A 144,179-nucleotide genomic window follows, 5' to 3' on the forward strand; every position below is an offset into this window, starting at 1 on the left:
CTTGTCCCATTAATGTCTGTCACCCCCTGACCCAGAAGAGGCTCCATTGATCCAAGAACCTGAAATCCAGAATCATGCACAGGGCCCTCAGCCACACAGACTATTTTTCCACTTCTCTACTCCTGTCCTGGCTAGAACATGCGCTGGTAGTGATCTAGGGATTACTCCTTTTAAGAACCTGCTTTTCAACCTACATATCTCCTAACTCTCTTCCCCTTTTGACCTACAGTGTATCATTAGTTTCAATCTGCACCAAGGCCTGTGGCTGCACATCCACTCATCCACTCCTTTCCTTTGAGATTGTTCAGTTATATGTCATAGGTCATAAAGACAAGCAGCTCATACTGACTGCATGTTTATTCCAAATTAATGTCATTTTGATTACTAATCTAATATCAGTAATATAAGTGATATAAATAATATAAGTAATATAAATATTATTGAGAAATTATATTTTGTTTATATAAGAAAACTTGATATTTCTGTTCACAGTCTACAAGAATTACATTTTACCTGCTTTAACTCTGTGCAGTTTACAGAGGTTATACAATCAGAGCTGCTGTGCACTACATGAATCACAGTTAGTATTGGACTTCTAATCTATGAACTGCATATATAATTTCTACAGATATTGATCTCAGATTTATAGGTAGCTTTCCAACAATGTGTTGATAGGTCAAGTTCAAATTATTAAATCGATAGGAAGAATATTGAAATAGGTTAATGCTTTACCTTGAGACAATCTGATGCTTATGTGCAGCCATCAAGCAATTAACAGGGAGAGTTTTCATAAGCATGAGGAAAAATATAACACTTTAAGACACAATAAGCTCTGCTGGACGTCAGCAGGTAAAAGTGACAAGAAAAAAAAACATATTCAAAAGAAAACAATAGGCTCTTAGCCATTCAATTTCTCAACTTGTGAAGGCTCCGTTTCTACTGACCTGACTGACCTAAAACACAGACAACAGATCTTTATCTGCTCCTGCTTTAGTACTTTATAATTAAAATATATTGATTTTTCCATAAATATTTGGAAATGTACTGCTGACCAAGCTATCCTGGAATAAGAAGAACCCAATTCAGGCAATGACCTCCCCCTCCCCAGTACTTTTGAAGCTCTTTTTGAAACTATTCCTATTGAATGTGAAAATTAATTTCTGTCAGAAGTCAGTCAAATGAGATATCACCTTGTACAACTCTCCTTAAAATCAAAGTGATTGCTGCCTTTGTTATTCAAGATTCAAGATCTTTTTGTGTACAACTCTTGCAGGATGAGAAATTCAAAGGTAATACTTTTGTTTTTCAGCCAGACAGTAAAAAAGATGTCTATGTAATAAATATCCAGTGTGGGTGATGCAGGCTCATATATTCCACCTGAGGAGATCTGCTTCCCAACGTTTTGGATTGCACTGCTCAGTAGATCCCAGAAGTTTGTTAAGTGATTATTAAAGAGGAGTAAATGTTCAGTTGCATTTGGGCTGCAGTTATGTGTGTGCAGCACCCTTTGAGTCTGAACAATGAAGGGGTTCAGTAAAACTGGCAAGAGAAAGCAAGAGAAGTAAACCAGAAGGTGCTGAAAATGCCCAGCTGTGGAGAGATTTTTGGCATTTCAAAGCAAGGACATTTCTATCATTCCACGGTAGTTTTTAGTTCAGTTTTCTCACATCTGTGGGCTGGAAAGAAAATGAAGGAGTGGAGGAAAACCATGTGGAAGCCACGACTCCATGATGTCAGCAGGGTACAACATTTTTCTTTTCATTATTGAACAGCAAAATCCATGCTGCCTTGGTTCAGAAGGAAGACCGTATGTGGATAAGACAGAGGAGCAGAGTTAGACCATGACACCCATCAGGTCAGCTCTGCTATTCCATCATAGATGATTTATTATCCCTCTCAACCCTGTTCTTCTGCCTTCTCCCTGTAACTTTTGACACCCTGACTAACAAAGAATCTATCAACCCCTGTTTCAAATACTGCATTTTCAATGACTTGGTTGCCACAGCCATCTGTGGCAGTGATTTCCACAGATTCACTACCTTCTGGCTAAAGAAATTCCTTCTCATCTCTGTTCTAAGTGGACGTCCCTCTATTCTGAGGCTATGTCCTCTATTCCTAGACTCAGCCACTAAAGGATACATCCTCTCCATATCCACTCGGTCTAGGCTTTTCAATATTTGATAGGTTTCAGTGAGATCCCCTTCACTCTTCTAAATTTCAGCAAGTACAGGCTCAGAGCCATCAAACACTTCTCATACATTAACCCTTTCATTCCCAGACTAATTTTTGTGAACTTCCTCTGGATCCTCTCCAATGCCAGTAAAAGGACTAGATGGGATACAGTTTGTCAAATGTGTTCAGGAAAGTGTCCTTAGTCAGCACATAGAAGTCCAAATGACAGAATGTGAAATACTTGATCTCCTCTTATCTGAGAATATATACAGTGTACAACCTGAAATACTTACTCTTCACAGAAGAACCCTAAAAGAATGAATGAGAGAAATACATTAGAACCCCAAAGCCCCCTCTCCTTCCTTCCCTGCACAAGCAACAGCAAAGCATCAATGTCTTGTCTTGTCCTGTCCATACTACAACAACCACCACCACTGTGCTATAAACGTGCAGGAGCAGTGTGTGGTTAAGTGCCTTGCTCAAGGACACACATGCTGAGGCTTGAACTAACAACCTTCAGATCACTAGTCAAAAGCCTTAACCACTAGGCCACGCGCCAATGCATCAACCTCCTCCCCTTCCCTTTTCATCCGATTTAGCAAAAAAGTGTCAATGCCCACTACCCACTAGGCAATAGCAAAGCAGCCATAGAGAGACCATGATCTGCAGCAAGCTAAAAAAAATTGTTTATCCAATTGATCGACTTGTCACAGGCTCTCCCTTTCTCACTAATAATAGAGTGATATCATCCATTTCACAGTGAAAGGAGAGAGTAAAAGTTGCTGTTATAGCTACACGGTCTACTGCATTGCTTTTTATTCCGAGGTTTTCTGACCTGAGAGTCGGCAGCAAACTCTCCCACCCTCAAGAGAAAGAGAGAGAGAAAAGTCCTGATGTTCCTACTCCCGTGATGCCTCAGTCAGCAACACCGGCTTGGAATTGGTTGTCCACATGGCCGCACCACAGAGGTGCCATCTTCCCAGTTGTGCCTGGGCAATGTCAGAATAATGGTCGCTGGCAAACTTCAGGAGCATGAACTCATCTGCCATAGAAAAAATGCAGTCTGAATGCTGTCAGGACCTTCATATATGCCTTTTCCATAGATAAGCTCAAAGAGGCAGCCACTTGGTGCCAACTTAACTCCAACATCTTCTCAACCACTGAAGTCAGCCTAATTGGCCTATAATTTCCTTTGTTCCATATCTGTCACTTCTTAAAGAGTGCATTGACATTTTCAATTTTCCACTCCTCCGGAAACATTACAGAATGTAGTGATTCTTAAAAGATCATTACTATGCAATCTCTTCAGCTACTTCTTTCAGAACCCTAGGATGTAATTAATCTGATCCAGCTGACTTACCTACCTTTAAATCTTTCAGCTTCCCAAATACCTTCTCCTTCTTATTGCAACTTCAGTCGCCCCTGGCCCTCTCACTTTTCTGGCATACTACAATGTACTTCCACAGTGAAGAATGACACAAGGAAATTTTCTATCATTTCTTTGTACCCAATTAATACCACTCTAGTGTAATTTTCCAGTGGTCCAATGTCCACCATCATCTATCTTTTACTCTTCATATATCAGAAAAAGCTTCTGGTATTTTGTTTTTTTTTCAATTATTGACCAGCTTATCTTGACATTTCATCTGTTCTCTCCTGCCATCTGTAGGTTTCTGAAAGCTTCCAAATCTTCTGACTTCCAAATACTTTACTATATAATATGCTCTCTTTTGCTTTTATGCTGCTTTGACTTCCCTTGGCAGCTATGGTTGCCTCATCCTCCCTTTGGAATACTTCTTTATTTTTGGAATGTATCTATTCTGCACCTTCGGAATAACCTACAGAAATTCCAGCCATTGCTGCTCTGCCATCATCAATCAACTTTGGCCAGCTCTTCTTATGCCTCTGTAATTCCCTGTACTCCACTGTAATACTGATACATCAGACTTTATCTTCTCCCTTTCAAATGGCATGGCAATTCTATCATATCATGAACACTGGCTCCCAAGGGTTCCTTTACCTTCTGCTCCCTAATCAAATTTAATTCATTATGCAACACCTAATCTAGAATTGCCCTTTCCTTAGTGGGTTCAACCAAAGATGCTCTAAAAAGCCATTTTGTAAGCATTCTATAAACTGTCTCGGGATTCAGCACCAGCCTAATTTTCCCAATCTACCCGCATTATTGAAATGCCCCCATGACATTTTCCTTATTACATGCCTTTACTATGTCCTGTTGAAATGTATATTCCATATCCTGGCTAGAGTTAAGTGACCTGTATAGATATCTTATTAGGGTCTTTTTACCCTTGGAGTTTCTAAATTCTACCCACAAGGATTCCACAACTTCTGATCCAATGTCATCTCTTTCTGATGACTTGAGTTCATTTTTTTTTTAATGAACAGAGCCACCCCACCACTCTACCTACCTGCATGTCCTTTTGTTACCATGTATATCCTTGGATGTTAAGCTTCTAACTATAAACTTTTTTCAGACATGGTTCAGTGATGCCCACAACGTCATACCTGACAATCTCTAACTGCGCCACAACATCATCTACCTTATTCCGTCTACTCCATGCATTCAAATATAATACTTTCAGTCCACTCTTCATCATCCTTTTCAATTTTGACCCGGCATCATACTTCACTTCATCCTACTGACTACAATTTTGCCCCATCATCTGCCTGTCTTTCCTCGCAGTCTCACTACACACTACATCTACTTGTATGTCAACTGCCCCATCCTCAGCTCTATCACTCTGGTTTCCATCCTCCTGCCAACTTAGTTTAAAACCTCCTTAACAGCTCTTGCAAAACTGCCTGCAATTGTATTGGTTCCCCTCAGATTCAGGTGTAACCTGTCCTTTTTGTACGGGTTATACCTTCTAGAACTATCGGATGTGTGGGGCAAAAGGCACAAAATCAGGCAACACCCTCCTTTGTTGAGGACAGTACTTTTGGACATCCCAAGAAGACAATTCTTGATGAATCAAGAAACTGGATGTCACTGAGCCAAGTCACTTGCTTGTGACTTGAACAAGTGCACCATCAGCACCACAGGGAATTGCTAAGCTCATTAGTTTTAAGATTATACTTCTAGGGCAAGGCAGGTTTTATCCAAAGTTTCAGCAATCAGTATACTGTTGAGTATAGCATGAGTGAGATCACTAGGCAAGGAGGATTAGCTACTGCCCTCTTTCTATAAGTAGAGATAGACAGAATAATACAACACTAAGGTTGGCCTGTGATCGTGGCAACATTACAACACATGATAGCATTCAGATTGCCCCAAATCCATATTTATGACTCTATATCCATCATCACAAGCCAGACAGTTTCCTGATGGAAAATGTATTTCCTCACAAGCAGATTATTTGTGACCAGCTGACAGTGCATCATACTGATTTTTGCCAACTTTTTTAGCAGCAAGAATGATGCTCTTGTTCCATTTCTGTATGCTATCCTTATTTCTATCAAGTCAAGGAATTTGTGTCTGGCTAGTGGTTAACAAGATAGATTTTATCCTTGATTCATTTTCTGTATCAGGAAAGTTGAACACTGCCATCCTTCCACTAGAAATGTTGGTCCCTTGTGATTAACGTTGTTCCAGTTGGTTTGAATAAGCAGACAGAGTGTTGTTGCGAAAACATACACCATGCCAAGAGTGATGTGCAGCCAATTTTCACCTCCAGGGTATCATGCTATAATTGTTAGTGTGCAAAGATACAGACAGTTTCTCAATCTATCAAGAATTGTCTCCTTGGGATGTCCAACGTTACTGTACTCAATAAAAGAGTAGTGCGTTGCCTGAAGATTTGTGTTTATTCTTGCTTGCCCCACATATCCCATAGTCGTGAGGGAGCATTTCTAGTATGGGTCACAAATAGGTCAACCTTTGCTATGAGGTATTGGTATCTTAGGTATGTACGGGTGTTAGGCAAGGCTGGTGGGTCACAAATTTTTTTCACCTGAACTTGAACCCAACTATTTAGTAAGAGTGTACACTTCCTATATACATTCACTTTTCAAGATCTTTGCATTGCTTTCAAGGTCAGTATTTTTTGCCCGTCCATAATAGCCATTGAAAAGACGATGGTGAGCCACCCTATTGAATTGGTGCAGTCCTTCTGGAATACTGTTTAGGAGAGAAGCCTGGGATTTAGTTCTAGTGACAATGAAGCATCAGTGATATTGTTCTATCTAAGGATGGTGCATGATTCAGAAAGAAACCCTATAGGTCATAGTGCATCCGTGTGCTTGCTGCCATTGTCCTCCTCAGTCTTCCAACCCTTGTGTTTGGGGAGAACCCCAGCTGAGCAACTATAGTGCATTTTATGGATGGTGTTCATTACAGCCATTGTGCTCCAATGGAGGAGGGACTAGATGTTCAGAAACATAAAAAGACAGAAACATAGAAAATCTATAGCACCATACAGGTCCTTCAGCCCACAATGTTGTGGCGAACATGTACTTACTTTAGAAATTACCTTGGGTGACCCATAGCCCTCTATTTTTCTAAGCTCCAAGCACCTATCCAGTAGACTCTTAAAAAACCCTGTTGTATCCAACTCCACCATCATCACCGGCAGCCCATTCCATGCACTCACCACTCTTTGCGTAAAAAACTTACTCCTGACATCTCCTCTATACCTGCTTCCAAGCACCTTAGACTGTACCCTTTTGTGTTAGCCATCTCAGCCCTGGGAAAAAGTCTCTGACTATCCACATGACCAATGCCTCTCATCATCTTATACGCCTCCATCAGGTCACCTCTCATCCTCCGTTGCTCCAAGGAGAAAATACCAAGTTCACTCAACCTATTCTCATAAGGCATGCTTCCTAATCCAGGCAACATCCTTGTAAATCTACTCTGCGCCTTTTCTATAGTTTCCACATCCTTCCTTTAGTGAGGTGACTAGAACAAGCACCGTACTCCAAGCGGAGTCTGACCAGGGTCTGATATAGCTGTAACATTACCTCTTGGCTCTTGAACTCAATCCCACAGTTGATAAAGGCCAATGCACCGTACGCCTTCTTAACCACAGAGTCAACCTGCGCAGCAGCTTTGAGTATCCTATGGACCCCAAGATCCTTCTGATCCTCCACACTGCCAAGAGTCTTACTGCCAATACTATATTCTGCCATCATATTTGACCTACCAAAATGAACCACCTCATACTTATCTGGGTTGAACTCGGCCTGCCACTTCTCAGCCTAGTTTTACATCCTTTCGATGTCCCGCTGTAACCTCTGACAGCCCTCCACACTATCCACAACACCCCCAACATTTGTTTCATCAGATGATCTGTTTAGTGTAAATGATTGGAAGGCATTTAAGAGGGGTGCTTTATCATGGATGGCATCAAGCTGCTTGGTGCTGTATTCAGTTTGAAAGTTGACAATACTCTGCTATGCCTTGTACACTTTGGAAAGGCCTTGGTAGATCAGGAGAATAATCATTTACCGAGAAGTGCTCTGCCTTCGTATTCACAAACATTCAAAATCATTCAGGAATCATTAATAAATAAAATTCATATTAAGAATAATTAAGATAATAAAAACACAGACATTAACAACAATTAAATATATTTAAATAGACTGAAGATACAGAAGATCAAGTTATCATTTCAGAAAACAAAACCTGCAGATACTGAAAATCTGAAACAAGAACAGGATGTGCCTGAACCACTCAACAGGTCAGGCAGCATCAGTAGACAGAGAAACAGAGATAAACTTTCACATTGTCAATGACCATTCATAAGATGCCACCTGATTTCCTGAGTATTGTTTTTTTTTTCACTTACTTACTATTTTCCCAGCAGCAGTCTCTGGCTGTGCTTATCAAAGGGGCAGCTTTGATCACTGGCAAGTTTTCCGGCCCAGGAGCTGGAAATACCACGCAAACCCTATTGGACCCATGTGGACATTTAAGCAGAGGATCTGCCGCTGTCTTATTAACTTCTTTCAGTCCAGAGTTATGTTTTTCACTATATGCATACACAGACACCAAATGCAGAACAGCCAGAAAGTTATCCAATATCTGTGACCAACAATTGACAAAAAATAATTCCCTCTTAGTTCTGTGTGCCTTGTATGCATTTTTTAACCTGGCTGAGCAAGAGGACTGTGTGTGTTACTTAAGCCAAGAACATTGGTGTGTACGCAATGGAGGCAAGCCCACTCTTCTAGGGATCCTTGCTTTTGTTTCTTGTGGCTATTACTGGCTGGAATAAATATTTGCATTTACTTCCTCAGCATGGAAAATAACATTTCACAGCAATATATAAGACCTTGGCTGAAAGTCACATCTAACCTTTGAAGCTGAAGTGATCTCAGGCTGCCTCATTGAAAATGATACCTATTCCAAAGTGCTGAGCATGTTGTGCTGACTATATAAAGTCAATTTGTACAGAACAAGACCAGCACATGTAATTTAGATAATTACCAGACAATCTGTTAGATGATGCTGCTTGAAAAGTGGATACTGGAGAGTACATTCCTGCTCTTCAAAAAGTGAGAGGGGATTATTTACAGCCCTGGTTGTAAATGTAAATGACCACAATGTAGGGCTTTTCTGATATTACAGCATGGCAATGAAGCAAAGACTTTAACACTGTGCTCCAGTCCTTGGAGAGGGACTTCAACCTACAACCGGACTGGTAGCTGACATTGCTTCCACTGAAGCACAGTTGATACTTTTGAAAGCTCATTACTTACTACCTTTTTAAAAGAAACCTGCAGAATCCAAAGAACTGCTGAGAGTATATTGCCCAATATAATAATTGTATTTCTAGTGAAGCCAAAGAATTATAAATCTAACATATGAGTACACTCCAGAGCAATAGTTTAGTTTTTCACAAGCTAAAGAAAGCAAGATGGCCTGGAAATTAAAATGTGCTTTAAAAGTAAATTTAAGCAGGAAGTAAGGATCTTGTCAATTTTGTGCATTCCTCTTGGCCAGAAAATCTATTTTGAGGTATGAGCCATTATCTAGGATTGAAACTCACACAGTGGTCTTTCATTTGTCAGCTTCTGTATTTGTGCACAAGGGAGACTGTAAAGCAGATGGTGTTTCAGTGGGAGGCAAAAGAGGTGGGGGCGTGGCACTGTTGATCAGTGATAGTGTCACGGTTACAAAAAAGGTGGACATCATAGAGGGATTGTCTACAGAGTCTCTGTGGGTGGAGGTTAGGAACAGGAAGGGGTCAATAACTTTATGGGGTGTTTTTTATAGGCCACCCAATAGTAACAGGGATATCAAGGAGCAGATAGGGAAACAGATCCTGGAAAAGTGTAACAATAGTAGAGTTGTTGTGATGGGAGATTTTAATTTCATAAATATCGATTGGCATCTCCCTAAAGCAAAGGGTTTGGATTGGGTGGAGTTTGTTGGATGTGTGCAGGAAGTTTTCTTGACACAATATGTAAGATAAGCCTACAAGAGGAGAGGCTGTACTTGATTTGGTTTTGGGAAATGAACCTGGTCAGGTGTCAGATCTCTCAGTGGGAGAGCATTTTGGAGATCGTGTTCATAATTCTATCTCCTTTACAATAGCATTGGTGAGAGATAGGAACAGACAAGTTAGATAAGCTTTTAATTGGAGTAAGGGATATCAGGCAGGAAATTGGAAACAGATGTTCTCAGGGAAAAGTACGGAAGAAATGTGGCAAAAGTTCAGGGGATATTTGTGTGGAGTGCGGCATAGGTATGTTCCAATACCACAGAAGGTTATGGTAGGGTACAGGAACTGTGATGTACAAAGGCTGTAATAAATCTAGTCAAGAAGAAAAGAAAAGCTTATAAAATGTTCAAACAGCTAGGTAATGTTAAAGATCTAGAAGATTATAAGGCTAATAGGAAGGAGCATAAGAAGGAAATTAGGAGAGTCAGAAGGGGCCATGAGAATGCCTTGGTGGGCAAGATTAAGGAAAACCCCAAGGCATTCTACAAGTATGTGAAGAGCAGGAGGATAAGACGTGAAAGAATAGGACCTATCAAGTGTGACAGTGGGAAAGTGTGTATGGAACTGGAGGAAATAGCAGAGCTACTTAATGAATACTTTACTTCAGTATTCACTATGGAAAAGGATCTTGGTGATTGCAGTGATGACTTGCAGCAGACTGAAAAGCTTGAGCTTGTAGATATTAAGATAGAGGATGTGTTGGAGCTTTTGGAAAGCGTCAAGTTGGAAACATGGCCGGGAATAGATGAGATGTAAGTCAGACTACTGTGGAAGGTGAGGAAGGAGATTGCTGAGCCTCTGGCGATGATCATTGCATCATCAATGGGGATGGGAGAGGTTCTAGAGGATTGGAGGGTTGAGGATGTTGTTCCTTTATTCAAGAAAGGGAGAAGAGATAGCCCAGGAAATTATAGACCAGTGAGTCTTACCTCAATGATTGGTAAGTTGATGGAGAAAATCCTGAGAGGTATAATATGATTAGGAATAATCAGCATGGCTTTGTCAAGGGCAGGTCGTGCCTTACGAACCTGATTGAATTTTTTGAGGATGTGACTAAACACATTGATGAAGGAAGAGTAGTAGATGTATGTATATGGATTTTAGCAAGGCATTTGATAAGGTACCCTATGCAAGGCTTATTGAGAATGTAAGGAGGCATGGAATCCAAGGGGACATTGCTTTCTGGATCCAGAACTGGCTTGCCCACAGAAGGCAAAGAGTGGCTGTAGACAGGTCATATTCTGCATGGAGGTTGGTCACCAGTGGAATGCCTCAAGGATCTGATCTGGAGCCCTTACTCTTTGTGATTTTTATAAATGACCTGAATGAGGAAGTGGAGGGATGGGTTAGTAAATTTGCTGATGACACAAAAGTTGCAGGTGTTGTGGATAGTGTGGAGGGCTGTCAGAGGTTACAATGGGACATTGATAGGATGCAAAACTGGTCTGAGAAGTGGCAGATGGAGTTCAACCCAGATAAGTGTGAAGTGGTTCATTTTGGTAGGTCAAATATGATGGCAGAATATAGTATTAATGGTAAGACTCTTGGCAGTGTGGAGGATCAGAGGGATCTTGAGGTCTAAGTCCATAGGACACTCAAAGCAGCGGCGCAGGTTGACTCTGTGGTTAAGAAGACATACGGTGTATTGGCCTTCATCAATCGTGGAATTGAATTTAGGAGTCAAGACGTAATGTTGCGGCTATATAGGACCCGAGTCAGACCCCACTTGGAGTACTGTGCACAGTTCTGGTCGCCTCACTACAGGAAGGGCGTGCAAGCCATAGAAAGGGTGCAGAGGAGATTTACAAGGATGTTGCCTGGATTGGGGAGCACTCCTTATGAGAATAGGTTGAGTGAACTCGGCCTTCTCTCCTTGGAGCGATGGAGGCTGAGGTGACCTGATAGAGGTGTACAAGATGATGAAAGGCATTGATCATGTGGATAGTCAGAGGCTTTTTCCCAGGGCTGAAATGGTTGCCACAAGAGGACACAGGTTTAAGGTGCTGGGGAGTAGGTACAGTGGAGATGTCAGGGATAAGATTTTTACTCAAAGGGTGGTGAGTGCATGGAATGGGCTGCTGGCAATGGTGGTGGAGGCGGATATGATAGGGTCTTTTAAGAGACTTCTGAATAGGTACATGGAGCTTAGAAAAATATAGGTAAACCTAGAAGTTGCTAAGGTAGGGACTTGTTCAGCACAACTTTTTGGGCCGAAGGGCCTGTATTGTGCTGTAGGTTGTCTATGTTTTCTATGTTTCTATCATAGCATTTTTTAATGTCCTTTGAGCACACAGGCACCTATTGTTAGCTACTGACTGGATCAATTTTGGAAAAAACTAACTTTCCGACTAAACATGCCAAAAAGCCTTGAATATGTGAGACCTGGTAACAACTGGGGGTGGTGGTCACTACATGGGCGGCAACCATTATCAGACTTAGTGACTATATGGAGGGGTGAAGCCCAGGGGCTCTACAACTGGCAAACACAGCCTTCACAGTTGCCAGCTTTTCTGGGTCCAGTCTAGGTGCACGGGCATGGACTGGTGTGCAAGTAGTGGGAACGTAAAGCTCAACCCCATGTAGTGCTTAATGGACTGTAATGGAGAACGAGGGCTTGGTGAGATCTGGGAATTCGGCCAGCAGTCAGATAAACTCACATGCAGTGGTGCATGCACTTGACAGAATCATTGTGGAGAACTCACTGAGGGAGCAGGATAACAACCCAAAGTTCTTGACATCCACAAGCTGGCAGTTCTTAAGATCGACTAACAGTCCTTGGGCACACAGGAAATCTGCATCAAGCAGAGGTCTAGCTACTACTCGTCACCCACTGAAGCAGCATGTCACCCTTCATGTCCCACAGGTTTGGTTCGCTGTTCTGTTGGTGGCCTCCAGAGAGGTTTCATCGATCTTTGCCTTCTGATCAATAGGCACCTGTGTCACACAGGAAGCGTCACACTGAAAGGGTGTCCATAATGAACAGTAGATGACCCTGATGTCCCGATGCACTGGCACTGTCATAAACTCCAAGGTGGTTGGCACTTCCTAGCGTTCCTACCAAAGCGGGCATCGAAAAAGCACAGGCCTGGTGTTGCAGCCATGGGTATCCCTATGTTGGAGTCTTGTTGACTGGGCTTCTTAAGGAATAATGCACTGCTACCCAGCTGAGTGTAGACTATCAACCATATTAGCAAGCTCCCTACAGTCCATCACGGATGCATTAGCATGGGCTACATGAGGCATTTGCTCCATGAAGAGTTCTTTAAAAATAAAACAAGGATGTTGATTTCCCAGGAGAGTCGGCATGTGGCCCATTAGCTTCAAAGACCTCGTATTGCTGAGACCTGGTAAGGTGAGCAACTGTTTGGTGTGTTCAGATTCTGATAGTCCAAAAGTCTGTAAAAGGTGAGCTTTCAGCAATTAGTAGTTATCGCGTTCAGGCTGATCCAATCAGATGGGCCGATAAATATGGAAGATCATCTCTGGTAGCATATTTTGACTTTATGTTTAATGTTAAAGTACAAAGGGGCACAGGCTTTCTGGGATACAGATCAGAATCAGAATCAGGATTATTAACACTGGCCTATATATTGTGAAATTTGTTGTTTTGTACCTGCAGCACAGTGCAAAGGCATAAAAACAGCCCAAAATAAAGAACAAATAAATGATATAAAAAGGAATAATGAGGTATGTAGTATTCTTGGATTGTTCAGAAATGTGATGATAGAATGAAAGAAGCTTTTCCTAAATTGTTGAGTGTACAGCATATTACAGATATAAATTTGTTCAAAGCACTTTTGGATTTCTCTGTACTTTTCATTGGTTTATGCTGAACTTTTAAATAAAATCCTCAGGAGATTCCAAATGTTCCAATGCACAAGCCATTTTTTGCCCCTAAGTGATAGGTTAATCCATCCAGATGCTGTGTATTAGACCTTTACTCCTCTCTGTTTGATCCTTTCCCTTCATATATTGGCTTGGAAATTCTAATACATCCTAATAGGTGCGCTGGATGAGAAAAACAGCAAAGCATTAATTTTTCTTTGGCAAGGGCTCTCCAGCCGGCTCAGATGACCCCTTCTCCCGTCTTGAACCTTTCTCCTCTTCTGGACACCCTGCTCTGGTCTTTTGCCTGTACTGCCTCGTCTTATTACTAATTGTCAATGAGACATGAACTGTCTTGACTTTAACACTCCTCTCTCCAGTTCTAATTTCACTCCCTCTGAATGCACTGCTCTCTACTCTTTCCACACCAATCCCAACCATGCCACTAAACCCACAGAAAATGGGGTACTGCAGTCTGGCAGACTGTACTCTACCTTGCTGAGACCAGGCGACAACTCTCAGAAACTTCCTCTTACTTACTCATTGAACAGGAATCTACTAAGGAACACCAGGCTATCGTCTCCCACTCCATCATCGACCTTATTGACTCTAGAGAACTCCCATCTGCTGCCACCAACCTCATAGTTCCCTTACCCTGCACCTCCCATTTCTGCTTCCTAGCCAAGATCCACAAACTTGCCTGTCTAGTTAGACCCATAGTTTCTGCCTGCCCCATCACCACTAAACTCATGTCTGCATACCTCGACAATTTTTATTCACCCCTCCCCCACCCCCGGTTCAGTCCCTTCTGACCTACATCTGTGACACTTCACACACTCTTGATCTTTTCAATAACTTTAAATTCATTAGCCATTATTATCTCATTTTCACTATGCATGTCTAGCCCCATATACACCTCCATCCCCCATCAGGAGGGCCCTAAAGTTCTTCGCTTTCTGGCGGATAGGCACAACCAGATCTTGTCGACCACCACTCTCCTCCGTCTTGCAGAGCTTGTCATTACTGTCAATAATTTCTCCTTCGGCTCCCCCCTCTTCTTTCAAACAAAAGGTGTAGCCATGGGCACTTGCATGGGTGCCAACTATACTTGCCTTTTTGATACCTATGTGGAACAGTCAGTGTTCCAAGCCTACACTGACATCACTCCCTAACTTTTCCTATGCTACATCGATGACTGCACTGGTGCTGTTTCCTACACCCATGCTGAGCTTGTCGACTTCATTATCTTTGCCTCAGATTTACTTGGTCCATTTCCAACACCTCTTTCTCGATGTCTCTATCTCCATCTCTGGAGACGGTCTATCTAGAAATATCTCTCATAAACCCGCAGAGTCTCATAGCTGTCTGGACAATGTCTCTTCCCACCCTGTCACTTGTAAAAATTCAATCCTCCTCTCTCAGTTCTGACTCCACTGCATCTGCTCTCGGGATGAATCTTTTCATTCCAGAACTAATGAGATGCCGTCCTTCTCCAAAGGAAGAGGATGCCATTCCTCCACCTGCATCTCTTCCATTGCACACATATCTGTCCTCACCTCATCTTCCCACCACCACACTAGGGATAGTATTCCTCATATCCTCACCTACCATCCCACTAGCCTTTGTGAACAACACACAATTCTCTATAACTTCCATCACCTCCAACAGGATCCCAACACCATATACATCTTTCCCTCTCCTCCACTTTCTGCATTCTGCAGGAATCACTCCCTATGTGACTCCCTTCTTCATTCATCCCTCCCCACTGATCACCCTCCTGGCATTTACCCTTGCAAGCAGAACAACTGCCATACCTGCTCCTAAACCTCCCTCCTCACTACCATGCAGGGTCCCAAACAATCCTTCCGGGTGAGACAGCACTTCAATGTGATTCAGTTAGGATTATTTTCTATATTCAGTGCTCCCAGTGCGGACTCCAGTGTATCAATGAGACCCGATGAGAGACTGCTTGGCTAAGCATCTCTGCTCTGTCTGCCAGAAAAAATGGGATCTCCTGGTGGCCACCCATTTCAATTCTACTTCTCATTCCTGTTCCGAAATATCATTCCATGGCCTCCAGTACTGCCACAATGAGACTGCACTCAGGTTGGGTAGCCTTCAATCTGATACCATTAACATCGATTTCACAAACTTTTGTTAATTTCCCCCAATTTCACCACTCCCCATTCCTGTTTCCTTCTCTCACCCTATCTCCTTACCTGCCCATCACTTCCCTCTGGTGCTCCATCCATTCCTTTCTTCCATAGCTTTCTATACTCTCCTATCAGATTCCCCTTTCTCCAATGTTCTATCTCTTTCATTAATCAATCAACTTCCCTGCATTTTACTTCACACCCAACCCCTCTCCTGGTTTCACCTGTCACCTGTCACCTTGTACTTCTTCTTCCCCACCCCACCTTGTTATTCTTACTTCTCCGCTTCCTTTCCAGTCCTGATGAAGGGTCTTGGCTTAAAATGTCAACTGTTTACTCTTTTCCATAGATACTGCCTGTCCTGCTGAGTTCCTGCAGTATTTTGTGTGTGTTCTGATTTAGATTTCCAACATCTGCAGAGTTTCTCATGCTAGAGAAACACTAATGACTGTTTTTAGCTTCAGTCTTCATTGCTAATTTCAGTTACTAATCCAAAATTTGCTACTATTTGGTTCCAAGGCTAATCTTGGGTTGGAAGTGCTGCTGTGATTGGTTGAGTTTTCAGGGCTGAGGTAGCCAATTCAGCTCAGTTGCTTCATTTTTCTGATCAAGGAAGTGAGTGGGGTAGCAGAGAAAGACATCAAGGCATTAGAGTCTTGTCCTACCCTGTGATCTTGAGAATGCGGGTGAGAGACATGCAGTGGGGAATACTGTGGTTGGATTTCAAAGAGAGTGTTAATATTGATGATTAGGCTGAGGGTAAAGCCTTTCATTGCTAACAGGTCTGAGGATTGCATCAGTTCATTTGGAGAGCTGGGATAGGCATAAGCAGGCAGTGGGACAAGTTGATGTCATAGTGAGTAGATGTTCGTGACAGATAATCAAACATAGCTGATATGGCTCCCTGTCTGGTATGGCCATAGGAAAGTGAAAAAGCCCTGGGAGTGCCCTGCAATGATGTGTCACAGAAGCAGTGATCAGATTTCCTTAGTAGTGTCTCCAAGGAAGAGTAATAAATTTATCATCCTGTGTGTCTCTGATGTGGAAATCATAACAGGAGCAGAAGGGTGATTCATGACTTGTACCCAGCTGAGTTTTCAAGTATTGTTAAGCTCTCCAGAAACAGTTATTACCATGTTTCACTCAGAAGTAAAAATGGCTCAATATACTTCGAAAATTTCAGGAAATATCATCTGCATTTTTTTAAACATTGGAGCTGGAGGCATAAAACTCAAAAACCATGCTACCCACTCTTGCCATTCATATAATTATTCTTTGCTGCTGGTTAGCCAAGTTGGAAACCTCTGTTGAATTGCCTTACTCTTTATCAATACAGAGCATCTTGTGACGCTCAAACTGCCACCATATCTATCTTAGCAAACTCAGCAGAGAAAAGGGATTTTACTCAGGATATTTACAACGTAATTTAGTTTCAAACTGGAGCAGCTACCAAATGAGCCATTTCTCCCTCCACAGATATTATACTGTCTTATTTTTTTTCTTTTTCTTTCCTGTGTGCTTGTATTTCTCAGCATGGAAAGGAGCTTGCGAAAATTCTCTGAGGAAACCACTTTGTAAATTTTTTTCCCTGAGAATTATTAACCCCAAAGTTGTCAACAACTTATTTTTGGACAACCACAAGGTATCTTTGCCCTTTTCTGAATCTTGCAAACCACAAAAATCTCTTCAAAAATCTACATGTTAATCAAAATAAGCTGCTAAAAAGTTCAAAGTTCAATGTAAATTTATTATCATAGTACATATATGTCACCATATACAACCCTGAGATTCATTTTCTTGTGGACATACTCAATAAATCCATAATAGAATAATAACCATAAAAGGATCAATGAAAGACCAAATCAACAACCAGTGTGCAATAGACATACACGATGCAAATAAAAACATAAATAATAATAAAAAATGAGTAAGCAAAAAATATCAAGAATGTGAGACAGAGTCCTTGAAAGTGAGTCCAAAGGTTATGGAAATATTTCAATAATGGGGCTAATGAAGTTGAGTAAACTTATCCCAATTGGTTCAAGATCCTGAGATTGAGAGGCAATAATTGTTCCTGAACTTGGTGGTGTAAGTCCTAAGGCCCCTGTTCCTTCTTCCTGATGGCAGCAGCATGTAGATGTGTTCAATAGTAATGACAGCTTTACCTGTCTTGGACTTGGTCATATCGGTTACTTATTGTAGGATTTTCCATTCAAGGGCATTGGTGTTTCCATTCTAGGCTGTGATGCAGCCAGTCAATATACTGTCCACCACAAAACTATAGAAGTTTGTCAATGTTTTAGATGTCATGCCGAATCCTTGCAAACTCCTAAGGAAGTATTTGGTGCTACCATGTTTTCTTATAATTGCACTTACATACCGAGCCCAGGACAGATCCTCCAAAAGTTGTTACCCAATTGATTAAAGTTATTCCAGTGAAGTCATCTGTAGGAGGGATGCTTGAGCTGTCAGCAGAATTCCAAGGTGCCCTGTGATTAGAGATAAAGTGCTATGATTAGCTTTAGAAAATATAGTGAGTTATGATGCGATATGATGTGTTAACAAAGAATATCAGAACCTTGAATCATGCCAAGGTAAAACAAAGAATGAATTTCCGTCAGAAATATGGACTACCCTGTGTGAAGATATTACATTTATGCAAATGATAATATGTTTCTTTCTGGAAATTAATGGATTTCATGCCAGAATTACTGCATTCAAAACAACTTTAGGATAGAGTTGATTAGTTCATCTAAATGAATTAATGCTGGCAAATATCTTATAATGGACAGACGTTGTGTTAATATTCAGCACTGTAGTCCATCATGAGAGAAACGTAAATTGAGCATAGTAAATTTATGCAATTCATTTTTCATAACAAGCTCCAACTGTGTGTCTGCCCTGTGAAAACCCATACCATGTTTTACCTTGTCTTGGCTCAGTTTTCTCATCTGCTGTCTGTTAATAACATATATAATACATTGGTAATTTGTACATTGTATGTGAATCTTTTGGTGTGAAACAGGCCCCTCTGCCAATGGGAACATCATCTTCTGGATATTTCAGAATTTATATTTGGGGTCTGGCCTCAGTAATTGTCAGCCAGAAAGACCCACTGAGAATGCTGCTGTTCCTGAGCTTTCATTAGTAACTGACTAAGTAGAAAGGCTAACTCTAACTTCCACAAGCCATTCTAGTAAGTGTGTATTTTTATTATAATGGGAAAACAGCATTGTATCACATAGATGGTAATGAGTTCACATTAAACTGGCCTGCTGTTCAGACGTGCCTGTAGTATCACCTTGCCTGCTAAATGCAAATGTTGATTGTTATTACTATTCTCAGTATTTGTATTATTGTTATTAATAGGGGGTTTGTGTATCTCTGAAAGTTCATTTCGTTGTCCTGGTTCCACAGAACATCGCAACGTTCATCTGAATGTGGAATCAAACGTGAACCCTCCCATAAGGGGTATGTATGATGTCATTCCTGTGCACGTACTTGTCTTATGATACCATATGCAACAAATTCACATGATAATGGTTGAACCAGGAGGTCAAAACTCCCAGAACTGAATTCCTTTCACACATGTCTTTGGTTTATTTTCTAGATTACTGCTTAATCAGATAAATAAATGGGAAAAGTGAATATTCAAGCATGTATGTACTAACTAAAGTACATCATTTAACATTATGTTAATTTGAAACTGGTTGATAAAATTACATACTCAATGGGAAGTTTTAACACATTTTACTAAACAAGCAGGGGATGTCCAAATGATATTCCATGTATATTTTTAATCATCACCACATTTTGACCCCCTGGTGTGGATCATTGGTTCCAAGGCACACACCACCCCACCCATCCACCAAATGGTTGAGTTGTTGTTCACATAGTCTCACTGAATATAGAGATATAGAACTTGCTAAGGATAATCTTAAGGTGACTTAAAGAGACAGTATCCTTTAGCAGAACAAGGCTGCTGAAAACAGTGTTAAAAAAGATTGAATCTGTTCAACATGCAGTATCTTATTCTAGTGCTTAAGCCCCTGGGCAAACCTTCATCTGCTTTCTGTTAAAAAAAATCTGTTTATGTGTTGCAACATAATTCTTGCCGCCACTCAAATAAGAATAAAATGGTAAGCAATTTCAGCAGCAGGGCTGAGTCCTGGAAAATGCAGAACTATTTTAGTCCAAGATTGAGTACTTGAATCAGATTTGTATTTGGAATGGATCTACCTAAGTGATTGGAATTGTTCACTGATATTCTCTGACTGCACTGTGTTATTTAAAGGAGTGATTTAAAATGTATTGTATGTATGAAACGAGAATAGGTGCTGCATGAAGTACAATTTGAACTTAATTTTATGAACCAAAATATTTCATCTACAAGAAATACTGTCTCTTTATGACAACATGCCAGTATTGTTACTTGGAGCCAGCTTTTTAGATACAACAGATCTTTACAATCAGGTTTGATATTACATCTGTCTTTTAATAATGGAGGCCTTTGCTATTTTACTTGTTGACTGGATTTACTGTTCCATGAGAATCATTTTGCAATCAAGGCAACTGAAGTGGCTCGACTGACAGTGAGGTCCCAAAACAAAAATATACTGAAAATAGGCTGAAGTTGAACAGACTGAGTCATTGTCACATATAATGACTGATGTGCCTTAACGCCTTCTGGTTTGAACCAGAGCAGTGTGTCAGTGAACAGTGTCCCTGCTCTTCTCATTAAATGTCACTGTCAGTTTATCAGAATCATTTGTATGAAAAATAAATTTATTATACTGGAACTGTCATTCTGTATCTCCAAGTGTACCAGCTACATTTGAGAAGAAACTTCCGTGACATTTTGTCTGTAGTTGGACTTGTTTTCTCTCATTTGTTTTAACTTTATAGCAACATGTATTGTGTCCTATCAAGCTGACAGCAGAGAGGCAAATGGCACCTAGTTGCTGTTTCCATATCAACATAACAAAATATGTGTTTGCTATTTTAAAGGACCACTAAGCTCTAAAAGAGCAGGAACTATTTCATTCTATTGGTCCTGACACAATTTTCAGAGATGTTTTAAGAAAAAGATTTCCATGCTTTTGTTTCTGTGATAAATTTAACTAAGCAGCTTGTTGTTGATAATCTTTACTTTCTCTCATAAAGTAGAGAATAATGCTCAGAAAGACCTTTCATCAAACTGAAGACTCTATTGATGTGCTCTTTAGAATGCACACATATAATAGCAGTCAACACCATGAATATGGAACAACAAGGAAATGGCTGTGACTTTCCTTTATATGGCCTTTATGATGTTTTAAACCTCTGTATGGTTATGTAGAGTCTCCTTTACTAAAGTCCCAGTCTTCTTTTTATTCAAGTCTTCAGTCCAGGTAATGCCCTTGCATATCTGTTCTGCATTCTCTAGCCTCTTCTCTCATCTTCTAAATTTGAGAGTATGGAGGCCCTTTCTGCTTAATGTCTCATCAAAGGACAAACTCTTCATCTCAGGAAACAACCTCCACTGCACTCCCCCATCTCTTCCACGTATCATTTCTTAGGGTGAGGACACCAAACTGTACATAATGTTTCAGATCCTCTTGCTAAAGAGATCAGATAACTTTAAGAAAAAATGCATCATTGTTTTCTATTGTATCATTTCACCATTGTGGTAATCAAAAATGAAATTCTTGAAGCAGGAAGATAGTGGTTAATGCTTTAACTTCAGATTTTAAAAGGCTCGTGGATTGGTATGGTTGTAACATTACAGGGAAAGACCTATAGACTAAGGACTTTATTTACCAGATTGGACTGTAAGCAAAGATATGATCACAAAACTAACCAAGCATAAAAGATAAATCAATTAAAAAAAACCCAAAAAATGCAGATTCTGGAAATATGAACTATAAACAGAAGTTGCTGGAGCAAGTTTGGCAATGTCTTGCTGAGACAGAGAAAGAACGGAATTCATGTTTCAAGCTGATGAAGAAAAATATCATCAAAATTAAATGTTAGCTCTGCTCTATCTCTCCACAGTTACTGTCAGACTTTCAACATTCTCAGTTTTCATTTAGCTAACTCCTGTTCTTTGTTCAAACTTCTAGCATTATACAATATCATTTAACGATGATTTTTCGTTTTTTTGCCAGGTAATACTGCAGGAACTATAACTTTTGCTATCATTCTACATCTTTTCATAAAGTAACAGTAACTTGAAAAATGATGCTTTCAAGTCCTTTTTAATTCAACAATATAATACTTTTACTTTTCTGCATTGTGTTAAAACTTCCAGTTCACAATTCAAGCCTAACTAGAACCAATTCTGGAATGTACCTAACCAACATTGTGGAGCAATGCAGCATTAGGCTTAAACTGAAATCCAAATGGTAGACCACAGAGAAGTTCTATTTAGAGCTGATTTGAAATAGCATTGCCTGGGGATTAAATTATTACAAAGAGCGAAGTCTCTTGAGAATTCCATCAACTTGTTAATCTTTAATCAATGTCACCCTTCATTACTTTAAGGAAACTGGAGTCCGTTTTGATTCTAAAATTAAATTACTACTTGCTTTAACTCAGCATAATAGAGGAACTAGAGCTTCTTTTTTTTGGAAAAATGAAACATTGATCTCAGTATTAGAGGAATATATATAATTTTGGAGTCAGAACTACAAAGTGTTCACAATTCTGACATGAATAATTCACATTATTCATAATTTGCATTGTGCAATTTCCCCTGGCACCCAAATTTGGTGTGCTAATGACACTGCTACAAATTGTCAGTATTCTGAGATCTAATAAGATAGGATGTAATGGACTAGGCAAGCTTTTGGGCAGAGGAGTGAGGTGCAAAATTTTCTTGAGGTGTAACCAGTTTGACCATTCATCTCCTGAGTTATTTATGTTGAATTTTACCTTGACCAATCAGATGAGTCCTGAAAAAACAAGCCTCCTCCAAAATTACACATAATTAATTTAATTTGAGAGTTGCCAATGCAGGACAATGTGCAAAGTACATGTAGAGCAAAGTTTTATTTCTGTGGACAGTTTGATTGCAATAATGTGTCCAAATTATGGTTAAAAGCATTTAACAAGCATATACAAGGATTTCTATATTTGATATGAAATTGGTGTTCTTTTTTGTTTCTTAGAGCAGATCAATTTTCCATTTTATTTTATTGTGAATAGTGTAACTTTATACTTAAAGCATTGGATAAATTTATTATTCTTTATTAGATATTGAGAGTTACATATTGTGGTGAGCATTTGGTCTATATTGACAGAGGAGGATGCTTGTTAACTCAACAACCATTTTATTGTGATAAACACAAAGCAGACGGGACACCATAACCCTGAGAGTGAACCCAACCTGTCTCATACAGTTGGGGGAGGTGACCATCACACACCCTGGTTACACTTAGGGTGACCCACAAACACATAAACAAATACTGTATAACCCAAGCTAAAATATATGGATAAATGAACTGGAACTTCCCAGTAGAATCCCACAAAAGCATTTTAACACAAGGACAATAAACAGTGCTGGTCATCAGAAATGCAGGGGTGGGCTGTTGACCACAAACCCCTGGAGCATTGTATATTTTTATCAGCTGTATGTTAGAGAAAAATACAAATCAGAAATACGTAGCTAAAAGTGGTGTAATTTGTGATTGAAGGTGGTTGTGATTTGTAACTAAATTTTACATAATGCACCATAGAAATTAAAATTTGTCAGAAAACACAAAATCTATTTGGTCTTCTGAAGCTCTGTGGAAACTATTTTTAAAAGAGATCTGTTTGCAATAGACAATAGACAGTAGGTGCAGGAGTAGGCCATTTGGCCCATCTAGCCAGCACCGCCATTCACTGTGATCATGGCTGATCATACACAATCAGTACCCCATTCCTGCCCTCTCCCCATATCCCTTGACCCCGCTATCTATAAGAGTTCTATCTAACTCTCTCTTGAATGCATCCAGAGACTTGGCCTCCACTGCCTTCTGGGGCAGAGCATTCCACATTTCTACCCCTCTCTGGGTGAAAAAGTTTTTCCGCATCTCTGTTCTAAATGGCCTACCCCTTATTCTTAAACTGTGGCCTTTAGTTCTGGACTTACCCATCAGCAGGAACATGCTTCCTGCCTCCAGTGTGTCCAATCCCTTAATAATCTTATATGTTTCAATCAGATCCCCTCTCATCCTTCTAAATTCTAGTGTATACAAGCCCAGTCGCTCCAATCTTCCAACATTAACCTTGTGAACCTACGCTGCACTCCGTCAATAGCAAGAATGTCCTTCCTTTGCAACAGGTTGATTCTCTACCTTAGATGCTCTACTGTAAGCTGAAAAGATTTGTGCAGGAGCAAGCATTGCTGGTAGTGAGAACTTATAACCTTCAGCTTGACATCAGTGACATCACCAACTAGAAACCAGGAATTGGAATTTTTCCATGGAAAAAATGGAGAATTGTAGTAGTATCTTGAAGAATCTTTTTGGATGCTTATTAAAAATGGTATTGGCAGCAAGCTAGCTCTTTGAAGTAGCAATGCAAACAGTTCCACCTTGCGTATATTCCTCATAGCTTTCTCATTTTTTTCTTCTTTTTCAAGTGTAAGTCTAATTCTGTTTTGAACATTTTCCATGTTCCATTTGCCTTAATGGAATGAAAGACAATAAAGGGAAAAGATATCCTCTGATGCTGGAAGTACAGCTACTATATGACAGTATTTGTCTTTCCAGCATCAGAGGGTATATGTTCCTGAAATGCCCAGTTAAGGAAATGAAGGATCTCCATTTTGATTTTGCTGTTTTGATCACAACATCTGATAGACACATGATGGACACAATATGCCAGTAGACACTTTTACCCAACTCAATCATTGGGCAACACCTCACCCACAATGCATCATATTATGATCTCTGTCTTAGTAATGAAATATATGATGCTGAGGAAGTGGGGATTGGAAGTGATTGAAAAAAGCAGGAAACACACACAAAATGCTGGAGGCACTCAGCAGGTGAGGCAGCACCTATGGAAAAAAGTACAGTCAATGTTTCAGGTTGAGACTCCTTTAGTAGGACTTCAACCGTTAATGTTATTTATATAGATGCTGCTTGGCCTGCTGAGTTCCTCCAGCATTTTGTGTGTGTTGTTTTGATTTCCAGCATCTGCAGATTTTCTCTTGTTTGAGACCAGCAGGAAATGTGGGACTGAGGATTTGTGACGATGTAAACCAGAGAGTAAGGAGAATTGTCTGGAATTGTGGGGTTATTGTCAATCAGGATGGAGTTACATGGTGGGGCCAGTTAAGTTAGTAAGTAATTTACTTCATAATGTATTTGGTAACAATAAGAGGACTAATAATATAATTCACCAAGATGGGAGGATCTATGTCCCCCAGAATCCTCTAAATCAAAGCTGAATGCAGAAATCACATTGATTTTTCCAAGTTGTCCAACACCCAGTGGTGTCAGCTAAAGATTGCCATTATTAGAATCAGAATCAGGTTTATTACCACTGATATATTTGATGCGAAATTTGATGTTTTGTGCCAGCAGTATAGTAAAAAGTATGACTAAAAATTAAATGTAATAAAATTACTATAATCTACAAAATGAAAAAATAGTGCAAAGGAAGTAATAATAAGGTAGTGCCCACAGGCTCATGCACCATTCAGAAATCTGTCATTGCAGGGGCTGTGGTGGGGAGACGGAATAAGATGCTAAGTCATTGAGGCTCTTGTATTTCCCCTCCGATGGTAATAGTGAGAAGAGAGTATATCCCAGATGGTGAAGGTCTTTGATAATAGATGCCACTCTCTTGTGACAGCACCACTTAAAGACATCCTTAACAGGAGGGTTATATCCATCATGGAGCCATTATGTTATTCTTCCTCAGGGGAAAAGAAAACATTTTCCAACTGCAAGTACTAGAATAAAAGTCTTTTATATTATTGTGTTTACAGGTAGCTATATAAATACAGGTGTGGTTGACAGGGGACATCCCATGTGAGCAGTATTGATCCGAAAGCTGACAGTGCATTGCCCTGATAATTATGTCTAATTGAATTTAATTCTCAGAGATTCAGGTTCCCTGCCATCCACAGCATGTAATTTGTTGACCATTACCAATTTTTCACAGGTTCCTGGCTACATTTACTGAATTAACATCAGAATAAAAGTTAAAAACTACATCTACACAGTACAGCACTTTGGGATAATGTTGGTGTCAGGGAAAGGGTCGATATGGTAATTCAAGGCAGGAATAATTTCATTAGGAAAAAATATGGGTTAATTAATGAGTGCCATTACAGATCTATTAAAAGCATTTTTTCTAATTATGTGATGGGGGTCCTTGATGAAGAAATGATTGGATTGGTGGTTAATGTTTATACGGGTTTTCAAAGCATGACTTTAGCAAAATCAGTACAGGGACAGTGATTGCATTGTTACAGAATAGGCTAAGAGAGACTGGAAAGGTCAAGCAACAGCTTGTGGGAGGAGAAACACAGTTAACTTCTCAAATTGGAGACCCTTCATCACAACTTTCCCCACAAATGCTAACTGACCTGCTGAGTGTTAACAGCATTTGCTGCATTTATTTCTGATGTCCAGCATCTACAGTTTCTTTTTAGCTTCAGTGTAATGGCCAAGTGCCTTTCAAATTGAAGGGAAGTATAAGATAATGAAGACCCACATATCAGTCTAAGGTCTATTCTTTTCTTTATAGCAAGGAGGACAGTTAGTGGCATACTTCAATAGATCCAATTGTGGATTAGGCTAATGCATGTTGAGTATAGTAGAACAAAGAGAACTTACTATCACATTTTAGTCAGGAACCTGTGACAATTTAAACAAGATATTGTAACTTAAAAATGAATAAGATTACAGTTATTCCTGGGAATATCTGTAAATAAATTCCGCAAATTAACCACCCTATAGCTAAAGAAATTTCTCTGTATCTCTGTTTAAAATGGACACCCCTCTATCCTGAAGCAGTGCCCTCTTGTCTTAGACTCCCCCACCATGGGAAATATCCTTTCCACTTCTACTCTGTCTAGGCCTTTCGACATTCAAAAGGTTCCAATGAGATCCTCTTGCATCCTTCTAAGTTTCAGCAAGTACAGACCCAGAGCTATGAAACGTTCCTCGTATGATAACCCTTTCATTCCCAGAATCATCTATGTGAACCTCCTCAGAACCCTCTCCAATGCCAATACATCTTTTCTTAGACGAGAAGCCCAAAACTGTTCACAATACTCAAGGTGAGGCCTTATAAAGCTTCAGCATCACATCCCTGCTCTTGCATTCTAGACCTCTTGAAATGAATGCTAACATTGCATTTACCTTCTTCACCACTGACACTACCTAAAAGTTAACCTTTAGGTTGTTCTGCACAAGGACTCTGAAGTCCTTTTGCATCTCAGATTTTTGGATTTTCTCCCCATTTAGAAAATAGTCTGCACATTTATTTCTACTACCAAAGTGCATGACCATGCACCTTCCAACTTGTATTTCATTTGCCAATCACGTTTCCATTGGGGCAGGGTGCTCATCCTCCCTCTCAGCACCCCCTCCCCCATTTCAGGCTCTTCTAGGGGTATATCTCTGTAAGTCTGTCCCTAGTTTGTAGGGTATCTTCCTCCCATAAGTTGGATTTGTCCATAAGTCAGAAACTGCACAAAAAACACTTGCTATTTTAACCATACTTCAAAAGTATTATAATGAATGCCATCAAAGGAGTAGAAGAATAATAAGAAAGAATGTTTGTTAGAAGTTAGCACGTACAAACAAGCTGGATGAACTCAGCAGGTCGGGCAGCATCCATTGAAACAAATAGTTAATGTTTCGGGCCGAGTCCTGACGAAGGGTCTTGGCCCGAAATATTGACTGCTCATTTCAACGGATGCTGCCCGACCTGCTGAGTTCTTAACTCAGGGATGGCCTGAAACTGGAGGATTCGTTTTAAAAGTAGTTAAAGAATCAGAGGTGACATGGACATTATTTTTAATATTTGTGAACAGAAATAACATCACAAAAAAATGGTGGAAGTACATTTCAAAGAGAAATTGGATAAGTATTTGATGGAGAAATTAATTCTGAGGATTTTAGAGGAAAAAAATAAGATGAATGAGATGACTTGAACAACTCTTTATAAGCTGATGTTGGCACAATGAACTGAAGGCCCTCCCTTGGTGCTGTAGCATTCTGTCTTTTTATAAAGTTGGCTACTATCGCTATATTTGAAACACATGCTGCGTTATTCATATTTACATTATAATGACATTAAAAGTGATATGAGCCTGAAGCATTCAGGAGAAGCACATTAATCGAGTTATATACAATACTGATGTAAGAACCATTCTGATTTGATGTACACCTATGCCCTGAGTGGGAGTTTCAGCTAATCTGCTTAAATTGCAGCTTTTTACATTTATTCTACAACTGGCCCACCAAACAAAATGCTGTGGTTGGAGCTTTTCCACAGCAGGACCATTATTTTTCATTTTGTGAGCAGGAGGATGAAAAAAGTCAATCAGGAATACCAAAATGCAGCAAATATTAGAAATATACATGGGATCAATTATTGTGTTGAACAAATCTGTGGGCTTCTACTGATCCACTGCAAAATTTCCAATACTCCCAGTGTATGCATGTTCAGTTGGAAGACAGTTTTCTATCTCCCCAGCAACACTTGAAGTAGACTCCAGCATATGATCCAAATAAATCTTTCTCTTCCCTTTTAAGAACTTGTTAAAATACAGTCTTGCATCATTTCTCTACATTCACTTGGGAAATCAATATTTGTCTACAGAAGCACAAAGAATAAACAATATAAAAAAATTCTGGAAAGATTTTGTGCATAAAACAAATATTTATCCCCTGGAATAATCTCAAAATTATTAATCTACGCAAGACAATTCTGCAATGTGACAGAAATATAATAAGAACTCACTAACAGTATTAAAGGGTAGAGAAAAATGCGAAACCAAGAACATTTCTCTGATCATATTTGGAATTTGGAATCTGGGAGAAAAACAATAGAAGTCTTGCATTTATGCAGCAGTTTAGACACCTGCAGATATTCCAAAACCAGTCAAAGTTGTTTTTGAAACATAATTAATGGTGTACTTTGATATTTAGTATCAGAGTAATTTGGTCTTCAAATATTCTTCTAGTTTTCTCAGATTTCTGTCTGCCTCCTGTCCTGAAGGAATAAAGACTCCACGGACAGTGAGCATCTCAACCAATCAACAATCCTGTGTGTATGTATGAATCTGGCCAATAAACAGCAACAGTAGCAGTCTGTCCAGTCATTGAAATATTCCTGCTTTTGCCATTGCACATCCACTTCGCAGTTGCTAGTAATGGGACCTTCGGCTGTTTCCCATGTCCTCATTAGGAATGTTGAAGAGTCCTACAAAAATTTCATTTCACGCCCTGCCCCGCCAGACATGGTTTTGCCTCAGTACTGCTTCAAAAAGGAATTTAATGAAACCTTTCTTTCGGTTTAAGGTGTACAAAAACACTCAAGCTTAAAGCAATGATTTTGCAGCAGATTCATTCAAGGCAGTGATTTGTTTAGAAATTTGACTGACATAATGGCACTTTTGGCATGTGCTTGCATTTGTATGAAAAATATAATATTAATTAAAATGGAAATGTACCATGCATGATTAAATCTGTGGCCTTCATTCTTGGCTCCTCTGTGCATGTGATAAGTAACGTGGAATATTCCACATATGTTCAATGGCCCAAATGCTCATCATCCTGTGGCAGATTTTCAGTGAGCTTTCAAGACCAACTCCTGTAAAAATTATGGACAACCTCCCTATAGGGCTCCTAAACCAGAGCTTGGAACACATATCAGAAAAGCCCTCTTTAAGTAACTTACCCTAATGTTTCTCTCCAAGATTCTACCAAATCTCACTATCACCCATGGTAGCAATACTTACCTTGCCAAGCTTGTGACCTTTCCCGCCGCTGACTGTAAGGAATTGGTACATTCTCCCCATGACCATGCGGGTTTCTCCCAGGTGTCTGGTTTCCTCCCACAGTCTAAAGACATACCCGTTGGAAGGTTAATTCATCATTGTAAATTGTCCCATGATTAGATTAGAATTAAATCTGGGGGGGGGGGGCTGGGTGGTCCTTGCTGGGTGGCTTGGCTCAAAGAGCCAGGAGGACCTACTCTGCATTGAATATATATAAAAATGAATAGATAGATAGGTAGATCAATCTAAAGTACCTCATTTCTGACCAGTTGATCTGTTGTTCAAATAACTTACCCCTTCACCCATTTTAAGAATGCAATTTGTAAGATTTCTTTCTCTAGGACTCCCTTGCCAAAGTACACAAAAGCTTAAAATTTCAGTCTATCCTGACAATCTACAGTTATATTACACACAGTACACAGGACACCACTCATTATTTATTTTGATTTATTGAAATACAGAATGAAATAGGTTCTTCCTGATCTTCAAGCCACGCCGCATGAAGATCCCCCAATTTAATCCTCACCTAATCATGGGACAATTTACAGTTAACCAACCAGCCAATAGGTCTTTGGACCGTGAGAGGAGACAGGAGCACCTGGAGAAAGGACTCCTTACAGGGAGCGGCGGGAGTTGAACCTGGGTGGCCTGTACTGTAATGCATTGTGCTAACCACTACACTACCACGCCACTAATTACAAGGCTTGTTTCATCAAGTTCAAGTTCTTCTAGGGTGCATCAAAACCTGGTATGGAAGTTGTCCTGTCCAAGACCGGAAGAAGCTGCAGAAGATCGTGAACATAGCCCAGCACATCACACAAACCAATCTTCCATCCTTGGACTCACTTTACACTGCACGCTATCAGAGCAGTGCTGCCAGGATAATCAAGGACACGACCCACCCAGCCAACAACGTCTTGTCCCTCTTCCCTTCAGGAGAAGGTTCAGGAGCTTGAAGATTCGTACGGCCAGATTTGGGAACAGCTTCTTTCCAACTGTGATAAGACTGCTGAATGGATCCTGACTCAGATCTGGGCCGTACCTTCCAAACATCCAGACCTGACTTGCACTACCTTACTTTCCCTTTTCTATTTTCGAATTATGATTTATATTTTATATTTTTATTATATTTACTTCGATTTGTACTTCAGGGAGCGCGAAGCGCAGAATCAAATATTGCTATGATAATTGTACGCTCTAGTATCAATTGTTTGGTGACAATAAAGTAAACTAAAGGCTTACTTGAAATCCTGATCATATCCTTGTCAATCCAATTCTAATGTTGCTGCAGAGTCGATCAGGTGATCTTTCTCCATCTACTTGTTATTCCCCAAAAGCAAAACTTTGAAAACTGATTGTCTTTCAAGTTGTATGTGAAGTGTGTCAACAATCTTTTACAACAACGCCAGGAAGCATTTCTATTCTTGACCAACAAAGTGGGACGAATGCTATTCATAAGTAACTAGCAAACATAAAAGTCCCCCCTTGTTCTGCATTATCCAAGATGAGGAAATTTGGTGATTCTGAAAAAACTAAGGAAAATTGTAAATAATATTGTAACTCTAGGCAAAATACACGTCAATCCACCACTTCACCAGCTATAATGTGGAGTTCTGATTTTGGTTGTAGAAGGGGTTAAGGCACAGGAAAGAAAGCTGCATTCTGTAGGAGGTGATAGAATGGACCTGACAGCTTTGAGTTTGCAAAACGGAGGAGCAGCTCATGAACTTAAGCTTTATCATCGCTTCCTTGCACTAGGTCATTATCTTGCAGGGGTCTGTAATAAATTGTCGGATTTTCTACTCAGCTGAAATGATAGGATGAAAATTGAACTGCACAGTTTAAGTTAGCCTTCGAGAGACGTAACTGAATTTCCCACACATTGGAGTGTTGTAATGATAGATAATACCTGTACCTAGGTGAAGCAATGGCAGTTACATTTGAGATGAAAACTGTTAGCCCAAGCGTTTATCCGCTGTCTACTACACAATGTTTGGTCACCAAGGTCGAGCCAATGAAGCCTCAATTGCAGAAAACAGTCTACTGCAGAAGTGTTTAAAATGAATGATTTTGCTGAAACCTCTTTCCGGCGTCATTAGGGAGAATGCCCATTAATAAGCATGGGCTGCTGAATGACAACACATTTCTAGCTTCAAATATGTCAAATTCACTAATGCACAGTGGGAATTTTGAGTATGGCATTTATTGATATCGTTCCAAGTATATACATTTATACCTTGCTTACTTCTGCTGCAGAGAGAACCCTAAGGAGAACATAAGAGCTCAGAAATGAAAGTTATGGTCAATAGCACCATCTGGCCCATCAATATCATGATCCATCTGATTCAGTTATGTACTTAACTTTCTTGCAAAGTATTTAAATAACTACAATCATGCACTATGTATACTAGCTGGATATATGAAGTTTATTCATTTAAAAATGCAGAAAACACTAGTCTACCTTTAAACCCAATTGCCGTAATATGAAAGTACCAATGAATCTTATTTTAATCAGCTTAAAAAGTAGATTTTTACCTATCTGTATCAGCTTATTGCAAGTGAACAGTTTGAAAACAAGCCCTAACTTTCATTGAATGCTCTTTTAATGTGCAGTAGTTTATAGTTGGTAGTTGTGCTACTGTTTTTGGTTTAATAATGGCTATTTACACAAGCTGGTCAAGCTGGGTCAGTTTTTTGTACAGCATTTGTGTCAGTAGTTTAGAACATTCTGAGTGTCAGAGATCCCTGAAAATACTGTCCCATTCCTTTTAAAATAAATAATATTCTGGTCGGGGTAGGGTTCTTGCTGGAACATCAAAGCGAAATGCGGATAGAAATGGATCTTGCTGTGCCTGCAGGTGATTGTGATAAACCAACCAAAGCAATCTGTTAAAAGTAAATCTGCAAGATATGTAAAAATAAATAAAGGAAATTATAAATGTGAGCATCAAGCCCAGATCCAGATGGAAAAGCAACAACCTCATGGAACATCCGTCATCAACCCCTGAGCCTCTGAAAATCTATGAGCAGAACAAATATGCCCTTCAGAGCATGAAAATCAAACCACCGGTCACGGATCTGAGTCGGAGAATAGATTTGTGTGATCACCTTGTCAGCTCTAACCTTCTGTCTAATTAGTTATATAAATATATAATTTCTAAAAACCCAGCTTGGCATGGACAGTAATGCATAATAATGATAATTCATGCCAATCTATTAGTGGACCTCTCCTCTTTATGGAATGATTTTGAGATGCACTTACAGAAGAACAATATTCCAACATCTTGTTGCAGTGTAATCTGAAGGCAGTTGTCAAATTTTGAGCTGTGTGGATTAAATTTCAATGTCATTACAAAAACTCCGACAATGAGAATGGCATTTTAAAAATAAAATCAATGGTATAACATACCAGACTTAGTTATTGCCGAATGAGATTAAGTATAAAAATTGTGGGTTTTTTTCTAAATATACATACTAAGTACCAAACTTTACAGATACCAGCAGGAAAACCTGCAATGCTCTAATAAATAGTAGGAAAACAGAGGCATGTTGAAAACATTCCAATGAGGTTGTACATTAAGAATGGTCCATATAAACAGCCTCTTGTCACTTAAGATGAGGTGAGAAATTGCCATATTTTGTTTGGAACTTTGTCCTAAATAACATGGGGACATAACAGGGTGGCAGAGAAGCATTTTAATGCCCTGAGTAGATTGGTATAGCACTATAAATGAACCTATGATTCCTTATTTTGCAAACACCAGTATAGAAATTATTTAAATACAAGGTATTAAATCAACAGAAGTAAAAGTACAGATTAATGTTTTGAGTGGTACCCTTTGCTTTTATTTCAAACGTCAAATGTTCTTGACTTTTTCTGAAAAAGTCTCTAGTTCTTTGGTACACTGAGTATTTTTACTTTAAACATTAATGTCCAGCATATGATGCATTGAATCCATTAATGAAGTAAAGGGAATTATATGTTGATGTTGTTTAGTGCTTTTTTTCCCATTTGATGAGTTTGGCGCAGATTTTAATTCTGAAAATTTATAAATTGATGAGGATGTGTTTTACTTTGGGCTGTGAAGCAAAAAAGAAAGATGATTCTGCTTTGGCAGTCACTTTTACATTGTATGTAATTTCCAATGACACTGAATTTCAAAAACTGCAGCCAAATAATCCATAGTGTATAGGAGAGCCTGTAGCGGATGATAAAATTGCGGCACGCTTGGTTGCCATGGCTTCTACGGGGCCAACCGAAAGTGTTAATATCTGTTTTTTAAATGTATTTTTTTACAATCACGAGACCCTGCTGGATACTGAGAACTTTGGTACAGCATGTCCTCCCCATCGGTAAGTTGTTCATTGATGGAGAAACTGAAGGAAATGCACGGCGCAGATCGTGCTGCTGCCCGCGTCAGAGAGGCATCAGAGGAATTGGTGCATGAAGGAGGTGTCCAGTCTAGCAGCAAGTGATCGTCTTACTCACTTTTCTTGTGAGTTGTTAATGCAAGTCCAATTCATTGATTTTTTTTTTCGCAGACTGCAGGGGTGGACAGTGGGGGAGCTTTGTGGCCTCGGGTGTAGCAAGGAATAGGCATCAAGTTGTGGTGTTGCCTGCGCACAGCCATCCAGCAGATAGGCATTGGAGTTGGTGCATTTCACCAGAGTGCAGAGGGCAGTGCTGCACAGCATGCAACCTGGAGTCAGTGCTGCCCCCAGTGTTCACTCAACAGAAGAGAAGCCATTGTGTGTTTTACTGCAGACTTCTTCAGCATTCATGGACTCAGTGTCTTGGACTATATTTTTTTGTGTGACTATATTTTACTGACACCTTATATGTGCTTGCTATCTTATGTGTGCTACACTGTATGTGCTTTGTGCTGTATGATGGTTGGTACTGTGTTTTGCACCTTGGCCCCAAATCCCCAAAACAATGCTGTTTCGCTTGGCTCTATCCATGGCTATTCATGTATGGTTGAGTGACAACTAAATTTGAACTCGAACTTGAACTTAAATTTAGAGCTCAATGATTTTGGTTACAGCATTTCACGGCCCCATCAACTAATGTTAACTGATGTATTGAAAACATTACCAGATCTGCCATTGTGCTGCTTGTGAATTGGCTGGAGCAAGGTTATGATGTTTGGGTGGTTACATGGATTGTCTCTTTAAGTCCTCAGCTCAAGTACTCCCCATGGAAAAGCAAATAATTGCATCCACTGGTTATAGTGCTGAGGTGAATTAGAAGTCAGCTGGAAATTATCTCCACAGTTCAGTTGAAGTGCATCAGTAACAAGGATTTATAATCAAAGTAGCATCACTTAAGGGAAACCAATAGGCTGGAGCATAGTTGTGGTGAATGTTCAAAATGAATTGTAAGGTCAGTCAGCTTTTAATATTACTGATTTGTCAATTGCAACTCCTTACTTTTGAAATGTGATTTCCAGAGTATAAAGGGCACTCTCAAAACTTTCAAATTAAAAGATTTCATTGCGGGATTACATCCTGCTATAAATGTTAACAGCAGACCAGTTATTGTCGGAGCAAAAAGAAACAGATATTCAAAATCTGAAACAAACTGCAGGAAGCACATTGTGGGAGAGAAACATTTGAAGTTTTACATCTAGGACGCTCATCAGAAAGACTTAACTTTAAAGTATTGACCTGAGCTCGTCAATTTCATCAACTTTGCCTCTAACTTTCACCCAGCCCTCAAATTCACTTGGTCGATCTCGGACACTTCTCTCCCCTTTGTTGACCTCTTGGGCTCCATCTCTGGAGATAGACTGACATCTTCTATAAACCCACTGACTCCCATAACTACCTTGATTTTACCGCTTCACACCCTGCCATATGGAAAAATTCTATTCCCTATTCCCAGTTCCTCTGTCTCCACTGCATCTGTTCCCAGGATGAAGCTTTCTGTTCCAGGACATCCCAAATATCTTCTTTCTTTAAGAATTGTGGTTTCCCTTCTGTCGTCATCAATGATGCCCTCACCCGCATCTCCTCCATTTCCGGCACTTCAGCCCTCACCCCATCCTCCCGTCACTGCAACAGGGACCGTGTTCCCCTCGTCCTCACCTACCACCATGCTAGCCTCTGGATTCAGCATATTATCCTCCGCAACTTCTGCCACCTTCAACAGGACCCCACCACTAAGCACATCTTTCCCTCTCTACCCCTCTCTGCTTTTCGCAGGGATCATTCCCTCCACGACTGCCTGGTCCACACGTCCCTCCCCACAGATCTCGCACCTGGCATTTATCCCTGCAAATGTAAGTGCTACACCTGTCCCTACATCTCCTCTCTTAACCACCATTCAGGGCCCCAAACAGTCCTTCCAGGTGAGGCAACACTTCACTTGTGAGTTTGTTGGGGTAATCTATTGTATCTGGTGCTCCCAGTGTGGTCTCCTCTACATTGGGGAGACCCGACACAGATTGGAGGACTGCTTCATCGAGCTCCTCCGCTCCGTCCGCAACAACAGACAGGATCTCCCAGTTGCCACCCACTTCAACTCTGCTTCACATTCCCATTCGGATATGTCCATACATGGCCTCCTCTACTGCCATGATGAGGCCAAACTCAGGTTGGAGGAGCAACACCTCATTAACTGTCTGGGTAGTCTCCAGCGCCTTGGTATGAACATCGAATTCTCCAACTTCTGGTAATTACCTCCCTCTCCTTTCCCCCATCCCACTTTCACTCTGTCAACTCTTCTAGCTGCCTATCACCTCGCTCAAGATTCTTTTTTCTTCTACTACCCATAGTGCTTTCCCCTTAGATTCCTTCTTCACCTCTCCTGCCTATCCCCTCCCTGCTTCCCGTGCCCCACCCCTTGATCTTTCCTCTGATTGGTTTTTCACCCTCCCCCCACATTTTTTATGGGGTCGCTGCCGCCTCCTTCTTCAGTCCTGACGAAGGGTCTCGGCATGAAACGTTGACTGCTCATTTCAACGGATGCTGCGCGACCTGCTGAGTTCATCCAGCTTGTTTGTATGTCTTGATTTGGCCAGAGCATCTGCAGTATACTTTGTGTAAAGTATTGACCCTGTTTTCTTCCCTAAGGATATGCATGGCTTCCTGAGTGCTTCCAGAATTTTCTGTCATTGTTTCAGTACTGTCTGGGGTTGCTAATACATTGACTTTTTTTGCAACTTTAAAACACATTGTAAGAGATCCTAATGTACACTCCAAGCAAGTCTCCATGGGTTCATCTTCCATTAGAAGTCAATCCCAATTAAATAGGACAAATAACATGAGTTCTAATTAAGCCATTGCTTTTTCAAACGAAAATAGGCTGTTTTTTTTTAATTGCTGAACTATATAAGCTAAATGAAACAAAAACATAAGTGGTCAGTACCTAACGGTGCTTTGCAGCTGCATGATTACATTCTGCATGAAATGCAGTTTAATATTAGGGGAATTTTAGTTTTGCAAATAGTTATGGAATTATATTAATTAATATCAACAATAATTGTCAAAGACAAATTTAAATTGATAGAACAGAATCCGATTTTATTTGCATTTTCATTTGTATTAATAGTTTGATATTATTCCATCCCTTCCATGTGGATTGCTATTTGGAACTGAGTTTGATATACAGTGACAATTCCTCTGAAGTGTGGCATTTGATGTTCAGGGTCTTGGACTACATACTTTTTGTGTGACTGTATATTAGTGATATGTGTGCTATATGTGCCTTGTGCTGTGTGTGACTGTTGGCACTGTGTTTCGCTCCTTGGCTCTAGAGTAACACAGTTTCGCTTGACTGTATTCATAGGTATTCATGTATGGTTGAAGTACAATTACACTTGAACTTGATAGATCAATTAAAAAATTAAGTATTTGTTTTAACCAAGTCATAAGTATCTCTACACAGAGTATTCATAGAAAATCAAGAGACACCAGATATGCCTGCATAATTATCTGACCTGAGTCAATAAGAGCTTAGAACCAAAGAAGTAGCAATGTATTAACAGGAAGAACTGAGGTCCCATTATGATTCACACTATTAGTCATTATGGAGCAACATACACCAACTAGCACCTTCTTGAAGATATTTAACAGAATACTCTTCTCTGGGAACAATTTCATAATATTTATCTTGATGAATTTCTGTCTTATTCTTTGTTGTACATTTCCATTGTTGATATTAAACTGACTGACTTTAACTAAACAGAAGTAGTAGCTAGATCTTGGATTTGTGTTGCAGGCACTTTCAGCTTCCGAGCCTGAAGATAACTTCAGGATGCTTCTGCTGATTTCTCCCACATCTCACGATCTCTTTACTCTAAATGAGAAGACTTTCTATTTTTTACCCCTGCAGTCCACAGAGATAGGTAGAACATGCATAGAAATATACACAAAATACTGGAGAAATACAGCAAGTCAGGCAGGATCTATGGAGGGAAATAAACAGAGCAGTGTTTCAGGCTGAGACCTTTCATTGGGACTGGATAGGAAAGGGGCAGAATGGGGAGAGGGGAAAGAGTGCAACCTGGCAGGTGATAGGTGAGACCAGGTGAGGGGGAAGGTGGGTGGGTGCAGGAAGAGGGGATGATGCTAAAAGCTAGGAAATGATGGATGGAAGACATAAAGGGATGAATAAAAATAAATATAATAGGAGAGGGTAATGGACCATGGGAATAAGGGAAAGGAGGGGAACCAGAAGGAGGTAATGAGCATAATTCTTAGCTTGCATTCTCATCTTTACAGAGAATTCCCTGGAACCTCCAGCATTGTCCTCATGTGGACCTGTAGGATTACCACAGTCTCCATGCATATAATAAGTGGTTTCTGCAGGCACTTGCTCACAGTTTCCTCAAATCCAGCTGATTTCCTTATGACAGCTGGCAAATGTTGCTTGTTGCTGTGGGTCCTTGTAAAATCATACCTGCTAGACTAAAAGCCAGCAGCTGTGAGAACTTGCAATAGATCAATTGAGCTTCCAGCTTTGAACGAACAATATCCAGGCACCAGGATGGGAAACAATGTTTCTTCTCTGTGAACAATGGAACTGATGGACATATTCTTTATACAACTTCCACAATTAACACCAAATATTGTAATTTTGAGTTCTTTCTTCATTACTGACATCACAGAAGAAAGTAAGTTAAATGTTACAATCATAGATGATACTTCTGAAGACAGACCCTCAAAATAAATGCTACATCATTCATGCAACTTCAGGCCATTTAACAAGGAGCAGCAACTCCTGAAATAGTCTTTGGATTTGAATTAGGGACCAGTCAGAATCAGAATCAGGTTTAATATCACTGGTATATGTCATAAAGCTGATGTGGCGGCCCAATAAATAACAAAGTTCTGTGGTCTAATTGATTTCTTGCCACACCCAAGACAGAGTAGAGAGGTGTTGTTGAAAGTTTTAGTCTTTACAGATTGGAAGTGCACTGAACATTAATACATATTTACAAGTTCTTGTGTGACAGCTGGTTTAATGGGATGGGATTTGTGCCTATGCTCTTCTCACTGTTGATGCCACTCTCCACATTTGCCCTGCAGTATGGGAAGTTTAGCACAAGGGAAACTGCATAAAGAGAAATACTGTACATGGTCCACATTACTCCTTTTACTGTCAATTAGTACAGATTCATTGAAGTAGCTCACATGCCAGAACAATTTAAAAGAGGATATGACACAAATGGAAATCTCTTTTGATGGAAAATTCCGATTTTTTAAAAATAACTTCATATTTATCTCCTTTCTGCTGTTTTTTGGCTTGAAAGCTGAATAAACAGAAGGAAAGTTAATAATGTAGTTTTGTAAATCTGATCTTATCTATGAACTGCAAATTCAGACAGCCTTGTGCTTTTCAGTAAATCCGCATATCCAGTTGAATTCCAAACTTACAAATATGGTTTGAAACATCTCACTGATTTTTCAAGTATTATTACATTTGGTCTAAAGGCATCTAACCTACAACAATGATGGATCTCCTAAGTAAATCACAGCTGTTTATATACTCTGATTTTGATCATTCAGAACAGAAGATAATTGTAAGTGGAATTGAAGATTTAGATTGAAGGAGCAACACTGTATATACAATAACCAATGAAAATTCAGCAGAAATCATCTCAAAAAATACTGCACAGTTGTGGAGATGAAGGCTTGCAAATTGGATCCCAGTATGCTTTTTTAACCAATTTCATCAGATGTTTTCAGAGAGCTAAAGAGGGAAGGAAACTATTAAGGGCTGAATAAGATGCTTTCTGAAGGATCTTTGGTTCATTATGAATTAGCATTACATCAGTTAGTGAATAAAGTGAAGTTAGAAGAACAAGATGCACAATCAATATTGCTTAAGACAGTTGCCTTTATCCATTGTACAGATTAACAATAGAAAAATTAAGTAGTAGATGGGTATCAACTAAATTACTGTACAAAAGCTGTACAAAAATTAATGCACATTATTTATTACTGTATTGAAAGAAGTTATTTGCTTTGTGGAATTCATTGCATTTGTTGAAAAGTGAGGTTTGATATTTCTTCAAGGTTATTAACCAGCAGTTCAGTTTAAACAAGACTTTAAAGAACATCCCTTTTTCAGTGAGTTTGAGGAATTCTGTGGAAGATAACGATAAAATCAAATTCAATATTTAATTCCATTAATAGAATGTACCAGAGTAAAAATTACTCTTTGAATCACTACTACTTTTTCCTGATAGAATTTTAAAATTATATAATGGTTCGGCATTATATGAAAGGAGGGTATTTTGCCAAATATGTCTTTTCCAACTCTTTGAAAGTTCTAACTAATTAATCCTACCTTCCTGATCTGTCATGCGAAAACTTGCTACTTTTGCTAATCACTTTAAATCTATCTCCTTAGGTAATAACCTTGCGTACACTGGAAATAGTTGATTTTTTTTTACTGATTTACACATGAAACTATTGGAGTGTAAAACTTATCAAATTTATCTTCATGTTTTCTGCTATAAAGGTAACAATCCTCATTTTCTCTAGTGTCTTCACATAACAATTCCTGCATTCCCGGTACCATTCTATGAATTGCTTCTGCACACAATCCTAAACCTTGATATCTTTCTTGAAATGTGGTTAATCAATTGAAGCACAAGAAAATAGCAACAGAGTAGGTCACCGGGCTCAAACCAACTCCACAGTTCAATAGGATCATGACTGATCTGCTCCAGATATCAACTTTTGTTCTATGCTTGTTCTCAAAGGCATTTAATTCCATGATCTTTTAAAATAATCTAGCTCTTCTTGAACTACCTCTAGTGATCCCTAGGGCAGAGGAATTTAGAGTTTCACCAAACTCTGCAATTCAGAATGTTTTGGCACCTTTCTTTTTAAAGGTCCACCTTTTATGTTCCAGTCATGATTCCAAGATTGAAAACATTTGAGTGTTTATCCTGTCATCCCCTTGATGATTTTAATGCTTCTATAAAGTTACCATTCTTCTAAACTCCAAAGGGAACAGATCTAGATTTTTTAACTCTTTGTGTTAGTACTATCCTGTCATCCCAGGAATTCATCTCATGAATCTCGCAGGACTGCCTACCAAACTGGTTTATAAATAAGGTGACCTGAACCATACAGTGTAGTTCAGATGTTGTCTCATCAATAACCTTTGCTATTGTAACAATTTTTCAAACTCCAAATCCCTTGCAAGAAAGGCCAAAATGCCATTTATTTATTTATTCGTCTATCTATCTATCTATTTATCAGTTTGTCTATATATGTATTTGTTTGTTTATGTATTTGATTATTTGGAACAGCATGGAACAGATCCTTCCCACCCAACTTGACACACCTCCCAGCAGCCCACCCATTTAACAATAGCCTAATCACAGGAAAATTTACAATGACCAATTAACCTACTAACCTTTACATCTTTTGACTGCGGGAGGAAACCATAACACCTGGAGGAAACCCACATAGTCATGGAGAACGTACAAACAACTTTTGGATGGCATCGGAATTGAACTTTGAACTGCAGAGTGACCCAAGCTGTAATAGCATTGCACTGCTCACGATGCTAAACCTAATGCATTTCACCTCAATAACTTGGTGTACCTGACTCCTAACAGTTTGGCTTTGAGCACAATATTCCAATTTTGCATTAAGAAGATTTAGCATGACTTCCTGGCTTTTGTTTTCTATTCCTGTATTATTTAAGCTAAGAGTCCCAAAAGCAAACAGACTTCTAAACTTATCATGCTACCTTCAAAGGTCTGTGTACATAAATTATGAATAATTCCTTTGTAAAAATTTAATCCTGGATACATCACAGTTTCATTTTCAAATAATTCTGTTCATCAGAAAAATTAATACCTCAGTCAGAGATTTTATACTAAATTAACAAACAGTAAATTGTAAAGGAGAATATGATTCTTGCATTACTACTAGTTATTACTGTCTTTAAAATTATTGAAAGTCCTATGTGTATTTCAAATTGTAAACTTCAAAACTGTGCATAATATTGAGTAGCAGGCTGGAGTAAGGGGATCTGTAGCTGTTTCTCTCTTGTTGTATTTTATTTTTTGCTGCGAGTTGGCCTGGAAAAAGTATACCCAGGAGCAATTAATCGAATGCTTCATTTTTCATTGGTTATATTATACAATACCAGATCTGATTCTTGGCTGAACCCTTTCATACTTTGCTATAGTGCTCCTTTGTGCCAGCTACTGACTTGCCAAGCATTTATTAGCTTCTGTAATGTTAGGAATTTGCAGTTCACTTGTCAGCAAGATAAAGAACTTGCTTTACCAGGTGAGTTGGGAGAAAGAATTGCATCTGTTACAGATTTAACTTCCTTAATCTATTCCAGGAATGGCAAAGCCAGCACAGCTGCTATCTAACTGCATGCACTTTGCAAGTTTTCTCTGTTTGCTCCAGCTGCCTTAGCTTTTTCCCAGTTCCTATAGGCATAGGGGATGGAAGGTTAAATGGCCTCTGTAAATTGTGCTCAGTACTATCACCTGTAGGGAGCTGTTATGAAAGTGAAATGAATTAAATGAGAATACTGTGAAAATAGAGTGAAGGGACTTGAGGATCAATGGGCCTTAGTCGGCCAAAGTCCTGCTTTCATACTATATGACTCTGACTGAATGTGCCTTCTGGGATACTGATAATTCCAGAGCAGTTTTAGTACCATCAAAATACAAAGGTGAGATCAAAATTATACTTTAATCATGAACTAAATCCAAAACTATATATGTATTAGAGCTGCCCATTTTTGCTATGTGTCATCCATTTATGATATTAATTCAGTCCTTTTCTCTCTATCAGTACCATCTGACTTGTTGGACATATTTTAAAAATAAAACCCTGCTATTAGTAACTTATAACACAGCCAAAAAAGTGTAGTCACCCTTTAATTGCCCCCTTTAATACATTTAACCTGACCTCAACTTAACTATTTCACTTCCACCTTCTCTCTCCTTTCCCAGTTCTGGTGAAAAGTCTTTGACCTGAAACATTAACTCTATTTCTCTTTCCACAGATGCTACCTTATCACTTTAAACTTCACCTTAACTACCTCCCAGCACCCCCCCCCCCACCCCACTCTCTGCTTTTGGTATGGATCATTCTCTCCATGGTCCCTTTGTCCATTCTTCCATCCTACTAATCTCCCTCCTAGCACTTATTCCAAGTGGAAGAAGTATTCCACCTGCTCGTTCATCTCCACCGTTATCTCCACTCAAGCCCCAAAAAGTCCATCCAGGTGAGGGTCATAGTTGTCTACTATCTCCAGTGCTCCCAATGCATCTCCTGGTGAGACCCAACATACTGCAAATTGGGGGACCACTTTGATAGCACCTTTGCTCCATCTGCAATAAGCACAATTTCCTGGTGGCCAACCATTTAAATTCCGATCCCGCACTCACATTCCAACACATTGGTTCATGGCCTCCTGTACTGCCATAATAAGGCCACTCTCATGTTAAAGGAGCAAAGCCTCATATTATGTCTGGGTAGCCTCCAACCTGATGGCACAAACATCGATTTTTCAAACTTCCAGTATTTTTTTTTCCGCTCTGCCTTCCCTCTTCATCCATTTTCCACTCTATCTCTTCTCTCACCTTTCTCTTCTCCTCACCTGCTTGTTACCTCCTCCTTCCCTTTCTCCATGATATATTCTCCTCTCTTATCACTGTTTCTTCTTCAGCCCTTTACCTCTTCCACCTCTCAGCTTCTCACTTCATTCCCTATCCCCAACCAGCTGGCTTTACCTATCTCCTTCTGGCCTGTACTCCTTCCCCTCCTTCCACCTTCTTATTCTGGCTTCTTTCCCTTTTCTTTCTGGGCCTGAAGAGGGGTCTCAGCCTGAATTTTGACGGTTTATTCCTTGCCGTAGATACTGCCTGACACACACCAGCATTTTGTCTGTGTTACTCTGGGTTTCCAGCAAGTGCAGAATTACTTGAATTTATGATTTACCATCTTACCTATTTAGCGTTTCAAGTATTTTTGTTGTATTTTTAATCTCATGTTTCCATCATCTTTGGTTGTCTTTTCCTTTTGATTTCCACATCTTAAATTGATACCTTATCATGACAACACATCATTTGTATGTGTATGTAACCTGAATGTGAAATCATAAGAATCATCCTCCAAAAACTCAACAGTGTCAACTCCAGAGATGAAGTAAAATCCTGAAATAAATTCTTCACTTAAATACTATTTTGTATTTTGAGAAATGCATTTTTGTTCAGTAACACTCAGTTTTCAAATGTTCTGCATGGATATGAGTGTTTAATCTGGTTTATCGTCTGGATATACATTGCTGTTGATTAGCTTAGCTCAACCAAATGTTGCTGTCTCAATATATAACTTATATAAAAATAATGTTAAATTCATAAGTTCAATTCATTAACTTGTGAATTCATAAATATGTGCAATAAAGTTACCCACTGGTTTCCTTAAGAGTAAAACACACAAAGTGATTTTGTTAAATAATAAAATAACCAGCTCATCAAGTCGCATCTGTGAAGGGAAACAGACAACATTTTGGACGAAGACTCTTCATTAAAACCTGATGAAGGGCCTTGGCCTGAATTGTTGTCTGCTCAATTCTATCCACAGATCTGCAGAGAACTACCCCCACCCGCACCCAGCACTTTGTGTGCGTTACTCAGAATTTCCAATGTTTGCAGAATCTCTTGTATCTCTATTTTGAGGTTTCTTTCAGACTCATTTTTGTTCCCTGCGAGCTGAGACTAAATGGCACTCGGTAAATCAATCCAAGAATCATCACCAATACCACTAGACCCAGTTAAATATATGTGGGCACATTTCCAATTCTGGACTGTCTAATGGTCACATTCCAATTTCGTAGTCTTTAGTGAATAACCTTTCTACCGTGCCTCTGTGCTGAATAATTAAACCATCACAGTCTGCACCAACAGAGCAACAGAGCAGCAACAGTCATGAATTATGTACCCTCTTCTAATTAATAAAGTACTCTCCAAAATAATAAAAAGGCATTGTGTTAGAAATTAATCCTTGTTTGCTATGCTAAAGTGCAACATGGTAGTGGCCTCATGTTATACAATGCTTTTAAAATTCAGTTCCTTTGACTTCAATAGTCTATAGCGTGTTGTGGCATGGTGGTTATGTTATTGCTTAGGACTAATGATCTGAGGTTATGAGTTCAAATCCTGCCACAACAGCTGGGGAATTTAAATTTGTTTTATTAATTAAAATAATTAGATAATAAAATAATCAGAAGCATGTATGAGCAATAGTAACTATGAAATTCATCTGATTCAAAATGGATGGAAGCTTATTGTCACCATCTGGTTCGGTCTATATGTCACTACCATCACACATTAAACCCTAATGTGGCTGACTTTTAACAAGTCTCTGAAGTAGCATAGCAAACTCTTCAATTAAAGAGCAATTAGGAAAGCATACCATGTGCTGAATCTACAAGCTTTGCCAAGATATCATGAATGAATGTATTGCAGGAAAGTACATAATTATCTTGAAAATAGACATTAAATCCAATACATAATCATAGCACAAAGATTCTGGTTGAGAAGAGTCAAAAAGCAATTGTGGAATACAGTGAATATTTTTTTCAAAATTTGTGGTTTAGCTCTGGTCCACTTAACACCAAAGGCAAGTTGATCCTGACCTGAAGTTAATCTTTGAGGTATGTTCAGATGAAATTCTGTGTTCTGTGGTTAATGTTACTCAGAATATTAAGTGCTTCGAATGCATGTTAGCTTTGACAAAATGAGTCCATGAATTAGACACTGATTTGTCAAATTGAATGGAGTAAACCTATACAAGGTCAAATTCAGAATAAATATTACTGCAGATTGTTAGCCAGCTAAATGCATTGCATTAGAGGATCTTAAATTGAGTCTTAAGGGAAATCAATGACAGACAAGGCCAGTAAGTTTCACGAAAGTGAGTTGAAATTTTTGGCAAAATAATTTACCTGGTTTTTATACCTCCCTTTTAAAATAGATAATCTTTGTGGCTTTGTTCCATCATGGTTTTTTTCAATGTGACTGGAAAATAAAGTTAATTTTGCAAAGGGTATGAATTCTTGGTCTAAAACTTCCCTACCCACAACTCCAGTACATAGTGAAAAAGGGCCATGTAGTGGTTTCTGAAAGGTCAGTCCCTTATTTTTCAGTGAGATTGGGGGATTTTGTTTGGTGATAATGCCTTTTACATGACATAGAGCTCCCCAAATGACTCCAGCTATGATGCAGCTGGAATAAAATAATTTTCAGCTTTTCAACCTTAATATTTCATTCAAACCGGTATCAAAGAAGTTGATTTCTATTTACTCACAGATCAACCAGCTTTTAGTCACTTTCAGGAGAATATCTGCAGATGCTGAAAATCCAAGCAGCACACACAAAATGCTGGAGGAACTCAGCAGGCCAGGCAGCATCTATGGAAAAGAATGCAGTTGACTTTTCAGGCAAAGCCTCTTCAGCAGAACTTGAGAAAAAAAGATGAGGAGTAGAGTTAAAAGGTCGGAGGAGGGGAGGAAGAAACACAAGGTGATAGATGAAACTGGAAAGGAGAGGAGTGAAGTAAAAAGCTGGGACATTGATCGGTGAAAGAGGTACAGGGGTGGAGAAGGGAGAATCTAATAGGAGAGGACAGAAGGTCATGGAAGAAAGAAAAGAGGGGAGAAGAACCAGGGGGAAGCAATGGGTAGGCAAGGTGAGAGAAAGAAAAGGGGACGGGGACTGGTGAAGGAGAGGGGGAGGGACCATTACTGGAAGTTCGAGAAATTGATGTTCATGCCATCAGATTGGAGGCTACCCAGACAGAATATAATGTGTTTCTCCTCCAACCTGAGTTTGGACTTATCACAACAGTAGAGGAGGCCATGGATAGACATAAAGGAATGGGAATGAGAAATGGAATTAAAATAGGTGACCATTGGGATATCCTGCTATTTCTGGTGGACAGAGGGTAGGTCCACAGTGAAGGGGGTCTCCTAACCTATGCCAGGTCTCACTGATATACAAGAGGCCACAGCAGAAGCACCTGATACAATGGATGGCCCCAAAAGGACTAAAACCTGGAAGGACTATTTGGGGCCCTGAATGGTAGTGGGGGAGAAGGTGCAGGGGCAGGTGTAGCACTTGTTCTGTTTGCAAGGGTAAGTGCCAGGAGGGAGATCAGTGGGGAGGGACGGATAGACAAGGGAGTCAAGTAGGGAGTGATCCCTCCAGAAAGCAGAAAGTGTGGGGGAGGGAAAGATATGCTTGGTGGTGGGATCCCATTGGAGATGGCAGAAGTTATGGACAATTGTGTGCTGAACGCGGATACTGGTGGGGTGGTTGGTGAGGACAAAAGGAACTCTGTCCCTGGTGGGGTGGTGGGAGGAGGATGCCCTTTATCTTTTGTGCTCAAGTGCTGTGGTTTGTCTCCATTTGTGCATGACTCTTGCACTGAGGTTTCAACTCACATTCATCATCTCGCAACTTTGGTGACTCAGTATGTCCAAGTTGATTAGTATTGGCTGAAATCATTAGATGTGCCATTGTTTAGCACTATTCGTATTGTTTGGTTGTTCATTTTAATTCTATCAGATTAGCAGCATTTGACGTTACTGATACTCCTGATGTGATGCTCAGCACTCGGCAAGGAAGCAGGATTTGTCATCTGAAGCATGCATTAAAGAAAACCATGAGATTACAGTATGTGGCGACATAAAATTCTGGTTACAGTGATTAGTCTCACGATCTTAAAGGAAAACAACAAAGGACCCTTGAGTTTAAATATATTAAAGACCATGAAAATAAAAAAAAAGATGAAATAAAAACGGAACATGCTGAAAACAAGTATTGTGTTAGGCAGCATCTGCGGAAGGGGAAGCAGAATTAACATTTCAGGCCACAGCCCGTCATCATGACATAAAGTACTCTCAATTCAGGTGAGAGAACCCCTAGAATTTAAGATAATTACAGAGATATGCCTGAAGGAGGCAGTGGCCCCTCAGCATGTCGAATTTGAGAACAGAAGTCACCTGAATTTAAAAGGATTGTGGGAGACTGAGCCTCCCTTTCATTTAAGGGGAGCACCTTGCATCTAAAGAGAATACCGAAGACAAAGGTCCTCTAAACATAGAAACCAATGGTACAATTACCATCGGATTCCATGTTCCAAGCTGAAGTGCATCACAACCTCTTAAAAGAAGTAAGGGAGTAAATATCAGGGCTCTGATTAAAATTTTTGAATCGCTTTTGACCACCAGGGTGGTACAATCGGCTTGTATATTGTAATGCTATTATAAAGGGGATGTCAAAAATTTGGTTTAAATTCACTGATGGACAAATGATTGAAATGCATTCCAAGCATCAGTAAATATCTTCATTTAGAATGGCACAGATTAATCAGGGGCAGTCAGTATGAATTTGTTCAGAAAAGGTCATGAATGATTAATTTAATTGAATTCCTTGAGATTGCAACAAAGCGATTGATGAGAGCAGTGCATTTGATGTAGTCTACACAGACTTCAGCAAGACTCTTGATAAGGTCCTGAATGGCAGGCTAATTGAAAAGTACATATGATCCAAGAGCAAGTTGCAAATTGGGTCCCGATTTGACTCAATGGCAACAAGTGAGTCATGGTGTTTAATGATGTTTATGCAGCTGGAAAACTATTAACAATGGGGTTCCACAAGGCTCAGTTGTTGATCCTTTGTTGTATAGAGAGCAAGAAATTGAGAATATATGCAAGAACTTATACAAAAATGTGTTTGCTGATGATATAAAGCATGTCTGTGTTGTTGACATTGAGGAAGAAAGCTTTATGCTTCAGGGAGATCTGGAAATTTGAGCAGAAAATGGCAAATATAGAACAGTATGAGTAATGCATTTGAGGTGGTGCAACATGACAAGGGAATATACAAAAATTGGTCTGTTGGGTCATGTCACATGGGCATTAGGTGGGTGATACGGTAGCATAGCGGTTAGCACTATGCTAATATAGCAACAGTGACCGAGGTTCACTTCCTGCTGCAGTCTGTAAGGAGTTTGTATGTTCTCCTCATGACCACGTGCATTTCCTCTGGATAGAACATAGAAATCTACAGCGTTAAAGGCCCTTTGGCCCACAATGTTGTGCCAACCTATTCTGGAAACTGCCTAGAATTTCCCTACTGCATAGCCCTCTATTTTTCTAAGCTCCATGTACCTACCTAAGAGCTTTTTAAAAGACCCTATTGTATCTGCCTTTACCACCATTGCTGAAAATGCATTCCATGTACCACCACTCTATGTGTGAAAGACTCACCTCTGATATCCCCCTTGTACTGACTTCCAAGCAGCTTAAACTCTGCCCACTTGTGTTAACCATTTCAGCCCTGGGAAAAAGCCTTTGGCTACCCACATGATCAATGCCTCTCATCATCTTATACACCTCCTTCAGGTCACCTGTCATTATAGTCCAATTACAGGTTGTTGGGCCGGCATAACCTGTTATCATATCGTATCTCTATAATTTAAAAAAATAAGAAAAATAAAGAAAAGAAAAAAGTTTATGTTTATGTTCACAAATCATTCAATGCTGCAGAGCAGAGTAATAAAGCATCCAGGATACTTTCCCTTATCTGTAAAGATAAATGATATTTATGAAGATGTTAACATTATGCAAAGTTATAGCAAATGGGAAGTATTAGGTGAACTTGGGTTGTTTTCTTTAGAAAAATTTAATCTGAGGTAAGGCCCAAATGATGTGCATAAAATTATCATGAGTTTAGATAAATTAAAACAAATCTATTTCCATCTGCAAAAGAATTAAAAAACAAGGGGCCTAATTTAGAATAATTCATCAGTTGCATTGGAGGGAAGATGGAGAAAATTGTTTCACCTAGGTGAATGGGCTAGTCTGGATCTCAACTGCCTATGCAGATGGTAAAGGTGGAAGCTGTCATTACATTGAAAAAGTACATTGAAGTGTGCTCAAAAATCATGTCCCAAAGGACTAGGAGTCTACTTGTGGAGGATTGAGCTGCTGGGCAGCTCTATGGGTGCAATAACCTCTTTTGGCACTGTATGTTTCTGGTATTTCTACAGTTTATTTCAGGGACTCAGCTTGTGTTCTGTAATGTCCCATCCCGCGTTGGCTTTTGTTGTCACATTGCTATGAAATCTTCCCAATAGATCAAAGCAAAACTCATGCTGGGACTAACGAGGGCACAGGGAAACCTAACATTTACCCAGAACTTCACAGCTTCACAATTGCTTATAAGATTTTTAAAAAAAATAATGTATGGGTATGACACAATATTCTTTTATGCTGCTAAAATATATCAAATAGTTTTCTTGACCTTTCTTTCCATTAAGAGGGTTGTAGCCATTGAGGGAGGCCGGAGCAATAGTTGTTCTGTGTTGGTATAGGGGTTACTCATCTCTGGTCGTGAAATTAACCCCAGTATTTCACCGATCTGCACTCCTTCTAATACTACCTTGCAGCTCAAACTCATAGATATCAAACAGATACATTTTTTCTCGTGTGGTATGAGGCTACCACTGGTAGTATATTTTAAGATTTGTTCACTTCAGTGTAGCAATGTTGAGTTGCTACAAGCTTCGCATGGATAGAACTCACGAGGTCCTATTCCAGTGCATGAGTTCTTGAGTTGGTCACCATTCTGCTACAATCTATATATTTCTGTTAAATTCATGAACTTTTTCAAGAGTTTGGAAAGAGTATTTATGCTGCCTGTGTGGCATGTTAAGCAAACCAAACTGAAGTCCAGTTATTTTGAAAAGCTATCGATGTCTCGGCCCGAAACGTCAACAGTGCTTCTCCTGTAGATGCTGCCTGGCCTGCTGTGTTCCACCAGCATTTTGTGTGTGTTGTTGTTTGAATTTCCAGCATCTGCAGATTTCCTCGTGTTTGCTCCAGTTATTATGGTCTAGATATTGTAAGATGTCATTTCAACAGAGACCCTTGTCACAATATTACGGCTTCCTGATTTTTGTTGTGACCCAAAGGTATCGCAATTTTCAAAAGCAAAAGTTTTTTCCCTCTGCAACTGCTAGGGACTACTTCAGACCATTTGGGAAATCCATGCTGCAATCATTTGATCAACATACAAGTGAAACATGACGAGGTTTACCCACACTGTCCACTGTTAAACATGGTGAAAAATACTGCTACTGCTGTTTGGTCAGTTCTTGATCCACATCAGATCCTGTTGTGGTAAAAAGCAACATGACTGAGTCCAGTGTCTAAGCTGCTGTTCTCTGACTTCACTGCCAAAATAAAGAATATGAGATTTAGCAATTTCATTATTACTCATTTTCCTTAATCCAAAGCAAGCATTATGCAGCTAGAGTGAAAGAGCTTGGACTCAAAAATGAAAATTGTAATTGCTTGATGTAAAAAGTTCCATTTAATTTCCTTTCTAGTATCCTATTAACAAAATAGCAATATCAAATCATTTACAACATTAGGATTTACAGAGATTTAGAATCACAAGTTTCATATGCGGTAACTGTTATAATTTAGTGAACGTGCCAGCACATTTATGCACAATATCCTCCAACAGCGAAAAATAAATGGGCAGATAATTCATTGTAGAAATATTGGTTCAGGTGTTAATATTAGCAGGATGCAAGTGAAAATTCCCAAACTCCTCTTTGAAGATGTATCATGAGATTATATCCATCTGAGAAAATGGGCTTTCTGTTTAACTTCTCATGTGAAGGAATAAGGAAAAACCTTTGGTGGTAAAGCACCAGCTTTGCACTATCCCTGAATATCATCTTTGATTTCCCACTTGAATCTCAGTGAGGTAATTTCTATATTCTGACACAAATGCAGTAGAGTGTTAGAATCAAAGCTATACCTATGCATAGCTAAGTGTAGTTTCAATGAAAACATGCAAGAGTAGAGTTTTAGAATTAAAGTTGTACATATGTATAACTAAATGTAGTTACAATGAGAACAATATAAAGTCCTCACTATGGTGTCTTCATTGTAACTTGTCTTGTCACTGTATTGATCTAATGTTGCTTTAATAATATAGGTCCCAGTCCCTGGAACACCTTACCCCACACCACTTTTGGAGCAGTTCACCTCCATCTTCTTGAAGCTAATTCAGGTTGAACAACAAATTATGTAAATAGTATATAAAGTCCAATAGCACTATTTTTGTAATTCCATATATCTATCAGTAAAATATAGGTGGCATAAAATCCAGAAGTATGGGAAATTATTCCGGCATATTGTTGATTTGACAAAGTTTTAAAAAACTTTTGTGAAGTTTAAGTGATACTGTATTCCTTTCAGAGTAAACCTGACAACATAACCGAATGTTTATGCACAGCTGGAAGATTCATGATTGTCTGCGATTTATCAAAATCTGTAGCACTCAAGAGAAAAGAAGGCTTATGTAGAGAAAACTATTTGATCTAATATGCCATGATTAATTGCAATATTTTGTTTATTTTTAGCTACAAGCCTTTAAACTAAATGAGGTATTTTATTTGATCTGCCTGAATAACACTACCTTCGATGAGCAATATTGATTTTGGTTTCCACTTGCAAACAAAACACAACTAGAAAACCCAAGCAGTTGAATACTCTGCTCAAGCAAAGTAGGCAGGGTTTCTAATGTGTTAATTAAATGTACAGTATACATTTGTTGGAGATTGGACTGGTGACTTAAAAACAAGAAATTTATTACACTATTGACCTAATTAAGAGAGGATAGATACTGACAAATTAACCACATCTGATTGGACAGCCAATCAGAGTCTTTTTCCAAATAATTAATATATATCCTTTAACCTTTCGCCCTTGAAATTGATTAAATCCTTATAAAGTATGTGGTATGGCTCAGAAGAGTCATTTAATACACTTATTGACTAACCTGGACCTCAGCATGTTAAGGTGTCAATTATGAGAATGATAGTACTTAAAGATCAATTAAATGTATTGACTCTTACCATAAACTAAATTGCAAACTTAGCAGAACAAAATTAGCCTAGAAATTGGACCAATTTGCATAATTTTTATGCTCAATTCACAAATAAAAAGTTTCACCTGGAGTGGATCACATTAGCTTTCACTTCCATGTGAAACATTGCCCACTGGGAAAATGGCCCAGGTAATTTCAATCACAAACAAGAGAAAATCTGCGGTTGCTGGAAATCCAAGCAACACACACAAAATGCTGGCCTGCTGAGTTCCTCCGGCATTTTGTGTGTGTTGCCAGGCAATTCCATGTGTGTTCATGATGATTGTCCACTATCAGTTGCATATCTAATGATGTCTCAGGCAACTGAGCAACAGATATTTCCTCCACTGTCATCTGAAATAGGATCTCTTGAGGTAAGCCACAACCTTCATAGATTATCCAAATAAAAACCACATAGAACAACATTGTACAGGGATTGAGTAAAGTCAACAGATAAAGGGTCTGCTTTATGACATCAATTAATGGAATTAATTGAGAGCCATATACAGAAGATCATTGCATGGAGCTGAATGAACAGGTACAAAGGAGAGAGCCATGTCCTTCTTCCCTCATGTTTCCCCTTATGTCCTTTGTACATTGGCTGCCATGGGAAGGTACTTAAGCTCAAAATTAGTTTCCATTAACTGATGGTGCAATGATATGACAAGTGAACTCTGCCACCAGCTCCTCATGAGAACTATGCAGGTCCTTTTATAGAGAAAAAATAATCTGCATGGAAAAGCCAGAGCATTACTTTTTAATGTTTCTTTGCCCAATTTCACAAGACTTTTAGGAATATCTGAGCTGCATGCTACCCATGTTCAATACACCAAAAGCAGTGGCATTTAAAGTCTTGTCATAGATTTTTAAAAGGCATTAGAGAATAAAAGTGAGAATAAAGAATGAAGTGAGAATAAAAGTACTATAGATTATACAATCTTATTACTTTGTCATGGGTTTTGAACAAGCATGCTGGGGAAAATGTTTGGTAAATCTGTATTTAGCTATCCTGCAAGATTCAATATGGCAAAAAGGATACAAAGCAACATAAAGCATAAAGAAGAGTGCAGAATGAAAACCTTAGATTTATAGCCGAGATCCAAAATATGAGAGGAAATGCTTGATTTGCTTCACCAACAAGTACATCCACACAATCTTGCATTATACCTTATTTGAAACAATTGTATAAAGTGAATATTCTGGCTTAAAATGTTTCAGTTAGATGATTCCTTATGTAAAATCAATCCTTTCAATTGAAACTTTAAGAACTGAAGTCTATAGTTCCATATGCCATTGAAGAATATGATTGTTCAATAAGAATTTCAAATTCCTTTCTTCAGGATCAATAAACCATGCCTAGCTCACAGCAGCATGAGAAATATCCACTTTTTTTGAATGAATCAATATTAATGCTCCTTGTATTCAGCAGAGCATTCCCCGGACAAAAACTGAGCTTAATTGCATCAACTTGTATTTTTTGTTAAGTGCGTGTCAGTCAGTGCTGAAAGAACTTTAACATGCTATCTCTGCTGAGTCTCTTAGTCTCCAGCTGGGCATCGCATGTGGGATTTTAGCCTTCTTGTTGAAGTAGATATTTTGGTAGAAGCTTTCTTCTGATAAATTATAAATTAATTCTTCAGATGTTTCTCTTTGCAGTATCTGTTTACAAAACTCATAGTTTTCTTTAAATAGATTGTGACAAGATGAGTTCTTGTTCTGAAAATGTATATCAATGCGTTATTGAGCTGTTGATGGAAAAACCTGGATGAAAAATTGTTCTATTGTAAACCAGTTGCTCAGAGGGTAAGGATTTAAATGCAAGTACATAGAAAGGAAATGTTTGAGTTGCACATCCTATGGCAAACATAATCGTGGAGGATTAACGCCATTGATTTTGACTGTGGTCTGATCTTCACTTCTGTTGTTTTGCAGGTATGAATGCTAAAGACAGATTGAGCCTTGGCAGCCTGTAAAGTTGTTGTGATCAAGGAAAGTGCACACATAACTGCTTTGAGTGTACACTGCAGATGCTGTGGTCAAAGCAACATGTGTTGTTTTGAGTATGCCAGCATCAGTAAACACCACTTCTGGATTTGCAGTCCAGTTATACGTTATACATTGAGTGCAGGAAAAATAAATTGTTCCTTGATTGCTGTATTTCCAGTCAAAATATATTGCCCTGAGTCATGCAGAGTGATGACAGCAAAACTATTAATATTTATAATTATCCTGTGAGGCTGTGTACACAGAATTCATGAAATTGTACCAATAACTGCTGTGAATCAACACAATGTGTTCTAATGTTAGATAAATCAAGGAGCACTGTGAGGAACTTTGGTCTAGTGCGGGGGTCGGCAACCTGCGGCTCCCGAGCCATTTGTGGCTCTTTCACCTCTGTGCTGCGGCTCCCTGTGGCTTTGGGAAATAATTGGTCAGTATTTAATTAAAATGTATTTTATGTTAGTTTGTTAGCTTTTGAAATGTAATTCTAAATTTGAAGATTATGGTGATCTTGTACAATCTAAGTGTGGCGACATCCGAAACGGCTCACAATTAGCCAGCATTCCGGCTAAGGGAGATAGCCTATGGGGGTTTGTGAGTACGCGTCTTTTGCCGCATCTGCGTCCATGGGGGCTGGGTTGAGAGAGGCTTAAAAGCAAGGCTGTTTAGTTCGAATAAAGCTATCTTTGACTGCAGTTTACTGACACCGCTACAACGTGTTTTTATCGCTGGCTGTCCAGACGGAAGGTGCTGAAACGCTTTGTCGCGTGTCTGGAAGAAGTGAAAACTTTCCTGGGCAGCAAAGGGCTCACCTTTCCTGAGCTGGAACAGCCAGAGTGGCTGGAAAAGCTACACTTCATGGTAGACATGACAGCGCACCTGAACACGCTGAACACAGCTCTTCAGGGGTAAGGACGTACAGCCCTGCACATGTTGGAGGATGTTTTGGCATTCGAGCGCAAGTTGACAGTGCTTGCCAGAGATTTACAGAAAGGCACTTTGTCTCACTTCCCCAATTTGAGAGAGTTCAAACAAGGTCACGACATGATAATTTCGGAGTATTTACATTCTGCAATCATCGCAATGCAAACATCGTTTGGGAAACGCTTCTGTGAGTTCAGAGAGGAAAAAAACACATTATCCTTCCCGGTCACTCCCTTAAGCATCGATCCTTCCCTACTGAATACGACTGCATTGGCAGGTGTGAGTCAACCTGATCTTGAGATGGAACTGGCCGACATAGCCGACAAAGACATATGGGTGTCCAAGTTTAGACGCTTGACAGCAGACCTTGAAGATGTTGCCCGTTCTTGCTCAGAAACACAAATGGAGTGATATTGAAAACCTTCCAAAACCGGACAAACTTGTGTTCGAAACATTTATGTAAACATTAAAAAGTATGCGCTTTGAGTCCTGTCGATCTTTGGATCCACATATGTAAGTGAGCAGGTGTTCTCCAACATGAACTTTATTAAAAACAAACATCGCGCATGCCTCACAGATGACAGCTTGCGATCCTGTGTAAAGATGAAGGTGACGTCATACAGCCCTGATGTGCAGACGCTGTGCGCTGAGGTCCAGGAGCAGAAATCCCATTAACCAAGTATGATAAATATTTTAATTGCCTATTATTTTATGTGTATTCATATTTTTTCATTGTTCAGTGAAATAGTCCTTTTATTTTTCAGGCTGACAGCTGGCTGATGATATTTTTGGTTTGCTGCTGGCGGAAAATTTAAGTTCGGCGTTTTTCATAAATACAAGAAGGACTCAAATAGACATTGAGTATTTTACTTTAAAGTAACTTTCAACCCAACGTCTTTTTTTCGGAGTTCAAAATGTTTTTGTTGCATGCAGAAATGTAATTTCGTTTTCTCTGCAGGAGTTCATCAATTTCATAAATGCAACACATTATAGTTTGTTTATACATAGCATAAAGGCAAAAAAAAACGTTGTATGCAGTGTTATTTCATTTTAAATGTCAAACGGGTTTTGCGGCTCCCAGTGTTTTCTTTTCTGTGGGAAACGGGTCCAAGTGGCTCTTTCAGTGGTAAAGGTTGCTGACCCCTGGTCTAGTGCTTATAGTACAAATTTGCTAGTGTTCAAGGAGCTTCACGTCAAATTCTGTCAATCTTATGGAAAGAAGTAGCTGCTGGCGCATCAATGTATTAGTTTTAAGTAAGTTATTTCTTTAGCATTTTAATTGGGGAGTTTACTTTTTTAACATCTAGCCTTTTGGATATTCTTGATTTTTTTAGAAAGGTTCGAAAGCATTCAGTTGCTTACAAAAGATTTCATTTTGATATTTCTTACTAAAGTTTTGGGTGTAACCCTATTGACAATCATGATTTTCTTTTTAAATTTTTTGTTATCATTAGCCACCCCATGTGAAGTTCCTTTTCCACTAGTGGACTCTTCCAGCACACAAGGACTCTCTTTCATTTAGGATGTTCACTGAAAGTGAAATTATATTCTATGTCCAGCATCAATGCAGCTACAGATCCAGCCCACTAGAATCTTAGAACTTATTTTCATCATAGTGCTTTAAATACAGACCAGCACAGTGGCACGTCTTGTTAAGCCAATACCTCACAATGACTCAGTTTTAATTCTAACCTCTGTGTTGTCTTTTGGGGTTTGTACATTCTCATCATGAAGTTTTTGTTTCCTGCATGCTCCAGTGTCTCTCCACATTCTAAAAACATGCAGGGTTTGTAGATTAATTGGCCATTCTAAATTGCCCACGGTATGCAGATAAGTGGTAGAATCTGGAAGGGTTGATGAGAATATATGGAGCTTAGGTTACAGGGAAAACCTGTGAGGGAATGGGATTGGTGAGTATACAAATCAGTTCATACCTGATGGGTTGACTGGTCTTCCCTGTATCAAAATGAAATATACTGTAGAAATCAATGCATTTTACAAATCCAGGTTGTGTTATAAACAACCCAGTTGTCAGAATATCTGTAGACAAATAGACAAGGACAGAGAAAAAGAAACTTAGATCCTTATGGATATTTACTTGTGTGAAAAATGAGAGGGTGTCAAATTAAACTTGGCTGTAATTACACTTTGATTCAGAGGACTGACAAGGTACCAGAAGAATGCTAAGAGCAACAATATATTCACCAACATATAAAAACTCCAGTATTGATACAGCTATGATGTGCAGTTTGCTGAAAAGTATTAAGATATTTGTCTTTGAGAAAGAAAGAACTTGCATTATATATATAGTTATGCCACACTCTTAATTTATCGTACAGATATTAATGATCCTCAAGTTTTCCATGGGACGGACCTACAAACTGCAAATGAAATGAGTGAACAATTAATATATTTGTACTATTAGTTTGAGACAAAAATGATCAGGTCTGCAGCTGTTTTCCCTGCTTTTCTGTGTGAACTGTCTGAAGATTATACTGCATCTGAATTGAACATTGATCTGAGAAACAGCAATGCCATGCTCTTTAGAAACTGTACAAGATTGTCAGTCCATATATGCTGGTAATGGACCTGAGTGTTATAAGGCATATTACTAACTGTAAAGCTGAACTGATATTAATTGGCTTTCTTTAATTGCATTGATTTCACACCACTAGTTACAAACCACAAAGGACGCACTTTGACCACATCAGAATTGCTGACTTTAAAGCCAAGTGTTTCAACTGCTTATTGCCAATACTGGAAATGAAGTTGTCACCCCAGTGGGAAAATAATTAAATCAACAGTGCTGTCAAAACAGTTAAATTCAATGACAATTTCTTTCTCACCTACATAAGTGCTAAGAACTACAGGGTTGACATGTGATTTGGGCTTGGTCCAGAGTAACATGTCCTCTGCTTTGTAAAACAGGCTGAGAAGAGAAATCACTACTGTAGTGAAAAGCATTGTACTTCCACAACAAATTCCCGAGCGAGCCCTTTGACTGAGACTACTAATTCAGTGCTAATTACTGCTGCATTATGGACAGTTTTGTGTTTAGAATTTCTGCCTCAGAGGAGTTGCATTGACTCTGCCCAAACTCATTTTTTACCTTGTTCTTATATAGCTGTCAGAGAGATGAGACTTTCATCTAACAGACTTTGGACTAGATTCAAATCTGGATCCCAGAGATGATGAACTAGATTTCTAATTCACTGCATTACTCAGATTCTACACAATATAATGTATATATTATATGAAAATGAAATTTCTTTTGATATATGGCAACTAAAGAGAGATAACTGCAACAGCTTCCAGAACAGTTTACAGTGTCTGATGCACTAATCTTGTTTTTGCTGATTTTTTTTTCAATCAAGAATAGGTTAGAACATTTTCAACAGGGAAGCCCGTAACCAAGGGATATAAAATGATTTTAGCAGGTACCTCATATGATTTAAATAGAATGCAGTGAATAGTTAAATACTAAAGGCACAAACTGCAATATAATAAAATATCCTTCTCGGTACCGAATTACTGTTTGCAGCATTGCTACAGAATGTCTGTCATATTAAAACACTACCCTGAGGGTTGTAGAGTGCATGTTAGAGTGAGAGAACAGCCTAAGCTGCAGGCAGAGGACATAATTGCATACAAGAGCTCATACACACAACTGAAACACATTATTTCAGCTCAGCTGCCAGAGACAATCATTCCAGCCAGTTCCTCACAAGTGATTATCACTGGCTGTGTATTCTGTTAAATGAATACTATAATAAACATTTGTAAGGCACTCCTAATGTGCATGAGTGCCTCAAGCAAGTTTCACAAGAGGTGAGGAGAACCAAAGAAATAGGAATAGGAAGAGGACAAGGCTGAGGCCTTTGTAGATTTGGGAGCACTCCCGGGGGCAAGGGTATAATGGTTGAAAGATTAACCTCTGGCTCTGGAATAATGCAAATACAAGATAAACAACAATATCGAATCAAAATGGCAAGAAAAGAAATTTAATTTTAGGTAACAAATCACATTTATTTGTAGTGAAGTGAGCATTTTTATTTAAGGTCATTCATTTTGAGAACTTGTGAGAACCTGCGCTCAGTTTGCAAGCTAAGACTTGCAAAAAGTGGTTCTGAAAAATCAGGTTTTAGTGAATGTTGCATAGGTTTTGTGCAATTGGTTTGCTTTCTCAGTTAAATCAAAACAGTCAATATGCATGGGAAATGACTGCCATAAAAGTAGCACAGTTTATCCTGCTCTGTTCCTTGATAAGGCGCACCCTGACTAGTAGATGAGGGCTTTAGATGCATGCAGTCTAGAGCACAGAAAGAGGCCTTTTGGCCAAATTAGCCCAAGGTTTCCTTCTAAGCCCAAGCAGGCCACCACAAAATTGTGTGCTGAAGAGCCTGCAATGTGCTGTAGATTTCTATGTTCTATGTTCTAAGCTTGTTCCATCTTTGCTGGGTTTGGCCCATGCCACTCTAAATTTACGCGTCTTTCAAGTACTGTTACTGTACTTGTGTCAACCACTTCCTTTGCCAGTTCATTGCTTTGTGATATTGTGCAAATTTCTGCTATAGATCTTGTATGCAGTATGAGAAACATGATTTTTACTATGTGGAGTTGGATGATGATACAATAAACCAAAAGGATTGCTTCCTCTCCACATTTATGTGTTCAACCAATCTCCTGCTTGCCATGCAACTTCATGAGAGCTTCATTTTCTATTCAAATACAATGCAAATCAGATTTTAATGATAGTGTCTGTGAAATTCCTTACTTTTACCACCACACAGCTGATGAGTTAATCTAACATGTTTCCAATGGATTTCAAAGGTCAGCCAAGGTTTTGCTTGTGGAAAGTTAATCCTTCAAATGAGTTTCATTTTACTCTGCACCATTCAAATACAAGAAAGCGGAGTTGCTTCCAACAACTGCTTTGGGCTGTTGAATTGCAGCCAAATCAGAGTGACCACACTCCTGCCAATCATGTCTTGCTGGACCCTTGCCTTTAAAATGTTGATAGATGTCTATCTATCAATTCTAGTTCTACAAATGGATAATTGTAGTACTCTGTTAACTGTTCAATGTAGTTAAAAGCCAAACTTTATTTGATAAATAGTGAAATGTGTGGAAATGGCAGCTGTTGTTAGTCTTCAGTAAAAAGTTGATGCATATTTTGAAACTCCTGGCATTTCCCAGAGATTTTCATTCAGTGCAATATACACTAGGTGTACATTGGAAACCCACAGGCCACCTCGCATAACCACACTATCATTAACTGTTGGGTTTCATTAAATAGGCAAAGTTTGCAGAATTCCTGCCACCAAGAAGGAATCAAAATCAGGTTTATTATCACTGACATATTTCATGCAAATTGTTGTTTTGTGGCAACAGTACAGTGCAATACATAAAAAATTACTATAAGTTACAATAAGAAATATGAAAAATAAATAAGCAGTGCAACAGCTGAGGCAGTGTTTATGGGTTCATGGTCCATTCAGAAATCTGATGTTGGATGGGAAGAAGCTCTTGTTAAAACATTGAGTGTGTGTCTTCTGGTTCCTGTACTTCCTCCCTGATGGTAGCAATGAGCAAAGGGCATGTCCTGGGTGGGGGACCTTAATGATGGATGTGCCTTCTTGAGGCATTGCTTACTGAAGGTGTCCTCAATGGTGGGGAGACTAGTGCTCGTGATTGAGCTGGCGGAGGTTATGTACCTCAGCATTTTCTGATTCTGTGCATTGGTGCCTCCTTACCAGATGGTGATGCAACCAGTCAGAGTGCTCTCCACCGTACCGAATCTCCTCAAACTCCTAATGAAATTCGGAATCTGCTTTCTTCACTATTGCATCAATATGTCGGGCCCAGAATGAATCAGAAGAGATATTAACACCCAGGAACTTGAAGCTACTCACCCTTTCCGCTGCTGATCTTGTGAAGAGGAATGAATATGTTCTCCTAACTTCCTCTTTTTGAAGATCACAGTCAGTTTTTTTTTGGTCTTACTAACAATGAGTGTAAGGTTTTTGTTATGACACTGTAACAAAAATTATTTTAAAATTTGTTATGTGTTCTTTTTTTGCCTCAGCTCAGGGTATTCACAAACTGTATGCATTCGTAAAGAAAGGAGGCACTGCACATGTACTCAAGGCCACAAGGAAGTACTTTATTAGAACTAACACAAATGCAATAGAGAAAGAAAAACAAAAGTCTACAGTAGTACCAAAATCAGAATAATACTTATAGTTTACTAAGTGAGCAAATTACTGCAATGTGGGAGGGGAGCCACAGATCTGACAATCTTACATGCAGACTCTTTAACTCTGATTGGCATACTCATCCTTAGCACTAGGACCTGTTGTGACCTAAACAAAGACCACTGGAAAAAGAATGCACCCCTTTTTATAGCCTTTTCAGATTCCTTCAAAGCATAACATAATTATCACCCCAGTACTTTAACATCCCTTGGTGATACCAGCTGCACCCTCTTATCCCTTATGACCTCCAGCCATAATTTAGGAAAACAGAGAAAACAGGTCTTTGAGGAAGAATGCATTGTTCATTATCTAATCTCAGGGAGGTGCAGCCATGCACATCTCCAGGCTGTCAGCGCATTCCAGACTGACACCATTTTGTCTTTGAACTTCCATTTGATTTTGATATGTATCAAGGGGAAATATCTATTAAGTCTTTCTTTACAGATGCCACTTAACCAGCTAACCCATCGCACTTCTCTACACCTTCTTTTGAGTTGTGCCCAGCCGTACAGTTGTGAGTGTAAAGAGAGCAGTGGGCTAAGTGTGTATTCTTGAGGAGCACCTGCGTTGATTGTCAGCAAGGAAGTGACTTTATTTCCGATTCAGACTGACTGAGGTCTCCCGATGAGCAAGTCTAAATGCAGAGGATGTTGAGAGGCTGAGTTTTTGAAAGTTGTTGATTGGTACTGATGGGATGATGGTGTTGAAAACTGCTGTAATCAATAAGCAGCAACCTCATGCAGATATGCTGCTGTTTAAGTTTCAAAAGTCGAGTGTAGAGCCAGTGAGATTGTATCTGCTATACAATAAGTAAGTAAATGGCAATGTGTCCAGGACTTTGCTTAGGGAGGAGCAAATTCTACCCATGACCATCTTCTCAAACCACTTTGTCACAGTAGAACTGACCAATACTGGACAATAGTTGTTGAGGCAATATGATTGGTGCCCTTTGAAGCAGCTAGAAAGCTATGACTGCAGAAGTGAGAGACCAAACATCTCCTTGAATATTCCAGCCAGTTGATTGGCACAGTTCTCAGTGCCTTTCCACGTACACCATCGAGCCTGATGCCTTGCTAGGATTCACCCTCTTGAAAGGTGTTATTACCTTGGCCTCGGAGACTGATATCACAGCCAGTTGCTTAATTTCTGCAAGTTACTCTCTAGTGCATGGAATGGGTAGTGTTGCAGTCCCTATGATCAAGGGTTGAGAGGAATCCTCAAAATCAAATGTGCCTTGGCTTCATGCAACAATTTGTCTTCTACAACTTCAGCACAGCATTGATGCTGAAGAGTGTAATTTCAAAGTGAAAGTCAAGTCAAAGTCAATTTATTATCAAAGAATGTATATATCACCATATACTATCTTGAGATTCCTTTTATTGTATGCATTCATGGGAAAGTAAAGTAGTACAATAGAATTTATGAAAACTATATACAGTAGTACAGTAGCATTCTGGTCAACACAGTGCTTTACAGTAGAGACCCTGGCTCAGTTCCCACCACTGTCTATAAGGAGTTTGTATGTTCACCCCCTGACCACATGGGTTTCTTCTGGGTGCGCTGGTTTCCTCCCACAGTCCAAAGACCTATTGGCTGATAGGTTAATTCATCATTGTAAATAGTGTAAATAGTCGTGTGATTGGGCTAAGTTTAGATTGGGGGTTGCTGAGTGGTGTGGGTTGAAGAGCGGGAAGGGCCGATTCCATCATGTATCTCAATAAATAAAAAATAAACAGAGACTGACAAACAGTGAATGTGCACAAGAGCAAACAAAAATACTGAGAAATAAAAACACAAAATGCTGGCAGAATTCAGCAGGTCAGACAACATCTGTGGCAGGAGGTAGTGACGACATTTCGGGCCAAAACGTCGTCACTACCTCCTCCCATAGATGCTGCCTGGCCTGCTGAGTTCTGCCAGCATTTAGTGTTTTTATTTATTCCTAGCATCTGCAGATTCACTCGTGTTACCTTTGAAAAATACTGAGAAAATGTGCTATAGATTCCTTGACAGCGATTTGTTTTTAACTTCATTTTTCTATAACTTGTCCGCTTCATGAGTGCAATTGACAATGTCCAATCCATTTTAAACAAGGCAGTTTGGATTAATCTTTCAATTTCACTTCATTTAAAGTGTTTGAATTGTTAGTGCAAGAGAGAGTGTGTGAGTGCGAGAGAGAGTGAGAGAGGAAAATTGAGATGGAAATGCAGCTAGATTCTAGAAATGAATGCATCCTGTTCTGATCCATTGATCTGTGTTCAATTGCTGTACAAAAGTGTCTTTTTCCTTTTAATATTACATTTTCCATCTTTCAGTTGCCTTTAATTTTCCTTCTTTAGGTTAAATCTCATGGTCATTATGGCACATGGCATTAGCTGCCTGTTCTCAAGGATTGTAGAAAACAATCCATTCTATTCCAGAAAGGGGTTAATTAACACCAGTTCAATCAAGATATATTAGATTTTGGTGTTCATTCTTTAGTCAAGAATGAATTGTGTGTTTGAATTGAGGACCGAAGAGAATTTGCCTTATGCAGAAGTAGCATCCTATCCACCATAGTATTAATTAATAATTAATAGTAAGAACATAAACCACTCTCCGCTAAGAATTATTAGTGAATTACTCCAATACAATAGAAAGAGTTCTGATTCTACTGATTTCTACATTGCTTTGTAAACATTTATCAGGGTAATATTAGGAATGTATTAAGAGCTCTTTTAATAGCAGAATTAAAGACAATGACTCTTAGATTGCTCCATTTTGTAGTGGGCTAAATGCTCAGGTAGGTTATATTTTAAGTGAAACTGAGTCCTTATAATTAATGCAAAGGGATCTTAGCCTTAGCTAATAATTCTTTATAAATCTGAATTAAATAAGGACAGCTGCAAAGGGAAGAAAATGAAATAATTTCACATTTAATAGTAATTATATAACAGATTGACAATACATGCTCAGAAACAGTATCAAGCATTCTTCTGTTCTAAGAGTGCATCACTGGTCTATCATGCCTCCACATTATTGTTCTATTCATAGTAATGAAGTGTGGCATCTTTCACCTTGTAATATGCCTGCAGGGTTAAATGATTTCATTATTATTAATGAGCCTGTTCTAATGCAATTTGGTTACTAGGAATAGGAAATATATGGTGCTAAATAATAATAATTACAAACTTAATTATTTCCTTTCAAACTAAATTTATTCCTCACTTATCTTTTCTGTGCTCTTTTGTTTAGTTTCCATAAGACAAATAAATGCATTTCCTTTAAGGTAATTGTCCATGACACACTTGCTTCTTTGACAAAATGTTTACCCTTAAATGCTTAAAAATCCTTATACTTTACCTTTATATTCCAGACTGAATCATGCCCTTGTTTCCCTAATGAGGTATTAAACTGTTTTTACTTCTATTGGTTTATCAGGGGTTTGTACAGTCCACTTTCACCGCTTTACTCCAACTATTCTGACTTGTGATAGTCTGTGGCGGATATAAAAGAAAACTGTTTGACAAGCATATCACCAATACCCAGAGCTGTATTTCCATATCCATTGGAGATTAATCAGAATCTCTACCAAAACTGGCTGATCTAAATTTAGTTGTTTGCATGAAACAGAATCAAAATGAGTATTGTCCATTATATCCAGGATATTTTACAAAGATGAATCAGAAAACTGGAGCCAATTCTTAGTAATTTACAATGAACTAACAGTGGTTTAATTATTTGGATTTGACATGAATTAGGCTTTCATTTAAACCTGAATACATAGGTTGTTTTCAGTTTTAAGAGTTCAGATTTCTTACTGTAAAACAATTCTGTTGGAACAATCAAAGGTTACTCTGACCTACAATCTTTTGTGTGCATGGTAAAAGCACCAAATTATAGCACATGATCTGAGGTTTCTACACCTATCTACACTAAAGAGTGTGATTTTAAGAAAACTTATTGATGGAATCACCTTCACATATAAAAACAAGTCAGCATAATCTGTTGTTCATGATCCATATTCAATGAGAACTACCTTTATGCTTGCATATTAAAGAGGAATGCAGGAATTTAGATCATACTTTCAATGAGTTGAATTTGGATAATAATCTAAAAAGCTTCTTTCCATGGTGTACAATTATATCAGTTTGAAAATCTCAACTCCCATGTCATTTTGAATAACCCCATTTAGATGAACTAGAACCATCTTTATTCTTATGACTTGCTTTCCTGTAAGAGCTAAGCTATATATTAAATGCAAATCTCATTACAACTACAATCTTTTTTAAGACATATCTTGGAAATTGTGTTCTGGACATTTTAATAGTGATGCATCATGCACATTTTATGAGTGTTTATTTTTCAGATTTATACAAGCAAGGTTCTAATTGTGGTGTCAGGAACCAAAAGTTCCAGATTTTCCCAAGTTACCATGGAGTGGCAGAGTAGATAGTGATTAGCACAACATTTTAAAGTGCCAGCTGTTAGATCGAGTTTCAATTCCTACCAGTGCCTTTAAGGAGCTTGTACTTTCTTCCTGTATCTCCCATGAGTTTCTTCTGGGTGCTCTGGTTTCTTCCCACATTCCAAAGACATACAGTTAGAGTTAGTGAGTTGTGAGCATACATGTTGACGTCAGAAGCATGGCACAACACTCAAGGGCTGCTGTATAATCCTCGCTGATTTAATGCAAACAATGCAGTTCTCTGTTGGTTTTGATGTACATGTGACAACTGAAGTTAATCTTTATCTTTATCTCTTTAAAGTGCCAACTTTTGGAAGCATCTTCAGCTGACCAAAGATGCCCAAAGTGACTTTGGCAAAATCTTTAGTCCCAGTGGAATTAGTTAAAGCAAGAAATCAAATGTCTCAAAAGTAATTGCTGGAGGAAATCAAAGAGTCAGGCAGCCTCTATGGAGGCAGAGGGATGGATGGTCAATATATAATGCTAACATATAACTAAATTCATGTACTTAAGACATAAATGTGTAAATGCAAGATAGATCAGTCAGATATAATTGTTGGATGCTGTTGATAAATCACTCATTTTTTAATTGAAATAAAAGCTATTTTATTAAATTCACACACTAATTTAAATTATTCCATTTATCCGTGAATTTATAAATCCTTTAAAATGACCGTGATTAAAACAAAGATACTTGAGGGAATAACTCATTCCAGAGCAAGGTCTGAAGCAGAATTTTGGCAGCCTTCAATGACTGATATCCATTTTAATGTAGACCGAATCTGATTGAATAGCTTGTGACATATATGAAAAAAGACTATTTTTTCAGATTAGAAAGCTGATTATACCTATGTGAATAGCTGAATGCAATTAGCTTTTAATTGGTGCTTATGTTCTCCCACACGTTTGCCTAATTATTTACTAGAGTTATTATTCCATTGATACAGTGGGTAAAAATATCATTTTAAAATATTCTTCCGAGTATCTGTCAACTAGCTCAGAGCAGGATTTTATTTTCCAACTACATATATTCCTGTATTTTTTCCAAAATATTCATTGTGCTTCATCATTATATGACTCATGCAGAAATCAAATAGGCTGCCTGGATTTTAGCAAAATAGAAATGTTTTTCAGCAACCTCGTCCAACAATCAGACCTACTTAAATCTATGAATTATAGACCAGTTGATCCATTATCATTTTCAAGTTGCCATCTACTTTCAAAAACAACAGAAAATTGTACTTTATTAGTTTTTTTACTCTGGAAGTGACGTCTTGCTGGCAAAAATTATAGACTGAGTTTGTCATTTACTTTGGCAATAATTGCCAAAAAGGAACCCTTGAATTGCTAAGAGGTTGCATCTTTTCCTCTTGAGCTTGGTAATGGATGATATTTTGAAAAGAAATCTGTCATTGTTTTGACTGCCATTCAGTATGACCTTTCCATTCTAAACTGACTTTACTTTACAATGTTATTACTATTCTTCTCACTCATTATAATTCTTTAAGTTCAGTAGTGTTTTTCCCCACCAGAGAATATATCATTATATTAGGCTTGACCACTTATATCTTCGCTTTCTTGACTTAAAATATGCTGACAATGAGGACCTCTGTTGAAAAGGAATGTCAAATCTTCAAGTGATGAAGTAATCATTTCTGACTCCAAGAGCTTTAATAAATCTAGTTTTTGGTTTATATTTATTAATCTGTTTTTGTAAATTATTAATCTTTTGCTTTGAGAAAGCTTTCATCATTTCTTATTTTTATCAATACTCGAGGACAGTTGTACTTCTGCTTAGGTCTAAAAGGTACAATTGATTTAATGTTGCACTTTGACAGTGATCTTAGAACCTCCTGTGGCTTCTAAAGGCACCCTGATAAAATAGCTCTCTACTTGGGGATAATTGCCAACGTTCTTCTGGTTTCAGCACAAGACTGGGACACCACTAGTGAATTTCATGCCCTATTTATAATATCCAGGATTGTTAATATAGTTGCCAATATACTTTAGCCACATATGGGTAAATCTAGATTCATGGGTATGTAACAATTCAAACCCATTTTCTCAAAGAGTGATCTCCTTAATTCAGCCAATCCCAAAGCCAGCTATTAGAAACTTGGTATGCGGTTATGGACAGGATGGATGATGAAATATGGAATTACGAAGAATCTTATGAGCTTGTGGAAATGGTAGTCCAACAAATATGTATAAATAAAGAGTCAAAGAATTAATAACAACTGATACAAAATGCTGGAGGAGCTCAGCAGACCAGGCAGCAGCCATTGAAAAATAGTACAGTTGACATTTTAAGCTGAGGCTCTTCATCAGGCCTGGAAGAAAAGGATGAGGAGTCAGAGTAAGAAGGTGGAGAGAGGAGACGAAGAAACAGAAGGTGATAGGTGAAACTGGGAGATGGAGGAGGGGTGAAGTACAGAGCTGGGAAGTTGATTAGTGAAAGAGATGCAGGGCTGGAGAAGGGGGCTCTGATAGGAGAGTACGGAAGGCCATGGAAGCAAAAAAAAAGGGGAGGAGCACTAGAGGAAGATGATGGGCAGGTAAGGAGATAAGATTAGAGAGGAAAATGGGAATGGGGAATGGTGAAGGAGAGGGGGGACATTGCCGGAAGTTCAAGAAATCAATGTTTATGCCATCAGTTTGGAGGCTACCTAGACAGAATACAAGGTGTTGCTCTTCCAACATGTGAGTGGCCTCATCATGGCAGTAGAGGAAGCCATGGATTGACATGTCGGAATGGGAATGGGAAGTAAAATTGAAATGGGTGGCCACTGGGAGATTCCGCTTTTTCTGGTGGGGGAAAGAGGATGAAGTAAAAGGTTGGGACGTGGCAGATGTTAAGAGCCAAAGGCTGAAGAAGAAGGATTCTGATCACAGAGGAATAAAGAGAAGGAGGTGGGGAACTAGAGGGAGTTGATGGGCAGGTCATGAGGGTGGGGGAGAAGAGTGAGAGAGGACACCAGAATTGCAGATGGGGGAGAGTAACAGGTGTTAGGTGAGGGAAAACATGTGCAGATGGGGGAGGAGTGATGAAGATAGAAGCTGAGAGGCATTGGTGTAAGAAGTAAGAGTTGAAGAAGAAGGAATCTAATAGGAGAGGACAGTGGACCATGGAATAAAGGGAAAGAGGAGGGGAACCATTGGGGAAATCATGGGCAGGTGAGGACAAAAGGGAAAAGGTAAACTGAAAATGGAATGGAGAAGGGAAAAGCAGTGAGGGGAAGAAATCATTAGAAGTTAAAGAAATTTATGTTTTTGTCATGAATTGGAGACTACCCGGATGGAATATGAGGTGATGTACCTCCACCCTGCACTGCACTGTACGGCTGCCATTAAACAACAAATTTCACAAATTATGTCAGTCACAATAATTCCGTGTTTGGCCCCGTCATAGCAGTACTGGATGACCATAGGACACAGGAGCAGAATTAGGATGTTTGGCCCATCGACTCTACTCTGCTATTCAATCAGGGCTGATTTATTATCCCCCTTAACCCCATTATCCTGCCTTCTCCCCCATAACCTTTGACACCCCTGCTAATCAAGAACCTGTCAATCTCTGCTTTAAATATACCAAGTGATGGCCTCCACAGCCATCTGTGGCAATAAATTTCTCAGATTCACCACTCTCTGCTAAGGAAATTCCTCCTCATCTCTGATCTAAAGGCATGCCCTTCAATTCTAAGGCAGTGCTCTCTGATCTTAGACTCCCCCATTATAGGAAACAACATTTCCATGTTCATTCTATCTCAGTTTTTCAATACTTGCCAGTTTTCAATGAATAGCCCCCCCCCCCTTTATTTTGCTAAACTCCAGTGAGTGCAGGACCAGAGCCATCAAATGCTGCACATACATTAACCCTGGACCACTTCTGGACCCTCTCTAGTGTAAGCACATCTTTTCTTAGGGAAGAAGCCCAAAACTACTCCCAATACTTTGATAGACCAATGCCTCATAAGGCCCCAGCGTTACATCCATGCTTTTATACCTTTGCTTTGATGGTAGCATAGCAGTTAGTTTGATGTTACAGCTCAGGGCATCAGAGTCAAGAGTTTATTTCTGATGCCTTCTGTAAGAGGATTGTACATCGTTCCTGTGGGCGCATGGGTTTTGACATGGTGCTCCGGTTACCTCCCACATTCCAAAGATGTACAGGTTAGTAAGTTAATTGATCATTATAAATTGTCCTGTAATTGGGCTAGGGTTAATTAGGTAGGTTGTTGGGCTGTCCGGCTCTTTGGTTCGAAAGGATCTATTCCATGTTATATCTTTATATAAATATTTTAGTTCTCTCAAAATGAATGCTATAATGACATTTCCTTTCCTTACCATTAACTCAACACCTTTCAGGAATCCTGCACAAGGACTCCCAAATCCCTTTGCACCTTTGATTTCTGAATTTTCTCCCCATTCAGAAAATAGTCTAGGCCTTTGTTCCTTCTGCCAAAGTGCATGACCATACACTCCCGACACTGTACTCCATCTGCCACTGCTTTGCCCATTCTTCTCATCTGTCTAATCCCTTCTGCAGACTCCCTGCTTCCTCATCACTACCTGCCCCTGCACCTATCTTCGTATCATAGACAAACCTGGCCACAAAGCCATCAATTCTGTTAACTAAATCATGAACATATAACATGAGAAGAAGTGGTCCCAACACCGACCCCTGTGGAATACTGCTAGTAACCAGCAACCAATCAGAATTGGCCCCCATTTATTCCCACTCTTTGCCTCCTGTCAGTTAACCAATCTTCTATGCATGTTAGTATTTGTCCTGTAATACCATGGGCTGTCATCTTGGAAAGCAACCTCATGTACGGTACCCTGTTGAACCCTTCTGAAAATCCAAGTAGCAACATCCATTGACTCTCCTTTGTCTATCCTGCCAGTTATTTCCTCAAGGAATTCCAACAGACTTGTGAGGCAAGATTTCCCTCAAGGAAACCATGATGGACTTAGTCCTATTTTATCATGATGCTCCATATATCCTGAAGCCTCATCTTTAATAATGGACTCCAACATCCTCCTAACCATTGGAGTTAGGCTAACTGGCCTATAATTTCCCGTCTTTTGCCTTCCTCCCTTTTAAAAGAGTAGGCAGATATTTGCAATTTTCCAGTCCTCCAGAGCCATTCCAGAAACTAGATATTCTTGAAAGATCACTACTAATGCCTCCACAATCTCACCTCTTTCAGAACCCTGGGGCGTAGTCCATCTGGTCTAATTGTCTTTTCTACCTTCAGACCTTTCAGCTTCCCAAGCACCTTCTTCTTAGTACAACAATACCCACTTCTGGCCTCTGACACTCTCAAATTTCTGGCATACTGCTGGTGACTTCCACAGTAAGGGCTGGTGCAAAATACCCAAGGCAAAGTTACTCATTGAAGCATTCCCTATTCTGCGTTGGATCTCACCAATGTAGAGGAGTACTCGATTTGATAAATGATCCCAAATTAATAACAGGTGAAGTGCTGCCTCACCTGGAATTCCCCTGGCATTTTGTCTGTTCAAGACTTACAGAATCTGTAGAATTTCTTGTGTCTGTTGCTGCCTTAGTTCATCCAGCGTGTTTATTTCCACAGCCCATATATAAACTAAGCCTACATCTTGTATATATTAGCCCATGGTTTATAAAGTCTGTTAAGTTTCTGGTTAATTTGTGACCCATAAACTCTCTTTATTGAACAGTGACTTGATCTTATTAATGACCATAGAATAAACCACCTTTTTGCAGATATGACTAAACCACAATCAAAACAAAATACAACAGGGAATTTTTTTTGACATGAAATATTACAATGTAACTATATCTGAATAGAACAACTTGCATTACAATGTCTACCATGAGTCTTAACATGGAAAGATGTTAGGTTTTGCTTGCTATTTTGGTACAGTCTACTTACTTTTGTGTTAGTGCCTGTGACGCCACTGGTGTTTAGGGCAGCAATAACAGTCCTTCAACACTGGCAATGTTCAGGGATTCTGTCATCATGTCAGTAGCTTCCTCTTGGTTTTCACTTGTGTCAGTCATGCAAGTCGCGGGCGGAGACTCAGGAATATTGTCACACTCAGCCGTAGAAAGATTCTGCATTGCTGTTTCTGAAACAATTTTGTTTTACCAGTCAGGGTTGTTAGCACTGAGCTGAACCCCCAAACCTGGAGGGCCAGTAAACTGCTATTAGTCTGGCCTCTACCCCTTGACCTGTTTGGTATGGGTGATCCTACCAAGAACCAAGAGCCTGACTCCCACCAACAGCTCTCTGGATCACTGAGGCATGCAAACATCCTAACCACAAGAAGGTTTTGGCGCTCTGGGCGGTCCACCTGCTTTTATAGTATTGTAGCGACCCACTTCCCAGCGCACTCGAACCGGCTCACAAAGTGGCGCGCGCCGGCATTGAGGCAGGTCCCAAAGAGGGTGCCAAGCCTGCTTCACCAGCAAGGGGAAAAGCCCGCACGTGGGATGGGACTGTGAATATGCGCCCCCTACAGCATTCCCGCCCGGGGAGGACGGGAAAAGGAAGGCTTTAAAACAAGGCCACGAAGTTTGAATAAATCTCTTTTGCAACTGCAACTCACCGACTGCGTGTCGTTATTTCAACTCTGTTTGTAGCACACTGCTACAATTGGTGACCCCAATGGCCCAAACGATATTTGGACTGGAGATGAATGACGCCGCATCTGTTCATGCAGCTTTGTTAAAACTGCCAAGCTTCTGGACGCTGCGACCTCACCTGTGGTTCCAGCAAGCAGAAGCCCAATTCCACGTTTGGCAGGTAAACTCGGATTCCACATGTTACTACTATGTGGTGAGCTCCCTCGACCAGGAGACAGCTGCCCAGGTTGAGGAATTCATACAGTCGCCCGCAGAGGATGGCAAATACACAGAATTCAAAGCCCTGCTCATAAGGACTTTCGGACTCTCACGGCGCGAGCGAGCTGCCCGCTTACTGCACCTGGATGGTTTGGGAGACAAGCCGCCATCGGCGTTGATGAACGAGATGCTGGCCCTGGCTGACGGACACAAGCCCTGCCTCATGTTTGAGCAGGCATTCCTAGAGCAGCTGCCCAAGGACATATGCCTGCTGATGTCTGACACAGATTTCAGCGACCCCCGGAAGATGGCGGCCTGGGTGGACTTGCTGTGGAAAGCCAAGAAGGAGAGTGGGGCATCCATCACACAGATCACCAAGCCACGCTCCCAGCAGCAGACCGGACCAGGCCCGGCAGCAGAGCCCACTAACCCCAGAGGCAGGAGCGAGGAGACCAACGAACAATGGTGCTTCTATCACCAGCAGTGGAGCGCAGAAGCCTGCCACTGTAGCCCGCCCTGCAAGTTCCCGGGAAACGACAGGGCCAGCCACCGCTGATGGCTATGGTGACTGGCCATCGGGATAGCCTCGTGTATGTCTGGGACGAGCAGTCGGGACGCCACTTTTTGGTCAACGCCAGAGCCAAGATTAGCATCTTACCTCCGATGAGTTATGACACCTGCAACAGAGAACTGGGTCCCACCCTGAGGGCCACGAACGGCAGCACAGTAAGGACCTACAGCACCCATAAGGTGCAGCTACAGTTCAGCTCCAGCCGGTTCACGTGGGACTTCACACTGGCTGCTGTAGCCCAAGCGCTCCTGGGGGCAGATTTTTTGTGAGCTCACAGCCTACTGGTCGACCTGAAGAGGAAGAGACTGGTCCACGCCGAGACCTTTCAAACATTCCCCCTGGGTTAAGCCCAGTTGCCGGCCCCACATCTAGACTCCATCACGTTGTCCGACAAAGACTTCACCAGAGTCCTGGCAGATTTCCCATCGGTTCTGGCACCGCAGTTCACGGCAGCCATGCCCCGACACGGCGTAGAGCACTACATCCCGACCCAGGGACCACCCCTCCACACCCGTGCTCGAAGGCTTCCCCCGGACAAGCTCCAACTGGTGAAGGAGGAGTTCAAGAGGATGGAGGAATTGGGGATTATACGGCGGTCCGACAGCCCATGGGCCTCCCCCTGCACATGGTGCCCAAAGCAACAGGGGGCTGGAGACCATGCGGCAACTACCACAGGTTGATCGAGGCTACAACACCGGACCGCTACCCTGTGCTGCACATTCAGGACTTTGCAGCAAACCTGCACGGCGCACGGATCTTCTCCAAGGCAGACTTCGTCCGGGGATACCATCAAATCCCGATGCATCCGGACGATGTCCCCAAAACGGCACTCATCACCCCTTTCAGCCTTTTCGAGTTCCTCTGCATGCCGTTCGGCCTAAAGAATGCCGCACAGACATTCCAGCAGTTAATGGACGCGGTGGGACGTGACCTGGACTTCGCTTTCATCTATTTGAACGACATAGCCAGCAGTAGTCGTCAGGAGCATCTGTCCCACCTCCGTCTACTCTACGCCTGACTGAATGAATACAACCTAACAATCAACCCGGCTAAGTGCCAGTTCGGGCTCGACACCATCGACTTCCTGGGCCACAGGATTACTAAAGACGGGGCAACCCCTCTGCCCGCCAAGGTAGATGCAGTCCGCTACTTCCCCCGACCCAACACAATCAAAGGCCTGCAGGAATTCATGGGCATGGTGAACTTCTACCATTGCTTCCTCCCCTCAACAGCCCGAATCATGTGCCCCCTCTTCGCCCTGATGTCAGGTAAGGGCAAGGACATTACCTGCGACGAGGAGTCTGCAGCCGCTTTCGTTAAAACCAAAGAAGCCTTGGCAAACGCCGCGATGCTAGTGCACCCAGAACGGATGTCCTTACCGCCCTCACAGTGGACGCATCCAACACGACAGTCGGCGGAGTGCTGGAACAACTGACGATGATTCTTCAGCAAATTCTTCAGGTTCTTAGCGTTCTTCAGCAAACGCCTACGACCACCCGAGCTCAAATACAGTGCTTTCAACCGGGAACTGTTGGCGCTATACCTGGCAATCCAGTATTTCAGGTACTTCTTAGAAGGTAGGCTTTTCACCGCGTTCACGGACCACAATCCGTTTACCTTTGCGTTCATGAAAGCGTCCGACCCCTGGTTGCCCCGCCAGCAGCGACATTTGTCCTACATCTCCGAATACACGACAGATGTCCAGCATGTCTTGGGAAAGGACAATGTCATGGCGGATGCTGTTTCCAGACCGAACATCCAAGCCTTGTCCCAGGGGGTAGACTATGAAGCGCAGGCGGAGGTGCAGCAGGCAGATGAGGAGAACTGCAGTATCCAGTTTGCAGCTCCAGGACCTCCCCGTAGGCCCAGCTGAGAGGACCCTACTCTGTGCCGTCACCACCAGCCAACCCTGCCCCATCATCCTAGCAGCCTGGCGGAGGCGCGTTTTCAACTCCATTCACAACTTAGCACACCCCTCCAGCAGGACAACCATCTGGATGGTAGCCAACAGGTTCGTTTGTCACGGACTCCGCAATCAGGTCAGTGAATGGGCCAAAACGTGCATGCACTGCCAAATAGCCAAGGTGCAGCGGCACACCAAAGCCCTGCCGCAGCAGTTCCACTGTGAATATGCGCCCCCTACAGCATTCCTGCCCAGGGAGCATGGGAACAGAAAGGCTTTAAAGCGAGGCCATGAACTTTGAATAAATTTCTTTTGCAATTGCAACTCACTGACTGCGTGTCGTTATTTCAGCGATATCATGTGGATATCGTGGGCCCCCTGCCAGTGTCGCGAAGATCGCGGCACCTCCTGACTATTGTAGACCGGTTCACAAGATGGCCAGAGGCAGTCCCGCTCAAGGACACCACCTCCGAATCCTGCGCCCGAGCACTGATTACAACCTGGGTATTTCGCTTTGGTGTATCGGCCCACATTACCTCTGACATAGGCGGCCAGTTCACCTCCAGTCTGTGGTCAGCTATGGTCAGCCTTTTGGGAACACAGCTGCACCACACAATTGCCTACCACCCACAGTCGAACAGACTGGTGGATCGTTTCCACTGTCACTTGAAGTCGGCTCTCATGGCCCACCTCAAAGGGCCTAACTGGGTGGACGAGCTTCCTTGGGTCCTGCTCGGCATCCGCACACCGCCCAAAGAGGATCTGCACATCTCGTCAGCCGAGTTGGTGTACGGCGCACCCCTGGTCGTCCCAGGAGAGTTCATACCAGCCCCAAGGGAGCAAGAGGAAGAATCCGCAGCAATCCTGGACAGACTACGTGAGAGGCTCGGTAACCTGGCCCCCGTACCAACTTCACAGCATGAGCAGAACCCGACCTGCATACCCAAAGACCACAGAACTGTAAGTTTGTTTTTGTACGACGGGGCGGACACTGAACACCACTACAGCGGCCCTACGAGGGGCCGTTTACGGTGATGAGAAACAATGGGTCCATATTCATGCTGGACATTGGAAGGAAAGAGGAGGTTTTCACCGTGGAATGACTCAAACTGGTCCATGTGGACTTGGCGCAGCCGGTCGAGATTCAGGCACAGCGGCGCAGAGGCAGACCTCCCAAACAGGGTCTGACCCAGACTGTGGACACTGGGGGGTGTATCGCCGGTTCTGGGGGAGGGGGGCGTTATGTGGCGACCCACTTCCCAGTGCACTCGAACCGGCTCATAAAGTGGCGCGCGCTGGCATTGAGGCCAGTCCCAAAGAGGGTGCCAGGCCTTCTTCACTATCAAGGGGAAAAGCCCGCGTGCAGGACAGGACTGTGAATATGCGCCCCCTACAGCATTCCCACCCGGGGAGGATGGGAACAGGAAGGCTTTAAAGCGAGGCCATGAAGTTTGAATAAATTTCTTGTGCAACTGCAACTCACCAACTGCGTGTCGTTATTTCAGCGCTGTGTGTAGCACACCGTTACAGTATATTATAATGAGCAAACCTGTCAGACTGGGAAGTGCTTGAAAATTTTAAGTGTTTGGAAATAAATGCTATTCTGTTCAGATTCATTTCAGCTTTGTGCTCAGAGCTCGAAGTTGGTTAGTTCCACCCAGTGATTCACAGCTCCACATGAGCTTTTAAAGCAACGGGAAGCAGTTCCCCTTTAGCTCATAGAATTGATAGGAAGCTGAAGAAAGAACATTTTAGGGGACCTATACATGTTTGATCCCGGCATTGCTAGAAGTGAACTCATACAGGTACAATGTGGAGAGAGTGATGTGTATGACTGTGGTGAACTACATATACCTGTCTGCTGACTGCTCCTGTGGCTCCTCCCACAGACCACGGTATAAAGGCGATTGAGGTCTGAGCCTGGCCGCTCTGTCTCCAGGATGTAGTACGGTGGTCAACCACTGCTTGTTCCTTCTTCCAGTCAATAAAAGCTGATATCTCGCCTTTACATCTCAGAGAGAATTATTGATGGTGCATCAATGACATGATTATTCTGCTTTTAGTAATTGTGAGTAATTCCAGGTGTCACAACAAAAGCATTGACTTGCATCTGCCAAGTCCTGTCATGAAAGTGTATTGGATACAGTAGACTGGCTCTGTGTGATCTATTTAGCTGAGATGGAAGTAGGTGACCCCTCTATTTGATCCTTGTCAGAGGTTGACATTGAGGGGAGGCTGTGACAGGTCAGGCCACCCACAAAAACAAAATAGAAGGCTACACAAACAAAACACTGATAAATCTGGTTCATAGACACAAAAGATTCTGCAGATGCTGGAAATCCAGAGCAACACACACAAAATGATGGGGGACCTGAGCAGATCAGGCAGCATCCTGATGAAGGGTCTCAGCAAGTCAGTCTTGATGAAGGTTCTTTTCTATAGATGCTGCCTGACCTGCTGAGTTCCTGCAGCATGTTGTGTGTGTAAATCTAGCTCGTTAGGGAATTTATGAAGTTCGATCTGTACAAATATTTTGCAGTTGCTTCCCTTGGCAATCGCTCAGGAAAAGACTGTTCTTTTAAGGATTGCTGGAGTAGCCTCTTATGTTCAAGAGTTACTTATCCGGGCAATGTCTGTGCTCTTTATCAGTTACGTATTCATGCTGTAATTTTGCAGCAACATATGATGCATGTATTTTGGTTGAGATCATTGCTTTAAAACCCAGCAGCATGCATACATGGATGTGCCACATACAAATTAATTTGCCATTCTGAAATAACCACAATAAGACTATTGCAGATTTCAATGCAGATGTCATGGTGCATTTAAAAAAACATGTTTCATGTGATTCACTTTCTAGGCCACTGTCTCCTTTTGCTGAAACAGTGGAGGATGAGAAATTCCATTTCTAAGTGTGCACTGGAGTGTGTCAGTTTTGCACTAGATACTGCTGCCCAAACATTTGCTTAAATATAATGCAGGAGTTTAACCTTGAACTGGTTTGCATTGCATAGTGTGGACGGCAGAATAGCCTAGTGGTTAGCACCAGCAATTAGGATTCAATTCCCACTACTGTCTGTAAGGAGCTTGTACTTTTCCCCCACATTTCATTAGCGTGCTCTGGTTACTTCCCAGATTCTGAAGATGTACAGGTTAGAGTTAGTGAGCTATGGGCATGCTATGTTGGTGCCAAAACTTTGGTGAGATCTGCTGTTCTACCTCCCGCACGTCCTCGGACACTGTTAGTCATTGGTGGAAATGCCACCTTTCTCTGTGGGTTTTGATGTACATGTGACAAATAAAGCTCATTTTAGAAAATCAGAGACAAACAGCTGAAATGTGTTATCTCTTAAGAAGAATCCATAGCTGCTTGGTCCAATTGTCCATGTTCATTAATCTCTAAGCGTTTCACAACGCTTTATGGGACATGTTAGAAACAATGTAAAACTGATTAATTCATATGCAGAGGAGGCCAATTATACTGCAAAAATCATTTCAGACTAACACGAGCAAAAGTTGAGAAGATGGTAATTTGGCTGTGTAAACTTGTAGATGTCCTTTTTTTATATGCATCAATGCAGTTCAAAAGTTGATATATGTCATGAGAGCAAAATTGCAAAAATATTCAAATCTAAATTTTTGATAACCAATTAAAGAAACAATTATGTTATTTTTGAGGCTTATGTAGCTTATGTGAAATATACAGTATATAATTGAAAGTAAAGTTTCAAAAATAAATAATAGAAAGGGGTCATCTTAAAGCAGCTATTTCCCACTGTCCATTGAGAGGGGTAATTTCAAAGTTGACGTGAGGCAAGTGTTTTTTTATAACAGAGAGTATGGTGGGTGTCTTCCATGCACTGTAAGGAGTAGTAATGAAGACAGATGCAATAGCTGTGCTTAAGGTCCTGAGGAAGGGTCTCAGCCTGCAATGTCAACTGTTTACTCTTTTCCATAGATGCTGCCTGGCCTGCTGAGTTCCTTCAACATTTAGTGTTTCCTGATTTCCAGCATCTGCAGATTTTTTTGTGTGTTTGCGGTGTTTAAGAGGTTCATAGATAGGCATCTGAATGTGCAGAGAAGGAAGGGATATGGACTTTGTGTAAGCAGAAGGGATTGGTTTAGTTAGGCATCTAATTTCTTGCTTAATTAGTTCTGCGTAATATTGTGGGCTGAAGTATGTGTTCCTGTGCTGAGCTGTTCTGTTTTTTTAATGCTCTATCTTCCTATTACCTTCATGAGGCTCCTGATTTGACCTGGCACAGCAGATGCAGGATTTTGACCAGAAACTGCAACAATTCCTTTCTTGCCATAGATGCTTCTCAATCCACTGAGTTCCTCCAGCAGCCTGAGACTAGTTTACCTGCCCATTCTCAGCATGCCTTTGTTATTCAGGTGATTTGTTGCCGTACAAAACCAAATGGCAGCTTATCAATATGCCTGATGTTTTTCCTCGGACCAGAACCATGTTGAAAATAATTGCCAGAGACAGTCCTGATGTGTTGATATATTGACAGTTTAAGGGTAAGAACAAATACATAAATTAAAATCTTCATCCGCAGAATTGGGGACAAGTTAAGACTACATTCATAAAATTTGATAAAAGAAGTGAATGCAAGTCCTTTAAATGCACTCATATTTTCATTCATTAAGAGAACATTTTTTTTAATGTCTATTTTACCAGTTCTAGTGTACTTATCTTGCTCCTGAAGGCTTTAGCTCTGTGTTGTGGGATTATACCCCTGAGACCCCTTTATCTTCTGCTATGTTATCACATGGCTTTTACTCATGAGGCCAAGAGGGCCAGCATTGCCAACTTCAGATGACATCGCCTTGAGAACAATCCTGTCCACATCTGGAATCCATATTCCATGGGGTTTACTGCATTCCAAGTGGGGACCCTGACCTAGTTTCTTTCTAAGACCCAGGTGTGCTGTAGCAGTTTTGGTTTCTCCTGATACTTGGCCTTAACCAAGCAAAGTAAAGACTGAATCTGTCACTCCTCCATCAGGGGAGATTCAAAGCTCTCTGCTTCTTTCTGGACAACAGACCCAACCTGCTCCCCTCCTCCTCCACTCTCCTCCATCTTGTGGAACTGGTTCTCAACTCTCAACAATTTCTTCTTTGGCTCCTTCAAGCCAAATATGTAGCATGAGCATTCGCATGGGTCTCCGCTATGCCTGACTTTTTGTCAGTTTCGTGGAACAGTCCGTGTTCTGAGCCTGCACAGGCAACAGTCCCCAACTCTTCCTATGCTACATTTACAACTGCATTGATGCTGCTTTCTGCACCCATGCTGAGCTCGTCAACTTCATGAACCTTACCTCCAACTTCCACCCTGCCCTCAAATTTACTTGGTCCATTTTCAACACCTCGCTCCCCTTTTTCAATCTGTCTTCATCTCTGGAGACAGTCTATCTACTGCTATCTTTTATAAACTCACTGACTCTCACAGTTATCTGGACAAGACCTCTTTCCACACTGTCATTTGTAAAAATGCCATCCCCTTCTCTCAGTTCCTCTGTCTCTGCCACATCTGCTCTCTGGATAAGGCTTTTCATTCTAGAATGGTTGAGATATCCTCCTCCTTCAAAGAAAAGTCCTTCCCTTCCTCCACCATCAAGCCTACCCTCACCTGCATCTCTTCAATCTCAAGCAAGTCTGCGCTCACCCCATCCACTCGCCACCCCACCAGGGGTAGGGTTCCTCCTGTCCTCACCTACCATCCCACTAGCTTCCACATCCAACACAAAATTCTCCCTAACTTCTGCCAACTCCAGTGGGATCCCACCACCAAGCGTATCTTTCCCTCCCCTCCACATTCTGCAGGGATTGCTCCTCTGTCCGCTCATCCCTCCCGCTACCTATCCCTGCATACAGAATAAGTGCCACACCTGCCCCTACATCTCCTCCATCACTACCACTCAGGGCCCCAAACAGTCCTCCAGGTGAGGTGACATTTTGCCTGTGAGTCTGTTAGGGTCATCTACTGTATCCAATGCTTCCAGTGTGGCCTTCTGTTTATTACTGAGATTCAAGGTAGATTGGGAGATTGCTTCACGGAGCACATTTGCACCATTCACCACAAAAAGTGAGAATTTCAAGTGGCCACCCATTTCAATTCTACTTTCCATTCTCACTCTAACATGTAACTCTAACATGGCTCCTCTACTACAATGATGAGGCCACACTCAGGTTGGAGGAGTAGCGCTTTATATTCTAGCTGCATCCAACCTGATGGCATGAGCATCGATTTCTCAAACTTCTGGTAATTGCCCCCCGCCTCCTTCACAATTCCCCATTCCTGTTTCCCTCTCTCACCTTATCTCCTTACCTGCCCATCACATCCCTCTGGTGCTCCTCCCCTTCTCTTTCTTCCATTGTCCTCTCCTATAAGATTCCCCCTTCTCCAGCCCTTTATCTCTTTCACCAAATTCAAGTTCTTTACTTCACCCTCTTGCCCTGTTTCAGTTTCACCTATCACCTGCCACCTTGTACTTCTTCCTGCCCTGTCTCTACCATCTTAGTCTGACTCCTTCCTGCTTCCTTTACAGTCTTGACAAGAGTCGTGGTCCAAAACATTAACTCTATTCTTTTCATAGGTGTTGTCTGACCTGCTGAGTTCCTTTAGCCTTTTGTATGTTTTACTTTGGATTTCAAATATCTACAGATTTTCGTGTCTCTGAAAAACTGAAGCTTCTCTGGTCAAATGAGCTCAGAAAATGGAATTAGGAGTAGGAATTCATTTTAGTTGCTACCATACCACGTATGAAAGTATCAGTCATTGTTTGGGTAAATCTCTACCTAATCAGTTGCACTTAAATCCATAGACATAAATGTGCCAAGGTATAACCAAACTCTGACATGTCCTTAGTGGGAGTGAACAAAGACAAATCTCCCCTTTCACCTCTTAGCCTCATAATGTGTTGTTCAATTATCTCGTTTTATATATCTATTTCCACATAAAAGCTGGCAAATGGCTAATGGACAGATCAGTACTGTACAGGCATGGACGTTTTGTAGCAGGTTAAGTACTGATATTTTATAAAATGAGGCATTTATCAACTTTGATGAAGACTCAAATCTCAAGCGCTCTGTTTTCAAAATTTTGTTATACACAGAATGGCAGGAATGGTCAAAATAATGTTATTGTCATCACATAGTGATGATTAGAGTGCATTACATCTGTTATGAAGCAGAACAACACTGTGACTGCTTTTGTGAAAATGAAGACTATTTATGGTGTTCCATTTAAGATAAATTGCTGTGACAGAGTTTATTGCAGTAAATCTATCAAGTATTTACTGTACAGTCTTCACACATTTCTGTGCCCTGTAACACAAAATCAACCTGTTCACATATATCAAAGTAGCAGTGGTTCTGTGCTGATCCTTGGCAACTTCACTACACACCTCTCTCCACTTTGAAACATTCTATGTCAGTGCTGCTACTGCCAGTATTGTTCTACGGTCTTCTTTTGCTTGCAAGTCTATTACAAAGTGTTTCATTGAAGTCCTTTTTTTTAAACTCCTACTTTAGCAAATATGATCAAAATCCAATCAATTTGTATTCAGATTTCATAATTTTAATCATTTCTATCTTTTTAGATCCAAATTCCTTGCAATAATAAGCTAACATTGTAAATAGAATTGAGTCATTTGCAAGGTTCATCCTCAAAATCAGCACAGACTATAACATTAGCCAAAAGCTGTTATAATCCTTACTAATATAAGGCAGTTATAACTTCAACTGGCTGTTATCTTTCAATATGTAATTATAACATTAAAAAAATCCATCTTCACTCTCTCTGGTGCACACACACGTTGAATGATTAGCAGTTCTTTTTAACTGATTCATTTCTTGGTCTTTCACTTTATGTTACTATAAATTCTCTTCTAGTTTTCTCTCATATTTCTGGATATTTTTTCTTCTCTGCTTGTACATGAACATAAAACAATACTGTGCATTGTATTTAATTTCCAGAAATTAGTTTCCTTTGCAGAAATCCAGTATTAGAAATAGAGTACAACATACAGCAATTTTGATAATTGAGAATTTAAAAGATGGTTGAATAGGTTGAATTTGTTTTCTCCTCTCTCCCTTTGTCTTTGACTCGCTCTTTCTCTCATTCTTCCCTGCCACTTTTGTTTTCAGAGGTAGTTATCACTTTGGATCTTGTCTCCTGACAGTTAACTCCCCAACAACAGAAAGTTAACTGGCATGATTTTCTTGTTGCAATTCAGTACATCTTTCAACAATAATACATACATGTTTATCGCAAAGGCAGGCCCAACAAATCCTTACAGAGAGAGCAACTAGGTGCCAAAACAGTAAAACTAGAAGTCGGTGAATACTAAAAGGTCCAGGTTGTAAGTGAGTAAATGGAACAGCAGTCGATATTTCCAGTTTAAAACTTAGATCTCATAATCATGGAGTCCAAGATCGTAAAGCAATGAATTTTGATGGCAGTGGATGGCCTTTAGTGTGGGAAACAATATCAAGGAGAAATCAATGGGAATGTAAAAGTAGGTAAAGCATTTGTAGAGTGAATATGTGAATAGATGTAGCTACCACAAAGAAACTGGGAACGTTAAACCTGCTTGAATTTGGAAACCAGCAGGCAGAGAAGCCAATCAATGTTTGGAGGGAATGAATGTGAAGAATGGGGACAGGAATCAAAAACATAATCTGTCGGCCTACTTGTGAGCTAACATCAGTGATACATCTTTCATTACACCCGTTGCATAGGTGCAAAGCTCGAATATAGGCACTGACAAAATGTTGTACAAGGTTGGAAACTGAAGATGAGGTTGCCAAGTATGCTATTTTTTCAGTGACAGGGGCAATAGACAATAGACAATAGATGCAGAAGTAGACCATTCGGCCCCTCGAGTCTGCACCGCCATTCTGAGATCATGGCTGATCATTCACTATCAATACCCAGTCCCTGCCTTGTCCCCATATCCCTCGATTCCCCTATCCATCAGATATCTATCTAGCTCCTTCTTGAAAGCATCCAGAGAATTGGCCTCCACCATCTTCCGAGGCAGTGCATTCCACACCTCCACAACTCTCTGGGAGAAGAAGTTTTTCCTCAACTCTGTTTTAAATAACTGACCTCTTATTCTCAATCCATGCCCTCTGGTACTGGACTCTCCCAACATCTGGAACATATTTCCTGCCTCAATCCTATCAAATCCTTTAATTATCTTAAACGTTTCAATCAGAGCCCCTCTCAATCTCCTCAGTTCCAGTGTGTACAAGCCCAATCTCTCCAATCTCTCTGCCTAAGACAGGGAGGCAGGGATTTTTAAAAAGGATTGGAGCATATGGTTCAGATTATTGAGGAGTGGACATGTGTGAAAGTCTGAAGCTTGGAGATTCACTGGGTTAGGAGCATGAGCCCATTATATTGTTAGGAGGGTTAGAACAGTTAGTTGAGGTGGTATATATGTGGTCTAGGTGGATCAGAAAATTAGGATATTTAAGGAACTTTAGAGCCTCAAATGGTCAGGGTTCTGAGTGGCACATGAGATTTTTTTTTGGGGTAGTGATGTATGCTTTTAGCATTAGGCAAGTATGAGGCTTGTCTTGGCTCCATATGTTTGATTAAAGATCATTCCACTTTAATCAAACTAGTAGAGCATTGATTAAAACATGGCTGTTCCAATAGTGACCAGTATTGGCCATCCCAGGACAACATAGTCAAAATTGCCAAGTAATGCTTCAAAAAGTGAAATGCATGGAAAATTATGTCATCTTATGTATGAATGATGTAGTAACTATCCCACATTTGAGGAATGCCTGTTTGACCTTTTGGAGTGACATGCAACAACTGGGAAATGGTGTATTTTTTTTGAGGTTATAAATTTTCAATTGCATAACACTAGAAAAACTCAATTTCTTGTCTATTGATTGTAACAGAAATCAGTCTCTTATTTTTTCAAAAAAACAGTTTGATAAAGTTGTTCAGTAAACTCCAATCAAAGTGATCTTTATATTTTCATAGATTTGATACAGCTTTTGTAAATAATTGCAGTTTGAAAAGCTAACTCAACCATTATTGTTAAAAATGCAAAGCACAGCATGTAAGTATTATTTTCAAATGAAAATCCCATTTTTTATTTCAATGCTACCATGTTGATTACATCTCCTGCCTCGCAGCAAAATCAAGTCCCTATGGGTTTTGGGTGACATTATTTGTCTGACCCTCCAATATGAATATTGGCCAAACTGTTCCAATTTACTGCCTCAGCTCTTGAAATTAATAACTTGCCTGGAAGCAGTTGTTTTCTTGAGAAAAGCCAGCTTTTATTAGCACTGAAAAATTCTGTGGTCTCATACACTGCAATCGTGGCTTAACTATACAAAGTATATTAATATCCTCTCCAACAGAAGGAACTCAGCAGGTCAGGCAGCATCTATTTCTGTCTTAATTCCTTCATCATTTTGTGTATGTTGTTCTGGATTTCCAGAATCTGCAGAATCTCTTGTGTTTAATGTCCTCTCTTCATGCTGGGTTTACTTAACATTCATTCACAGTATTAGAAAGAACGTATTTTGAGGTTGCTGGACTTTGTGGTCAAAATAATCATGAGAATGGAGGATGTAACAATTTAAAATACTGATAATTTGGTATTTAAATCTCTATCAAAGCTTGAACACAAAATTGTGCAATGTTAAAGGTGCTAGTCAGCTCCAGAATCAATCTGATTTGGCATAAACATTGTAATTAATGCTGGATGTAACTATGGGGAGGAGGTTAGCAAAGGAAGACTTATTGAGCACCTGAAGACCGGGTAGGCACTGATGTCAATTACTACTTAATGTTGACTTTGCATCACTGCTGACATTTTGCTGTTCAATTCTCCAAGAAAGGTTGTCTTTTAACTCCACATAGTTTAATAACAGATCAGCTAGAGGACACCTCTAACAAAATATTTTTAAATCAAATCATCATCTAACTTTTGGTTAGTTATTGACTGAATACTGTTGTTGTTTAAGTGATGTGCTTGTTATTTTTTAGTAGCTGTGATCAAAATGTTTGAAATTTTATGCATACAACATGTGCTTCTTTTGTGATGGTATTAAGTTTGCTGTTCATGAAGTTCAGAACTCCAACAAAGATCTTAAACCTTATCCAATATAAATAGCTATGGTTGCCCTCACTTAAGAACTGTTACCCTTTAAAAGCAGAATCACTTCCCTGTTCATTCTCCAAGATGAAGTTAGCTGCCAAGACCTACTATTTGAGTGTTTCCCCCACCCCCTTCCACCAAGGAGGAAATAGTTCCAGCTAGTAAAGCAGCTTAAACACAGTTCATTTAATTTTAGTGACACATATTTAAATTCAGATAAAATTCTGAAAACACATTTAAAACTCATCAAGGATTTCTACCTTATAAAATATTTCCAAATTACAAGCAATTTCTACAACAAAGGATTTCCAAAACACAGGTACATACCAGTGGGTTGTCCATTGCAGAAATGGAAGGCTGAGGAAAGGATTCTAATTACATCGTCTTTCTGTCATTCTTCTTGTTGTCCCTTGATCATTCCTAAAAAGCGTGACTGCTTTCTTACGTTTATACTGTTTTTCTGCCACTTGGATAACTTCATATCAATAGTCTTAAAGCTTCTGGCAACAGAGATCCAAAGTACCCACAATTAATGTTGTGAAAGACGACTCTCTAAGTAAGCAATTCTCACAACTATTGATCATTAAGCTATTTGATGTGCTAAGTGATAGTATCAATCTGGTCTGCAAGCTTCCTTGAACTGAATGACTTAGCCTGTTTTGGCTGGTTTGATGCAGGTCAATTAACAAAACTCCTAGTATTTTAGACTGTATCTCTTGAGCAGTCAGCCCTTTGTTGTGGGCTAAAAGTCTGTGCTCTGTAGACAGTGCTGTTTGTTTGGAAGCTGTCCTTTTAACTTCAGACTGATTATTGCTTGCAATTTACATTAAGAACTGAAGACTGGTTCTTGTTTATATCAAGAAGCTGAGCAAAGAATGTTAGTTGGGAGTTTAACTTACTCAAAAACAAAAATACTTATTCAAAATTTGAGGCCTCCTTTGTAATTTTGCAAAATTTCCTTCAAGTTGTGCTGTCATATTCTTACTTTCACCCATTCTCTTTGAAGAAAGTATCATTTTATAATGCATGCTATCTTTGGAGAACTGACCCCTTGTGATATTGGATCTTGTACAGAATGTTGAGCCATTTAGTAATGCAAATGCACAAGTGAATATCCTGCCGCATGCTGCTTTGCCACCTACATCGAACACCAAGTGGAGATCACTCATGCAATACCCTTCTCTGGGAGTAGTCAAGTCTTGACTCTCTTCAATTAATACATATGCAGATTTGAAAGAAAGACTTCAATGGATACGATTCCTAACTTTTCTTCTTTAAGTCTGTATTCAAAATACACTCAATGGCCACTTTATTAGGTACACCAGTGTACTTGCTCATTAATGCAAATATCTAATCTACCAATCATTTGGCAGCAATTCAGGCATAAAAGCATGCAGACAGTGGCAAGAAGTTAAGTTGCTATTCAGACCAAACATCAGAATGGAGAAGTAATGTGACTCAAGTGACTGTCCGTGGAATGCTTGCTCGTGCTAAACAAAGTGATTTGAATATCTCAGAAACTGCTGATGTCCTGGGATTTTTCATGCACAACAGTCTCTAGGGTTTACAGAGAATGGAGCAAGAAACAAAAAAAAATCCAGTGAGCAGCAATTCTGTGGGTGAAAATAACTTGTTAATGAGAGCAGTCAGGAAGACAGCAGTAACTCAAATAACCATGCATTGCAACAGCGGTGTGCAGACAGCATTTCTGAATGGATAACCCTTTGAGCCTTGAAAGCTACAACAGCAGGAGACCACACCAGATTCCACTCCTGTGTCTAATAAAATGGCCACTGAGTGAACATAATTACTTTGACATTTGAATTTCTCAAACCAGTTCCTGATATGAAGAGGATAAAATTGTTTCTCCAGAAATATTAAAAATGAAGTTTTGAACACAATGTAATAATTCTTTTTTTCATGTGCTAGTTTAATAAAAAATACAGACTGGATACATTTTAACTCAGGGTAAGGAATGTTGTATAGTTGGTAAGCCTTGATGTTATGCTTTCAAGATCTTGGCTTTATACACCAAGGAGCACTCTGCTGACATCGATGCAATCAACCTATTTCTTCATTAGACACTAGGGAGTAGAAAATCATGTTTTCTTCCTTTCATTAACTGTGCAATAAAATAGTAGCTGTATTTTGGAAGCAGGGAGATTCAATGCAAGTGTTCTTGGTTGAACCAATATGCATATTAACATAATCTGAATCCAGGTGGTCTATATTCTGTTTAATACACTGATCAAGTCTACTATATATTTATGAAACACACACAAAATGCTGGTGGAATGCAGCATGCCAGGCAGCATCTATAGGGAGAAGCGCTGTCAACATTTCAACATTTCAAGCTGATGAAGGGTCTCAGCCCGAAATGTCGACAGCCCTTCTCCCTATAGATTCTGGCTGGCATGCTGTGTTCCACCAGCATTTTGTGTGTTGCTTGAATTTCCAGCATCTGCAGATTTCCTTGTGTTTGCCTATATATTTATGATGTGTGATGCTTTTGCATTTCACTGTATCTAATCTCTTGGGAAAACCAAAAATCAAAAAAAAAATCTGGGAATATGGCCAGTGAAAAGGTAAATGGGAATTGTCTCAGGAATCAAAACCAGCCAAGAAATCAGACTGAGTATCAGCGTAGCGGCTGTAAATTCAGTTACCATAGGTATGATGAAGTAGCAATGCTCTGAAGCCATTCGATTCCTACATAAAGAGCTAGCCTATTCCCACACTTTCAGAATTTAAACTTACTGTCTGGGGTTCCTCAATCTGTCAAACTGAAACAAGCTATTAATAGTCATATAACTCATTCCTCTGGTTAATTTATATAATTCTATCATATTGTCTGTGCTGCTTTAAAATATTTAGAAACTTTCTAAATAAAAGTCCTGAATAAGCAATTTTTGGTGAGATGGAAAATCAGTATTGTAGCTCTCCTTTGAATCCTTCTGAAGACAATTAAATAATTTATTGTCTGCATGGACTAGACCAGCATGGACTCTGACCAGCATGCCATCAAATTGTAGGCAAATACTTTTAGGTATGTTTATTAGTGGTATATACATACTGTACTTAGCATAAACATTGGTACATTATATGGAAGCATGTAACTGCTAAAGATTCCAAATTATGTACTTGGAGTTATCTAATCACGCTTTTTATTTTTTATTTGTGCTGTTTTTTCCTCAGTCTGGACACATAGTAACATAGATCACAGAAAGTCAATGATTAAATAAGTAAGGCTTTATTAAAATCACCTTAAAGTGCAGAGAATAGACACTTGCAACATTGGCTTTCACATTAACTTTGGACTGTGAAAAGCAATTGAAAGCTTTCAAGAAACTTCTATGAAGGAATTCAATGTAGAGTACAGAGTGAAACAAAAATGCTGCCAGTTCATGGTCAACCCAGTTAGAAAAGTAATTCAATGTAATATTTCCTTTCTTGTCCATCTGTGAGCATCTGTGGCTGGTACTGTGGGCATGTGTATGAGGTTGTGTTGGTGATTTTGGTAGAGGGTATGAAGGGAATCATCTCAATTGACAACTTTCTTGACATCTGTACATTTGGACGGTGGTGGGAGATTATTTTCAGTCCTTGTCTGAGGCTAGTTTCTATGCTATGTTATGGAGTTGGCCAGCCCAAGCCAGGAATCAAATCAGGAGTGTTCCTGATATGTGTAATTCAGCTGCTGCTGAAATAAGTTAGACAACATATCAAAGAGCTCAGTGGAAAATGGGTGGTTCTTGTTTTGAATTATTAAATTAGCCTTTTAGTCTCTTGTCTATCAGGGATTACAAGAAAATGAGAAGATTTCCTATGATCTGAGAAATCTTAATAGCATCTTGGCTGGAAAGAAAATTACTTTTGCTATTTAAAATCCATTGTATTATGAGATGGTGAAATAGGACAAATATTGACTACAAAGAAGGAAAATTGCTTTCTCCAGCAGGTCATCAACTGCCCCTTTTGACTATAATAGCTCAAGAGACTTAACATGCAACATAGATCCAACTAGGATTTCAGGTCTACTTATGACATACGTCCAGGTTCAACATAATGAATAGGATTACTATATTTTTCATTCACGATATTTCAGAATACTGTATCAAGAACTTACATTGCAAGTATCAGAAGCGGCACATTTTAGATCAGTGGTCTTTGTGGAACTTGGCAGAATTCCTTTATTTTTACGCTGATGTCAGGGCACCTAAACTACTAACAATGTATTACTTTTGACGCCTAGAATTAATTTAGTCTTTCGCTTTATTCCTAATCTCCTAAAGGTATCCAATCCCAGTTCTGCACAAGGTGAGGTTTAACTCATGAGGCACATGCACATTAAGCCTGAATAAATTCCCTTTGAATTGTTTAATATTGCCTTTGAAGTAGATGAATAAAATGTTATTCCCAGGGGAAGGCTATCAGGAGCAATATTACATACAGAGACTTGACAAAGACTAGCAAAGGGATGGGAGCAATCTGACTCATTTCATTTCCACAGTGAAAACCCTGTTTCAACAACCATGAGAGGGTTTCTTCGCTGTCACTGCCTATCTTTTATGTGAATTAAAACATATTGATCGTATTTTCTTTGAACTGCATTGTTGCCAAAAATATTAATGTTATGAATTCAGATTTTCCATTGATATTCATTTCTAAAGCAAAGTGTTAATGTAGCGTTACATTTCTTCTAGCATGAAGCTGGTGTAAAATATGAAACAGTCAGTGGAGCTGTTGTTTTCAGAGAGATCTGTTGTAAATGGTAATGTATAATGCATGGGCTCTTTAGAATTCTTACCAATCATAACCGTTCAGTGCACACAGTTCACATTGATTTCTTTTCAAACTTTCATCACATTTACAGATAAAAAGGACTATCAACAGTTCTGCATGCTCGTCTCAGTACAGAAGAGCTGGTGTTTTACTCCAAAATAAATCAGCTTCTTGTTCAATTATTAACAGTCTGCAACTAATTTTATTGTTAACAGCAATGTAAAGCTCCAGTGTATTGATTTAATAGTATTACAATAATACTTAATTCCAGCAGACAACACACTGAGTGTCTTTTATTTACACTGGAGCCCAGAATATGATTCTTGCCCTTAATCAATCCATCGCACTGGCAGTTCAGCTGAAATCTTACAACTGACCATTTTGTGAGATGTCAATTTCTTCTACAGCCACTTTTATACTTTTGTTTTGTCTCCTTTTCTTGATAAATAAAACCTTATATGCTCTTTGATATAATCTGCATGAAAATCATTTTTCTTCCATGACACTTTCTGAGCTACATGATCTACGAGCAAAGATCAAGTGCTCTGCTGAATTGGTTTCTTATCCTCCTTTACCTATTTAAGGCGAATTAGCATTCAGTTGCTGCCAGTTGTGGAAAGGTCTGATCCAGGGAATTAATAAATGATCCAAGAGTCATTCTGTGGTGCCATTACTTGAGATTGAGATTACTGTAACTCTAATAAAACAACTGACATTACAGTGCCCTCCCGCCACCTCCGATTTATGATCTGAGTACAATATGCACGTGCTTCTTGCAATAGTCATTTCACTGATAGTTCATTGAGATACAGTCTTTTGATACAAGTGACTCTAACCAAACTACCGACCGTCCTCATTAGTTCATCTCCAGCATCTGTTGAATCCAGACCAGGTCCCCTTCGTTGCCACAGTAACCTCAAACCTGTGAGTTCTTACATTAAGGTGAAAACCCCTTTCTTGATACAAAAGCTGCAAATGTAATTTTTCATTTGCCCTGATAAGTTTCACCCTACCTCTCCTTCCATGCCGAGCAAACAGGACTTTAGATCAGTAGTTGGCTCACTGGGCATGTTTTGTTAAGCAGTCCCTGCATGGTGGGAGTTGATGACTCTTGATTTCACCTTTTTTGGCACAGAAAAGGTGATACCTGAGCTCATTGACCTTGGTGATCGATGCTTTTGGGGCATACAGGAGACATGTAAATGCCTCCAGTTTGTCCATCAGTTCTGGGGAGAGGTCCCATTCCTGACCCAACTCTAAGCATCTGTCTTGAGTTTCCCTGTTGCTGGTCAGGAGTTTTAAGGCACTTGTCTTTCCTTTGCCTGCAAAAGCACTTACGGTGTCACATCCTGTATATGCGTGCAACCCGATGAGAGCCCTACAAACCTCTATGCCAACCGTGGCAGCAACCTCCCTGATGTCTACAAGCCTTGTATGGGTTCTAGTGCCACACTTCTGAAACAATGGGGCCTCAATCTTGTCACAAAATGCTAGTCATGATAAAGACATCCGTGTCTTTGGAGCAGATCACTACAGTTGCATACAGAATTTTCTCCTGTAGCTTTGCTCTGTACTTCGCCTTCCTCCATTCATGGACTATGAAGCTAATGAGACTGTTTTTGTTACTGACTTTGGTCAGGAAGCTCCTCCACTGCCTCACCATCTGTGTGCCTGTGACACCTTGCAACTCATGACCAGTCTCTTCACCCCGTAGAGATCTTTCACTATTCTTGATAGAGTTCTCCTTGTATGTGTCAAACACGTCTATTCTGCAACTCTGACTGACTTCCCTCTTTGTAAACTTTGTTTACATTGTAACACTTGATCACTCCGGCCGAGCTGTGATGTGCCTTCAGGAGTCTGTGTGTCTTTGTTCACTGTGGCTTCAATAGTGTGGTCCACAGGGATCTTTTGACAGCTGCACTAAGAATTGGCCTGTCTTAAAGACCTCATACACAGAAGGATTCTTCTCTGGGAACTTCATTATCTGAGCAAAATAAAGGGACAGATACCTGGCATAATTCATCTTATCATAGGCAAAACACCTTATAGCATGGAGGTGCAACTCCCAATCCCCCTAACGAGAGGCACGCAGAAGCCCAAGTACTATGTTCTCTACCATGTCAATGTATGATATCCGGAATGTGGATAGCTCTCCATTTTTGTGACGGAGGTGTTCCAGAAAGTCAGTCCACAGGGTTATCAGCTCAGCAGATTGTTAACTTTGCAGTAGATTGTTCAACTTCTGTTGGTTCAAGTCACTGGCCATGTTGTTCACATGGTCTAAGAATGATTTGAAGAAGCTATCATCACTGCAATGCTATCACATATTTTCTAGCATTAGGGGTGTATACCTTGCCAAAAATCACTGTAAGAATTATTCTCCCCAGATGGTACTGGTGGCCTAAATTTGGGGTCCTGGCTCACAGACTATATACTGTATGTAATGCAAACACTTCTTCAGGTATAGCATAGTTTCAATTGTGGTATCCCCTTAGATAGCTAAAATGCTCTAATTAATTACGACATGAAACTCTGACAATTAGCATTTCTGAAGTTTGTGGTTATAGAGACCTAATAGCCTGATCTTTGTATATAACTATATTTTGTGTATCATTGACGTGGATAGTCAAAAACCACAGGGGGTTAGAGGGAAAAATACATGGGTAAACTTAGCCAATGCATGTCTCCCCTCATAAGTTGAATACTAACTAAGCCTTTGAATCTTTCATGAGAAACTAGGATATTAAACTTTCTGAATGTGTTCATCTTTACTGTAAAGACACCTGGTCATTTTAATGTGGGCATTGTTAGCCACTCTTTCTGCATCATCTACAACTTTTGTTATCCACCAGAGACCCAATTTGAGCATTAAGTAATCAATAGTCCACTGCAATGTTCTTCAAATTATACCTCATTCATGCATCTTTTGTCTTGTTAAAAGAGCTGATAAAGATTTTATTTCTCAGATTTATAATTCACTACATTCTTTCAGAAACTTTTTTTTAAAAAAGAGCAACTTGTTAACACATTCAGAGTATTTGGAATAACAGTTACTAATCATAACTCTTTGATAAAATCTGCTTCTGTCAACATAAATTCAATCTGAATATCCTTACATTCAACTTGAATCACTTGAGACCTCACAGTGCTTTCATTTTGTTACTTGTTTCTTGCTTGTGCCTTTCAATTTTGTTTTTGGCACCAAGCACTGGCCAGAAGTTAAAAGGCACTTGAGAGCCTTTTGTGGATTTGCATTTCAATCAATTTCCAGCCTTCTTCATTTAATAATTCCTGGTCTTGTTCAAATAACATTGAGGTTTATACTTTTGTCATTATTCTAGTTTTACCTTTAACTTGAACAGTAAGATCAGTTCTGCATTTTAATTGAAAACATAGAATTTCAGTGCTCACTCTATAGTGTCTCATCAACACTAGAGAGAAGCATAAAGAAAACACAGATGAATTGTGATTCAATTAAAACAAAGAAACAGGACAAAGAGAATCAAGTAATTCAAAATATGAGGAAATAAGAGACCATTAGCTGAAAAAAAACTCCCAGAACCATAAGACGAAATTGTGCTGGTGGCCATGGAGAGGTACTAGCTACATCAGTATGCAGGTCAGACTTTTCCTCACTACTGTGCCTGCACATTCCAAGGTAATAGTCAGGATTGAACCCAAGGCACTGTTCCCTCTGAGATGCATAGGTGCGGGCAGTAAATGCAGTAAATTCAGTGTTTCCACACACAGCCTTTGTTGCCACACAACATGAATTTTCTTTTATATATTGTTAATGATATTTTGTGATTAATTTTGAAATCTACTCTAATGTATCATGTCTTCTGTCTTATGGTCTTATCCTACGTCTTACGGTCTTATAAGTGTATGGGGTTGAGTGGGATCTGGGATCAGCCATGATGGAATGGCAGAGCAGACTCGATGGACTAAATGGCTTAATTCTGTTCTATGTCTTATGGTCTTGTGGTCTAATTATAAAATACATTGTAATTAATTATGTGCTAATGAATATAATCCTTAAGTTTTCCAAAAAGTAAATGTCCCAAAACCTTTACTTTGAAACATTTTAGAGCTTAAATGTATTTACATTGTCAGTGTTTCAAATTACAACACTGTTCCAAATTTGTAATATTAAACACAGATTGAAAGTTGGTAGGGCTTAGCAATACCATTTATTGGAGTGACAAAGTGAAAGTTCAGCTTGCATCCCTAAGCTCTGATATCAATACTGCACCAATTATTTGATTCATTCAATGTGTGTTTATCACATTTACAGATTTCCTGACAACGAGTTAAAGGAATGGCAAGCTTTTGACTATGTTGCAATTCCAAATGCAACCAGTTTTGAATCTGGACAAAACAATGTTGTATGACAGACAAAAAAAATACTCAACTACTATTATCAACTATGACATAAGCATTACCCCAAAAACTATCACAGCAATACCATGATTTCAAATCTGTCAGTTCTAAGAATGTTAAGACTGATTCAATTAAAACGTTCACTGATACAATGAAGAATTTGAAGAACTGTCAATTCTTGTTGACATCACTGGGACATTTCAAGCTTCTAATGCTGACTGTGAATGTGGATTCAGTCTTATAAATTCAATCAAATGTAATTCCAGAAACAGACTAGAAGTTGAACCCTTGGATAATCTAATGAGGATTAAGACATATCTTTCATCTTGCTGGAAAATTAATCTGGACAATGTTTATAGACAATGGATTTGTAATACAGACAGACAAGAAAAAGTTTATGAAATGTGAAAGATTTTTTTTGTTGTACTGTATTTCATTATAGCCTTCATTTAATAAATGAAATCAAAAGTACATGATTTTTCAATTTTAATTCTAAATATTCACAGCATACATATATAAAAAATAAAGTGCCAAGCAGTTTTCAGCCATGTAAAAAATTCCTTCTTAGAGCGGTAAGAAAAAAATTTGAGGGAACATTCACTCTGGGTCAGATGCTATCAAGTCTGATTCCCTGATCCACACCTGGATTCACTATTGAAGGTCAACCACTGCTTTGCATTGTCATGAGCTGAACAAGCTTAACTCTGTGCCACCACTGCTGCAATATTTAGCATATTTAACAAAGCCTCATACATTTGAAAGGGGTTCTATGTGAAGATATGTTTTATTCCCTTTTAAGTTACATCATTATTTTCTGTTAATTTATGTAATGAATGCTTTAAAGATGCTTTAGATAAATATATTATCTCTTAATTTTTTTTACTATTTGAAATAACAAATCTATTCCAAGTGTTTGTAGATGTTCCTAACTGTAGACATTTGGAGACAATTAAATAGCCCTTTGTCCATATTAGCTGTTAAAGGGCCATCAGGGTTGTTAGATGCTTACAAACCAGGATTCACCATGAGAAACATAGTTGGTAACAGCAAATAACTCCACTTTGCAATGGGGTACTACAGTTGAAGATCATTTAGATCCACTTGGCTGCACTGGTTAGTACAGTCATGGCCAAATTAGGATGATGTAATGAGGATGGTGGCAGAAAGGGTTGATAGGTTGAGGCAAGAGTTGGTGAGTATGTACAGGCCAGATCAAATGCAATCTAGTCTGTATCTGAGACAATATTACATGTGATTAACCAGCATGCAAGATATTTTCTAAACCAGCTAGCTATGATTGTATTAAACATGCACAAGAAGCCCAGTTTTTCACATTATATTGAAGGGCATATAATATTGGAGAATTAACTAAAGAATTGGTAATTTATGATCCACTATCTTGCCATCTCAAAGTGTATATCTCATAATAAGCAAGTACCGACATTAGTGGTGGATAAATAGCAGTTTAATCCATAGGTGATCGTATCATGTTTATCTAATGGTAATATGCTACTGTGTGACACTGTCTATGGATTCAAATGTATCTGTTCTGCATTGCTGGAAATATCACTGGGACAGATAAAACAAAGGTGTTTCATTTTGAGCAGGAGCATAAACACAGCAGGAGATAAGATGACACAATTTTTATAGCATACATAAAATAAATTTGGATATCGTGATAGTCCTTGGATCTAAACCAACCCATTAGCAATGACTTGCATAAGAATGATATTTTTCATGTATCATGATTCCTTAAACCTCAGTATTTGTGAAATGCTTTCACTTCAGCTGGGAGGTAAAGATCATGCCTGAACTGTTGATTTTTTTAACATTATTTTCTTTTATTAGGCATGGGAGAATATGTGCATTAGTCAGAAGAAATAAGATAATCCATGTCTCATGTACAGTTGGATCACAGTGCATTTCCATGCAAAGAATATTATTTATGGACTGTAACATTTATATAAATCAGGGTAGTACATATCTAAAAATATTTAACATACTTTGGAATATATTTGAAACTTAAAGATGGTGAGGAACCAGCATATAGGAGAAAGATTGAAAATTTGGCAGAGTGGTGCCACAACAATAACCTCTCTCTCAATGTCAGCAAGACCAAGGAGTTGATTATTGACTTCAGGAGGAGGAAAACCCAGAGGCGCATGAGCCAGTCCTCATTGGAAGATCAGAGGTAGAGAGGCTCAGCAACTTAAAATTCCTCAGTGTTATCATTTCAGATTACAATTATGAAGAAAGCACAACAGTGCCTCTACATCCTTAGAATTTTGCGAAGGTTCAGCACGACATCTCAGATTTTGACAAATTTCTATAGATGTGTAGTGGACAGTATATGGCCTGGCTGCATCACAGCCCAGTATGGGAACAACAATACCCTTGAACGGAAAATCAAACAAAAAGTAATGGTTAAGGCCCAGTCGTTCTTGGGTGAAGCCTTCCCCACCATTGAGTACATCTACATGGAGTACTAATGCAGGAAAGCAGCTTCGGGGTGCCCACCACCCAAGCAATGTTCCCTTCACTGCTGCCATCAGGAAGAAGGTACCGGAACCTCAAGACCCACCTCCAGGTTCAGGAACAGTTATTGTCCCTCAGTCATCAAGCTCTTGAACCAGAGGTGAAAACTTCACTCAACTTCACTTGCCCCATCACTGAACTGTTCTCACAACTTAGGGGTTCACTTTCAAGGTCTCTCCATCTCACATTCTAGATGTTTATTAATTGTGTATTTAATATTATTTCTTTTTTCTTTTGTATTTGCACAGTTTGTTCTCTTTTGCATATTGATTGCTAGTCTGTCCTGTTGTGTGTGGCCTTTCATTGATTCCATTATGTTTCTTGGATTTAGTGTGTGTGCCAACAAATCTCATGGTTGTATGTAATGCCCTATATGTATTTTGATAATAAATTTACTTTGAATTTGAACTTTGAAAAAGCAGTCAGAAATTTGGTCATGAAGTACAATCTTTCTTTAGAGTTACATTTATGTATGCTTCCAGAGAAGAAGATACTTATACTGCATTCTGGGTCTCATTCTTGGCTGCCACTCCAGATGTTGAGCTGGACAATAATGGAAAAGACATTTTATGTACCAGATTCCATGGTCTAATGTTATAATGCATTAGTTGTAATTCTTGCTTTAAGCAGTTCCAGGTCAAGCTATTACAGAGCCAGTGGGTTATAGGTCACTGTTTGTTCCTTAGCTGCAAAATTTAAAGAGTGCGGCACAGGGAACCTGGCTCAGATAGATTTGCTTTGAATTGTTCACCTCAGCTAATCTTAGTATGCAAATGCTCCTACTCCAAACTAAGCCCACCTTTACCTGCACACAGCCCGTGCACTCAACCCCGGTTATTCAACAGCACCCACCTATGGTCAACTGAATGCTCACCCTTCGAGACACCTGAACGCTGATTCACTCACCTTTTATCTGAGTGGCACCACTTATACTTAATCACTCATCTATTATCTCAGTGGCACTCACCAACCATAATTGCCATTTGCAGACTTCGATGTACTGACTCCCAGCAGGGACCATTTTCCCTGACTTAGTGACTACCAACATTTAACCTTGAGCAGCACCCCACCCTGCATTTCAGGCCACAGCACTGTGTAAATTCTGCTAACCCCACCCCTTCTTCAATCCCTACACCTCCAGACTCCCTTGGCCCAGCCTTAGCCCCAGCATCAGGAGTTTTATTCTGCATTTACTACACAGGTGAAACACTATGTCGGAGGAACTTCTCACTTGTAAGATTGATTCAGTAACATCTGACATCCTGGGCTTTAGGACATTGTTAAATTTCCACACAGGGGACAAGACCAACAGAGCCACTAGTAAATTTTGAGTATTTTATCCAATACAGCTCATGTTTAATTCATCTCATTGGAGTGGATGAGCCAGGTTTGCTAACTTGAATGACCTCAGCTGCAGAAACTGTCAGCCGCACCGGTCTGTGGATATGTAAATAACAAAAGCTTGATTGATTAAACCTGACACCAAACTAGAACAAATGCAAATGATACAAGCAGACGGTTAGTGTTGCTGGAAACCTATAAATATAAACACTCTGAGCCTATACCACTTTGACATGAAAAGAGGTTTTTACTGGTATGAAGTTTTATTAAATGATCATGTCTTAAGCAATATTCAACTGTCACAGCAGGTTCATTACTGTTCCCCTGTTAATCTAATGATCTTACTGATGCTTTATTGTACAAATTAATAGAAATTCCCACAGATCTGCTCAGCTGATTAATTCTGTATCTTTACTTGCATTGCAGGCGTCGAGGTGTCTCTACAGAAAGTGCTGACTGAAGCCTCGGAGACTTGCACGCAGGAGTGCCTCGTCCTCGGTCACTCTGACAACTGTTGGATGCCCCCATCGCTGACTCAGTGCCAGCAGCCAAACCCTCCCCTGTCATCCATCGGATTTCAACAGAGCTGGGCAAGAGGCGGCAGGTCAGAAGGGCGGCACACCCTAGGGAGGAGCAGCAGCAAGGACGACCTCGATAAAAGCCAAGGTAGTGGCAGGCAACAGCTGTACAATGGCTCGGAGAGACAGTCCAACGCCGAGGATCCTGTGAAGGTCATTCCCCTGGCAAACTTTACACCGGCCCAACAAGGGTCCGTGTCTGGCAGCAACTCTACCTACGTTCATGAGCACCAACTTTAGAAAACACCTCAAGCAACCTTCGGCAAGCACTGAAGCCAAAATGTACATAGCCACTGCTTTCAGTCCACGTGGAGCCAACATGCCAGATTAGGAGAGCTGGTTTGCGGTACAGAACATCTGCAAACAACTGTATGCTTTAGTAAGGTAGGCCTTCTGTGTGAGTACAATTTGAATCTGCGAATCAACAGCTTCTTCTGCCATTTCATTACAAGCAACAACAAAAAATGGTGGAAATATTTTCATGGGTTGTTAAATTGCACCAAAGTCAATGGCAAGCTGGAAGGAACTATCCTTCTGGGGCTCATAATGTCAGACAAACCTGGACATCCAGCATGTAAACAAACTGATTGAAAGCAATATTTTTACTTTCAATGATCTTCTCAAAGCAGTTTTACCTGCCTAAATGTACAATTGCAATTCTTTGATGTGTTATAATTAAAGGATCCCACTCGGCGGTACAGCGATGATTTGCATGAATCATCTGTTTTGAAGAAAAACACGATGATGTACACAAGGCCTATACCATGGAACTCTATAAACTCTGTCAGTTCTACTCTGGTCAGGGATGAGAATACATTCATTCAGCATGTGATCTGGTGATATCATGTTTTTTTCCTATCACTGGGTGATGTATCTGCTCAAAACATGAGCACAGCTTTGTATTAAATAGCACTCCATTCAGGAACTCATCTCAGTAAGAAGGTCCAGCAGGTTTGCGGAACAACCTTTCTTGGCCTTAGAGCCACAATATCTGGTGTTCAACCCTTGAACAATCAAATATAAAATTCTTTGCAATGTAGGTCTTTTTAATGTCAAAAGGATTGAATGCCATTATGTGTGCAACTCACATAGAATATATGTAGAATAGTTTGAAGCTGATGTATCAGAAATATAACATGCATTTTATACTTAAAACTTATATACTTATAGGTAAATTGGAAGTGATCTGATATTTCTATATTGTATCTTTGATTTCTGAATTAGATTGGAGCACAGATTGCTCATCTTAAAGTGGGATACTCTGCTTAAAATCTTAAAGGAGTTTAAATCTTACCAGCTCCTGCAAGGTAAATTGTTGAACTCTCTGGAGCATTACTGTGTCTTATAGCTGAATCCTGCAGGACATTCGCAGGTGCTCTAAAATATGTAACTGATGAGAGGGGTAGGTGAAGTTTGACACTGACCTTCAAGTTGCACCTGCAAATTATACTGAAGAATTGAAGTACTACCCTCTCCACTTAGAAGTTCACATTTTAATACCAAATGGCTTGCTACTATCTTGTGAGGTGAAAGGAGGAACCTCATGTTTGTTATTATGTCAAATCAGGTAACATGCACAATTTCCAGATTATCTGGATGTATGACAATCGAAGGAAGCATTCAGCAAGGGAAAGGGGAGGAAAATAAAGACTTTATGGAGTTTTATTTGGGATTACTGTATGTAGAGTTTATCTAACTAGTCATGCAAAGCTATAAAAAATACTACATTAAATCTGCTGTATGATGACTGCTTGTAATACAATGGAATTTGCTATGTATATTAGATGTGGGGAATTTTTGCACCATAAAATGGTGATTATGCAGAAAGCTTATTGTGCTGTTTATGTGCCCAAACAGGTATAGGTAGCATTGTAATTTGTCAAATGTTGTCTCACGGTAATCTGTTCAAATCACAGGCAGTTACAGTGTGCAAAAGAGCGCCACCTTATTAAACAGTTACTTTAATCACTGAATGATGAAAAAGCATTAAAAATGTCTTGTCTAATAATTTTAACTATTTCTCGGTAGTGCTGGTAGTTTTAGGATATGAGAATATTTGTTATTATTTGTGCAAAGCATTGCAGTTAAAATTGCATGTTATCAGTGAACAATGGTTAACCCTTCCAGAACTGACTTTGCTGATGAATTACCTGTAGGTTGATGACTTGCTTGAAAAAAATATTTAGGAAGTGGGGAGGGGGGGAAATCAATAGGAATTGATGTTGTTCACTGTGGTTTGTGTTGAACTGTGGATATCTTACAGAATCCCAGAATCTGGATTGGTAAATGTGGGTAAAATATAGCACCAGGTTAGACAGTGAACTCTAACCACAAGAGGAAATTTGTTGGCCTGAAGTAATTGTTATTCTTTTAACACAGTCTTTAATTTTGCCGTGCTATGTCTTATTTTAACTCATCTCCTCCTGCAACAAGATTGGTTAATTTTGTACGCGCTCTCTGAAGAAGTGAGCAGTGAGGAGGAGAAACAGGAAATAGGTAAAGTGCAAACATTGGCTAAAGTGATGCACCAAAATCATCATTGTTCATCATTGACACACTGTATTCACTTTTAAGCTGTAAGTTGCATTCACTCCCAGACAATGGATATTTCTCAACGCCCACTTGAGTGAATTCACCCTGCACAATAACAGCTAGTGCGGCTACCAGAAGACATTGGCTAATGTACATGGAAGGAACCAAGGAAAAGGAGGAGGCGATTAGATCTGTAATCTTGTTCCATTGAAATCAGTTCATAGTTGATACATATCTCAACTTTTCCTGCCTGCTTTGGTTCAGTAATGATGAATTAGAGTACATCCCTTCTCCAATACAAGTACATGGAATGCAGTTTCAACATTTTCTATTGGTCTTTAGTGGAAAAATTCAAGATTTTCTTCTGCTTTTGTGTTAAGTACACCAGACATTAGCACTAAACTGCTCAGCCATAGTTTTACATTTGCCTCCTCTTGTTCTATGCTGCTCTACTGAATGAAATATATTTCTAGTCTATGCAACCTTTGCTCGTAATTGCCCTCAGTAATCACTCTGAGTCTCTCTTTTGGTCCTTCAAAGACTGACATTCTTGCTGCCTAAGATTAATGCATTGCTCTGAATGGGCACTAACCACAGCTTTATAAATCCAGTATCATAATTTCCATCTTTTTTTCATATTTCAGTACCTCCCTCCCAAACATAAAGGCTGATGTGTATTAATGGACCTTTTTAATTATTATATGGACACTTCAAAAAAGGGGGCAATTGCAATTACACTAAGTCTTATATTAATTATGTTGGGAGGATAATAATTGTCCTGTGTTAAGCTGGCTTAGCCATAAAGCATAAATGTATCTTATATAGCAAGCTATGCAAAAAAATAAAGGCATGCTGAACAACAATTGGCAAAAGACTGCAATTACTTTCAGGTAAAAAAAGGAGGAAATATAGGAAAATGTAGCTAATGTGAGAAAAACCACAATTCTTGGTATCCACAGTAGCCTTGTATGCCCTAAAGGAAGTATGTCAAGTGGTGGTGCTATATCAGTCCTTTAAGGGTTAATACACTTTAACGTATTTATTTTGTAACTTTTTTGTTTCCAAAATAAAGTAGAGGTTGCGGATACATTAATTACTTGTGGACTGACATTTAAAGATTGTTTTAAAAATATATCATGGCTTTTTAATGTCACTTTCCATTCTCCTGTTCAATATGTTTTGCAAAATAAATAATGTGATTCCTTGGGATGTGTTCGTTGTGATTGACTTTAACTTGAGTATGTAACTTGAATTCAGGGCATGTGTCATGTGAGAGACTGAGAGACTCTTATTTTCACCAAGGAATTTATTTTTGAATATCTAACCTTATGGAGTTAAGACAGGCAAATCCCTAGATGTAGGTTTAATTTGCTGAAGTAACTGCTTATGGTTACAGTGTTTCGATTTGCTGCTGCTTTATGATAGGTTGACAGTCTGATGTGAGGGGATTAAGTATTGACTGGTGCCCACTTCATATCCCAACTGTCTATGATACAAAAACCTCACATGTAACTATTCACATCACCCACAGAGAGTTCGGATTTGAAACAGACCATCATTTCATTGCATCTTTCACCTTCACTTTGCCTTAATATTTTTGGTTCACTCTGAATTTTCAGAAACTCAGGAGTAAATATTTTGGTAATTCTAATAAGAATTAGTGGATAATATAATCATAGAAAAGTTCAGCCCAGAAACAGGCTCTTTGGCTCATCTAGTCCATGTCGAAACGATTAAACACTGCCTACTCCCATCGACCTGTCACCGGGCCCATAGTCCTCCATCCATGTACCTATGCAAACTTCACTTAAATGTTGAAATTCAGCTCGCATGCGCCACTTGTGCTGGCAGCTCATTCCACACTCTCACAACCCTATGAGTGAAGAAGTTTCCCCTTATGTTCACCTTAAACCTCACCTTTCACTCTTAACCTATGACCTCTGGTTGCAGTACCACCCAATCTCAGTGGAAAATCTCCCTATCTCTACGCCTCATAATACCCCTATCAAATTTCCTCTCAATCTTCTACATTATAAGGAATGTAGTCCCAGCCCATTCAATCTTTCCTTATAACTCAGGTGCTCCAGACCTGGCAACATTCTTGTAAATTTTCTCCATACTCTTTCATCCTTGTTTACATCTTACCCTATATCTTTCCAACATTATTTATATTCATAAAGGGCTATTTGCTCCTTTTGTTTTCATTGATTTTGCACCACAAGGTTCAGGAACAGTTATTACTCCTCAGCCATCAAGCTTTTGAATCAAAAGGGATAACTTCACTCAACTTCATTCACTCCAAAACTGAACTGATGTCACAACCTATGGATTCATTTTCAAGGACTCTTCTACTCATGTTCTCAATATTTATTGCTTAGTTATTTATTATTATTATTATTATTTTGTTCTTTTCTTTTTTATATTTGCATAGTTTGTTGTCTTTTGCACATTAATTGTTCACCTTTGTGTGTGCGTTTTCTCATTGTGTTTTTTAAATTCTATTTCTTTTCATTGTAGTCTATTTATTTACTGTGAATGCCTGCAAGAAAATGAATCTCAGCAACTATATGGTGACATATATGTTCATAAATAATAAGTTTACTTTGGTACTTTGTGATCTTCTTGGACATACAAAAAATAAACACAATCCCCAATTTTGTACATAGTTTTAGATATTCTTGCTCCACTGCTCTTCCAGTCTTTCTTTTTCTTTCCCACAATAATATATCTTTATCTTCCACCTTATATTTATCTCTAAGTATGCGTGGCCTTATCTCCTCCTTAGTCAACATACTCTTTCTCATCCATCACAATATACTTTTCTCCTCTCCCTATTCATCTTAACACATTGCAGCAACCATCATCATAAGCCAATAAGATCATTAGATGTACGAGTAGAGTTAGGCCACTTGGCTCATCGTGTTTGCACCACCATTTCATCATGAGTGTTTTGTTTCCCTCTCAGCCCTGATCTTCTATCTTCTCTCAATGTACCTTCACGTTCTGTCTACTCAAGAATCTATTAACCTCTGCCTTAAGTATACTCAATGACTTGGCCTCCACAGCCAAACGTGTCAATGAATTCCACAGACTCACCTCTCTGGCTAAAGAAATTCCACCTCATCTCCATTCTTAATGAACATCCCTTTATTCTGAGGTTGTGTCCTCTGGTATGAACCCCCCCCCCTCCCTACCATAGGAAACATTCTGTCCACATCTACTCTATCATGCTTCTGAATTCCATTGAGTACAGAGTCATCAAATGCTCCTCCCATGTTAAGCCTTTCAATCCCAGAATGATCTTTTTGATCCTCCTTTGAATGTTCTTCAATGTCAGCACATCCTTTCTTAGGTAAGGTGCCCAAAATTGCTCACAATGTCCCAAGTGAGGCCTCATCAGTCCTTTATAAAGACTCAACATTACATCCTTGCTTTTATGTTCTATTTCTTTTGAAATTAATGATAACATAGCATTTGCCTTCCTTACCACCAACACAACCTGCAAATTAGCCTTTGGAATATCCTGCACCTAGACTCCCAAGAACCTTTGCACCTCAGATTTTTGAATTTTCTCTCCATTTAGAATATAGACTGTGCTTTTATTTCCTCTACCAAAGTGCATGACCATATACTTCCCAACACTGCATTCCATCTGCCACTTCTTTGTCCATTCTCCTAATCTGTCCAAGTCCATCAATAGCCTCCCTGCTTCCTCAAAGCTATTTGACTCTCTACCTATCTCTGTACCATCTACAGACTTGGTCTCAAATCTGTCAATTCCAATATGCAAATCATTGACATATAACATAAACAGTAGCGGTCCCAACACAAAACCCTGTGGAACACCACTAGTCACTGGCAGCCAGCCTGAATAGGTGCCCTTTATTCCCAATCTTTACTTCCTGCTAATCAGCCAATTCTCTATACATGCTAGTACCTTTCCTAAAATATCATGGGTTCTAAACTTGTGAAACAGCTTCATGTGCAGTACCTTGTCAATGGCCCTCTGACAATCCAAGCACACAATATCCATCAATTCCCTTTTGCCTATCATGCTTGTTATTTCTTCAAAGAATTCCAACAGATTTGTCAGGCAGGATTTTCCCTTGAGGAAACCACCCTGACTATGGCCTATGTATCATGTCCCTCCAAGTACCCCAAAACCACAGCCTTAACAATTGACTCCAACATCATTTCAGAATCTATTATTTCTTGAAAGATCATTACCAAAACTTCCAAACCTCTTTCAGAATCCTGGGATTTTATCTATCAGTTCTTCAAACTTTTTAGTTTCCCAAGCACTTTCACCCTAGTAATAGCAACTTGACACAATTCTGCCCCCGACACTCTTAAACGTCCGGTGTACTGCTGATGTCTTCCACAGTGAAGCTCTTCACATCACTCTACATACAGCTTTACTTCAGTACACCAGCATCGCTCTAAACTATCCTTCTGCTCATAACCCCCAACAATGCATTGCTGCTTCTATCTACGCTAGTATAGCGGTTAGCACAATGTTATTACAGCTTAGGGCATCAGAATTCAGATTTCAATTCTGGTGCCATCTATGGTAAAAGCAGATTGTGCAATCTCCATGAGATTATGTGGGTTTCCTCCGGGTGCCTCAGTTTCCTCCCACAGTCCAAAGATGTTCTGGTTAGTATGTCAATTGATTATTGTAAATTGTCCTATGATTAAATAGGTGGCTAGAAGCACCTGTTCTATGTTGTACCTTTAAATTAAATAAATAATAAATAACAATAAATGAATGAATACATAAATAAATAAGTCCCTTTGTGGAAGTGTCACCCTGTTAATTCCTCCAAGGAATTGTGGCCACAGTCCATATTTGCACACACACACACACACACACACACACACACACACACACACACACACACACACAAACACACACACACACACACACACACACACACACACACACACACACACACACATACATATATATATATATAGCAGCTCATTCAATTCTATAGTTTTGTTTGCAGTTCAGCAAAATGGTGCTTTGCTGTGTAAGCTCTGAGATTAGGTCCAGAGGATATCACTGCAGCAGGTCCTGGGTGGGGGTGGTGTGGGGGATGACCCAAGATTTGGACAATTTAAATGCCAGGTCAGATAGACTGAAAAGGAAGATTGTGGGAACTGGAACAGAGGGTCGAGTTGGTTCTGCTCCATGGCTTTTTACTCAGCTCTCCTTTACATTGAGGCTGAGCTGTGAAACTGCTCTGCCTGCGACATGCTGGGGATTTATCTATCCAAATTTACCTCAGAAGTGCAAAACACCTCCTCTTCTGTAATCTGTATAGGGTTCATGAAATTGATGCTACTTTGCCTCACTTCTATAGACTCTGTGTCCATCTCCTGAATAAATACTGATGCAAAAAAAAACTTTAAAGATCTCTCCCATTACTTTTGGCTCCACACATGGATTACCATTCTGTTCTTCCAGAGGACCAATTTTGTCCTTTGCAATACTTTTGCTCTAAGATATCTGTAGAATCTCTTAGGATTCTCTTTCACCTTGTCTGCTAGAGCAAACTCATATCTTCCTTTAGCCCTCTTGATTTCTTAGTTAAGCATTCCCTTGCATCTCCTATGCTTCACAAGCACCCATTTGTGTCTACCTGCACTTTCATGATTTTTTCTAATCAAGGCTTAAGTATCACTTGAAAACCAAGGTTCCTTTACACCTGTTACCTTTACATTTTATTCTGACAGAAACATGAAAGCTCTGTACTCTCAAAATTTCACTTTTGAAGGGCTTCCACTTACCAAGTACACATTTGCCAGAAAACAGACTCTCCCAATCCACACTTGCCAGCCCATTACTAATACCACCAAGATTAGCATTTGTCCAATTAAGAATCTGAATGCATGGACCAGACCTATGCATTTGCATATTTCCTTTGAAACTAATGATACTATGATCACTAGTTCAAAGTGTTCCCCTAAATAAACTTCTATCACCTGCCTTGCCTCATTCCCCAATATCCGATCAACTATCACACATTTTCTCATTGGGACATCTACATACTGAAAAAAGAAATTTCCATGAACATGTTTAATAAGCACTATCCCATCTAGTCCTTTTACAGTATGGGAGGCCCAATCAATATCTGGAAAGTTGAAATCACCTACTATAACAACTTTATGTTTCTTGAAACATTCTGTGATTTCTCTGCAGAACGTTTTCCTCTAAATCCCTTGGACTGTTGGGTGGTCTCTGATACAGCCCTATTAATGTGGTCATATCTTTCTTATTTCACAATACAAACTATTGCATATTTTGTAGAATCTATTGTATTATTTTTAAAGAAAACAATACTTTATAGAAGTACAGTATCAGACAAAGAGGACAGATATGTACACAGAGTATTAAAGGGACCAGTACATGAGTTCTAAAATACTTGAAGCAGAAAATAATTGTAAGTTTGCTTAGATTTGGGGGCAACAGTAAGAGAGATGAAGGATGCAAAAAGTATTTTCTTCTTAAGCAAAAAATAAATCATTGATATCATTGATATTTAATACTAATGAATGAAAACTAATTTATTTGAAGAGAAAGAATGAACATTCCAAATATAAAATGAAGAGTACATGGCATAGAGGATAGAAATTCAACAAATGATAGGTAGTGGAAATCTGAAATGAAAGCAGAAAACGTTGGGAATCCTCATAAGGTAAGGCTGTATGTGAAGAGACAAACGCTGGTAATGTCTGAGGTTGATGATCTTTAATAAAATAGTTTCTCTCTCCTCAAATGCTGCCTGACCTGTTGAGTATTTCCAGCATATTCTGCTTCATATAATAGGGCAAAGAGACAAGTAATAGGCTCACTGCAGATAACCTGAATTCAGTGTGGTTTCAGAAGTACCGTGGATTTGGGGCAACAAAGGTAGATGGGTGAAATACAAGCTTATAAAACTACATAATGCACATATTGAATTACACTGAGATCGCTGTGTGCAATTCTAATGGTCGCAATTCAGATGAGAAATGAGAAATGAACAATAGTTCATTAATAGTAAGAGGTAAAGTCGATAAAATAAAACAAAACTGGGTGAAGATTAAGCCATACAACCCAGCAAGCTCAAGGTTACAAAGAAGGACACAAATAAATGTATAAATTATTCAGAGGTATGGAAATATAAACCTGTAAAAATGCATCACAATGTATTAGGACTGGAGCTTGTATGTTAATAAAAATAAATTCAAAACCAATCCAAAAATAACATTCCTAAATCCCAGTATTAGGGGAGGCCAGAATCCAATTAGGGGCTAAGCTGACTGAGCTGGAATTCCAGAGAGATATGCTTGATGAACTGAATGACTTGCTCTTGTCCTTGCCTTTTCTTTCTGTAATTATAGATTACTTTTTCAACATAGAGAAGTAATTGCTTCATAGTTTTATACTCAGATCATAGTGTTACAATTCTTCTCCCTTGCAACCTTTGAACACTGTTATCTAGTCAGACCACACATTGACTACTGAATCCTGATATGTTACATTCATTTCTTGGAGAATGTACAGAGAAGTGTCACCTGCCTAGTCCCTGGTGTCAAAAGATTGAATTATGACGAATGACTTGATAATTATGGGCTATTCAACCTTGAAATAAGCTCGTGAAACGATAATGTTACTGAGGTCTGTAAGATTATAAGTACAGCGGATTCCAGTTAATTAGGACAGATTGGGACACTTTGGTCCAATAAAGCAGCTGCCCCAATTAGCCGAAGTTTCAAGAAAATAGTTACAAGTATATTAAAAATCAAACTGCTGTTTAACTGAGTAGCAAATTATATATTTAAATGAAATATGGAATAAATTAGAATGCTACCAAAACTACTACAGTATTATAAGACTGTGTATTAGTTCCTAATAGTTATTGATGGAATAATTAATTCAGTGTACATTGAAGTGTTGTTTTGATTGACTGTAAACAAACAAAATCAGTGCAAAATCAGTGTAGACACTTAAGGCTGACTTATACTTCTGCGTCAAATGAACGCTGCAGGTACGGCGTAGCTGCAAAACCTATGCTGTACCCTACGCCCTACCCTATGCCATAGCCTGACGCCCACCTCTCCAAAAATTGTAACTGAGCGTCATGGCGACACAAAGCGCAACAACCTTGATTGGTCCACTTGGTAGCATTGCATTTCCTCCAGTCTATAGGCATACTGTGCGTACACTGATGCGAAAAAAATAGTTGGAGACGATGAACCAAATTGTCAAATCTATCTGCCGACATCCAAAAATATTCGAAATGCATTTCCTCATCCATATCTCTCAGTGCCTGGACAAGCACAGAAAATTCACCCTCCTTCTGCATCAATCTGTTCAATGGTCGTACACACCATCTCCTCTGACGTCTTCTCTCTTTTCTGCGTTGCAGTAATTTCAATAAAAATGATCCTTGTTCAACATTTATTAGCTCCAACTCAGTCGCCATTGTTTGAAGTACACGAAGAAACTCAACACAGTGGCATAGAAACCCCACCACCAACTAGCGTTTTGGCGGTGAATTGCAGAGCAACACAGACACACCAATGCACATGTATAAATGCTCACAACAGCGCAGGCCACTTGCGAAGGCTACGGCATAGGCTACTATCCAGAAGTATAAATCAGCCTTTGGTGCAGATAGTGGACTGGTTTCAAACAGTGTTTTCAACTATTGCATCCTCCAAATCTTCATTTTCCTTGTAACATTCAAGATGATTGTTGATACTTCCAAATTCTTCATATTTTCTAACTTCTTGAAATAGTAAAATCATTTCATTTCACTCCTAGGTGTTTCTGGCATCTCCCAGCTTGAAGGCTTTGCCTGAAACTACAGTGATCAGAACAGTTCTGAATTTTCTTAATGTTTATTACCAACTATCTGTGACAAAAATCACTGCTTTTTGAACACAAAACTGTTCACTCTGAGCACAGTGTAGTGTCTGATGGCCACATGATGTGCATGCAACTGACACTAGTTGAAAAGTATTCAGCCACAGTTGCCTGTTTATAATTACACAGCATGGTGTCACAAATAAACAAACTGAATCCTGGCTATTTTCTGGATTTGTTTTTACTCTTATGAATAGTCCCAAATAAGTGGCCCCCTCAGTTAATCAATAGCCTAATTAACTGGAGTCCTCTTTATTATTAAAAGGCCAAATACAGAATTTAACCCCAAGATATACCTTTGTAAGATTATTCAGTCTAGATTCCAACTAGCACAAGATAATATTTGGACCAATACTAACATCTAATTTGCCTAAAGTAAAATCGGTGCTTGCAATGAACAACAAGGTAAAATGTGAAATTGAAAGAATGGAAGCATTTCACAGGGTCGCTTGCTGTGAGGAAGAAACTTCCTCACGAACTATAGTGAAATTAATAATTTTCAAGTATTGTTGCTGGTTACCTTGTGACCACTGCATTTCCCATAGCACCATCATTAAATTTGTGTTGGCTATGGTTATTTTTTTATATTTAATCCAGGATGTTGTTTCTTCTTAAGTCGAACACTGCAGAATCCAGAAGACTGTAAGTCATGGAAGAAAAACTAAGTCTAATGTCCCATTGAGTCTCCTCCACCATCCCATCATTGCTGATTTAAAATCCCTCTTAACCCCATTTCCCTGCCCTTTCCCCATAGCCTTTGATGCCCTTACTGATCTAGAACCAATCAACCTCCACTTTAAATGTTCCCTGTGACTTGGTCTCCAAATATCAATGCAAGCATATCTCCAGTTGCTTCCAGTTAAATCACTTAAGTCATTCTGGAGTTTAGTTCCATTAAATACTCAGTATGCAGTTATAGCCCAAGTGCCAAGAGTGAGATACTGAAAGTTAGTGATGAAACATATCAACTCCTGCCTGAGAAGCAACATGGATTTGCTGCAATTTGTCTACTGGTGCAACAGGTCCACAGCAGATGTCATTTTATTGCCTCTTCACTCAATTCTGAAATATCTGGACAGCAAAGGTGTATACATCAAGACATCCTTCATTGACTGCAGCATGGCATTCAATACTATCATCCCCTCAAAACTAAAGTAACCCAGGTTAATTAAACCCAAAAGATGTAATGTTAGAAAGCTCCACCTGTGGATGGATGAAAATGAGGTTTAGTAAACCAAAGATTGCAGTAATAGGATGAGATTGTAAATCAATGTTCAATACCATGGAAATAATATTGAAAATGTCTTTCCAATATTTTTTCAAAAGTGGACATGACCAAAACATATGAGTTAAAGAAGCTATCTCAGAATGATATCTGTCACATATAGGATTTATATGGGAATAAAAACGAGCCAATTTATCCTTGGACATATGAGCCTTGTGCACAACTTTAAACTGTATCAATGAATGTTTAGCACATATAGAGGATAAATTAACTAATTAAAGAATTTTATCCCAATTCTCAATAGGGATAGTAAAGTTCTCTTTCCCAATCATTTTTAATCTTATAAAAGGCCTCTGAACATATTTTCATAATTATATTGTAAACATTTGATATTACACCTTTCTGAAAAGGATTTAGTTCTAACAATTTCTCCAAAATACCCAAAGAATCAAGATTTGGAAAGATCAATGATGGAGTCAATCCATTTATCTTCTTCAGCTTGTCGGATGATTACGTTTCTTACATTAATGGCTAGAAGATCTATTTTGTTGAATTGAAAAGAAATTAATCCCCCTACCATATTTCATTGGTTTTCTCAAACTATGTTATGTCTAAATTTGAAGAAAATTAGAAGTATCATATATGACCCTTCTATTAAATTTGAAAAGATTTGGAGGCCATTTATTCAATATTTTCACATGATGTAATTTGACCCTTTTCCAATCCTATTTGTTTTTCTGGTTTTGATTATATGTATGTTGAGAGGATCGGAGTTGGGGACACTGATGATTTTGTATTTTTTTATATAGATACTATAAACAGCCCTTTTTTTCTTCTTTTTTCTTTCTTTAATAGTGGTTAGTTTGTTAGATTACTTTTTCTTAGGGTATTAATATATTTTTTCTCTTTTCTGTTTTTTTTTCAACATGATTTACCTAGTTTTTTTTTGTTTCGTTTATATGGCATTTGTATCATTCATGATTTGGGAAGACTTAACTATATTGTACTTATTGCTTGTGTATCCTTTTATGTTCATATTAATTTTGTAAGTTTGTAATCCCATTATCTTGGTACTAATCTTATCATGTTGATATTAATAAAAAGATTGAAAAAGAAAAAGAAAATGAGGTTTACCAAATTTATACAAAAAATGATCCTTGGAAATAAAAGCGCTATGCGAGAATGAGGCGTGGCTGACACAGCGCGGGAATTTGAGAGAAACACAATGGACTATTAGAAACCAAAGATATAAAATTGTTAAAAGTGGAATTAGCAGTATCTCTACCTTACTTGAAAACCTCAGTGTGAAACCCCTGGAGCAATAGTGATAAAAGATCTATTGAAGTTACAGCTATATCAAGCAGCAGCTGTAACGAGACAATATCGACAGAGTCAAGTGCCCAAGATCTCTACCGTCTAACCAGGAACCAGGAATTATTTCTGTTAAATCACACCAAGGGATTCGGTCAAGTTTTTTTTTGTGTAAGTATTGTGAATCGACTTTCCATGGATGATCAAATATTTCATCCAACAAAACAAGAAACAAGAATGCCAAAACTTCACAAGATGCTAAGGAAGTAGAGGATTTGTTGTGCTTTCTTCCTAATTGACTTAAGTGTTGGGCCCAGGACAGGTCCTCCTAAATGATAACAACAGGGAATTTAAAGTTGCTGACCCTCTTCACCTTCGATCCTCCTTTGAGGACTGGCTCATTGACATTTGGTTTCCCCCTCCTGAACTCAATAATCAGTTCCTTGCTGAAATCGTTCAGAGTCAGCTTGGTTTCCTTCAGGGAAAATCTTGCCTGACAAATCTGTTGGCATTCTTTGAAGAAATCTACACAAGCAGTTTACACAATGGAGAATCGGCGGATGTTGTGCACTTGGATTTTCAGAAGGCCTTTGACAAGGTGCAGCACATGAAGCTTCTTAACAAGTTAAGAGCCCAAGGTATTACCGGAAAGATACTAGCATGGAAAGATCATTGGCTGATCACTGACAGGAGGTTAAGAGTGGGAATAAAGGGAGGCTTTTCTGTTGTCTGCCAGTAACCAGTTGTGTACTACAGGAGTCTTTGTTGGAACTGCTTCTTTTTACATTGTATGCCAATGATTTGGATGATGGAATTGATGGATTTGTAGCCAGGTTTAAGGACAATAAGGAAATAGGTGGAGGGGCAGGTAATTTTGAGCAAATAGAGAGGCTACAGAGGCTGCTTTGGAGAATGGGCAAAGATGTGTCAGATGGAATGTGGTGTCAGGAAGTGTATCGTCATGCACTTCTATGGAAGAAATAAAAGCACAGATTATTTTCTGAATGGAGAGAATATTCAAAACTCTGAGGTGCAAAGGAATCTGGGAGTCCTCCTGGAGGATTCCCTACAGGTTAGTTTGCAGGTTGAGTCAGTGGTAAGGAAGGCAAATGCAATGTTAGCGCTCATTTCACAAGGACTAGAATATAAAGCAAGGATGTGGTATTGATGCAATATAAGGCAGCGGTATGGCCTCACTTGAGGCATTGTCAGCAGTTTGGGCCCCTTATCTAAGAAAGGATGGGCTGACATTGGGGAGGATTCAAAGGAGGTTCACAAAAATTATTCCAGGATTGAAATGGATTGAATGTTGAAAGTTTTTGATACTATAACTGAGGAGAGAATGTTTCCTGTGGTGGGTGAGTCTAATGCCAGTGAATACTGCCTCAGAATAGAGGAACGCTCATTTAGAATGGAGACAAGGAGGAATTTCTTTAGCCAGAGAGTGGTGAATCTGTAGAATTCATTGCCACAAGTGGTTGTGGAGGTCAAGTCATTGGCTATTTTTAAGGCAGAGGTTGATAGATTCTTGATTAGTCAGGGCACGAAGGGTTACAGGGAGAAGGCAGGCTGATAGGGAAATGAATCAGCCATGATGAAATAGCAAAGCAGGATTGATGGGTAAAATGGGCTAATTCTACTCCTCTGTCTTATAGTCTTATGGTTTTATGGAATAAGAGATTATTGTTGCGGCACCATTGAGCTAGATTTTCAGTCTCCCTCCTGGATATTGGTTCGTCACCAGCTTTGAGCCTGCCTATGACAGTCAGCAGACTAGACAATGGCACTGGAGCTGTGCTTAGCTACAGGTTTGCATGTGTAAAGTGAATGGAACAGGGAACTAAGCACACAGCCTTGTGATGCATCTGTGCTGATGGAGAATGTGGAGGGATTGTTGGTACCAAACAGCTCTGAGGCCCAAGTCTTGAAGCTTACTGGTTAGTGTAACACATGTGTAGCACTGGTCCTATCTCGTCTGACTGGTTGTCACATTCTTTAAAAGAAACATTAAATTACATACTACTACACTAGGTGATGATAGGCCATCAGAAGCTCTTGATATCAGAAAAAGGCAGTGAATAGAAAATACGCACTTCTGGAGGTAAGTTTTTTTTATAAAAAAAACAAAGTATGCAAAGTATTTGCGTGAGTAAGAACAATTCAGGACTCCAACATTCTGATTAGTTTCCAAATCTCAGATAATCAACAAAAAACAGGAATTCCTGTTTAGTTAGAATCAATGATATTCACTAGAATAACCGTTGCTACTTCAATTTCTCTAACTAATTAGATGTAGTGTTATTCCATATTTAAAGGTTTACAGACTAACCTTTCCCTTTTTTATATATCCCTAGTTAGTTAAAAAACTAATTGAATTCATATTCTTAAGTATCATGGCTAACTTCAGTTTCAGTTCAAATCAGTATGTCTACAAATTAAAATTGACATTCAAAAATTATATATCTGTACAGCTTAACTCCTTTCACAAAAATTCCCCAACATCACAACTTTTAAACAAAATAAATCTCATTCAGTAACTTAAGTCTTGGCAAAAATAATCAGTTCTTGCGGAAAATCAAATTCAGATCCTTATTCTCACAAATCAATGAATATGTTGTAAAAAAAGATCACTCCTTACTTGTACATAGATTATTTTCCCTTTTGGTTGTTTTCTCTTTCCACTCTTTTCTTTAAGTGTATACCTCAGATAAATACTTTGTGGAGATTTGTGATATATATGACTATATGATATATATGTACAATGTCTGAAATACATCTTATGGAAATATTTGTTTGATGATGAACTTCAATAAAAAAAACAAATTACAAAAAAAAAGAAAATAAATTTATACATCCAACCATATTAAATCCTCTACATCATTAAACATTTCATTCCCACACGGGTTCTTCATCTTGGGTGACTCTAAAACTTTGGCAAACTTCTATAGATCTATGATGGAGAGTATATTGACTGGCTGCATCACAGCCTGGTATGGAAACACCAATGGCCTTGAACAGAAAATCCTGCAGCAAATAGTGAATACGGCCCAGTCCATCACGGGTGAAGCCCTCCTCACTATTGAGCACATTTAACATGGAGGATTATCACAAGGAAGCAACATCCATCATCAGGGACATCTACCACCCAGGTCATGCTCTCTCCTCACTGCTGGCATCAGAAAGAAGGTAGAGGAGCATTAGGATTCACACCACCAGGTTCGGTAAGAGGCTATTGAACTGAAGGGCTTAACTTCACTCACCTTCCCTTGCCCTATCACTGAATTGTTTCCACAACCTATGAACTCACTTTCAAGAATTCATTATCTCATGTTCTCAATACTATTTATTTATTTGTTTGTTTGTTTGTTTATCTATCTATCTATCTATCTATTTATTTATTCTGTTTCTTTTTATTTGTACAGTTTGTTGCATCTTGCAGATTGGTTATCAGCCTTGTTTAAGACTTGTGGTGTAAGATGGCACTGATGAGCTACTGGCAGCAAACAAAACTACTGCTGACTCTATTAATCACACTTTTCTAGAAAATGATCACTTCCATCACTAGCCTGTAACTTTCCATTCAGAGCTAAGCTTTTGAACTATCCGAAAGACCTGGCATTTTTGCGGTGTGAACTGCAGTCTCCAAGGTGCAGGACGGTTGCAGCATAGTGTGTACGGAGTGAATCAAGGCAGCTGGGCGCAGGCATGAGTGTGGGGAATAAGCCAATATTTGGCCATTGCTGGAGCAGGCTTGGAGCTGAGTCAAAGCAGCAGACCTGAGGTGAAGCAGACTTGAGTCGGTAGGACCCAGGTCAGAGAGTGAGGGACAGGCTGAGGTCTGACCTATTTAACTGCTGGGCAAACTGAAAAGTTTGGTGTGTTAGGGCCAGATGCATGGCAGCAACCCATGTTCATCCCACTGCTTGATGAAGTTTACTTACCTCTGTGCTCAACTGAGGCTCATGGATCAGCTGTGATTGGCTTATGTGGCTGTGAACTCACTTCCATGAACTTTAGTTCTGAATGTTATTTGCTTATTTTTTATTGTTTGCATGATTTGTTCTTTTTTTACATGTTTGCTTTCTGACAATTTTCTTTTTTAATGGGTTTGATTAGGTTCCTTTGTTTTGTGGCTGTCTATAAGGAGATGAATCTCAAGATAATTTGATAATAAGTGTACTTGGGACTTGAAATTTGAACTGTCTTTCATTGATTTTGTTATGGTTAATGGATTTATTGAGTATGCACTCAAGAACATTAATAAAAATTGACATATATGTGATAATTAATTTACTTTGAACATTGAACTTTGAATCAACAGTTCACTGACTGTCAATAGGAGCAGTGCAGAAGTAAAGATAATGCAACAAAAGCTAGGCTAACAGCACTGTTAACTAAAACTTTGAAACTAAAGCTAACACCGATAAAACATTTTAGCAGTGGCAGTAAATACTACTAAATAAACTTCTTTCTCAGAATCAGAACAACTATAAGCAGGAAGAGTTGGGGTTGTTCTGCTTTTGGTCAGGTTAAAACAAGTCTAAAACAAGAGGAAGTAAGTTAATTACCACCACAATGAAGCTCTAATTGTTTGGAAAGTGCATACTCCAAGAGCATGATCGCTAAATCTTCTCTGCAGCCTGCCTGAGAGAGCACAGAGACCCTGCAGCAGAGTCCATGGTTGTGACAGTGCCCTCTTCCCCTAGGCGCAGCTCCCAATTTGCCAGAAACAGGTGCCTGCTGGAAGTCCTGGAAGAGACACTTGTCCAGGATATCAAGGGCTGGAAGCCAAGAATGCTCCGCAGGGCTATAACCCTCCCAATCCACAAGATACTCGACTGTGCCCCACAGCAAGTGAGATGCCAGAGGGTACCACATAAAACAGACCAGGGACCCACCCACTGAGAAGTTGAAGAAGTTGCATGGGAGATGACTGGAGCAAGGGGGTAGGATCAGCTTGAGCTGGGTACCATGGAACAATGGGATAAAGTTTATTGAAAATGGTTTCCACCAACTTATGAGACTTTGTTGAGAGCTCTCTCAACTACAAATAATCCTATTAAGTGTGGGGACAACCTGCAGCTCTCAACTTTGAAGGGAAGATCCTTAGACACCAACCAGTCTTTCTCCCCTGGCTTGAGAGGCTTCACTGTTGGTGGACTGTGGACATAGCAGACCTGCAGGGCATTCTGGGTATAAGTTGGACAAGCAGAGACAAAATTATGGGCATCATGGGACATAGATGGCCACCAGAATTGTTTCTTGATAAAGTCCAGGGTCCTTTGAATTCCTGAATGTCCAACCAGACAGGAGGAGTGACCTCATTCCAACTCACTGGAATTACTGTGACAACCCCCAACCAGGGTTTCAATAGGAATATTGGGTGTCCCTTATTTCTGCCTCTAACCACCTAATCATTGGAGGAACAATGCACAAGCAAGGAAGGATGGGCTCTCGAGGAATTTGCTCAGACATGTCAAAATGTTGGAAGAGAGCTTTAGCCTTGATATTGTTTGCTAAAATAATGGGTAAGAGTAAAATTAAACTGGATGAAAAAGAGAGTCCAATGGACTTGATGGAAATTGGATCTCTTGGCATCTAAATGTAGGAGAAGTTCTTGTGATCTGTTCATACCAAAAAGGTGTGCTCTGCCCTCTGCAGCAAGTGTCACCATGCTTCCACGGCCTCCTTGACAACCAAAAGTTCTCGGTTCCTGACATCATAGTTAAACTTAGCAAGAGTTAATTGGCTACCTGCGGAATAACACTGGGAGGATACAGCTCCAATACCAACTTCTGATGCATGCACTTCAACAATGAATGAATGCAATGGATCTGGGTATTGCAGCATGAGTGCAGTGCTGAGGTGTTGCTTTTGTTCCAAGTATGTTTAGTCTGCTTCACTTGTCGATAGGAATCTTGCAGAGAGTTCTCCTTGGTGAGTCCATTTATGGAGGCTGCAATGGAACACAGGTTTCTAATGAATCAGTGATAAAAGTTTGCAAATCCCATGAAGTGCCTTGCCTGTTTAACCATAGATGGTTTAGGCCACTCTGAGATGACCTGAACTTTACAGGGATCCATTTGTACATTGGAAGGAGTGAGGATATAGCCCAAAAACAACTTCTGTTTTTTGTGGAACTTGCACTTTTCTGGCTTGGCTTAAACGTTATTCTTGAGAAGCCATCTGAGAACCCTCCAGTTGTGCTGTATATGCTACTGGAAAGAGCAAGAATAGATCAGAATGTCACCCAGATACACAAATTCAACATGAACATGGCCCTGAGCATATTGTTGACCAATGCCTTATAAACAGCAGTGGAATTGTTGAAGTCTGTCTTCCACCTATCCCCTACTTGAATGCAAATAAGGTTATAAGCATTGCACAGATCAATCTCGGAAATACAGTTGCTCCCTGGAGATGTTCCTATGCAAAGGCAAGTGGGGAATAGGGTAGTGGTTCTTCACTGTATTGTTGTTGAGGGGCCGATAATCAATGCAGGGATGAAGTTTGCCATCTCCTGCTCACCGAAAAGAAGCCCACTCCAACTGGAGAGGTTAATGGATAGATAAACCCCAAGGCCAATGCCTCCTTGATGCACTCTTCCATGGCCATTATATCAGGATGAAAAACAGACAAGTGCTGGACCCAGGAAGGTCTAATTCTGAATAAAAAGTCAATGGCACAGTTATATGGCCAGTGTGGAGGCAAGGAGGTGGCCTAATTTTTATTGAATACCTCAATAAAATCAGCATATTCAGCTTGAATGCCAGGTAGGTCCATATAGCAGCTGACACAGGAAGGGATTTATGGATAGGGGGCTTGAGCTAGACCGAGACAATTAGACAGGCATGATGGTCCCCACTCTTGGAGCATATTTAGGGACCAATTAACTTGTGGGTTGTGTCGAGTTAATCATGGAAGGCCAAGCACCAGTGGCAGTTCAGGCACATCAACCAGATAGAAGGAGAGATGCTTTCCTATGGTTGCTTTCTAGCAAGTTCTGTGGCAAGGTGAATATTGCCAATGCCTAGAAGTCTACCATCCAGGACCTTGATGTTGATATTCTCTCACAATTGCTGAATCAGAACACTGCATTTTTGGGCCAGAGAGATATCCATAAGGTTCCCAGTTACTCTGGAGCGAATTAATGCCTGAAGCTCATGAGTATGAGACCCCCATGACAAGTAATCTGGGAGCATTACGCAATTAGGAGAAAATAATTGCAGGGAGAACCAACCCCTTCCTGCTTATGGGTTTGCTCTTTTACTGGGCTCTAAGGACATGAGGCCTGATAATGTCCTGTATCGCCTTAGTAGAGGCAAGAACATAGATAAGGTGTATGAACTTATCGCAGAAGGAACTGAAAAATGGTGATCTAAGGAGTAGGTAGCTCGGGACATTCTTTTCTCTGTGCCACACTGTTGCCTGGTTGTAAGTTTGAATGGCCAAATTTATCAGGTCACCCAGGCTGTTGTTTATCACTGAGAACTCACGCTGGCCCCTTGCATTCAGACCCTGCTGGAAAGCAGTGATGACAGATCTCTCATTTTACCCTGTCTTTGCCTCAAGAGAGCAGATCTTTACTGTGTTGTCTGTCCACCTTGGCACAGGTCCAGGAGTTGGTGGGTGGCCTCCAAATCTCACACTGGAAAATTATGAGGTGCCTTGAACTCAACAAGAAACTGCTGAAATGTCTGGGTTGCCCAGGGAACATGGCTCCCATGGAGATTTGAGCAAGCTGAATGAGGATCCGTTTAACAGATTCGCCATGTATACTGGTTTCCATGCATCATCACTGAACCAAAAAGGTCAGGCTTGGAAAGTCGGCTCACATTGGTTAATAGAACTCCTGCAGCCATCAGGGTCATCAGAGTATCTGCCTGGTGGAGGAATACTCGGCACTGGAATGCTTGGTACTGGTCCAGACGGGGTTACAGGAGCCAGGGCATTAGTGGCTGAGGATGAGGCTATTGAAGAGAAGGGTCTGGGAGATGCTGGGAGTGACACTGACATGGCTAAAGGCTGCTGTACTGCTGAACGAGAGCAGTAGTGGTTGTCACCTGATTCTGATTGTCGGTAGTAAACTGCTGAATCGCTTCCAGCTGTCTGCAGTGAGTTGCCAAACCATTGCTGTGGTAGAGTTCATGGCTGTGACACAGCTTAACGTGGTCACCTTAGTTTACACCCTCTAGACCACAATCTAATGGCAATAGAATGGTGTTTCTAATCAGCCTCTGTCCAACCATTTTCTCAGTACTGACCATAAACCACATAGAATGAAATTTCTGAGCATTAAGGTACTTTGTATTTTTTTTTCAGCAGATATAGTAATGGCTTTGACTGCATAATGCAAGACTAGTATATAAATGCAATTTGCATGTTATATCTGCATGATCTATATCAAGGAACATTATTTTAGACAGTTAAGATCTTTAATACAATGAAATTAATAGGCTATCAGTATGAACACCCACTTACAGGGAGCTTAATTTTAGCAGTGCAAAATAATATTTAAGAGCAATTCTGTAGTTTAATGGGTATGTTTACAGTTTACTGATATTGAATTTTTTTCAAAGAGCAGTTTCTGTCTTCCATTTTACGTTACATCTCACTCACTGGCACAGGTTCTACATTCATCCATGATGTTAACCTGAAGGTTTTATGAGATTACAGTCAGCTTGAAAACCACGTTCTTCCTCCTTTTCTTCCTCTTCCTTCTCCTCCTCCTTTTCACTCTTCCCCCTTAACCCTCCTCTCTTTCACTCAGGATCAAAGGTGACTTGCTTCCAGGCTGAAAGAAGACTGTTAAAATATTGCTTTTAACAAAGCTGTTTCACATCAGCAACCAAAGGGACATGTCAGAGTGAGGCCTAGGTTTATCAACAAGCAAATCTGGTCTGAGTGGAGACCAGCTTTGCTACATGGGGTACATACACACACACTAACAGATTATATTCTCCCCTCAATATGGAAGGAGGTCATTAGCCAACCAAATCACAGAGCAATCTTCTCAATCCTGTTTTGCCACTTACCTCCCTATAACCCATCCGCATTCACATGCCCCAATTCCACCTTGATTCTTCCACCAACACACATTGTAATATATATACACATACACAAGTTAAATTAAATAAGCAGTGCACTGATGTAGTCAGGTAGTGCTCATGGGTTCGATGTCCATTCAGAAATCTGATGGCACAGAGGAAGAAACTGTTTCTGAATTGTCGAGTGTATGCCTCCAGGCTCCTGTATCTCCTCCCTGATGGTAGTAATGAGAAGAGGCCATGTCCTGGGTGATGAGCGTCCTTAAAGATGGATGCTGCCTTTTTGGGACATCGTTCCCTGAAGATGTCGTGGATGCTGGGAGGCCAGTGCCCATGATAGAACTGATTGAGTTTACAACTTTCTGCAGCTTATTTCAATCCTCTATAGTATACCCACCCCCATATCAGATGGTGATGCAGCCAATCAGAATGCTCTCTACAGGACACTTGTAGAAATTTGCAAGTGTCTTTGCTGACATACTGAATCTCCACAAACTTCTAATGAAATATAGCCACTGTAGTGCCCTCTGTGTAACTGCATTTTATATGCTGGGCCCAGGACAGACCCTCAGCAATGTGGAGGAGGAATTACTTCTGATCCACACTGACTGTAGTCTTCCATTCAGTATGTCAATGAGCCAGTTGCAGTGGTAAGTACAGAGGCCCAATTTTGGAGCTTGGGGAATGGTACTGAAGGTATGATGGTGTTGAGCGATGATATGTAATCAATACTCAGCAGCCTGACAGGCGTATTACTAATGCTCAGGTGATCCAAGGCTGAATGGAAAGCACCCACTGTTTATGCCAAAAGGGAAATCGCAGTGGGTCCTGGTCCTTACTTAGACAGATGTTGATTCTGGTCATGACCAACCTCTCAAAGCACTTCATCTCAGCTGATGTGAGTGCAAATGGACGATAGTCATTGAGGCAGCGCACCCTGCTCTCCGTGGGCACTGGTATGATTATCATCCTTTTCAAGCCTCTAATTGCAACAGTGAGAGATTGAAGATGTTCTTGAACACTCCTGCCAGATGGCTGGCACAAGTTTTCGGTGTCCTACTGGGTAAACCATCATTGCCTGACTCCTTGTGAGGGTTTATCCTCTTGAAAGATGTTCTGATAATAGACTCTGAGACAGATATCACAGGGTCACCAGAGGAAGTGGAGATTCACAAAAGTGTAGTATGATTTTCTATTTCAAAGCATGTATAAAAAGGCATTGAGCTCACCAGGGAGTAAAGCATCATAGCTATTCCTGATGTTAGATTTTGACTTGTAGGAGGTAACAGTCTGCAAATCTTCCCAGTGCTGATGTGCATCCAATTTCATCTTTATCTTCAATCAGAATTGTTTTCTCAATATTAAAATAGGCTTCTGTTGGTCATACTTGGACTTCTTATATTGTCCTGAATGCCACAGATCTAGCCCTCCGCAAGCTATGGATCTCTTGGTTCATCCATGATTTTTGGTTTGCCGGCCCAATCTCATCCAAGCAGGTCTTGATGAAGTCAGTGACAATTGTGGCATATTAATTCCAATTTGATAATGAATCTCTGTAAATTGGCTAGTCCACCAATTCAAAGCAGTCTTTCTCCCTTGACCAAACCTTCTTGGTGCTCATCACTGGTGCTGCAGTCCTTAGTCTCTGCCTGTATGCTGGGAGTAGATGTACAGCCATATCATTGGACTTTCCAAGGTGCAGGCATCGGTTGGCACAGTAAGTGTACTTGATGGTGTTATTTCAGTACTTAAGTGTGTTGTGGCTCCTCTGGTTCCGTAGGTAATATGTTAGTGGTAGTTATTCCAGAGACTTCTTCAAGCTGACCTGGTTGAAATCCTTAACAGTGCAGGAAAGGCATCTTTTGTGAATGCTTATTTTCTTGCTCAGCTCTTCCACTGCCTGACTGATTGATGCACCATCAATAACTCTCTGAGACGTGAGGCGAGATATCGGCTTTTATTGACTGGAAGAAAGAACAAGCAGCAATTGACCACCATGCTACATCCTGGAGACGGAGGGCAGGGCTCAGGCCTCAATCGCCTTTATACCGGGGTCTGTGGGAGGAGCCACGATCAGTGGGAGGAGCCACCAGAGCAGTCAGCCGGGGGGGGGGGGGGCAGCGTGTCCAGACAGGTATATGTAGCTCACCACACTGACATTGGCCAAGGATGGAATGTACACCGCTACCAGGATGATGACAGAAAACTCCCTCAACAGATAAAATGGACCACGTTTGCCCACTAGATGTTCCAGCACAAATAAGCAGGATTAAGGCAGAACCACCCCATCTGTGCACCATGATGAGTTAATCATGAAGCATACTCTGCCTTCTTTACCTTTAAAAGACTGAGTTGCCCTGTCTTTGCAGTGAATGGTGAAACCCTCGGCTCCAATGCTGCATCCAAAAATGGCAGAGATGTGCCATGCTTCTGTGAAGCAATGTAAACAGCAGTCCCTGATGTCCCTCTGGTACTACAATCTTGCTCTGAGTTCTTAAATTTTTAATTTTCCAGGGACTGTGCATTCATCAGCAGAATAGTTTGGAAAAAGGAGGCTACTGCTCGCCTTTCATGCTTCCTTTGTCTCAAAGGGAAACTACGCTCGTAACCCATATAACCATATAACAATTACAACACAGAAACAGGCCATCTCGGCCCTTCTAGTCTGTGCTGAACATTTACTCTCATCTAGTCCCACTGGCCCGCACTCAGCCTATAACCCTCCATTCCTTTCCTGTCCATATACCTATCCAATTTTACTTTAAATGACAATACTGAACCTGCCTCTACCACTTCTACTGGAAGCTCGTTCCACACAGCTACCACTCTCTGAGTAAAGAAATTCCCCCTCGTGTTACCCTTAAACTTTTGCCCTCTAACTCTCAAATCATATCCTCTTGTTTGAATCTCCCCTACTCTCAATGGAAAAAAGCCTATCCATGTCAACTCTATCTATCCCCCTCACAATTTTAAATACCTCTATCAAGTCCCCCATCAACCTTCTATGCTCCAAAGAATAAAGACCTAACTTGTTCAACCTTTCCCTGTAACTTAGTTGCTGAAACCCAGGTAACATTCTAGTAAATCTTCTCTGTACTCTCTCTGTTTTGTTGATATCTTTCCTATAACTCGGTGACCAGAACTGTACACTATACTCCAGATTCGGCCTTACCAATGCCTTGTACAACTTTAACATTACATCCCAACTCCTACACTCAAAGCTCTGATTTATAAAGGCCAGCATACCAAAAGCTTTCTTCACCACCCTATCCACATGAGATTCCACCGTCTGGGAACTATGCACCATTATTCCTGAATCACTCTGTTCTACTGCATTCTCCAATGCCCTACCATTTACCATGTATGTCCTACTTGGATTATTCCCACCAAAATGTAGCACTTCACACTTATCAGCATTAAATTCCATCTGCAATCATTCAGCCCACTCTTCTAACTGGCCTAAATCTCTCTGCAAGCTTTGAAAACCTACTTCATTATCCACAACCCCATCTACCTTAGTATCATCTGCATACTTACTAATCCAATTTACCACCCATCATCCAGATCATTAATGTATATGACAAACAACATTGGACCCAGTATAGATCCCTGAGGCACACCACTAGTCACCGGCCTCCAAACTGACAAACAGTTATCCACCACTACACTCTGACATCTCCCATCCAGCCACTGTTGAATCTATTTTACTACTTCAATACTAATACCTAACGATCGAACCTTCCATGCGGAACCTTGTCAAAGGCCTTACTGGTTCATATAGCCAACATCCACTGCTTTACCCTTGTCAACTTCCCTTGTAACCTCTTCAAAAGATTCAATAAGATTTGTCAAACATGACCTTCCACACACAAATCCATGCTGTTTCTAATCAGATCATGTCTATCCAGATAATTATATATACTATCCCTAAGAATACTTTCCATTAATTTATCCACCACTGACGTGAAACTGACAGGCCTATAATTGCTAGGTTTACTCTTAGAACCCTTTTTAAACAATAGAACCACATGAGCAATATGCCAATCCTCTGGTACCATCCCCATTTCTGATGACATTTGAAATATTTCTGTCAGAGCCCCTGCTATTTCTACACTAACTTCCCTCAAGGTCCTAGGGAATATTCTGTCAGGACCCAGAGATTTATCCACTTTTATACTCCTTAAAAGCATCAGTACTTCCTCCTCTTTAATTGTCATAGTTTCCATAACTTCCCTACTTGTTTCCCTTAACTTACACAATTCAATATCCTTTTCCTTAGTGAATACCGAAGAAAAGAAATTGTTCAAAATCTCCCCCATCTCTTTTGCCTCCACACATAGCTGTCCACTCTGATTCTTTAAGGGACCAATTTTATCCCTCATTATCCTTTTTCTATTAATATAACTGTAGAAACCCTTCGGATTTATTTTCACCTTACTTGCCAAAGCAACCTCGTATCTTCTTTTAGCTTTTCTAATTTCTTTCTTAAGATTCTTCTTATATTCTTTATATTCCTCGAGCACCTCATTTACTCCATGTTACCTATATTTATTGCAGATATCTCTTTTTCCTAACCAAGTTTCCAATATCCCTTGAAAACCATGGTTCTCTCAAACTTTTAAGCTTTCCTTTCAACCTAACAGGAACATAAAGATTCTGTACCCTCAAAATTTCACCTTTGAATGACCTCCATTTCTCTATTACATCATTCCCATAAAATAAATTGTCCCAATTCACTCCTCAAAGTTAGCCTTTTTCCAATCAAAAATCTCAACCCTGAGTCCAGTTCTATCCTTCTCCATGATTATATTGAAACTAAGGGTATTGTGATCACTGGACCCGAAGTGCTCCCCAACACATACCTCCATCACCTGACTTATTTCATTCCCTAACAGGAGATCCAACACTGCCCCTTCTCTAGTCGGTTCCTCTATGTATTGCTGCAAAAAACTATCCTGCACACATTTTACAAACTCCAAACCATCCATTCCCTCTTACTTTTACCTGAGTCTGCACTTGGTGAGGGTGGTATGTGGTGTGGATGTTGCAGAGGAACTGTTATCGCTACACGATTGGAGGGCATGAGGAGCAGGATTAATAAACAACTCAAAAAATCCAACCTGAATTGAAGTTCCCTTGCTGCTGATGAAACGATTAATCAGGTCTGCTTCTACTTGATTCACCTATGAATTGCACAGACTACAAACACAAGTGAAAGTTACCAGGAGCGACTCCCACAAGACTGGTGCTCCTAATATTATCAGCCACAGAAAAGACCTGGAAGTGAAATCACAGACTTCATGAAGCTTGCAGTAAGTCCCCAACTTCTCTTTAAATGTTACTTTCCTCTGAAATTGAATCAAATGGTCTGAAAAACCTTGTCCCATTTCTAGTCAGTTGTCATTTTCGTTTTATACTCCATCTGCTTCAGTTCAAGAATGCGTACCCCACCTACTGTGCATATAGACAGCTCAAAAATATGTAACCCCATTTCACTCTTCACATTCTAGTCTCAGGATCAATCAATCATGACTTTAAAATTAGAACATGGCAACGCATTCTGTCCTGAAAATAAACTGTTATCAAATTACAGAATATTTCTTCTTTACTTGCTAATGACTATTTCTGTTTTTGATGCCTATTTTCATGAAGTATCAGCATCGAGAAAGAGTGCACGAAGCATCTGACATCATCAAAGTTTCCAGGTCTGTAAAGGAGCAGTATTCTGTACGTTTCTACGAGAAGTGCAAGGGGGAGATATCATTTCATTTGTTTAAATCTGAGTGAGTTTGTGCATAGTATATCCCTTTGGAATGAAAACTCTGTTATAGATAACAACATGAAAGTTTAATTCTGTTCCTTTTTTATGGATGCTGCCTGACCAGCTGTGTATTTCCAGCCTTTAGTATTTTTGTTTTATATTTCTAGTTTCTAAAATAATTTGATTTGCTAATACTTCTCTTATTATTACTATTATTTCTATTTTTCTTGGTATTTTCTTTAAACAAATTGACATAACAATATATTTATTTAAAGCATATTACAACTTTACATTAACCAATATCCCTTGAGCAAAGATTGTATTGTACTGTATTTGTGAATAGTATGAGTTACTTGTGAAAATAATTCTTTTAAAGCTGATTTTTACATTGTCAGGAAGTAGAATTTCAAAAAGTAATATTAAACAAAACTGTGATACCCTTTGGGAATCATTGTTTTCATTATTGTTTATTTTCAAGGGTAAAAAGATACTTGGACAGAAACTCTGGGATGAATTAAACTCTAAACCCTAAAACTCTAAACCCTTGGAACACAATCATTCATATTTGCTTAGAACATGCGTAAAAAGAGATTGCCAAAGAAAATAATCTGTTGAAGATGATCTGCCTTGAGGTCTCAAATAGGTAAGTCTAACCCTTATCATCAATGATAAAGACCCAGAATCCACTTGGGACTTTACATTTCAACATTTTCTTTCTACTATGTGACAAAAAGAGCCATCTGAATTCTGAAGAAAAAGAAATAAAAGTAATGGAAATGTCAGAAATGCAAAACAGTCAAGATGAATGTGAAAGGAGATGATGAATTAGTATTTCAGACGGGACTCTTTATCCCAAAGGAAACTCCAGTATAAATATTTTAAAAATTTTTACAAGTGAATGAAAATTTATGGCACAATCTACTAGATGCTTACCTGTGGAAAAAAATACACAAAGATTACTTAACAAGGTTTCACCCTGGTATTCTGCCTAACAATCCTTTTGAGAACTTACTGGATATAAATTGTGCAATTAATTTGTTAGCATTCTACCAAAATGAAAGGTGGATTTGTACTAGAAGAAATGGGAATTGGGCTTCAGGTCTCAAATTTGTTCAAAATGACTGAAGACTAACACTTGAGTGAGGAAGTGCGGCACAAAAAGAGTGAATAATATGAGGCATTTATCAGATGGTTTACTCTATGAGATATGTAGTAATAATAATGTATATTCGAAGGTGAGAAACTGGCAGAGACAGCCGACAGAGTGAGTGACCAATTGAAATAAAAGTGGTGTCCAAAGAGTGAAATGAATGCTGATAATGACACAACCTCTTAAGTAGTTGTACCTAGTTTGCTATTTATTTTATGCTGAAGTTATATTGGACACCTGCAACTTTAAAGTGAAATATTTTTTCTTGAAGTGGAGGAATGCTTACTGAGACAACAAAGCAGATGATCGACACTTGCTTATGGATCGTACCATTCTGATGCTACTTCTGTGACAGTGAATCGTGGCTATGCATAGGGGATAATACTGGAATCAAGCTCTGGCAATACAATTATATCATCCTGGCATTGAGTCTACAATCTACTAAAAGTTAGGCTTTTGAAGAAGCAAAATTTCAACTAGGGTAAACTAGTTTTGCTCCAGAATTGATCAATCATGAATAGAATCTTGTGACAATGCATTTTAACACATTTGGGAATGCAATTGCATTAATGAAATTGAGAGAAAAATGAATTTTCTTTCCCATTTCACACTACCAAAATTAATTTTGGAATGCAAAAGTGAGAAATTCACAGAAAATCTTAAGCTTTGTCATTTAGCATGAATTTTTTGTAATGGTTACTTCTAAGTATAAATTGCTCAATTTCTACATTTTTATTTACACCCATTTCTCTGCTGCAGGGAGACATTGTACCCATAAGTATAGGGTTTGGAGACACAAACTTCTGACAGGCAAGGTAATCTCTTCCAATTTTCTACCCTTGCACTTTTGCCACCCACTCAGAGACACCCATTCGCCTCTGGTGAAGCGCACCAACTCCAACATCTCTCTCCTGGACTTTTTCACTACTTCTGGTAAGATGGTGATGCATGTCCCGGTCTGAGAGGTGGACTGAGTGAGGAATGTGGTGACCACTTAGGACATCAGACCACAATCTAGAGGGGAAGTGTGATAGTTGTAGCAGCCAAATATGTTGTAAAGTCACATCTGCCAGTTCTTTCAGATGTGTTTGCTTTCAAATTTACTCAAATAAGTGCAAATTCAATTTCAAATTCAAGATTAATTGTTGTTCAACCATACATGCAAACCCATGATTGCAGACGATCAAGATATTGTTATTCTGGGGCCAAGCTGCAAAAAACAATACCAGCAGTCATTCTCAATGCAAGACACACATAGCACATACAGTACAAGAAAGCAGTAAAATACAGTCACATACAAAGTGTGGTTAAAGTCCCTGAGTCCATAATGGTTGCAGCAGTCTGCAGTCAAACACAATACATCTTGTCTTCTGCTAAGTGAGCACTGGAGGGCAGCACCGACTCCAGAATGGGTGCTGCACCACATCGCCTCTAGTGGAGCTCATTGACTCCAACACCTCTGTCCTGGACTTTCCCACTACTTCTAGTAAGATGGCAGCAAATTCGATTGCAGCAGCTTCTATGGGGTCAACCAAAGGTGCTATTGTGCTTTTTAAATGTATTTTTTTATGATCACAAGATCCTGCTGGACATTAAAGTACTGCAGGTTTCCCCCATCAGTGAGTTGCTGTTTGGTGGAGAAACTGATGGAACTGCACTTGATGCAAAGGTGGTGTGCAGTCTAACACTGTGTGAGCATCTTAGTCCCTTTTCTTGTGATTGCAAGACCCTTTTGGTCATTGTAAGTGTGGAATGATGCAGGTCTGATTTATTGGCGTATAGCATGGCCTCAGTCACAACAAGGAAGAGGCCTCAAGCCGCAGTATTTCCTATTTACAGCTGCCCAAGGGAGAGGCATCAGAGGTGGTGCACTCCACTAAGAGGGGTTTGCACAAGCTGGAGTCGGTCATGACCCCTAGGATTTGCTTGACTGAAGATAGCCTGTGTTATGTTCAATTGCAAACTTCTGCAACATTTATGGACTCAGGGTTTTAGTCCATATATTTTTGTGTGATTGTATTTTACTGATATCTTATATGTGCTTGCCATCTTATACAGATATGAGCCATATGTGCCCTCTGCTGTGTGTGGCTGTTAGTACTGTGCTTGGCAACTTGCCCCAAAGTAACACTGTTTCATTTGGATGTATGCATGAGTATTCATGTATGGTTGAATGACAATTCAACTTGAACAATGAACTATGGATGGCTGGAAACAGGCAACGTCATGGTCTTCAATCACAAGAAAGGTGATTAAGACAATTACTTTCTGTTAGACTGCACACCGCCTTTGCACACCGATACTTCTCTGACGCAGGCAGCACTGTGATCTGCACCAAGTCCAGTTCCTTCAGTTTCTCCACCTATGAGCCACTTGCTAATGGGGTAGACCTTCAAGTTCTTAATGTCCAGCAGAGTTTTGAGATTGTAACAAATGTGTTTAAGAAAAGACAACAACTTTGGTTGGCCCTGCAGATACCGTTACACCTAAGCGTACCAACATCTTACTGTTTTTTAATCAAGAGCAAATAAGATTGACATCTGCAGACACAATTCTTCAGCCAGGCCCACTACCATCTGAAACTTCAGAGTCAATACTTATGTTGTGTGCAGAGTACATGATGAGATTGACTAGAGTGTCGATCAATGATTTTGTGGTCATCACTTATTTATAAATATAAGAAATTTGCAAGCAACAGCGTATGCTGTTTATGGGCAATTTTCAGTTGAGAGGATGGAAAAATGTCATGAGACAGACAGACCAACAGTAGTTCCATAAATAGAAGAACACTGTAGATCAGAGAGTAAGTTTAATGGAGCATCAGCCTAAAGCAGCAAGGGAATTTCTGTGCCCTTTTCAAGCAATGTTCAAAATTTCCCTGAAGACTCAAAAATGCTCCTAGCTTTTGATTATTGCATGTTTAAATGGGCTGCCAATCAACATTTCTGCCCTTGAATGCTTGTCATGTGACTACTTGCTTTCTGAGCTGTAATATATTTCTGCAATGTTTTGCGGAGCCAATCTGTAAGAAACCACCATACAGCGTAGTGTATCTTTAAGAACTGAGTATATTATACAGTTTGACCTTGGTACAGGTTGAGCACCCTTTATCCCAAAATCCACAATTTGAAACATCCAAAATCTGATTTTTTTTTTGAGCGTTGACATGATGCCACAAATGGAAAATTCCCTAAAATGTAGGGAGGGCTCTCAGATGATGAATACAGTTGACCCTCCTTATCTACGACTTCCGCATGCACAAATTCAACCAACCGCAAATCGCGAAAGCCCGGAAGTGCTCTTCCGGCACTTGTTGTTCGAGCATGTACAAACTTTTTTTCCTTGTCATTATTCCCTAAACAATGCAGTATAACAACTATTTTACATAGCATTTACATTTAGTATTAGTATTTACATATAGTATTAGCTATTATAAGTAACCTAGAGATGATTTAAAGTATATGGGAGGATGTGTGTGGGTTATCGTGGATTGGGATCGAAAAAAATTGGAAGTTCTCTTACTAAGTATATTGGAACAGGTACATCCGGTATTATTTAGCGTCAGTTAGTCAAACATTTGGCTTAATATACAGTAGGTATATATTTTACCTTTCTATGCATATGAAACACTTCAGAACGTATGTTTCAGCGCCGGGCTCGGGAACAGAAGTTCTCGGGACTCGGGACAGACCACTCCCGAGTGTGCTCTCCACCGTGCCGGGTTGATGTGGAGGATAAAAAAACCCAAAACCCAATAATTAAACAACTGTCTTGCTTAGTAATTTCAGCTTTCATTGGGGCAGAGGCAGAGCCTTTCTCACTTTATAGAAAATAGAACGTAGAATAGTACAGCATATTACAGGCCCTTCGGCCTACAATGTTGTGCTGACCCTCAAACCCTGCCTCCCATATAACCCCCATCTTAAATTCCTCCATATACCTGTCTAGTAGTCTCTTAAACTTCACTAGTGTATCTGCCTCCACCACTGACTCAGGCATTAAGATTGTTCCGATCGTTGACTGATGTAGCCTAATGCTTTTCCAATGACCGAAGGTGTTTCACCTCTTTCCAATCGCTTTATTATTTCCACTTTATTTTCAATCGTGATCGTGCTTATTTTTGTGAACAGAAACACTGTGGATTCAGAGTTCTGCCACCGGGTCCTAATGTCCACTGCACAGATACAGGTTAAATAAGGTCTGAGGTTCTGCTGGGTCCTAAGGTCCACTGCATGAGACAGGTTGAACAAGGGAATTGAGCATCTGCAAATTTTGGTATCGGCGAGGGGTCCCGGAACCAATCCCTCATGGATAAGGAGGGCCCACTGTACTACAGTTCTGAGAAGTGACCTCACATACTCTGAGTGGGGCCCTGTTCCTGCCAATTTGTTTTTAACAGCCATCATAGCGAAACCATTGTGCATCACTCGCAGTGATTACCATGTGTTTTCCACATATTCTCTGCTCTGGGAAGATATTGTTGAGAATGTTACACCGGCCTGCATTTATCCCTATGGGTAACAGTGAAAAGAAAATGAGGAAACATTTATGTTTTTTGCATCACAGAAAGTTAAGATGCTGTACAAACTTTATAGCAGTGTAAATGTGAAGCATTGACCGAGGAGTACAGAGTTGGATCGAACAGTTCCTGAAGAAACAGAAGGGCAGGTTGTTAAATTTCTATGCTAAATGTGATGAACAGAAGTTAAGGAAAAATTGGAAAACACAACATAAAGTGATCAATGAAGATCTCAATCAAGTATTCAAATATTCAAAGAATGGATTCATCAGCATTACAGTGAACATATGCCACTTACTGATCATGAGACAAGCAAAGATCTATCGCAATGAACTGATAATTAAAGGTAATTGTCAATATTCAGCAGGATGGTTGCAGAAATTTAAGGAAAGACATGGTACTCAATTTTTAAGATTTTAAAATTTAAGTTATTAAAACATAATATATAAAACTATCTTCAGGGAAAACCTACAAGCTGGATATGTAATGTAAACAGATTCTGTGTTTAGATGGGCTCCATCCCCAATCTATATCATTATATATATGCAAATAACCCAAAATCTGAAAAAAAAAATCCAAAACTTAATACACTCTCAGCCCCAAATATTTCAGAAAAGGGGGGGGGGCAACCAAAATATAGTTGTAATAATCACTGCGGTTTGATATGAAATTGCAGCCTCTAGTCTGATTACTAATAAAGAAACCCATATACATCACAAACTTGTTTTGAGCTTCTTGTATCTCATTTTACTTGTCTACGCACTCCACAAACAAACATTTTTGAATATTTGGATAACACTGAGAAGTTTTGGTACAAGCACTGACTGATGCTCAAATTTCACTTGGGCTCTGACAGTATTAATTCTCTGCATCTGAATACGGTAACAATTCCCTCTATTTAATCAGTGGACCTTTGTGCGCTTAAGTCCAGAACTACCCAAAAGTGTTTCATGTGGACTTCTTGTCCAGGCAGCAGTAAGACTAAAGTGAGGTCTTGTGACTGCATATTGGAATTTCTAGAATTCGTACTTCTTTTGATGTAACACCTGAGCACTCACCAGAATCAAAGGGCTGCCAGTGAATGGAAATCATATTGTAGTCCCTTTCATCCTTGATTGATGTCCTAATTAATTGTTCATATAGTGTAATACTGGCCATCCGCAGATTACAAGCACCTACTTTATGGACACCCCTCTCATGAACGAATTCCTATATATTATTTAAACCAAAAATTTAACATGTGTATATACATTCATTTTTATGTACATCAAACTCAGTTTCTTCTCTCTTTACTTTTAGTAACTGCTTTTTAAAAAATTAGATTTGGAGCTTTCAATTATAATACTGTAGCAGTATGGTTACCATATTGATTACTCTTTATATATTTTCTGACATAGAACATAGAACATAAACAGTACAGCACATGAACATGCCCTTTGTCTCAGTGTTTTTCTGACCCAGCTAAAAAGTAAATTAAAAAAACAAAAAATGAAACCAATGTCCATATCCCTCCCTCTTCATTATATTCATGTGTCAATCTAAACATCTCTTAAAAGTCCCTAATGTATTTACCTCTACCACCACACCAGGTCATCCACCACTTTACAAGAAAAAAAAACCTACCCCACACATTTCTTTTTTATCTTCCCTGTCTCACCTTCAATGCATGCTCGTTGGTAAAAGACATAGTTTTTTCTACCCTGGGAAAAAGTCCTCCCTGTCCACTCTATCAATGCCTCTCATAATCTTATTATTTTCATTTTTAGAATCTTTTTATTGATACATAATCTTCTACAGCTATAGAATGATACAAAACTTCAACAAATTAATATGTATACAATTAATAGTGCTGAAGAAAAAAACTGATCATAATATAAAAAATGGGAAAAAATTTATACATAAGAAAAAGGAGAAAAAAGAACCCCATCTAACTAAGAAAAAAACCCACTAACTATAAAAGAAGAAAAAAAAACCATTAGGAATCAACCCCCGGAAGCAATATGTTTAACCATCATCTAAATATATAAAGAAAAAGAGTCATCAACTGCCTATTCATATTTTTTTAAAAATAATAAAATTGGAAGGAAACCATATAGAATAATTCAAATTAAATGGTAATATATGGCAAAAGAACCCCATCTTCTCTCAAAATTGAATCGGGGTTCAAAAGTTCTACTTTTAATTTTTTTCCAAGCTGAGACATAACATTACATAAGAAAACCATTCAATTAATGTAGGGGAAGAGAAATCTTTCCATTTTAATAAAATAGCCCTTTTTGCCAACCACATAACAAATGCAATTACATGTTGATCTGAAGATGAAATACCCTGAATATGATGCAGAACAATTCCAAATAGAACAGTCAGTCTCTTAGGTAGTAAATTAATTTTCAGAGCTTTAGAAATTGTAGAAAATAAAGATTTCCAAAACAATGTTAACAAAGAACATGACCAGAACATACGTGACAAAGTAGCTACTTCAATTTTACATCTATCACAGTAATTATCTATACTAGGAAATATTTTAGATAGTCTCTCTGTTAAATAATAATGATGGACAATTTTAACTTGAATTAAACAGTGGTAGGCACATATAGAAGAAGAATTTACGTTTTTCAAAATTCAAACAGAATCTTCATTAACAAAAGCCATATTAAGTTCTCTCTCCCAATCTTGTTTAATCTGTAGTGGTAGGTTCTCTTTTTGTAACAAAAATAAATAATAAATTCTGCTATTGGAACCTCTCACTAAAGGATTCAACTTCAAAATGGTATCCAACAAATCAGATTCATGTAGATAAGGAAACTTAGGTAAATATTGTTGTAAAACTTATCTAACCTGAAAATATTGCAAAAAATGTGTGAGAGAGAGAGTATTTGTTAATTAACTCTTCAAAAGTCATCAATTGACCATCACTAAATAAATCTCAAAAAACGGATCCCTTTATTTCTCCATAGGAGAAAAATGGGGTTGGTTATTGAAGGTTTAAATGAAAAGTTTCAATACAAAAAACTAGACAATTCAAATTGTTTAAAATTTAAAAAATTGTGAAACTGAATCCAAATCTGTAAAGATTGTTTTGTTACGTACCCCGTAACTGGGTCACTTACCATTAAAGATAGAGAGGTCCGTTGAAGTCTGATGGTACTATTTTTAACAGTATTTATTGGTAAAAATACACAAAAATAATATCAATGCAAACATACAGATAACATACGTCATCAATACTAACTCTAAAAGTGCAGGTATAATAATAATCAATAAGAAATAGCTCTATCGTTGCCTAGGAGATAATGTATTGTCCGATGGAAATATCAAAGTCACTTAGTTCATTAGGGCTGCAGCCTTTGGTTGGAGTCAAGAGCGAGATTTTAGAACTTGTCAGAGTTTCCTTTTTATGATGTCGATCCTTCGAGAGTTCCATTTTTGTAGTCGCTCCTTTAGCTAAGCCGTTCTGTGGAAGCCCGCCAATTCCTAGGCAAAGGAAAAGGACGCACGCGAGCCCCACCGGCTGTCACTAGTAAATTCTGTCACGTGATTTCTAGCATTTCTCCTGGTGCATCTAAAGGGGTTGTTCCCCAGACCTTCTTTTATCCTTACTCACGGGGTCTCAGATGTCAATCAGGTTGGAATGATGCCATCCCTCAACCAGCCCACTTTGTTCATTCCCTGAGGGCTTCAAATATATAGTACAGTACTCAATACACAATTCCGTCTCCAAGAGACAATGGCCATTTTCCGTGGCTATGTATCGCTGAGGGTCCAGGACATTCTAAACCCCTTGTGGATTCTGTGTGTCTCTCTCTCATTTCCTGGTTCCCAGACCCGCATTAATAGCGATCTTGTGATTCTCAAAAAGGAGGGGGGCTACTTTGTACCCTTCGGCCCCTCAGAGTTGGGGCACAGTAGTAACTGTTTAATAACTGGGTAAAGATTTAAATTTGGAATTTTAGAGAGCTGTAAAGGTAATGGTGCTCCTAATATTGAAGTTAAATGAAATTGTTCAACACCTTTTAATTTCAAGTCAACCCATTGTGGTTTTTGACTCTTATCGAGCCAGTATAACCAAAAACATAATTGTCTAATATTTACAGCCCAATAATACTGTCTTAAATTAGGAAGTGTGAGTCCACCATCTTTTTGGGGTTTTTGTAAATGAAACTTGTTCATTCTTGGTCTCTTATTGTTCCAAATAAAGGAAGAAATAAGAGAGTCAATTTGATTGAAAAAATTTTTAGTTAAAAAGATAGGTATATTTAGGAAAATATATAAAAATCTAGGTAAAATCAATGCTTTGACTAATAAAAGCAAGCATTCCATAAGCCTTCTAATCTACGTTATCAACCTGCGTAGCCATTTTCAACAAGTATGAATTTGGACGCCGAGAGCTCTCTGTATTTCGATTCAGATTAAGACATGGATTGCTAACTTTTCCATCTGAGTCCACTGAAACTATTTGTAATGTACAAACCTAGACAGCAACTGGCTAAATCAGCAGAGACGAGTGATTAATTTCCTTGTTTTAACTTTCAGGCAAAACAAGAACTGATAGGTCACTACAAAATCGAGACTGATGATTTTGGTTGTGTTCAACATGCTTCAAATGTACAATTAAATCAAGTTGTGAAATGATACACTCAGTGGGATTGGAAGTCCTCATTATGCATTATATATTAACGCGATTTGGAACAGTGTGGTTCCACTTGCATGAAGCCATCATGCTACATGTTTGGTGTCACTGGACCACTGATATATAACAGCAACTGCTTAGTGCACAGATTAGGAACATGCCCGAAATGGGGAAAAGCAGTTTCATTGACTTGCACTTTAAATGGATGGCTTCTACCTCCATCACTATTACAGATTGCTTTGATGTAAAATTGGATCAGATTTGAGCATTGTTCAGGTGAATCCTGTTACATTTCTTTGGTGGAAGCTCCCAACTCCTAGCCATTGCTTTGGCATCCATTTTAGCATGTATTGTCTTCGTTGGATTACTGGAGCAGCATGACATTCTGATATTGCTTATCGGTGTTTATTTCAAAGTTCAAAGTTCAAAGTCAACTTATTATCAAAGTACTATACAGTATGTCACCAAATACTACACTAGGATTCATTTTCTTGCAACTACACACAAAGACTAGCAAAGAAGATGCAAAAAAAGACTAATTGTGCAAATAAACAAACAAACAAATAAATAAATAAATAACACTGTGACCGTGAGTTGTAGAGTCGTTGAAAGTGAGTCCTCAGATTGTGTTGAATGATCAGTTCGGTGCTGTGGTGAGTGAAGCTGTCTGTGCTGGTTCAGGAGCATGATGATTGAAGGACAGTAACTGTTCCTTAACCTGGTAGTATGGTACCTAAGGTCCCTGTACCTCCTTCCTGATGGTAGCAGTGAGAAGAGAGCCGGAGGGCCATTTGATGATGGATGCTGCTTTGTAGCAGCACTCTTTGTAGATGTGCTCAGTGGTGGGGAGGACTTTTCCTGTGATGGAACAGGCTGTATCCACCACTTTCTGTAAGCTTTTCCATTGCGGCCACCAAGGAGTAGGTACAGGATCCCAAGGACACACAACCAATGCCATAGGAACTTTTCTTCCCAACTGCCATCAGATTTCTGAATGAACAGTAAATGTGGAGAGGATATTTCCTATGGAGGACACAGCCTCAGAATAGAGGGTGTCCTTTTAGAATGAGGATGAGGAGGAATTTCTTTAGCTAGTGAATGGTGAATCTGTGGAATTCTTGGCCACAGGCAGCTGTGGTGGCCAAGTCATTGGGTTCATCAAAGCAGAGGTTGATAGATTCTTGATTAGTTAGGGCATGAAAGGAGAGAAAGCAGGAGATTGGGCTGGGAGGGAAAATAGATCAGCCATGATGAAATGGTGAAGCAGATTCGATGGGCGAAAGGACTAACTCTGCTCTTATATTTTATGGTCTTATGGTCTTATAAGTTTACCATTAAAATCATCCTAAGAAAGTTACTAAGAGGCAATTCCACAGAAAACTTTGCAAGTACATAAAAGAAAAGACGATCAGAGAAAAGAAAATTATTATTAATCTATTTTACTTTGTATGTAAACAGGAAAGCATTTTCCATTTTTAAATGGATTATTTCAGTCTTTTCATTTCCTTAGAGGATAACAGAGCTTGTTTGTTGTGATATAGACTATTTTATGTCCATGTAAAGCACCTCAGGTCAAACAACAACAATCTGGATTCTGTTGTACTTCACGCATTTTTTAAAAAATTTCTATAGTTGCAGATAACATGAACCTCTGTAGGATTTCACGAGGTACTGGGCCATTCATTTTAAAGTATTAGTTGAATGATGGACAAGCAGTAAAATTAGATAATCTTTAACTGTAAAATACTCCTGGAAGATATTAACATTTTTGGCTTGGAAACATTAATTTTCCATACACTCTCCTATAAGCTGTATCAGTAGTTTAGCTCATGATTTTACCTAAGATTAGTCACAGAAACACATACTGAGGTTTCTGGTTTAATTCTCATTATTTTGTTTGCCAACATTTAATACCATGCTCTTATGATTTCAAAAATGAAACATTGTTATTTAGAAACTGAAATAAGCTGTGCAATATGTCCCATTTTCATCTTTTATAAAAAAGATTTAATATTTATGGCTTGCATTTTAAGATAATTACGTGTGTATATTTGTTGCTGGTGGTTTTCCTTGATTCTCCCATGGAAATTGCCTAGATATTCTATCAGTAAGAAGCTATTATTTCAAGAGTTGCACAATTAAAATGGGTTCTGAATTCAGTTGTTGAATATGATTAGGAATTCTCATTAATGCAAATTGCCGTGGGTGTGATGTACCTATGCATAAATGACACTCTGCACCCTGCTGTGACATCAGTGAAGTGCAAACTATACTTCCTGCTGCTATTGAAACTTTGCACTGCAGATGTGTAAACAAGAAATCGGGAGAGTAAGAATGCAGGCCTGAGCAGAAAGAAGAAAGGCTGGTCAGACTTTGCAAAAAGGAAAACAAAATATCCTGTTGTTGGGAGGTCTGTCTTGGAAATCTTCTTCACTGAGCAATCAGTCGATTACACTGATTGAAAGTACCCTAGTGTACTTCCTAATTAGATTCTTTCAAATAATCATCCAATTCCATTTTAAAAGGCCAGAATGACTCTATGTACACCTCCCTCAACAAGAAATGGTGCAAATTAAACCTTTAATGCTCAAGGCCATCCAAAACTGGAGGGTTGGAGGTGAAATGAAGTAGAACATTTTCAAGTACAAGTTCATATTTATTGCCACTGAACCATGTATGTGCATACCACCAAACGAATCAGTGTTTCTCTGGGCAAAGGTGGACAATACAATACATGTAACTCACACACAACACATAAAGTAATATTACCACAAATAAATTAACAAATAATAAAATATTGACATTTAGTATAAGGTGCATTTAGGATACAAGTTAAAAAGTAACCAGTGTAACATTACTGCCATTTCATGTATGATGAGGCCTGAGTGGCAGCAGAGACTTTGGTAGTCTCACAGCCTGGGGGATGAAGTTGTTTCCCATCCAAGTATTCCTTACCCTAATGCTGCTTGACAGTAGGGGACAAAGGGATTGTGAGTCGGATGGAAGGGATCCTTGACAATGTATGAGTATGCCGTGCTCCTAATAGATATCTCGGATGGGTGGAAGAGATACCCTAATGATCCTCTCATCAGTTTTTGCACTCCTTTGTGCAGAGTCTTGTGATCAGATACCTTGCAATTCCTGTAACAGTGATGCATCTGGTCAGTGTATTCTCAATGGTGCTTCTGTAAAAATTGGTTAGAATGTGCGGGGGGATCCTCACTTGCCTTAATCTCCTGAGGAAGTGGAGACACGGTGGTGTTTTCTTGGCTAAAGGAGAGGTGTTGAGGGACTAAGTGAGATTGTCAGTTATTTGCACTCACAAAAACATGATGTTTCTAACTCTGTCCATGGTGGAGCTGTTCATGTGCAGCGAGGAGTGGTCTACCTGCACCTTACTAAAGTCCACAATCATCTCTTTAGTTTTCTCCATATTGAGACTCAAGTTGCTGTGCTCACATCATTCTAGCAACCTCTCTACCAACCTTATATACCCATCTCATTGGCATTGTTGGTGAGACCAACCACTGTGGTGTCAGTGTTGGAATCTGTGACACACTGCCTAATTAATTCGCCTCTGGTACAATAATAGGGCAGACTTCCCAGCATATTTCAGGAGAAGTTCTTCTGCTGGTGATAGTGAGATTAGGGGAGCTAGGACCAAATGCCCTGATAATCCCATTGCAAAAACTATTTACTCAATGTCATCAAGACAAAGAGCAGATTATTGACTTCAGGATAAGGAAACCTGAGGTCCATGAACCAGTCCTCATTGGAGGATCAGAGGTGAAGAGAGTCACCAACTTTAAATTCCTCAGGGTTATTATTTTGAAGGACCAATCCTGGGCCCACCTTGTAAATGCAATTATGAAGACAGTACAGCAACATTTTTGCTTCCTTCAGAGTTTGCAAAGATTTGGCGTGACATTTAAAACATTGACAAACCTCTATAGATATGTAGTGGCGAGTCTATTGACTGGCTGCTTCACAGCCTGGGATGGAAACACCAATGCTCTTGAATGGAAAACCCTACAAAAAGTAGTGAATATGGCCCAATCCATCGTGGATAAAGATCTCCCCACCATTGACCATATCCATACGAGGCACTGTCGCAGGAAAGCAGCACCCACTATCAGGGAGTTCCACCACGCAGGCCATGCTCTCTTCACACTGTTGCCATCAAGAAAAATGTAGGGGCCTCAGAACTCACACCACCAGACTGAGGAACAGTTATTGCCCCTCAACAAAGCTTTTGAACTAAAGGGGGTAATTTCACATAACTTCACTTGCCCCATCATTGAAATGTTCCCACATTCTATGGACTCACTTTCAAGGACTCCTCATCTCATGT

At 39.5% G+C, this 144,179-nt stretch overlaps 1 protein-coding gene across 1 annotated transcript; it reads left to right on the top strand.

The window, feature by feature from the left end:
• The first annotated feature begins 12,227 nt into the window (after positions 1 to 12,227).
• On the top strand, positions 12,228 to 101,866 carry LOC132397626 (protocadherin-9-like). Its single transcript, XM_059976403.1, has 3 exons — positions 12,228 to 12,255; positions 18,986 to 19,087; positions 100,585 to 101,866. Exons 1-3 carry the CDS (start codon positions 12,228 to 12,230, stop codon positions 100,974 to 100,976), a joined length of 522 nt encoding a protein of 173 aa, XP_059832386.1. The 3' UTR covers positions 100,977 to 101,866.
• The last annotated feature ends 42,313 nt before the right edge of the window (positions 101,867 to 144,179 follow it).

This window comes from Hypanus sabinus, chromosome 8, assembly GCF_030144855.1.
Source record: "Hypanus sabinus isolate sHypSab1 chromosome 8, sHypSab1.hap1, whole genome shotgun sequence".
Classification (NCBI taxonomy): Eukaryota; Metazoa; Chordata; class Chondrichthyes; order Myliobatiformes; family Dasyatidae; genus Hypanus; species Hypanus sabinus.

What these genes read in the sequence shown, in the direction of transcription:
- LOC132397626 (XM_059976403.1), top strand. Translation starts at nt 12,228, where the DNA reads ATGGACTGTAATGGAGAACGAGGGCTTG. An exon ending in TAATGGAGAACGAGGGCTTG is followed by an intron (nt 12,256 to 18,985) that starts GTGAGATCTGGG and finishes TGTTATTAATAG; the next exon opens with GGGGTTTGTGTATCTCTGAA. An exon ending in CGTGAACCCTCCCATAAGGG is followed by an intron (nt 19,088 to 100,584) that starts GTATGTATGATG and finishes CTTGCATTGCAG; the next exon opens with GCGTCGAGGTGTCTCTACAG.